This window comes from Syngnathoides biaculeatus, chromosome 16, assembly GCF_019802595.1.
Source record: "Syngnathoides biaculeatus isolate LvHL_M chromosome 16, ASM1980259v1, whole genome shotgun sequence".
NCBI lineage: Eukaryota > Metazoa > Chordata > Actinopteri > Syngnathiformes > Syngnathidae > Syngnathoides > Syngnathoides biaculeatus.
In genome coordinates, this window is record NC_084655.1 from 12271177 (window position 1) to 12379087 (window position 107911).

Below are 107911 nucleotides of genomic sequence, written 5' to 3' on the forward strand. Positions count from 1 at the left end.
TGTACTTTACTTTACTTTAAACCTTTATTACAAAAAATATATATAATTTAATGGATAGGTTTCCAATGACGTCACCACAACCCTTAGACCAATCTGAAAAATTAACAACAGAAAAAAAACTTAATGCTTCACCTATCACCTGTGACCTCCATGACACACAAGATGGCATAATTGGAAACCCATCCATTGAATTATCAATCAATTGTTCATTAAAAAAACTTATTTAACTTCATGTCTAAATTTAGGGAATTATCAGAGTCTTAAGAGTAAATGTTGATATTATCCTCCATGTAACCAAAACGCTTCTTTTTTTTTGAATCAAAACAGGACATTTGGAAACACCTGATAATATTGCTTCAGTAATGCTCAATATTTTGGGATATTTTCTGACACAATACAACCCAAACCAGTGACCGAATCATGATCGTTTTGTATAATAATGTATAAAATAATAATAATTCACCGTTAGATCCTATGTTTGAATAAAGGGATGTGCACCTGTGTTCCAGGTTGTTGGGGGACGCTTTTTTTTTTTTTTTCCCCTCCGTGCTAATTTCAGGTAGTGAGAATGTTGGTTATCCAAATACAGGCTGGAGACGATGAACAGTTTCTTCAAAGCTTTTTACTTACAGAATATTCCGGGCACTTGTAAGTTCCAGACAATGGCTGTGGAGAGTAGATCACAGGTGTGACGATACAGAGAAAGCACATATCCTTTATCTTGTCAGAAGGGCGGACCAAGGGTGGTATCAAACCTGTGGCATGACATCGGGTCTTTCCACTTAGACAAAGGGTTTCTGTCTCAACCGGTTCAAGCTGGCAATGGATTTTTCGGTTGGAGACGACGCAAAAATACATCTTATAGCATGACGCCCAGAGTTTTGTCCGAGAACGTTAAACGTTTAGAAGGTGATCATAAACGAAGGTACTGTCTTTTCCGCACTATAAGGCGCACCTTCAATGAATGGCCTATTTAAAATCTTTTTTCATATATAAGCCACACCGCATTAAAAGGCGCCTAGAATAGACGCTCCAGTAGAGGCTGGGGTTATGTGACGCATCCATTAGACAGAGCTGTACTAAAGGCTCAATGTTGATCCATATATAAGGCACACCAGATTATAAGGCGCACAGTCGGCTTTTGAGAAAATTAAAAGACTTTTAAGTGCGCCTTATAGTGCGGAGAGTATGGTACGTGGAAAAATGAGAGACACTTGGCATCGAGGACTCATATTTAATGCCAAAGTCGATGTTTTCGGCGATAAGAAATTGGACTGTTAACCAGCTTCCGCTTGTCTTGGACAACTGGATCTACACATGGATCTGGTAAGTTGTCGAGATTTACACGAAAGAGTTTGAGAACGTAGAAAAGTCTGGACGAATACAAATACTTTGTTGCTGGTTCTGTTCTCAATCAAGAACAAATCCCACATAGTGACGGACCCACTCGAATTTTTTCAAAACAAATACCAATGTTTAAATAAACGACCCCTGGTTTTATAAACTCACCTTCATTAACTAATTAGATTAGTTTTTTAAATTTGCAAATTAGAACAGGGAGTCGGCTCCTCCGTACACGGAAGCGGCTTACTAACACACGTTAACCTCTGTAAACCTCTCTGTGACAGACGTTTTTTTGTTTTTTTTTTTGTTTTGAATACGCATTGTTCCCAAATGAGTGAATTGGCATTATAAATACTTCCTGATAATTAATATAATAAATTAATCTAAATACTTCCTGATAATTTGAGAATGAGAAGAATAATTCCTACCTGAAATGAAATGATCGCGACACAGGCGTGTATATTTCGTTGGGCACCATCCATCCCCATTTAATTGCCAAAACCCATTGATCTTTTCTCGTCTTTTCATCTGATATTCCATAGAATGATCTATTTGAAGAACTGTCTCGTCTATTGTGGCAACCAACGGGCCAAGTTGAAAAATCTGCTCCAGTTCAACGACTCTCGCACTGCCGAGCAGCTCTTTTTGGCGCTGTGCAAACTGCGACGTCACGTGCACAACCTCTATAGGTTGTATTTTCATTAGGTAACCATACAATCACTTATTTCACAATAGAGACTGTTTAATAAATTAGATTTTGATTGGTGACAAAACTGGCCCAGGCTTATTTCAGGTGAGCATACTTTTTAAGTGTCATGACCATATGGAAATGTTAAACAGTTTTTCTTTGGGATTTTTTTCCATTACTATTAGTGGCTAAAATAAATAAGGCTGCAATTTACAATTGTTTTAATAATCAATTAATCTGTGAATTATTTTGATGAATGGGATAAACAAAATATAAGGCCCAGTTAGTTCAGCTGGCTTTGCGTTATCTAACTTGAAAATGCACAAGCAAGTTGAAGGGCACCGTCGCGTTTAGAAAAAAAGTCCACACTGGCCGCGTCAACTCTTCTAAAGCCGGGCCACGTGTTCAATTTAGCCAACGCACGACATGACTTACCTTTTTATACTTTGTCACACAATGTGGTGCGTGCCTGTGTGCACATGAGGCCATGCCCCGTGCTGGCCTATTGTCCCCGTTCTGGATGTCTTCCGACACTGACACTGAGAACGGCCAATACACCCAAGCCTGAGCATAGAAACTGGTGGAAGGGGGCTCATTTGTCAAAGATTTTTTTTCCCCGCAAAACAAAAATGAATGGATAAATGAACGATTGGTTCACTCCAATGAAAAATAAAAATCCTAGTGGGACAATCAGCAATGTTTTGTATCTAGTACAGTGTCACGAGGAATGTAGTGACCTCTAGATTGGAAAGACTCAGCCCTCGCGCATCCCCCATTGGCTTCAATTACATCCATAATACATTACAATGTAATTAAACATGCCTACAGACTCCTACAGCTTGGCTGATGGGTTCCATTGAAGTGATTGACGCTTCTATAATTGTATTTTTGTGTTCACACCTCTTACAACAATAAAAATCTAAATTTAATTTAAAGAATGACAATACAAGTACATGCATGCTCAACTTCGCTTTGAGGACACCGCACATTCTAATTAACCAAACCATGAAGAAAAAATGACGAGAAAAGAAGAAAAAAAAAAAATGAAAATAATCAGCCGGTCCGAGAGAACATGTTGAAAGTAGTCTGGTTGCCTTGGGCTGGAATAAAAGCTCAGTGAAACTATTGTCGTTTTACTTTGCTTTCTCTATAAAAGAACAAAAAAAGTGTGTGAATGGAAAGAAAATATATTGTTCTGAACATAACTGCGTGAGATCCACGAGACAGAACATGACAAACTACAATGCCTTGGTGTCACAAATGCAAGTCTATCACAGTACTGCTTGACTGAAAGTGTTATCTGCAGTATAGTAGTATTAGCTACTGTGTTTGTTTATACAAGGGTTCTTTAACAGTGCTGCATTTTAGTCAACAAATACACATAGTATATGAACGTTTTGTGTAAATACTGTCGGAGCATGTGGGTTGAAAACTGAACTGACAAAATAGACCGCAATACAGAAATCATGTTGTTAAGTGCACATGTCAGTCTCCTAGAGCACTTTCACTGTTCACGGTGAAGTCAGACAGACAGACGGACACGCTCCCAATTCGCCTGGGAAAAAAAAAAAGTTAAGGAACAATAAAGTGCTAGAGTACTGCTGCATGGCTTTGAGAGATCCGCTCAGCGCTTGTTTTGAAGTCTGTAATGTAATGTAAAAAGACGCATTTATGGCAAAAGCTCCGGGCGTGAATCAAATCTTGCTTTCGACAAATTTACCGATTTATGTTTCCCTTCTAGTCTATGTCTGATATAAGAAACAGCGATCATTACCCCTCCCCCCAAATTTTGAGTGAGTCTGTAAGTAGTATATTGACTATGACTGAAATTTGTGTGTGTATTTCATACACTCTGAAAAAGAGCTTAAGATTGAAAAGTACATCAGTCCCAGTTAGTGAATTTCCAGACACAATCACTGAGGGTAGACTGCTGCTTTCTGAATTACATTATGCGACACAATTCATACCCTTACTGAGATATGTTCTTGTTTTCGCTGGCTATGACCTGCAGATCATGTTTTTCATTAACTTTCCTGCATTTACCTCGTGGCTGTTTATTTGCATGAGTTTCGCTTAGCTTTAGCGCGTTTCATTTGAAGTTTGGGATACAGGACGCCGCAGGGCAAACCGGGCCTCTCGGCAGGTGGGACTAGGTCCAGGGATTCCATCACACTCCTCACTCTCTGTTGGTGTTCCTCTGTGGGCGGAGGCTCAAGGACTCCGCTCTGCACCTGAATAAAACAATGATTGTCATTTTAGGTAGTTTGGTGAAATTCAAAGAAAAAGATAACAGCGTACAGGGAACAACGATAAAAAGACGTGAAATCAGAGCAAGGAATAGACTGAAGCGGGATGTAAAACCATTTCATCCAGCGTGACAAAAATCATGCAAAGATTAGAGAAGCTAATTGCATTTTTAAATTGGGGGGAAAAAAGTGACTTGAAAAGAACTAGAGCTCTGGCTTACTTGATGAGGTTCACTCGTCTGGCAGGCAGCCAATTTTCAAAGGTGTTTTCAGATGTTTTCCACGCGTGTTTTTGTACGCAAAAGCGGCGCCATCCAACGGAAACACTGCTCTCTCATAAGGAGGAGGCAGCAAATGGCAGTAAAGACAAACTCGAATGTGGGTTAATTAAAGTAATAACACGCCGGTGTGTCCCTCTTGCCAACAGGCCTGTCACGTTTGCAACATCCGTCCATCCATTATCTGAGCTGCTTATCCTCACAAGACTCGCGGGAGCACTGGAGCCTATCCCAGCTACATTGGCCAATGAGGCGGCGTGCACACTGAACTGGCTGGCAGCCTATCGCAGGGCACATAGAAACAAACAACCATTCGCACTCACAATCACGTATCATTATTATTTCTAACATTAAACACAAAAACTAATGCCTCGAGTCTGACGCTTAGGTGCTCTAGTCCAGAGATTACTATATACTTGTGTATTTAACAACGCTGCCGTACAGCTGCCACTGTATTTTCAAATCAAAAATCCTCACAGGCCTCACAATTAGAGGTCCTGGGTTCAATCCTGGACCCGCCTATGTGGAGTTTGCATGTTCTCCCTGTGCCTGCGTGGGTTTTCTCCGGGCACTCCGGTTTCTTCCCACATCCCAAAAAACATGCAACATTAATTAGACACTCTAAATTGCCTCGAGGTGTGATTGTGAGTGCCTCTATGTGTCCTGCAATTGACTCGCAACCAGTTCAGGGTGTACCCTCCCTCCTGCTTGTTGACAGCTGGGATAGGCTCCAGCACTCGTTGTGACCCTTGTGAGCATAAGTGGCTAAGAAAACAGATGGATGGATGGATGGATGCCCATAGGTAAGAATGTCAGCATTACGGCCTGTGGTTCTTTGTCTGTAACCTGCCACAGTCACTTCAGCCCACTTCATCTGAAATCAACTGAGGTATGTTCGAGCTCACATGCAGCCTGATTTATGAGTGCCAGGGGCAAGTCTAGGTTGAGTACTTTGGGCAGGCTAAGTCTATGACCTTGAAAAATACCATTTGGCGGATTAAAAAAAAACAAAAATACCAAAAGCAATGGTTGGACCTCCCTCAGCAGTAACTGAACTCAAGCATTTTCTGCAATTAGCAACCAGTCTTTGGGGAGACACTTGGGGCTCCTCTTCTTTGCAGAATTGTTTCAATTCATCAAGAATGGAGGGTTTTTGAGCATGGAGAGCCTTTGTTCAGGTCATGCCGTTGCATTTCAATCATATTTAAGTATGGACTTTGACGCAGGCACTCCAAAATCTTCATTTCTTTTTTTTTTTTTTGGTAAAGTTAGTCAGAAGTTGACTTGCTGGTGTTTTTGATGTCATGCTGCAGAGCCCAAGTGCGCTTTAGAATGAGGCCCTGAATTGTTGGGCAGAAATTCTCCGTTTTCTGGTGAAGATCAGTAATCATGGTTCCATCAATCATAGCAAGGTGTCCAGGTCCTGACTTTCCTCTGGTCAGTTCATACAAAACTGTTCCAAAAGTATTGGGAATCAATGAGATGTTTCTCTTTCTTTCTTTTTTTTTTTTTTCCTAAAGACGAACCTTTGTGTACTTGCGTACTTTTTGGTCAGCAGTAGTTTTCACCTTGGAACTGTACCATGGATGCTTTTTTTGTTTTTCTGCCCAATCTCTTCCTTATGGTAGTTGTCATAAGCACTGACCTAACTGAGACAAGTTGGGCCTGCAGTTCTAAGTTTAGACGTCGTTGTTGTAGGTTTTTTTTTTCACTGTGCTCTTGCGGTAATTTTTGTTGGCAGCCACTCCTGGGAAGGATCCCCACTGTTCCATGTTGTTTAGTTAGGCTATTTTCATCTAAAATTTACATGTATTTGATGATTGTGAAAATTAAAGTACAGAAACTATGCAAAAAAAAAAAAATAGAAGAATTTGAGAAGGGGGCACATTCTTTATAATGGCATTGTATATTAGTGGGTAACAGGCAGAAATTCTTGACCTTTTTAAATGTACATAAAAAATAGAACTGCTTTGATTAATTTTACCGACAGTAGATTTAATGTGTTAAATTAAAATTGAAGAGTCTAAGTGTCCCTCTCATCCTTCTATTTTCTATATACAGCCCTTGGGAATAAAAACCCTTGGGACACATACACACAGTTATGTTTATGAACTCAAGGGCAGGAGGTAAAATATGGCTACGTCAAGTTTGCTGACAAGTGCAGATAACGCCCTCACAAAATGAAAGTTCACTTTGGAACAAAGGCAGATCAACAGCAAACGTGTGTGTGTGTGTACGTGTGTGGGATTGTGTGGGTGCACAGATGATGACAGAGCAAAACTTAAATCAAGAGAAGTGTCATGGTGAAGCCTTTCTCATTGCACAAACACTCCCCATGCAAATAAGGCGGCAGGTACTTGTGTTCATATAGTTCATGATTTCCAGACACTCGACCAGTTCAGGGTGTCGTCCGCCTATCGGCCAAAGTTAGCTAGGATGGGCTCCAGCACGCTCGTGACCCTTGTGAGGATAAGTGGCTTGTAAAAGCAAAAAAGAAAAAAAAAATCTTCTCTGACATGCCCTGAATATGACATCATACTCTTTTTCATGTTCAAACATACACATGGGCTACTTCAGGGACATTCACCGTTAACTAACTTGAGATCCATTTTTGACAGGCAATACAAATGCAAATGTGAAACCTTAAAAAGTTTCCTCTGCAGATACGTATTTTGTTTTGTTTCACGTTATGTCTTGAATTATTGTGAACCATGTTAGTCTGACTAGGTTTTCTTTTCCACCTGTTCTTGTCAGCCTTATACCTTGTGTCAACCAATCATCTCCTTTCAGCCACTGTTGTATTGTCAGATTGCTTGTATTTAATTGCCTGTTTTTTCCAGTTGTTTTTGGTGCATGTCGTATGTCATATTTCCTTAGTATTAGTGTCTTTGCAGTGGTTAGTTTTTGGTCGCCTGGTGTTTCTTACACCATACCTGGATTTTGGTCTTTTGTTAATTCGGCTTTCAGCCTCCAAGGTTCCCTTTTTGCTCGTTAAATTAAAATTCCTTCTTTGAGATTCCTGCAATCTCACCTTGTCTCCCTACATTTGATTTTTGCAATGCTTACCTCGAAAAACCTCAACTTGACAAATGTTCAATAATTCAGAACAATGATAATAAAAGATATGTGGGGATGTCGGTGTGTCTAGCAAATGTAGAAAAATGAGATCAGAATAAGGCGGCAGCTGGGCAAAAAAAAAATTCAAGGTCATTTTATTGAAATATGACAAAGCTCAATTTTTCAAGTGTAATAATTAGTGTTTTATGCTGGTTTTCTCTACCAGTGCAAGCATTGCCAAGAAAAGAACCACTCTGCCAGCACAGTATAGGATTGGAAGTACAATGGAATTGTTGAAGTTGAAAATTATTCGTTTTAGCAACACAAACAAACTGAGTGTGTTAAGTTCTAAATGGAACAGAAGTCTCTACACTGGATGAGGGCCAAGTTCCTTGCCGATCAGTTATTAACATTGGCATACCAGTGTAAGGCAGAAGCTGTGCCAACTTTTGCAACCATATTTATAAAAGCATGCTGAACCAAATTTATCAACAGTTGGATCAGATTTTGACATTGAACACAATATAAATTAGGACCCTCATTCCACCTCAAAGTTAAAAGCTATTTAGCAAACAAGTACTCTGCATGAAATTTGGACTTTCACTGACAATTATGTTGTCCTTGATGTTCTGTACATCAAATTTAGGCACTTAGACAAAATCCATCAATAAAGAAAAACAGAATGATTACTGATATCACTTAAAAGTGTAATCATTGGAAAGTTCTTAAAAAATAAAGAAAACTAAATGATGAGAATCAAGCAACATCATTCTTGAAACTACATAACGAAACTGCCCTCGACAGAAATATCCATCCAGCCATTATTCAAGCCGCTTATCCTCACAAGGGTCACGGTAAAACTGGAGCCTATCCCGGCTAGCTTCGGGCGAAAGGTGCACTACACCCTGAACTGGTTGCCAGTCAGTCCCAGGGCAGATATCGACACCATCACTGAGCGAGAATCGATCCCACGCTGCCCGCACCAAAGGCAGGCGTGTGTACCACTACACAATCAGTGACTGTTTGACAGAAATATGATACTCTTAATGCACATGCTTTCGAGGCAGACACTGCAACCCAATGATTTCTTTAACTCTCAAGAGTCCTTGTAAGCAAACAACCACACACGTGTCATGTTAGGAGGGCGCCTTCTCCCAACCGCATGTTCCAGCTCTTTCCACAGATGATCGATAAGATTTAGGTCAGGGTTCAACTTCTGGTGTTTTCTTCTTTGCACTTCTTGAGCGTTTTTAGCTTTGTTTTGGGTCTTTTGTAGGATAATGAGCTGTGAGTGACACCAAGCTTTCTGACACAGAGCAGCACATCATTCCAGAATGCCTACATTGTCTGGACATTTCAGTGTTTACTGTACACATTCGAGACATCCAGCGGTGGATTCAATAAAGAGAACATGACGGTGCCTCCTTCATGTTATGCAGTCACTACAGTGTTGTTATCGTTGTATGGTTAATCTTTCCGTTGGTAAAAATATAGTTAATGTGACTTGCTTAAAAAAAAAAAAAAAAAAAAAATCTACAATTTTTTTCTCATCTGTCCAAAGGACATTCACAAAGCTTTTCAGTTTGTCAATATACATTTTGCCAAATTCCAGTATTATACACTTTCAAGTTATTTCAGTAACCATTGTGTGTCCTTTTTTCTTTGACGAAACATTTCCTGCAGCAGTCCGCAGAGCTCATTGATATGTATCCCCTCCAACCATCATTTGCATAGTTGATGTTCACCACATGGACATAGTTACCTGTGTAAGTAAGAGTCTGAGGGCTTGTGATGCTTCCAGGTTGAGCTTCTTAACCCCTTTCTTCTCTACTGCATTTATCACCTGGAGCAGGTCAGGATCCCACAACACCACCACCACATTGCCATGCCCCATAATCTGGACAGGACACAAACAAACAAATAGACATGTCGATGCAAATAGATTTTTAACCACATACTTACTTTGTACTACCTGTAATTTATGTTCCTACACACAGAAACTCTTGCATATTACTGCTCAGACTGAACCTCCATAAATTAAACTTGACTTGAAGGTGTTTAACATCTCACAAGTGTTATAACCCTGAGAATGGCTGGGTGGAGGAGGAAGCTCTCTCCGGAGCTGTGCAGGAAGGAGATGAAGAATCGACTCCATGGCTGACGAACCACATAACTGGCTAAAAAACAAAACACACACACACACACACACACACACACACACACACACACACACACACACACACACACACACACAATAAATGTACAGTGCAATAACCAATGCATGCAGCAGTGTTTAAAAAAAAGTAATGACAGAAGCACAGCATATTAAAAGTCTAACAGCTGACAGGTTGTGGCATAATTGGATTTGACAAATCTAAGGATTTTTGGGGGGGGCGGATGTGGTGAAAAGGTAGCAAGCCCATGAGCAGATGACAAAAGAAAAGGAGCTGAGGCGTGAGGAATGGCTGAATGACAGAGGCGCGGTTGGGAGAGACCTTCCCTGCAATGGAATGGCCTGGAGGGAGCAGCTTCAGACACAGAACCTTGACATGACCATCTGGAGCTATCAAGTGTGATCAAAATCTCTGACATCTTTTCTTTGAAAACTGACCTATATGTGAGAGATCAGGTAGAAAGGTGGAAATACATTTACAAGTTGTACTTGTTAGTTGATAGTTTCAGCCTCTGTGGCGTTCACAGGTTTCCAACTAAGTGCTTCAGAGGGGTTGTTAAATGTCACCTAATATGGCAATAATTGTAGGCAACACTGACTCAGAGTTTGCTGTAAATGTTACTGGCTGCACAGTATTACTGTTATTAATAGTACATTTCAAAAGGCAAGTCATGTTTATAATGTTTGTTGATTTCTTAGCAAGATGAGGCAGTCTATAACAGTTTATTTGAAAATTGTGAAGCGGTGACAATCAAACAAACAAAGTGTAGTTAGCTACAGGAATATATATCTCACCCTCACCCCAGTAAGAAAATAATATTGTACCAACTGGCCATACTCTTTTTCCAGTTTCTATCATATATTGAACCCTTATGACTCTATGAAACTTTGTGGCGCGGTGATGTGTGGACATAGGAAAACCCGTTAAATATTGATGTCATGCAGTAAGCCATTACGAGATAACCAGGAAACGACCTGCTAACTAAGGAACTGATGGACAAATTTTTTTGGAGTGATGTTTTGGTGCTTTATGAGAAGTCATTCTGCTGTAGTTTTGTCCAATTCCATCTAGTGAGTACTGTTGTGTGATAAGGTGTGCTGTGTTTGACAGTACAGTAAACCCCCCCAACCTCCATCGTAGGGGCTATGTTCAACCATCACTTGACAGACTGCCGCACCCACGATAAGTGAAAACCTGGGATATGACCATATGCCTTTTTTAAAAAACATTTCATTTATTTATTTTTCCTTGAGATTATTTTAGGGTCTTCAAACACTTTACTAAGAGGGAGGGAGAGAGAAAGAGCATGAGACAGGAGAAAGAGAGAGAGTGAGTGAGAGACCTGACCTGAAAATAAGGCTATAGGAAATGTCTCTCTGATTGTACAAAGGAAAACCAACTCTCTAGGGTTCGACGAAGGGGATAAGAATATACAATATACTGAAAGGGCAAAGCTGACATGAAATATAGTTATGATCACAAATGTTACCTGTCTGTGAACTTTTCCGCTGAAGGAAGCCAAGCATGGAACTTAGGCAGTTGACTGAGGCCCTCAGCAGTAGCTCATTTTTCTTAAGAGGACAAGAAGGGGAAACTGTAAACCCAGATTGGTATTGAACCCAAAGAGACAAGTTCCTACACATTAAATTGCTGTATTTTGGTGACATTAATTGTTAATTATGATTAAACTGAACTTATTCATGTGGTTTCCTATTATAATTGCGTTTTCAAATCCAATCAATAGTTTTTACTCAAACCAACTGATTTACCAATATCACTTTTTTAAATGTAAATAAATTGTACGTTTTCATTGCTTATCTTAGTGTAAATATGTGTTTGAGCCCAAACAATACAGATACTGTACATATACTGTACATATACTCGTCCGCCAAGAATTTAGTTGAAGCCAGTTTTGACAGTGGCATCGATGGATGAGATCTGATTTGGAACTTTGAGACAAAGCACAGTTAGACATTCCTGTAAATTCCACAGTTATTTGCCAAAATGAAATATTTTAGATATTATACAATAATTCACTACAGTTTCCACTTCATCATGGGATTTTTGTTGATGACACACAGAGCATTAAAGTGTTGTGCATGCAGCAGAATTATGAATCTGTGTAGCTCCCAGCATGCATTGCGCCAGAAAATGTTGATCAAATTAGTACAATGAGTATACTCTATTTATCTAGATTGGCAGTGTATTTAACAAGTTGAATTAAATTCATGTCTGATGAACAATTGTGATTACTTGGAAAATTTAAGGCAATAGGTAAGTAAACTCTACTCATTCAGGTTTACAGTAGTGGTCAGCAAAAGAAGTATTATGTTATACTATTAAAATGTCATGTAAGTGAAAGTGCATCTTCAAAAAACATCTCTAGGTGTTTGAAATAAACATGAATATATTTAAATATTGACAACCAGAAATAAAAAAGGATAGAGAAAGACTAGACAGTGACTAAATATGAGGAATTAATAATAAATGTCATTCCTGATGTGGTGGTTCTCTGCCAAAATACTCAAGTAGGCCAGGTGGATATATCAAAGACAGTCCTTTTCTACACTAATCTTCAAGTAGAGAGGGCAAGAAAATACTCAGGAGCAAGAGAAGGAGGGGATGAGAGTGCAAGAGGGTAGAGGTAAAATACAGGATAAATGAAACAGGAGAAGGTGAACAAAAGGAGAAGTGCTCTGTTTTTTTCTTCTACCAAACTAGGGCTCTGAGAAAAAAATGAGTCATAACTGCAAAAGTGAATATTTTTATACAATGACCGGTCGGGGTGGGATAATGGTCTTCTGACTGGACTCCCCAAAAAGAGCATTAAACAGCTGCAGCTCATTCAGAATGTTGCAACTTGGGTTCTGACCAGAACAAAGAGGTCAGAGCATTATCCCTCCAATTCAGTCTTTACACTGGCTTCCAGTCAGCTTTAGAATAAATTTTATATTTCTGCTATTGGTCTATAAATCACTAAAAGGTTTAGATCCTGAATACATGAAACTAATGCTCACGGAATATAAACCCAGTAAGGCTCTGCGATCGACTCACGTCAAATAGTGAAGAGCTGAGTCCAAAGCAAATATGGTGAAGCAGGATTTCGCTATTTTGTATTATGTAAATGGAATAAGTTGCCAAAAGAGGTGACCTCACCCCCAAGTGTGAATATTTTCAAATCTAGCCATTTTAAATATGACTTGCCTTTTGAGCTTTTTTTGTATTTAACTAAGTATTATGTTTTTGGGACGTGGGAAAAAAGCCACCCGGAGAAAAGTCAAGCAGGGACAGGGAGAATATGCAAACTCCTCATAGGAAATGCCAGATTTGAACCCAGGTCCTCTAAACTGTGAGGGAGATGTGCTAACCAGTCGACCACTCTGCTGCCCAAACTAGCGTTACAGACTCAAAAGTTTAAATCTATGTTAACCCACTTTTTATTCTTTCATTCTTTGTCAGTACAAGCTCTATGGAGCAGAGAGAGAAGCAAAAGTGACTGAAAGTTATGTGCTATGATACACTACAAATATTAATAGTAAAGTACGTTATACAATTTACACTGAATACCCAATCTCCCACCAAGGTCATACAACCTGCAAAATAAGTCCACTGAGAGCAATTAAGAGGCACTGAGCCCCTCTTGAGCCAAGTGGGAATAATGCACCATCTTCAGGTTCCAGGGGTGTTTGGCCAACCAAACCAGGCCCAGTGGTCACACACACCAATGCAGAGGTCAAGTCAACATTGAGTAAGACCTGCAGCAACCTCAAATAGCTGACTGGAAAGAATAACATAGAAAAGGGCACAAATGTAAATGGCAAGGGGAAAAAAAAAGCTGAAATTTCAAAATTTTACAACTTGTTTTGCTCAAGGCTGTAGTTGTACATTTTTTTCCATAGACAACCATTGTGTGTATTTAAACAATTAAATGTACATCCATCCATCTGTCTATTTTTACTCGCATCCATCCACTTTCTATATCACTCAAAAACAGAAGTTATCCCAGCTGAGTACAATTTAAAGTCTTTTTTGTTCTATGGGAGAAAGCTGGACAACCTGGAGAAACCCCCCAGAAAGCATGGGGAGAACACATGTGCAACACAGGAGGGCCTCATTTAACATTTGAAAGTAGGAGCTTTCCAAACGCTAAAAATGAAATATTAAATTCAAATATAAGAGCAGTTGGAGTGCAAAATAAAACTCAGAAAAAGCTGACTGGCGACCAGTTGAGGGTGTAGTCCACCTTTCGCCTGATGTTAGCTGGGATAGGCTTTGGCACTCCCCCGACCCTTGTCAGGATATGTGGCCTGGAAAATGCCAAAAAAAAATGAAGAGAGAAGCCAAACAATATAAAAACCTGAGGGGGGAGGGGCGTTCCTCCCAATCACGCCCTTCCACGTCTCACTCTCATTGGCAACCTGAGCACTGAAGTCCCGCAGAGCAGAATGATGGGGTCCCTAGTGGAAGCACTCTCCAGCACAGCCTCCCCACCCAGCTGGACTATATCTAATCAGAACTTCTCAACCTCACACACCAGCACAGGCTCCTTCCCTGCCAGAGAGGTGACGTTCCACGTCCCTAGAGGCAGCTTCTGTAGCTAGGGATCGGATCGCCAAGCTCCCTGCCTTTGGCCACCGCTGCACTCGACCCAAGTGGCCCCTCACACAGGTGTCAGCCCATGGGAAGGGGAACCCACGTTACCCTTTCAGGCTGTGCCTGGCCAGGTGCCTGCCATGAGTGCAGGCCTGGCCACTGGGAGCCTGCCTTCAAACACACCTCCAGGGTTGTGGTTCGAAATCTAGATTCTTTAAAGAATTCCCTTACTTTCAAACTTTAATTGTTGATATTTCTAACTTTTTTGAATACTTATTACACACACAAATAAAAGAATACAGTATAATGCTTTAAAGCACTTTTATATACAGTGCAACCTTTATAGTGAGCACTCTACTCTGGCTTACAAGATCTCACTTATGCTTAAACATTCCCTCTGTGTACGAGATAACAGTGGAATCGCATTAAGTTATCGTTTGGTACCAGGGTGAAATTACACACAGACACACACACGGTACATCATAATGTATTAAGCATTCGAACTGCTGCAAATAAACTCAAAGAGGCAAAGACGGCACATTAAAAATTCAATTTGGGCCATCATTGCAAGCAGATGGAAGAAGTGGCTGGGGAAAGGGAAGTCTGGGTATCCCTGCTGAAGCTACTTCCCCCGCGACCCGACCCAGAAAAGATGTATATAATGGATGGATGGATTGCAAGCAGTCTTTAAAAGTGGCTCATTTGGTCTCATACAAACAATGTATTTTGAAGAATGACAATGTTGAGTTTGTTACCCAGCAAGAGAGTGTCAGTATTCCTTTTCTGAATGAGTATTCGCTGCACAGCTGTCTCCAGGCTCCAAGTGAGGCGTTTGTGAACCTTAAATGAATGGAGAGATATGGAGGAAAGGAAACAGCAGGAAGTGGGGTAAATTAGAGGAGAAACTAGCTTTGGACCAGATGCTTTCAAGTACAGTATAAGATGTTAATAAGTAATAAACTTATGTTATAAGTTGTATCCCATCTGAAAGGTAAGATGAAAATATGTTCTTAAACAGAGCACCCTTTAAGGTTTGTCATTAAAATCTAAGCTCTTTTGTCTTATGTGCATCATTTAAGTGTCTTGACATGGCTACATGAATTGGACTTTGATATTGTTTTCAGTAAAGAGAGTAAACATAACATATACCTGCATGGAGTGCTCACGCTGTAAAGTGATGAGGGAGGACAGGAGTAGATGACTGCAGCACAGCAGGGCTGAGGAAGGATCAGTTGAACAGAAGACAAATGATGCAGAAGAGATGGAGGAGGAGGAGGACGAGGAGAGAATTGTCTGAAGCTGCTCCAACAGTCCACAGTTGGAGAGTAGCATGGAGACAGCTGGGGAAGAGAAGGTGCCACATCATGTATCAGCGTGTGCGTGTTCGCACCATTGCACGTCAAACACAAGCCTGTCACTTTGTGTGTAACTCAATTTCCCAAAAAAAAAAAAAACACACCCACATAGCCCCACAGGAAAGTGGGGAAAGCAACAGACAATAATCCACTTGCCTATAGTCCAACAACTTGTGACCAACATATATTTTGATTTGAATACAAAAACCTCGAGTTATGCTATTATCTAAATTGTACTCTTTGTATGTACATTGCTTATTGTTAATTTATAAAAAAAAAAAAGATGTGTGAGATCGGCCAAGATGGAGTTGTAGCAGCATAAGTTAATTAATACAACTACAACAACGTTCAATGGAAAATCTCTAGTCTTTCTGAGTGAAATGTCTTAAAGCTCCATCAAAGCTACTTCTGTCAAAATAGCTGCACCTACAGGTTAAGCAGAATTGGCCAGTTGTGGAAAATACACATAAATTGGAGAAAGAAAATGACAAACCTCTGTCAGCGCAGTGTGCAGGTGAGAGACTCAGGCAGCAGTACAGGTAGTTTAGGGCAGGTAGCAAACTCTCTGTATTGGACTGATTCAGCCTACCTGCAATATGACTCACTTACACAAAAATTTGGATGGATGCTTAATCAGGTCTGCTGGATCGGCTCTCCACTATGCAGTGCTCACAGACATTAGTTTAAAGAAGTTAGAAAGGTATGATGATGACGATAATAAAGAACTGTGGTTGGTAAAGACTGAGTTAATTGCAGAAGGACAAGTTGGAAAATCTAACAGAATAAGGCTCCATTAATGTAGGCATGGTCTAAACCCCAGTCCAATACCATTAGAATTAGTCACAGACAAATGATGGGACTTGAACATCAAGGTCTATTTTTCTAAAGGTTTTGTAAGTTTCATCTGTAAAAGTGAGAAACTTAATGTTCATGATCTTGAAGACTAGTGATGATTCCGCTCATGAGGGAATACAGGCGGATGTAGGGAGAGGTTATATCATTCAGTTAGGAGCACAACATACAGATGAATTACAAATGCCCTAGGGTAAATCTGTGATGATTACAAAATGGATAATGAATTGGTTCTGCAAAATAATAATAAAAAAAAAAATGTTACTCAGAATCCTGTGACTCAAAATCACTGACAGAGTTAGTCAGTAAAGCACGTGTATTTGTGTTGGACACGTGCTGATTGCACTGGAGTGAATGGTAGGTGTTGACTGCTAACTTGAAGCTTTGATTGTCATTATTAGGGAAAGTCAAGATGTCTGAGGGGAGGAGTGCAACCTACCTACAGAGCTGTTTTGAACTCACCATGATAGAGCAGTTTGAAGTGTATTTCGTCCATCTTGCTGCAGAGTGGGGAAGGTGGGTTGCTGGTATGTGTTACACAAAGCAGCCTGAGCACCAGAGGGAGCGAGTTAACTGCAAGAGCAACAGTCAAAGAAAATTGCTGATTTTCAAGGAATACTAGAATGTAATCACTGTATGAAAATAAAGCATCACAATGTTTTTGACCAATGTTATCATTACCATTCATAATAGTTTAAAATGTAGATTTTTTTTTAAATGATTTGATATTGAAATGTAAAATTGCAGGCACTATTATAAAAGTGTTTAATAAATCCAGGTTGATCTGCTTAAATGCAACTGTTTAACTGAAGATATAAAGTAATGGAGTAACTATAGAAACAGAAGGATACTGCGCTATTCCCCCCTCAGGTATGGGCTTGTCCGATCATTGCTTAATTCATTTCATACCAACATACAGGCACAACTTTCAATGTCCGGAGCCTCTGGTGAAAACAGTGAAGTTGACCAATAAAGCAAAGGTAGAACTTCAATGCTGTTTAAACTGTACAAACTGGAATGTCTTTCAAACTTCAACTGGACCCCTAGATGAATATACTGTACAGACAGCGTCACATCCTTATATCAGTTCCTATGAAGATGTGTACGTACCAACAACGACATTTCCCATGTTCAATAACAATAAGCCGTGGTTCACTGCCAAACCTAAGCAACTTTGGCAGGCTAAAGAGGACATCTGTCCATGTGAGAACAGAGCCCTGTACAATCTTGGTAGAAATCAGCTGACAAAAGAAATTAACGTTGCAAAGAAGAATTATACAAAAAAGTTGTAAAAATATTTTTCTGCCAACAAATCCAAGTCAGTCTGGCGAAAATTAAAATCATTTACTAACTCCAAGCACCCATTCCCCCATGTGGAGAACAAAACAGAAGTGGAGGGGCTGGAGCTTTGGTGAGGTCGACCCGACGTGGAGCTGAACACACACAAGACTGCAGAGATGTGGACTTTAGGGAGCGTCCCTTGAAATAGCTGCCCCTCATGCTGTCCAACTGCCTTGTGTCAACTGTCGAGAACTTTAAGTTCCTGAGAAATACAATCTATCAGATCATGATGTGGGAGAGCAACATCAACTCCATCCTCAAAAAAGCCCAAGAGAGGACATACTTCCTGCGGCTTCTGAGGAAGCAAGGCCTGCCGTAGGGGCTGTCGAGGGAGCATCGACTCCTAATCCATCACAGTCTAGTTTAGTGTTGCCATAATAAAGGATGAACCCCAACTGCAACGGACAGTGAGGACTGGCACAAAAATCCTCGTGTCTACCCTTGAGGACGTGTATGCTGCCACAACTAAGACAAGAGCATGAAAAATATGCTTGGAGCCTCCACATCCTGGTCATCACTTCTTCCAGCTTCTCCCCCCAGCTAGGCACTATCGACAGGGCAATGTTTGGTGTGGGACTATTTCAAACCCTTGTTAATTTACGGTTAATAACTGCAGGACTGTCACTAGGAAACAATAACATGTTACCTTTGAGCATTTTTCTCAACATGACCCAGTAGGCTGCTGTTTGTTTAGTATGTTACAGTTGGCTCGGGGATTGAATGTGCAACGGTTTGTATTGTTAAAAAAATGTGTTTTTAATTTTCAACTAGAGAAAGATTAATTGGTAAGATGATGCAATAATACTTTATCATGTTTGCTGTGTTTTACTCACTTATAACCTGGTGATGGAAATTCAGCGAAAAAAAAAAAATCACAATTTCACTTGGCTTACTCCAAATGTTGCATTGAGAGTCTGAAAACATTATTGCACCAACACCAAGAGCTGACTGACCCCTGCCGCCTACCTTCTTCAACAAGTTTCTGTCCATGTACATGGGCAATATTCTCGACACTGAGTCTCTGTAATGCCTGGAGTAGGGCAGGTTTCAGACTGCTACACATGTCTGCCTCAAAGTCACTATGACCATCCAAGAGAATCATCAGGACTGACATTGCTCGCTCTGCAAGTGAGGCCTCCCTGGTGCAAACTATGTCCTATATGGTAAGAGAATCAGAAAGAAAACAAATCAAAACAAAGGAACAAAGGACTAACTTTTATCCTTCCTTGGCTTTGCTAAGTCAAACCCATTGCCAAATGTTAAACTTGACTTTAACACAAGTGTTTTCTAATCTTGACCAGTCAGATCTAATGAGTGAATTGCTGAAAAGCTATGTTCTGCTTTATAAAACTATCACCAATCCTATTTCTTTGTCATGGTGCTAATTTATGAACATATGCTATGTGTATATTTATCTCACCAGGAGGATCAGAATGACAGACTGGTATTTCTTTACTAGAGACAGAAGCTCCACAATTTCTGTGGGACGCCCTTGTTCTTGACCCTCCACAGAACATCTCATCTCCTTGATAAAAAAACAAAAACAAAAAAGAACAAAAAAAAATTTAAATAAAAAGTAAAACAATGCTCAGATGGAATAAAACAACTGCTTGCCACCATGGTCGTCTCTGTATCTGTGGACTGTGCTTGGTTAGTCAACCAAAGTTCCAAGACCAGGGCCCCAAATTTTTCTTTAAGCAGTGGATGGCCACAAATGAAGTGAAGGATGGCAGGATGGTGAATGTAGAGCGATGAGAAGCTTTGACAAGAAGAGAGTGCCTTGTTGATGCAGTCCAATGGAGCCTAGGTTAACAAAAAAAAAATGGGAGAAGTGCTGGGGTTTGTATTGCCACCCAAGAAGTACAAACTGCTTAGTACAAAAAGAAAACTGACTTAGAAAATAACATTAACAAATAGAATAGATAATCAGAAAATAATAAAAAAATAAATATTTATTATATATATATATATATATATATATATATATATATATATATATATATATATATTTATTATATATATATAATTTTTTTTGTGGCGGATCAACTTCTCAATTTCCCTGGTGATTTACTGGCAATTAATATGTGACCTATATGACTGTATTGTGGTTGGGTGTGTTATGTAAATGATCTTACGCCTTCAAGTGTGGTGCTCTTATCATGTGTCACCGCAAGAAGGTAAATAGAAGCCCGCAGGACCAAGGTAGGAATGGTGCCGGTGCCTTCTTCCTGCACTGAACGCAAGAGCCACACAACACTGGAAAAGACTGTCTGGTCTGGAAGGAGCCTGGTTCATTCGTACAACACAAACACAAGAGACAAGTACTGCAATATGTATATTTACGCTCATTTTCTGTGTACTCTACGAAGTACTTCTGCAGTTTCTGTTTAGTAGTGCTTTTTTGTTGTGTAATTTGTTAAGTTACTTTCTCTTCATGCGAACATCCTATAATACTTTTTCATTTCAATATTTATTTTTTTCAAAGGACGTGGACCCTTGTTTTCTTAAACTGTTTTATTGTTTTTTCGTTGTCTGGTCTGCTTTGGGGTCTTTGGGGTTCGGTGATCAAGCCCTCGCTTGACAGTTATTTTTTGATTGCAACTTTTGTCAAAATGGGGTGTAAAATCACTCTGACAAATGGTTTTTATTTTTATTAAAAATGTGAACATCAAAGTATATCTCCAAATTAGCTTACAATACTATGAGAGCTATTTTTCCCTTTAGCTGTTTTTCATGTATTAACTTAACAATTTCACTGTGTGAATACAGAAACTGAGCTGTTACACAACCATACCATGCCTGATCATTTTTTTTCATTTTTTTTTTTTTTAACAAGTGTGTGTACCTGTCTCCTTGCTGGAGGGCGAGGTGTAGTATTATCAGCAGACAGTATTGAGTGGCTCTTGGGCCTTTGTAATCACACAGTTGGAGCCCTGGAGACTCAAACAGCAGAGTGGGCCAGTTTGAGAGTCGACAGCACAGAGAGGAAAGATTGTGCAGTAAAAGATTTTCTATTTCCTCAGAATCTGGAAGTAGAAATTAAGGCAAAATGCATTATTAAACAACATTTTCCTCCTTATAAAATTATGATTAGTTATCTGAAGATTTGATGCAGGCAATAAAAATATATAATGTAAAGCCATGAGTTCAGAAATGTTTATGGAACCTTAATGTTGCCTCAACCATTGTCTTGTAGATAATGCACATATGATGCGGCACTTAAAAATCAGTAGAAACTGTTTTTGACACAAGAGATGAAATATGGCCCCCAAAAGAGTATAACAGATGCTGTAATTAAGACAAGAAGTATGTGTGAGATTTTTATTTTTTAAAGTACCACAGTATTTAATTTGTAAAGGATATGCAGACAATCATAACGGATATGAATTAATGGATAAACTGTATTACCGGTCATTTCTGAAATGACAGACAATGACTCACTCAAAAGAGAATAAAATAATCAAGCTGGGAAAAAATACTGAAAGAGAAATGGCAGCTGTTTATAGCTGCTGCAGCTGCTTACGGAGTAATAAATATTGAATATTATGCCAAGTATACATTATCCCGACTGGAGCTTGGAGGACAATTCATTGAACATGCAGTTGTTAATATTGTGTTCTCCAAGAGCAACAGCTTCTGGTCTTGGAAAATACGTTTAACACAGTTTTACACCAAGATTGGTGCAATTTTAGACCCTTTCTCCAAAGAAAAGGGGAGTGCTAAGAGGTCAAGAATGCCTGAGAGTAGAGTACACCATAAGTACACCATCTCTTTTCTAGTCCATCCAAAAGCTGTTTGATGGGGGCATTTCACTGGTGCAAAAGCCTTTTCTAAGACCTTTCTTGTGAACACAATTAGTTAAACGAGACGCCAAGTAATCATGGCTGACTTGGTGTTGGTTTTAGATGACTACACACTGCCTTGATTGTCAGCAGAGCACACAAACATATTGTCGATCATAAAATGATGAGTTTATTGGGGGGGATTGGAAATGTTGACGGATCTCCTGAACTCTTTGAGGGGAGGGTCAAGAAGCGTTGTGTTAGTAAAGCAAAATAGAGGCTCAGAGCAAGATACACAAAGACCGATTGCGAATAGGAGAGCAGTGGGTGATAAACATTATAAATCATTCATATTTTGATCAGGAAGACATCAACATAGAATCAAAGGCACACAAAATATATCAGGAAACCTCAAGGCAAATCACACACTGTGTGTGCTGCTACTGTGTGCTTGTATCTACATACCCTGCTGGTAGATGCCAGAAGCAGAGACTGACTGGGAGAGCAGACACATACTGAGTTTCTGTAGGAAATCACAGCAAGCTGCATTTAAATGTGTGTTTCTGAAAGAATGACAAAGGAAAATTTAATATTAAAATATGGAAATGTCTGGAAGAGTGCAGGAAAATGAATTAGTTATATAAATACAGAACAGGGACACCTGAAAGAAACACAGAAAACATTCAATTAAGCATAGAATGAACTATAGTATGAGGGACTCAAATGGACGAGCAATCATTTATTCCATTAACAATTCAACTACACATTTATTATAGCTGAGCTCAGTTTTGTTTGACAGTGCCTGTTTCTACTGCACTTAAGTCCACAAAAACACAATGAAAGAAAATGTATAGGACAAAAACAAAGAGATAAAGCAAGATATAGCATGTGTTATGTTCCAACTTTTTCTTCAACTTTTTACTGTACCGGTGTTTTACAATATTATAAAGAAAGACGCACATTCACCCATTCACATTTTCACATACAGTTTTTGACACCTTAAATGTTATGTGTGTGTATATGCCCTTAGGTTTTCCGGTTACACTGTACCTGTTTCCCACACAGAAAATCCCTTTGTGTTCCAAGGCAAGCCTGTAGAAACCAGAAGATGCTGGAGGGAAGAAAAAGTAAAAAAATAAAGAGGAATGAGACAGTAAGGAGGGGCCATGATGGAATTATCCAAAGTACAGGTAAATGGCAGGCAAAAAAAACAATCATTAGGCTGTGATAGGCGGAACGGTGGAGCAGCTGGAAAGCATTGGCCTAACAGTTCTGAGGTCCCGGGTTCAATCCCGGCCCTGCCTGTGTGGAGTTTGCATGTTTTCTCCATGCCTGTGTGGGTTTTCTCCGGGCATTCCGGTTTCCTCGCAGATCCCAAAATCCTGCAACATTAATTGGACACTCTAAATTGCCCCTAGGTGGGATTGTGAGTGTGACTGGTTGTTTGTTTATATGTGCCCTGCGATTGGCTGGTGACCAGTTCAGGGTGTACCCGTCTGTCATAGAAGTTGATGCACGTAAAGCTAAGCAACTTTTTTGAAAATTCACACATGGAGAGCAACTACTGTAATATCGAACGAAGTTTTTACAGCTTTTTTTGGCACTTTCAACTTGTTTCGTCAGGTTTTTACCACAGCAAGTCATTCACATAACATTTTTGGCACAGTATTTACAGCTGATACCCCTCCCGACATCAACCACCCATTTTTAAGTGGGGCTTTGGACTGTCCGTGGCACCAGTCGGAAATCCGACCTGCACGATCTGCACGGGATGCAGTAGTATGTATCACACACACATACGCGTGCACACACATAACCAGTGCCAAATCATCAATCTAGCTGTAATAAGGAGAGAATGTTATAGCAGTCATGCTGATAAATAATGGAGATCATATAAATTCTTGAAAATCTCGAAATTGCTTTGTTTCTGTGTCACTATCCTGGAGCCAAATACAGTACTGTACATATATTTTGTCCATTTCCAAGAGTTCTTTAAGTTTCAGTCTTTTCAATTGCTATCAATTTTTAAAAATTTTAACCGCATATAGTAAAAAAAATCGATGAGAGTGAATTGCAAAAAAAAATCTTTGGATGAAGTTTGATAACTTACCAGAAAAAAAGATAAATAAAATAAAACCAATAAAAACGAATAACGCATGCGCCACAAGGTCAAAGCGAGACCAAACATCTTCCATGTGACAAAGGCCCCACTGTCAAGAGATTTATAAGAGCTCCTTACTGGCAGAAATGTTGATGTGAAAATACTTTGATCAAATCTGTCTCGCACACCTGCCATATTTACCAAGGGCTAAGTGTGTATTTCTTGCAACTTTAATTTTGCTATTAATAGAGCTACAGTGAATGCAATGGGATAAACCATTTATTTAATGAAAATAAGATCTCTTAATTTGTATTATGCATTTAAATTTGACTTCATGAAACACTTATAGCTATATACAAGCCATAAACCATAAGCTTCAAGCCACATTTAATGGCCTTAATGAGACAAAAATTGCACTTACCCATCTTGTTTGCGAAGGCTGGCATGACAGATGGAAGGAGGGTGAATTGAGAAGACAAGATTGAGTAGAAGACCTGCAATATCTGAGGATTTGGTGCAAATTCGCATATCTTCTATGTACACACACAACACACATCCACACAAATTAAAAATTAAAAAATAAAAACAAGCTCACAACATGTATCAGTTTGGAAAAAAAGATGATTGAACAAATGTTTGCTTTATGCAACTACTGTATTTGTGGCCAACACTCACAACAACTGTGGGTATCCAGACAGAGTCGCAACACTGCAGCAGATATTGACGCAGAGACTCAAGTGAGTCAGGGCCATTGCTAATCTTAGATGGAGCAGTGAATGTGTTCTCCTTCAGAATAGGATCTGATGCACACTCCTCAGCCAATCTACCATACATACAAACATTTTCAATTCCAAAGTTAAATTTGACATCCATCCATCCATTGTCTTCAGCCACTTATCCTCATGAGGGTCGCAAGAGTGCTGGAGCCAATCCCAGCTATCATCGGGCAGGAGGCAGGGTACACCCTGAACTGGTTGCCAGCCAATCACAGTGCGCATGGAGACAGACAACAGTCATACTCACAAGCACATCTACGGGAAGTTTAAAGTGTCCAATTAATGCAAGCCCGTCATATATTCTGAATGGAATGCTTTCATTCCTAAACAGCTGTGGTATAGAGGGACAATGATCAAAACCATAGGTACAAAAGGGGGAAAAAAAAATAAATAATGTGTTCATGTGGTTTATTAAAACCTCCCATGATCAAGTTCAAAGTATTGTGGGTACTCTTGTATTAAAATTTCTCTAACAAACACAAACAGAAACAATTGTGTGTGCCAAGGTAAAGCAGAGAAACACGAAAATCACACCAATATTGTGCAATTATTTGATGGGTCAAAGATGTGACTTTTGTAGCTGACCTGCATGCAGCCTGAAAACAGAGCAGTGAGTGGAGCAGAAATCCTTCTGACCGAGTGTGCAGGCTATTTTGCTCTGGCTTCTTCAGACTCACCTGAGCATATAGAAAAAGATGAAAAAATTTGATTAAAAATTAGTGAGAAAGGAGGGTATATGAAGTAAAGCTCTGTTCACGTAAACATTTTCAACTTCTTTAACTTAAAATGTTAAAGTTATATATATGGGACACTCTATACACACCCACAAACACACAGCGGTTGAAATAAGTATTTAACACATCACAATTTTTCTTATTAAATATATTTCCCAAAGTGCTTTTGTAATCCATCAGTTATCCATTTTCTGAGCCACTTATCCTCACAAGGGTTGCAGCTATCATTGGGCAGGTTGCACACTAAACTGGTTTCCAGCCAATCACAGGGCACAAAGACTCACAACCACTTGCATTCACATTCACACCTATGGACAATTTATAGTCTTCAATTAACCAACCATGCATGCTTTCGGGATGTGGGAGGAAACCGAAGAAAACCCATGCAGGGATGGGAAGCACATGCAAACGGGATTTGAACTCTGGACCTCAGAACTGCAAGGCAGATGCTTTTAGCAATCGTCCACCGTTCCGCCCCAAGTAATCGGACGAATACATTCAGAAATTAAGTTGTGCGTAATAATCTGAAATGATGAAACACGACAACTGATATTTATTTAATACTTTGAACAAAAGCATTTGTTTGCAATGACTCCTTCTGTATATACAGGAGAAACTGGCAATGCACATGCTTTGCTCTGGTGTCTGGTACTTATTTCAGCCACTCATACATATATATATAGGGGTTAGGGTTAGGGTTACACACACACACACACACACACACAGAGTGTATTTTTTTTTTTAAAGTGACTACAATATAAATCAAAGCAAACTCACTCTACTTTGACGATTATTGGAGGAGGGTATGGGAAGCTCAGAGAATCTGTTCGTGATGGCCTTCACAATTCCTTGTAATTCCTGGTATAGGACTGGTCTGGACTGGTGGTTCAATCTGGAGAAATTTTAATCGAGATGAAAGTGGACTTTGGTGAAAATTCCTGAAAATACAAATGCGAGCACTAGAGGAGTCTGGGGGCATGCCCCCCCCCCGGAAATGTTTGAAAAAATGGATAGCTGTGGTGCATTCTGGTGATATCTGTGAACAAAATGCAGACAAAAATTGAAAGTAAAATTTCTAAGTCCTGACCAAAAAAAAAAAAGAATTGGACAGAAGTTCCCCAAGGGCCAAGCCCAGATTTTTTCACTGGATAGCACAAAATCACATTTGTCACTAAAATATACTTAAAATATGCCATTTAATCTCAAGACAAATGAATTAAGTGAACTATTCAGTAAAAAGACATCTAAAATTGTCCTTTTCCCCCCACATTATACATATCATAGTATAGATATAGAATATACACGAAAATATATCCTAGAATTTCTACACCGTACACCAAAATATGTTAAAGAAGTTTCTCTGTAGTAATTACTATTAACGTTTAAGTCTCAAACTTGTTACATCGCGTTGTACTGATACACTCGACCACATTGCTCACTATCTTAGATATATATCTAGTAATACTTTTAAAAACCGAAACCGTAATCGGACTTTCGGAATCGGTTAAAATTTCCAATCATTTCTTACGGTTCCGGTACTCCACATTGCGCTATTTATTCAACATCATTTCCACTTTTTTCAAGTTTCGCTGTTAGAGTAAAGTTGGACTCAAAAGAATATTCAGTTAAATCAAAGAAACATCAAACATCAAACATGGCATAGAGGAAACGCTCGGTATACTTTCATGCCCTTTCTGAAAGTCCGACAGAATGTCAACATTAAAACATTTTTCCAAAAAAAAAAAAAAATTTAACTTGCACGAGTGCGTTGTTGAAAGCCACATTCAACAAGCTTGTTTGTCATTATTGTATACAAACTACCCCATTACCGCGGAGTAAATTAACGATTGATGGTGTAGCGCCGGAGAAAAGCGTCGGAGACGGAGTGGTCGGACACAGGAACAAAACTTGTTTTATTGGCAGACAAAAAAAAAACCCTACTCGCATAACGGGGGGAACTCTGTGAACTCGTCACTCCGGAAGAGCAACAACAAAAACAGTCCGTGCGGAACCCCGCACCCCAACTCCGGTTTTAAAATCGGTTAATCGTTTTTTTGCTACAGCTGTTCGGTTAAAACCGGTTATGAAAGTAAGCGTTTTTTTGCGATCCCTAGTGCACATGCACTGCTAGTACCACTGCCTGAAGTTGATGCTTCACTATCTTGATATTTTGGAAACAGATTCATACCAACGGAAGATTAGAGAGTCTTCGCCAAATCAGCGTGTCTCGTGTTTTTCCGGTGCGACTCCAGCGCATTGACGCCCATCTTTTCAAGCTGGTAACTCTAATTGCACAGATGGCAGTAAAACGTGCCGATCTTTTGGATCTTCATGAAAATTTAAAAATCAGGAATTCCGGGAAAATCCGGAGGACTTTCATCACTGAATTTTAACCAAAAGTTGACATTAAAGTCTCTACTTCCGTAGACTGTGCAATGCGCATCAGAGCGCAAATGGTTTGTGTAAATTGATTTTTGCTGGCGCGTTTGCCAATTTGACAGTGGCCTGCGCCAAGATGGATGTGCTGATGCAACGAGGCTGTGTCCTTTTACATCCGTCTCTCTCGTGTGAATTTGGTGACTGAAAGTTTGTCAAACCTTATGTCTGCTCAGACCCTGTCTAAGTTTTGAATTTAATCAAGGTACAGGCATGGATTCTGAGGTCCACGCAGACGTATGGGGGATAACAAATATTTTAGTTCTAAACATGTGAACAGCAGACATCGAACCTTCTGAATCATTTTAGAAAGCATATAATTTTTCACCAGCTCAGGTATTTAATAACGGTGTACTGCTGACGTTCAATGCTCTGGACGGCAGTGTCTTTTTCTGAGATGTCTCCGAGCAAGACTATTTACGCCACTTTTACAGAAGGTAAGAGAAGTGCCTTCAACTGGTCGAGATTGAAGTCAGCTGTGGTGATCCCCACACCAGTACACATATCCCATTTTAAATGCACTGGTGGTATGACAGTCCGCAAAATTAACATAACTGGGTCTAGCCTGCCTCCTCGCAGATTTCTTCCTGGCACAACACTGGATTTGCACTAGTCATTAAAAATAGAACTCTCAGTATTTAATCAGTGGTGATATAATGACTTCGGGTCTTATTCTCCCATTGGTGCGTAAGTCAGTATTTTATTTGGCTTACACGTTTTCAAGTTATGTCGACGTCTAACACACTCCTTGCGTGTACCCAGCCAGTTTGTTCACACGAGCTTGAATGGTATGACTTATTGAAGTCTACATGTGGGTAGAAGTCCTGGAATGTGGATTTTTCCTGAGATGTTAAAGCCTTTAATGTTCACTCGAAGACTATGTGACACTTTAAATGGGAAATTAACCCTCGTAGAGAAAACAGGTTTGTGGTCGCCTATCTAACAGGCAAAGGGATCTGTGTTTTTGTGCTCCCTAATCTCTATATTGCATATTGCATAATATGTAATTGACACGTAATACTGTGCAGATAAGTGAACACATTTGTAAAGTCATTAAGAACATGAGTGAGCCAGCTGTTGATCAGCATCGCCCAGCAACCATACTAGTGCCACACATGGGGGCGTGTCCCTCAACTGATGATGACGTACATCTAATATGAACAAAATTATTCCATATTGAACACACCATTGTGCCATCAAGACGACTGCATTTGTTGTAACCGGTGCTTTCAGCCACTATGCAGCTTGTTTGAAACGAAAATGTCGCTCGCAACATGCATGAAAGTAAATTCATCATTATGTCAGGATATATTGACATTCCGCTGTAATATGGTCTGGACTCTTAATGGCTGTGGAGAAGTTGGCGATGGACCAGGGATCCATCAGCACCAGGAGCCATCGACAGGTCAGAGCACGAGAGTGAATCAAAACATGCAATATGATGCTTCACCTTCCCAGGGTGCTAGACTGACCGGAGGCTTTGGAGCACACACACCGCTTAAGTCTGGGGAAAAATATGTGCAGTTATAAGAGTGAATTCCCACATTTTAGGGTTACTCCACCCATAGTGTGCATATGGGTTGGAGGGGTGTAACTGGTAGACTTAATTTGACGGTAGAATTGTCGCAGAGGGATAAGTGCGGAACTATGTGCTTTTTATGGCTTAAAGCGTGCGGTAAAATATAGCCATTGTATAGTAGTCTGTCGGGTAAATATGCTGTATGAAGGGTCAGCTGTGTATATATTGAACTGAGAATTTTTAGCTGAATATTTTTAAATTCAATAATAAATTAAATTGTCACCGTTTCTGAAAGTCATTCTGATTCTGCACAGCTTTTAGAGGATGACGGAATGTTTTGTGCAACTAACTGTCCTTGGCTTTATATTGTACAGTATGTGTTTCTCATACTTATTTGTACCTAAAGAGGGTGGAGGCAGCACTGGCAGCTTGTGTAGCCACTCGCAGGCAGGGAGAGGAAAGTCCACAAATCACAGCCTCTGAAACTGCCATAAATGCTGGAGGACTGAGGAATAAATGTACATTTGTGGGCTGCCTGAAAACACACACACAAATGCAAAAACACTTTTAATTAAATTATACCAAATGTAAATCAGGACTAATCGGATTGACATATGAAAAGGTCGTCGAATGAAACTTAAAGTATGTTTTTAATACTACACTGACTTTTTCTGCTGCTTTTTCTAAACAATCTCACTTCAAAAACCTACACAAGATACTGAGATGAAAAACACAATAAAGAAATAGTATTACTATTTACATTCCAAACAATGACGTTTGTCGCTGCTACATTGTCCAGCAACAAAAATATTGTCTAACTCATGCCACAATAGTAGTGTGTCTTCCAACCGAGCACACGCATACATGCACGCACACGCGTAGATGCACACAAACAGTTACAACTCATCCTTGCCAAGACCAAACCTAATTTTTATCTTAAACCATGTTTAACACTACAAAGGTTTACTTTGCTCTTAAAACTGTGTCTCTCCCCTTAATCTGACTTCAGGCCCATATATTTAGTGTATTTTTGCTTGTTCATCACTAAGAGCACTTGCTGGTGTTCTTTTTTCACTGCACCACACAAAGTAAAGGACAACTTTCCCTGAGATATCTATCTGTAGTTTGTGGCATCCAATTAAAATCGTGTCAACCTTCCAAAGATGTCACAATATTGTACTGGCACTCAAACACTCGTGACCTATAAGACAGTTCATTTAAATCCCATTAATCTTACCAGTGCACCATATGCTGTGGTCAACATACAACATTCACGAGTCCACAATTTTTCATTAAAAGTATCACAAGTATAGTGCTGTCTTTTAAAAACTTTTCGTTAATAAGCACTCCCACCTTTCAAGTATCTCAGTGAGGAGCAAAAGCCCTTGCTTCAGCACATCCACATTGGCCAGTTGTAGTCCCTGTTTCAGACTGCGCACCAGTGATTCAATACCTAACACACACACACACACACACAGAATGGCATGCACATAGGTTAGATCACAAAGTGACTTAGCTACACAAAGGACAACCAGAAAGGTGTGCAACTCTCCTCAAAACATGCAGTGTTGTGTGGTATCACCGAGTGCCAAGAAACAACTTCTAATATATAAGAAAAATAATACCAGAATTAAAACAAAATAAAAACAATTTGAATACATCACACTCACAAACCAAAGCAAAAAACAATCTTGGCATAAAAACTTCCTAATTTACCTGTACAAGACTGAAGTTAAAAGACTGAATTAAATAAAAATAATAATAATAATAAAAAAATCAATAGTTGAATATTAAGATCCTTTTTCCCAAATTTTCTTTGTTTCTTTTCCTTTTTTTTTTTTAGCTTACCAAGACATTTTGGTCAAATTCATGCTTCCAACTTTGCAGAAACAGTAAGTGGGAGGGCCTCTCCTGTTCTCGTATCATTGTGTCCGAATATAATAATTGTATGGGGTTGACCACAGGTATTCTTTCCTTTTCTTCATGTAGTAGGTGCTGTAACCCTGTTTCCAGAATCTTTCAGTTTATATACCACCAATTTACTGCAAACATAAACCAAGCAAAAATTGATGCTGACACAAAGCTTCCTCACCGTAAACTGAATGGCACAGGGAGAAGAATAGTGGGTCTTCAATCAGTAACACCAAACAGCTGTAGACAGACCACAGTAGCACCTCACTACTTGTATTAGCCAGCCGGTCAAACAGAAACTCTTTAACAAGGGAGAGCGAGAGAAATTCAGACAAATGAGAAATCTGAGGAACAAAACTATGGAAGTAGATTAGTGCCACCAGGATTTGAATTTGAAATGTAAAGTGAAATGGGATTTGAATTTGAAGTGCCACAGAAAACAGGATTTGAATTTGAAATGTAAAGTGATCACATTTTCAATAGTTGCTTCAATTCGCTGTCTGAAATTCAACTCGCTACAATTAGCTGTCTGAAATTCGTATTTTCAAATTGTTAACATTGAAAAGTTACACTGAAATACAACTACTGAAAATGTGATCACTTTACATTTCAAATTCAAATCCTATTTCACTTTACATTTCAAATTCAAATCTTGGTGGCACTTATCTACTTCCATACAAAACAAATACCAATCTTGGCCACATAGAACTATTAGAAGCAATAGCAGTAAATTAAAAAAATGAGACCGGGAAAGTAAGAAATATGATTAAAACACTAATATAATAATATTAAATAAGAAAGTATTTGTAATGTATTTATATGTTACCTGGTATGTCAGCTTTGATGAAAGGAGCACTGTACCGAATGGGAGAATGAACAAGAATAGATGCAATACACTTTGCGCTTGTCACCTGCAATGTAACATCACCACTCAGCAGCAACTGGAAATATAGAATTGGCTTTGTTACAAATTAACAACCACATGTGAACTCTGCAAAGGATTGCATGGCTTACACAGCATTTACTATTATTTTTAGTTATTGGTTGACAGCCTGAAATGAAGTGGTAGCAATTACTTGTCTTTCATTTCTCGGTATGCTGTTAATCTAGCTAATTATGATTGTTAAAGACTGCTATATACTAATACCATCAGTCATAAAACTTACTCTATGGTGTTGACTGAGCCAGATCATGGGTAACTAACAATGTTTACGAAACAGTGGTTTAACCCTTTGCAGACTACAGATTATAAAAAAATGCATCAAAGTAACTCTGGCATATTTACTTTTTTTATTTATAGTGGTTTCTGTATGATTCGAACATGTACACTCTTGTGGACTGTCCCATCAGAATAAATGTCATGTTCTAAAGTTAATGTTTGGGTAGAAACGCAAAAGCAGGGAGCCTCACATGGGATTTCCTCTGCCTGGCATTTATTTTGTAAAGCCTGGTTGAAGACCATTTGCTTGTTTGTCTGGCTTTTCAGTCCATTTGATAAGAAAACTTGCTCACATTTGTTTTGTCCGTTGCTTGGAAGTATTTTTTACATTTATTGTATGAATGTGGTAAAATGTCTACAAAAGCCTCATGAGCTGTTCTGCCATGTGACCCAACATGAGATAGGCTCACCCAACAGCATCTACACGTCAATTTCCCAGACATGAAGCAAAAATATTTTTCCAGAGCAGAACCCCTGATTCCTTTTGCAAAAACACATTAATCCAGGATTAGACCTAGGCTTAGACCCTCTCAGTATCCAAATGTAAGTTTTGGTCATGCAGGCAGGATGTTTGGACAGAGACCTTTTTCAGAATGAGAGGGAGATGGCAGTGATCAGGAGTCTGTTGCTCTTGGGTTTGACTGAGGCTCTGACTGCTAGAAATGTGGATGTTCTGATTCTGGGTGCACAAGAATTGATCGCCAACATTGCTCATCAGAACTGACACGGCCTCTGGCCACTGCACTAGAAGCCATAGTAGAGCTATGAGAAAGAAGATATCATGTCAAAACAGATAATAATGACTATGAAACGTTACACAGGGCATTGATACATTCATAATTGTACCAAAAGTTATGAAGACCTAAAAGCTAGTGTGCGGCTGTACATCAGCATGTCACCACAAACACTTTGTCATAAGGATGATAAAATGCTTAATAAATGCAAAGTGCTGTGACATTGCATGAATAAAAAATGTATTTTTAATATACACAGTAGTCTGGGGGTCTTCAAAAATATAGAGAACATTAAATGTTAATAAGATAAATCCCACAAGTCTCTCAGAGGATTAAAAACTGCAAACTGAGGGATATACAGTAACTGACTCAAAAGTGCTGAGGATGTGTAATATAGATACATACAGGCTAATCTAAATCCAAATAAATGCCATGCTGTAAAATTAAATGTACATTTTCACATAGATTCTGAACACTCCTGAATTATGGAAAAATATGAAACATAATAGGGACATAATCACAAAACAACCAAACCAGCCTATGTCCAAGTAAGTAATGAAATGCAGTTTTGCCATGCGAAGAGAAGAAGTTAAAATGTTCTTCTGGAAATGTCTCAAAGACTCATAATACATTCAATGAAAATAAATGATCATCTATTTCTAAATCTTGAATGGTGCCATTCTCAGACTGGTCGTGACTTCTTGCATTATATTTCACGTTCATTTAATATTGACTGCATCATATTTCACGTTTGTTTAATATAACCTTGAAAATAAACCAAGTAAAGGCAAATGAGCCACAAGGTATAACTGGAATACTAATAATCATTGGAATACTTAATTATTTCCTTGTCCAGTATTCTATGTATTATAGACCGTTATAAAGTGGTTAACATATTCTAAAAAGTGCTGAAGTATTTGATACTTGCTAGGACTAGTTCAGTCAGCGATTTTTGTTGTTAATTTGCAAAGACATCTTACAAAATGTTGCACACCCCTCCAAAGGTATTAAAACAGTGAGACAATTTTTTTTTTAATTAAAATGTGAAGTAGAGGTAGCATATTTAGTTTGATTCCTCTCAATTTTCATCTGAACAATTGTATTCAATGTGATTGATGGCCATGTTTTTTTTTAAAGAGTGTTCTATTACATTGATTATTCACCTAATAAATAGCACTGAAAATTTACACAGTTTTGAATTTGGGTTTTGCGTGTGATTTTACTATTTGATGTATTTCGCTGAAAAAACAAACAATTGTGGAGGGAACAGAAGTTGGAAAGTCAATGATGGTTATTGTACATTTGGAATGTCCTGGAGAAGAAAGAAACAACGAGGAATAGGAAGGCCAAGCTACAATTTGGGCAAAAGAATTTAAACTACTCAGAAAAATTCTGGGATAAAATTTTATGGACTGATAAGACTAATAATCTCAAGTAATCAAGAGGCTAAAGCTTCAAGAATATATGGATCTGGTCAAAATCCCGAACAGACAATATAAGCTCTTCTGTGAAACAATGTGGAAGTAATGTCATGGCTTTGAATGGGATTACTCTTTCAAGACTACACCAGAGATTTTCTATTAATCGAATTCATTACTGCAGCAGCAAAATGAACTGAGAAGGCTACAGAAACATTTTGTTTAACAATCCGTACAGGATATGAACAACCTACTTGGATGGATGCATGGATGGATGGATGGATAGATGGGTGCATGCTTTCTTATAAATTATGTATTAAAGGAAAATGTAAATTCTTGTAAATAAAAGATTTATTCTTAATCTCTTATCTTAGTTTCAGCTTTTGAAGTCAAACCCAAAAGTTATCTGACCACAGGCACTAAGAATATAGAAATTGACCTCAGTGTTACAACATCTTTAGAAGGGAATGTGTATTTGATATAAGGGCAAAATGTCATCTGTTTTCAAGCGTGACCAAGATTTTCTATCTGACACTACTTCAGATTCAAATGTAATTTTTTTATCAGGCAACTGGTGCAGATAATTTAGCTCTTTTTCCATTTTCTTAGCTTGAGGTCAAGACAAGCACTATCTTAGTGAACCATTGCGCTGCCATTCTTGATGGTCTTCTCAAACACTGATGGCTGTGGTGACTGCAGACTTCAGTAAACTGATTTATTATATGTTCATCAAATTCATATGTTGTATATCCACAAAACAAAGCCTAAAATAACAATAATGTCTCACTGACTTATGATGGGTTCTCACCAATGCAATTGTTGATGAGCTGTGGGCAACTGGCATTGGAAAATGTCTGTAGCAACAGGACACAGACTCTGTTCCGAATGGTGTCTGGCAAGGATTGGGCTGCTGAGCCCCCTGACGCCCCCAACAACTTGAGCCACACATAGACAACTGATGCCTGCACCCCTTCATCCGGATACAGCAAAACCGAGCACAGGAGTTCAAGCAAGGGCACTGGAGGAAAAAGATGGGCATAAACATGTTAGGCTAGATTTGATATAGCGTAATAAGATAGCTGTATGACTATCCAAAGGAGCCGTGTTGGTGAAACTGTCTCTAAATACAGTAATCTGTTATGCAAATTGAACAAACACAAAGTTGAAAGAAAAAGCCTTTGCTGTGTTAAGTGTGTGTGTGCTTATGTGTACGTGTGTATACTTTATGTGTAGGATTGAAAGGTAGCAAAGTCCTGCTGATAAATTCCAGTTTAACAAGACTTCTAGCTGTGACAAAAAATGAACAAACTCCAAATGTCACAATGAAGACAATTGTCATCAGTTCTGTTACAGGGAAGAGTGGAAGAAAATGAGGCAATTCCAAATACACCAGAGGCGGAGGAGGGAGGTTACGTCAATCAGTGGATTAACGGCATGCTCATGACAGTTAACTGGGTATTGAGTGAGTGTGTCACTCTGGCTCTGGCTTGTCTAAAAGAGAAGAGAGTTCAAATGAAGGTTAGTCAGAAGCTGAATAAGACAGGTGTACAATGGAGGTGAGATAGAGACAAGTGTATAGATCACATGGATGGAGGACTAGAGCAAGACGGGTAGATACGACAGAAACAAGGAATGAGGTTCAGGTTCAGGCACTTAAAAACATTTACACCAACACCAAAACTTGGAACTTGTGTCTTGTGAAACAGGCTTTGTTGCTAAAAGAGACAATTTAATGATTGTTCATTTCTCTGATAAACAGAATATACAATCCATCACTAAACAGCCCGCTAAAAGCCTGAACTCAAGATTGGAGGTGAAATAAGCGAGGTAGTTAAAGGTAGAATCCAGCAGATAGATCTGAACGTAGATTCATAAAAGTCACATAATACCACATGAATAATTGCAATAAATTGTAGAGTGAGCAGCTGGAAGAGAGAAATATACAAAGATAAAGTGTTTGGTAATGATGCAGCTGCAAACAGGAAGACTCAGCCACTGAGAGACAGGAAGTGTTGACAAAGTCGACGAGTCCAACTTAAGCCAGGCTGGTCTGTGAAGCAGATCAAAAGCAAAACAATGCTTTCAGATATGTTTGATTAAACCAAAGCATATGATGTAGCAAAGTTGAGTCTCAGAAATAGCAGGGGGGGGGGGGGGGGGAAGAAGGCTGATAAGACACAAGAAACAGAATTTGGAATTGGAAGGAACACAAAGAGTACAATTATTAGGGTGATGATGGGCTCAAATAGAGAGGTCAAGGATAGATGTAACATATTGTAAGGTTGTACAGCTGTTTAATAACAGATACTGTATTTCAAAGCAAGGTTTAAAAAAAAAATCCTAAATTTTTAACCAAGATGCCTAATCTCTTCACTGTTCTAAATGAAGAAGACTGCATCTTGCACATCTGTAACTGAATGCCTCTTGTTCTTTGTTCTTGTTAGTTTGTTTGTTCTTTGTTCTGAATGTTATACCAGGGCTGCACCGACTACTGGAGCCAAATTCCTTGTGTATTGTTACACACTTGGCCAATAAAGCTGATTCTGATAAAAATGTGTGAACTGTGTTTCCAGTTGAGGTCCATTGTGCAATCATTCTGGCTCAAATGGCTTGCTTGGAAGACAGAATGATATTCTCATTAAGGAAAACAGTAGGCAAAAAGATCAATTTTAAATAAAAATACAAAAGATTGTAGAAATTATGGTCTCAGAATGTCAGTCATGAAGGAGGAATTACTGTACATCATTTTCCCAAATGGTAAAACATCTGCGAATCTTCTGGGAAAGGAAAGGTTTGGCTTCATTCCTCAGTTCATAAGGAATGTGCTACACAGTGCAATAAATACACAATAAAAATTTGGGGCTGGCAAAAAAGGATTAAGATGTCAACTACAACCGTTAGATGGAAGGGCAGATAAAATATGTGATAGTGTGACGTACTGTACTGCATTCTGTGCTCATGTTGTCAGTGCAGGCTGTTGTCATTAGTCATAACAGCCCCACAGAGACGTGTTGAGTGACGGGCCATAGACAGACATACAGTATACTGTCAATAGGGGTAGCCCTCATTTTGGATCAGGTGCTGCACTACTACTTGCATCCAAGTTTAGCTTTGCAAAACCCATGAAAATACTCAACAAGGTGAAAAAATTCTCAGGAAAGAAAACCTTTTTTTTTTTAAATGATGCCACTTGGATTCATTCAATACCTGCGGGATGTTATGAAGATATACTGGAGTGACTTTCTGTGGAAAGAATACTGGTTGAATTGAACATTTTGTTTTCATGTGACAGAGCTGACATGGGTTTGGGTATGCAGATGGAATTTTGAGTGTGACACAGCGAGTTTATTCCAGAGCAGCTGGAGCGTAATTGTAAAGGTCAGTCAGAGAGACCGAAATGATTGAGGTCAGAGAAAAAGATATAGTATGACAAATACAATTTTGAGAAGCAGAGAGATGTACTGCATAGGGTACAGCCACATATAGTGAAGTCTATCTAAAAAGTGAATGCAGTCTGGTTCAGTCAATATGTTTTACATAAGGGCAGAGCTGAGGATCAGACTGAAATGATATTTCATTTAGAGGTACAGTATAGTATTTCAAATTCCAGTATAAAGTTTTAGTTGACGTTTCCTTGAGCAGGAACAAAAATAATTTAATTCAAGAAAAAAAAGTGTTTGGGATTTCAGTGATTGTTATCATGTCACGTTATTCTCCAGCTCAAGAATGGCTACAAAAATTAATCCTTTGAAATGTTCAATCATAAATGAGCATGAGGAAAAAAAAAATCATTAACATGGACTTAAAAACATTCAGAGTTGGGCTTGAATTCTCTTCTGTTGATATTTGTGTGCAGCATGATAGCTACATGGTGCTTCATCATGTTTGGTTTGGACTCAGTGCTTCACTATTTGCTTTCAGTCTGTAGATCCCAGAGGCCGACTGAGTTTATAGTCCATTAAAATGTATTAATGTATTCAGGACTTACACTATTTTGTGATTTCAGTAGGAGAACTTCGATAGATGACTGGTAGTGTAGAGACTTTAGAAATGGAGTAATGGGCTCTGATCTTCTTGTTCTGGTCAGAACCCGAGCTCCAGGATTCTGAATGAGCTTTAGCTGTTTTGTGAGAGTCTAGTCAGAAAACCACTATAATAGTCAAGTCTACTGGAGATAAAAGCAAGGATGAGCTTCTCCTGGACTGCTTGGAACATGCAAACCTTCACTCTGGATATGTTCCTTACCTTATCTCTGGTGTAAGACAGCATTGATGGAGATCTTGTCAGTCTTTCCAAATTTAATCCTTACTACTTTTCCTGCCAAATGGTGTTTTGCTTTGAGCAATCTTATCAACTTCTCACATGTTTTCTTTCTCCCTTTCTTTCTGGCATAGACTTTGCAATAGTTTTAAAAAAGTTGGATGGTATTGAGTCAAGATACCTAGTCGATGGTTTCAGCTGCTGAACATTTTTCTCTACAGTTTTTCGGTCAATCGCATCAAAATTTGGCATGGTCATACAATACTTATTCCTGGGTGGTTCAAGGTTTTGCATCATTTCATCATTTTGCAGAATTCTGCTGATGTTTGACCTTGTGGACTGCATTTTATTTTATAAAAAAAAAAAAAAAAAAAGCAAGCAAACTCATTGTATTTATCTGCTGTAAGGAGTTCTGAAGCTATATCATTGGGAAGTTAGTGAACCTGTGAACCACAGCAAATAGAGTGTATTGCTGAGATGCTTACTAATGATTCCAGTATAATGTTAAATGGTATCAGAATCTACCGTTTGCGGAGCCTCAAAAGTTTTCACAGTGTTGCAGTTTTTCTGTTGTAGTGCATTGGTAGCTGTGTGGTGCTAAATTGCTTGGTGTGGGTGTATAAGTCAATATTTTTTTTTTGCAATGGTCCACTTCAATCACATTTGGCTATGTTGCTTGGTATGCAGCAGGCCTATAGAGGTATTGCTGCAGATTCATTAGGGTAATAATTAGGCTTTAACAATCTGAAGCATTGGATAGAATCAAATTATGTGAATGTTCATACATGTAAATTGAGATCACTGGAGTGATGCATGGAGCAGCAAATAAAACAATGCATTTGTTACAATTCTGTTTAGGATTAGAGATTGCTATCCAATGTTGGCAAGATAAGGCCTCACCATATTGAGTCACCAGGATAAGGGCCACAGTTGGAATTTTTTCCACCAAACTCCCTAAGACGTTGAACGTTGGCAAGATATCCTTCACGTTGAGCTGGTCTATTACCTAAAGCAGTATTAAACAACATAAAACTACATGACAGGGTCAACAGGAGTTGTTACAAAGATAGGCATCAATATAGTTCTAGAGGTAGATAGACTACTCAAATTAATACCAAAACTTTTAATAACTTACAATTTACAAGTGTCCCACAAAATAATTCAGCATCATTTACACGAAACATGCATTCTGCACACTTCTAGTCATGCACATTACTGATAAAGTGAACTGTGTTCTGGCTATCTGCCATCGACTTTACTATTTTCCACCTGCAGCATCAACTGCTGCTGTTTTTACCACTATTACCTCCCCCAAAGGTTACACAACAGCAGTAAACGGGAGACATGGACGAGTTATGTATACTAAACAACTGTGGGAGGATGTGTTGTTGTTTGCAAAACTGATGCTACATGTTTTAGGCTACTGAGCACGTGTACACAATTTCTTTTATATGCATATACTGCATATATATTACAATTATATTCTATATTAATCCGAAAGAGCCTTTCTTACCTGCTTGTTAATATGCTCCAACACATAGTGTAACGGCAGCTCACTCTGGAGCTCCAAAAGTAACAAAACTAGAACTGAACAAGAAACATAGACATATTAATCATAGTATACCAAGATTTTCATACAAGAGTCGATATCTAGCACTAGCAATTTTTTTAATGATGAGAAAACTATATTTAATAATACAGTATAGTTTTTGTACTCTTCTGGTAAAATGCCTTTTGTGGCACCAGGGATTATGATGAACAAGAAATTGAAGAAACAAGGGTGATGTCATATTTTTTTATATATCATACAAATACTGTGTACAGCACGGTAGACCACTAGTTAGCATATCTGGCAGTCATTTTCTCAATTTAATGCAGGTTTAAAATCACATATATTTATTGATTTTTATTTTTCCATGATGAGCTTAACTGAATATAAAGATGAAAGCTCTAAATTGGAATTGGTTATGAATCTTCATTAAATGATTGATAATATCAGTAATCTTTAGTTGAGACACTGCTGTTAATACTGTACATAATTTAATATAAATCTCATCTGACATTAACAACGGCTTTATAACTGAAGTTGTTCAACTTTTCTTTTTCTTGCTCAAATAATGATACTGTATAACCGCTTTGTTGGAAGTCGACGATCAACATCAAATGAGTTTGAAAAGCTTCACATATCTGAAGGTCTAAGGAAAGTGCAGAACTTCAGCAAAGTGTTCCCTGAGGCAGTTACAGCAGATATAAAATCCTTCTGTCATTTATATTCAGACTTCTAGCTCAGCATTAAAAAATGTGAGTTCAATGAGGGGTCAACAGTAGAAGCTGAAGAAATATCGGCACACAGCAGTCTAATGTGACTGCTACAATACAAAGAGATATAACCATCAAGGCACAGTGAAGAAACATTATTCATGTAATTCTGTCGTTACAATTACAGATACAAATAATGGAAGTTGTATTTACGTCTTTGCATAACTAATCTAAGAATGTTTGTGCGTGTTTTCTCCTTACCCTGGTCCACTTTTTCCAGAGTGGCTGGGTCCACCATAATATGAAGCATCCCTGTGGAGAGAGTAATGGTTATGAAATTGATTAAACAAGGTAACACAAATGGTGAAGACCTTTCCGGTGGTGGACATGATTTGTCCTTCTCTCTTGAACTGATTGGCTCAATAACCTTGTTTTGTAAATGGTGGGAGAAAACAGCATGGCATACAGGGGAAAGTCTGTGTTCGAAGTAATGGCTCCCCCCCCCCCCCATTTATAATCAATAAAATGGAATTCAAGATGGTAAAAATTGCCAACATTATGTACACTTTGGGGTCTCCATCTCAGTGCAGTGTTGTATCTTACCCAGTAGCGAAGCTATAAAATGCATCCACACTTGGGAGTCCTGTTGGAGCAACTCCCTCAAAGCACCAGGCGAACACTTCAGCACCCCACTGACAGCGGACAAAGCATAAGACTTCCTGACTGACTGCGACAAACCGAGACCAAGGAATGCAACAGTCAATTATCAAAGCGCATAAATGTTTACCAATAAAAATACCTATCAGTAAGTAGGCAAAATTGTTGTGAATGCTTCGTTTAAGAAGTAAAACCCCACAAGGCCACTGAAATAACTTATTACTAAATCCAGAAAACCGCCATTTTTTCCCATTTCACTGTGCTGTAAATTGAATTTAGTGGAGGTCCACCAAAATCATGTTTTGTCATTGTTTCACTCAGGGTCATACTTGTTCCTTTAAGATTATATTATTGGAAAATAGTTTTACCACCTCTCTATTTAATTTTTCAATTCAATTGAAATTTTCTATAGCTCTGACAAAGATGAAAAAGCTCATTGATTTTGGCGTCCAAAAATCCCATTCATAGGATTAAGTGATGATAGAAAACTACATGGTGATGATTCACTATTATTTTTTTCTGTGAAGATTGAATTAATTCTGATTATTTACGTGCTCTTTGTTTAATCATCAAATTGAGATCCTGTGATGGCTCAGGTAGACGTCGCAGTTGAAAATTGGTTTAAACATCACATTTTCAACTAATAAAACTAACATCAGGGAATTGTTCTATCAGAGGTTTCAGTCACGTTTTCTACTAATTTACATTGATTTCCAGGGAAAAAAAACTTTGGCAACTTCTCGACATAAAAAGTAAAAAAAAACAAACAAACCTGACATTATAAGAAATACAAACAACTGATTCTTGGAAACTAGGGCTCATTAGTTTTGTGTAAGACTCCTTTATCCAGTGATATTTATTGTCTATTTTGATTTACAATAAAGGTATTTTGAAAATTTTAGTAACATTGCTAGCCTTTGGCAGAAAAGTTTACTGGAAGTATCAAAGTAATTAAATCCCTGTAAAATTCCTTGTGTATGTATGCGTGCGGAGGGGAAATCTTTCATTTAGAAAGTAACAAAATCAGATGTTACTCACTGAAATATCATCACTTTCCAGCATTTCAATCACGCAAGCCACACAGAGAAACAGTCCCCTTCCCTCTGCAGGCCCCAGGCGCCCACTCCATTTTGTGTCATGCCTGAAGTGAATCTTGTCATATATAATCTCCTCGCTTGCCATTTTGGTGACATCACATTCTAAATCACACACACAAACAAAACACAACACGTACAGAAGCCTCATTATTTTGACAATAATTGTGCTGGAATTACCGAAGTTGAACCAAATGTTCAACTAATTAGCTGCAATCAAGCTAATGAAGCTCATGCTGCTAATAGCAAGTGTTGTTCAAAAATACGTTAGTTACATTTTTCCAGTCTGATTATTTCCTTAGAATTGACAACATTCACAATACTCAATCTTATGATAGTTAAATTACCTTTCTGTACCAGCAGCCACAAATAGATACGAGTGTAATAAATGCTAATGCTAGTTAACTAATAGCTTAAAGTACAACTATGAAAAGGTCGATAAGACACGCCCCCTTTGACCTGCGTGGCTACAGTGACGCTAACCCTTCGTGCGTGTGGGGGGGGGGCGTGCGCGCTTTAGCGTTGACAAAAAATTTTTACCAAAACAGACGCAAAAAAAAAAAACTAGTGACAATAAGTGAAGAACGTTGTACGTTACGATTTAATTTCTATGTCCATGCATTGAGTTTGATGGAAATGTCGACCCTCCCAACATGGCCCCAGTGTAGGTACATCAGTTTGGTGAGGAGCAAAAAGGTGTTATCCGGTTTCCGCACTACCTCTGCCCCGTATTTGGAAACAATATTTTATTGATAGGAACAGTACTGTCAAAGGCTGCTTTGTACATGCAAATGCTCCAGAAATTATTTTAAAATCTAATTGTTCTCTGAGTTCAGCACTCGAACAAAGACAGACATTCAGATTAATATCTGAATTGTTTGTGAGATTAAGAAAAAGAAGTCCAGAAGGTTGCCTCAAGGGGAAGAGAAGTAAATAAAATACAGCAACTCCAAAGTCTTTCATCCTCAGAGATTCACTACATGTCAAAATACAAATGAATAACACGACGGGGAAACACTAGTTAATATATGTAAACGTGTTCAATTTCCCTGCTACAGTAAATTCACATCCACTGGTAAATACTAGCGTGACTGGTCACCACATCTGCCTCACACTTCTGAGGACCAGAGTTTAAATCTGTTCAAAAACATCCACCGTAGGTTAAATGAAGAGTCTAGATTGCCCGTAGATGTGAATGTAAGTGCAAAGTGAGGTTATTTTTTTATATACCCCCTGAGATTGGCAGGTGACCATTTCAGGGTGTACCTCCCCCACCCCCCCCAGCTGCGACCCTTGTGAGGATGTGATATGGAAAATAAATGAATGAATGGTAAATACTGGAACACCTGAACTTTAACATCCATCCATCCATTTTCTTTGCCACTTATCCTCGCAAGGGTCACGGGGAGTGCTGGAGCCAATCCCAGCTGTCAACAGGCAGGAGGCGGGGTACACCCTGAACTGGTTGCCAGCCAATCACAGGGCACATGAAGACAAACAGCCGCACTCGCAAACACACTTACAGGCAATTTAGAGTGTCCAATTAATGTTGCATGTTTTGTAGATGTGGGCGGAAACCGGAGTGCCCGGAGAAAACCCACGCGGACACGGTGAGAACATGCAAACTCCACACAGGCAGGTCTGCGATTGAACCCGGGACCTCCGAACTGTGAGGCCAACGCTGATCTTTAAACTTTAATATGTAACAATATGTAACATTAATTTCCTCCATTATTTTAGAGTATGAGTTGAAAGAAACTGTCTGAATAAATTGCTTGAAAATTTGAGTTATCTCAATATAGATTTCGTTCAAATATGCCGATAAGAATAGTTGTCCTCCCATTACCTAGTTTGTTGTAGATAGTATTAGTAGTAGTCAATATGGTTATCAATAAGTACCACCTTTGTTTATTGTTTGTCGGCCCTTGACTAAACAGCTGTTTTGTAATTTCTATTGCAACAAAAGGTAACCATCAGAACCAAGATTCATAAACTGAATCTACATCACTTATATACCTACCTAAGGTATAATATACCTTTCGCAATACAATACAATTTCTCTTGTAATATTAAAAAGATAAAGAGACTATACAGAATTGCTGATGCATATCTGCATGAAGATGTCAACACTTGAAAGTGTAACAATCTGCTTGATCATACTTGGACAATATGCATGTACCTGTCTGCATGCATTTTCGCTGTGCAGGAAGTGGTCACGAGCTTGTACCACCAGATAAGAAAGTGGAAATACTTCAGTCCATTATATATTTTCCTTGAACAGAGTCAATCCATCAGCCTTTGCATGGACACAGCGATAGAAAGATTTTTTTTTTTGTGGCCAACAAAGCCCTGAGATGTATGGACTCACCTTGCACCCAAACCCCCAAAAATGCAAACAAATAGCTTTTCTGCTTGATATAGGCCACATCCTGTGTGCAACACAAAAACACATTTACTTCTTTCCATTCGCCGCTAGTGCATTTTTCTAACATCATCACTGTACATTCGTTGATGTGTGTAGTCTTCATATCTTTTAGCCAGAGAAAAGTATTTTTAAGAATGTAGAAAAAAATGTTATATGTAAACATACAATATAAACTTCAATCTGAAAAAATGTTACCAGACAAAATGCAGTATTGCACATAATAAATAATCAATGACTACACAACCCAAACCAAGTTTCACACAGTCTCTTGTAATGTTGATATGATGCATACCAGAGGAACCATGGGAAGAGGGCGACGGAAGGGGGGGGACCAACTAGTAGGAGGGTCATAGGGTGTGCTCTCATGCACCACAGAGATGCGTTCAGGTCCATCTCACCCACAGAGAGGAAAAGTTCTAGGGGACACCAATGGATTATATCTGATCAAAGAAGGCTTTGACGGAACACTTTGGAATTAAAATGACAGAAAGGTAAGAATGACATTATTGTTAGAATTATTACTAGTATTTTAATTTTAATTATTTGGTAACCATGCTATTTAGATTAGACTTCACTGTATTTTCATGTGATGTTAGTGTAATGATAATTTCTATCTTTGCATTCTAGTGGCAAACATCAAAACAACTGTTACGGAGACACATTTTCAGGTTGATATCGGAAAAGGATTTGGTTTTACTTTCTCGTATTCTTACATGGAGTCTTAACAGGAATCTCAAGTTTGTCTTCATTGTAGGCAACTTTGCAGCTGGTTGCCACCAACGGGGAGGGTTATAATGGTGCAACCACATAAAAGTAATCTGTACAAGTATAACGATACACTTCCCTTGTTTTTCAATTACAGGAGGGTTCACACTACACAAACGGTACTGTTCGGGATAACTCGAAGCGTAACACACTGCTTATGTTTTGTGTAAACAGACATAATGACATTTAAAATGAAACATCAGCAGGTTAAATCTTTTCTTTTTTGAAAACTGCAACATCAATTGTTTCTTTTTTTTTAGCATATGAAGGTTTCAGACAAATGCAACAGTATTTATTTGATCAATGTGTACTGTATTATAGTTGTGCTCGACAATACTAATATTGTTATGTATTTTTTATTGGTTTGGCTACATCTGAAGAGCTGCTATGCTTTTTTTTGTTTGTTTGTTTTTTGTTTAATGGCTATCCATGTCATCTGCTAGCCAGAAGCTGAGCTGCACTGTATTTGTTTACGGACTAAACATGGAGAACAATGAGGCACTTACACCTCTCTCTCTACATTTAAGTAAAAGTTACACATAGTTATTGTCCTTAGTTTTCTTTATTTCATTGGATGGCTTTCAGTTTACGTTACCAAAAAGCTAGCCAGAAAGATATTTTAAATAATGCATCTATTCCTGAGGGGGTTTGTGAAAAAAAAGTTTTCTACTCAAGCTCCATTTGCCTGAGCACAGTTTTGTCAAACCCGTAGAGCGTGTTGATGGAAAAAAATACACACCATGTCACCACAAGCTGAGATGCAACAGAATATGACATGCAAAACCACAAAGCGCTCACAATGGGTATTTATCACGAGTCATTGCTTCTCCTTTCAAAATATGCATTAAATCACTATTCATGTTAGTGCTATACTGTGAAGCACAATTTACATACAGCGTTTGCTTCTAATAGATGCTTTGCTTTCTCTTATGTGTTATGCCTCAAAGCTAATCCCCCCCCTCCCACTTGCTGCATCAGCACTTTAAAGCTGATGTAATGCATAATAAACAAACTGAGATCATCGTTACCAATAACACTGGTTGTTATCGCCCTTTGCTGTCACATGCCCACTTTGTGGCAGGTGCAAGTACTCTCCATACAGGTACTCTCTGTTATGTATCCCAGACAGAATTGGCAGGATGGGGGCCAAAGGGTTCATATTCTATCCTCAAATAGCTTTGACAGAAATGTATTAGTTTATACAAGGGCAGCAGACACCTCAGTAAACCTGAATTTGGGGAAATGGGGACAAAACATGCAGTCTCAGTGCACAAAAAAAAAAAAAAAATCTGATGTGAAAATCCATCCAAATGAAAGTATAAAACAGAACAGAGAAAAATGGAAATCCCTTTAGGACATAGTTCAGATAGTAACAAATAGAATGCATTACTGGCCGGTATGCAACGGGAAGACAATGAATGAGCACCAGCTAAAGTGAAAGGAAAGGTTTACAGGAAGGTAGTGACAACAGCCATGTCGTATTGTTTTAGAGAGGATAGCAATGGCCTGAAGGTTGGATGTAAAAGAAGAAGAAAAGGATCTCTACAGGTTGGCCAGACAGAGGTATAGAGATGGGAAGGATGTGCACCAAGTAAAGGTGATTAAGGATAGCGATGGAAATATGTTGACTGGTGCCAGTAGTGTGCTAAGTCGATGCAAAGAGTACTTTGAGAAGTTAATGAATGAGGAAAATGGGAGAGAAGGTAGAGTAGATGAGGCAAGTATGAATGAGCAGGAAGTGGCAATGATTAGTAAGGGGGAAGTTATAAAGGCACTGAACAGAATGAAAAATGGAAAGACAGTTGGACCCAATGACATACCAGTACAGATATGGAAGCAATTTGATGAGGTGGCTGTGGAGTTTTTAACCAACTTATTCAATAGAATACTAGCGGGAGAGAAGATGCCAGAAGAATGGAGGAAAAGTGTGCTACTCCCCATTTTTAAGAACAAAGGCGATGTTCACAACTGTGGAAACTACAGAAGAATAAAGAAGATGAGCCAAACAATGAAGTTATGGGGAAGAGTAGAGGAGGCTAGACTCAGGTCAGAAGTAAGTGTATGCGAGCAGGAGTATGGTTTCATGCCAATAAATAGTACCACAGATCCATTATTTTCCTTGAGGATGCTTGTGGAAAAGTACAGAGAAGGCCAGAAGGAGCTACATTGTGTCTTTGAAGACCGAGAGAAAGCCTATGACAGAGTACCAAGAGAGGAACTTTGGTACTGCATGCGCAAGTCTGGTGTGGCGGAGAAATATGTTACAATAGTACAGGACCATGTATGAGGACAGCAGAACAGCGGTGAGATGTATCATAGGTGTGTCAGAAGAATTTATGGTGGAGGTGGGATTGAATCAGGGATTCGCACTGAGCTCCTTCCTGTTTGCGGTAGTAATGGATAGGCTGACAGATGAGGTGAGACTGGAATCCCCTTGAACTATAATGTTCGCAGATGATATTGTGATCTGCAGTGAAAGCAGGGAGCAGACGGAGGAACAATTAGAAAGATGGAGGCACGCACTGGAAAGAAGAGGAATGAAGATTATCCAAAGTAAAACAGAATATATGTGCATGAATGTGAGGGGTGGAGGAGGAAGAGTGAAGCTCCAGGGAGAAGAGATAGCGAGGGTGGACGACTTCGAATACTTGGGGTCAACAATACAGAGCAATGGAGTGTGTGGTAAGGAAGTGAAGAAACGAGTCCAAGCGGGGTGGAACAGTTGACGGAAGGTGTCTAGTGTTCTATGTGACAGAAGAGTCTCCGCTCGGATCAAGGGCAAAGTTTATTAAAACAGTGGTGACAGTAGTCACAGTGGTGAGGCCGGCCATGATATACGGACTAGAGATGGTGGCACTGAAGAAACAATAGGAAGCAGAATTGGAGGTAGCAGAAATGAAGATGCTGAAGTTCTCAGTTGGAGTGAACAGATTGGATAGGATTAGAAATGAGCTCATTAGAGGGACAGCCAAAGTTGGATGTTTTGGAGACAAGGTTAGAGCAAGCAGACTGCAATGGTTTGGACATGTTCAGAGGCGAGAGAGTGAGTACATTGGTAGAAGGCTACTGAGGATGGAGCTGCCAGACAAAAGAGCGAGAGGAAGACCAAAGAAAAGATTGATGGATGTTGTGAGGGAAGACATGAGGACAGTGGGTGTTGGAGAGGAAGATGCACAAGATAGGCTTAGATAGAAAAAGATGACATGCTGTTGCGACTCCCAAACGGGACAAGCCAAAAGGACAAGAAGAAGCAATGACCTGAAGACAAGAGACAGTGCTGGAGGTGGCAGAACTGAAAATTCTGTTATTCTGTTTGAGGGTGAAGAGGATTGATGGACTCAACAATGAGCACAGACTAAAATGTTTGGAAGTAAATCTAAAGAACTCAGGCTGCGATGGTTTGGACATGTTCTGATGAGGGACAGTGGATATATCAGGAGAGGGATGCTGGAAATGGAACCGTCAGGTAGGAGGCAGAGAGGCAAGCCAAACAGGAGATTTATAGCAGATAGCGTCAGTTTAGAGTAGAAAATACAGAGGACAAGGTGAAATGGAACCAGATGATACGCTATTCTGACCCATGAATAGGGTTAGGCCTAAAGTGAAAGGGGAAAAAAATGAAGAGGGAGACTTGCTGAAATGGAATACATTATCAGAAGCTTAATGCGACTCTAAAAACTATAAAGATCTTTATGTAACTGGTTAGTGTAATGAAAAAGCTACAGATGTAGTGATTAGTATTAGTACTGTAATTAGTCTTAATGTCGGTAGCTCAAGCAGGAGAACCTCAGAAAAGCCCAATTAGCTGCAATGGAGTTAAGGTTAGCTGATAAGAGCAGTTTGATTAGCCCCAAATTGGTTTTGATTATGTTTTGTTCTGTTACACTGTATTACATACAGCATCTAGTACATTATCTCTATAAAATACAGTACCTAATACCTACCTACCTAAATACCTAAAGTACTTAGTACTTTACTAAGTACCTAAAGATTTTGAGCAATGTATGCGATTGAATGTAGTTTATGATCATAATATTTGATAATACACCTACAAAACAATGAATTTGTATGCTCCCTATGTCAATAGGAATGATTCGAGATTGAGCTGGTCGATTAAAAGGACTTTCAGAGAATATGAGACTCATGTTGCACAAAAGAAAGAACGCAATGTTTAAGTTTCAATAACGAATTTCTGGCATTTGTCATGTAGTGTGGGAAACGTTTAACCAGTCACCCACCCACACATCAGCATCACTCCCTAAGTTGGTTGAAAACTGGTTTCATGTTTCACGAATGTGTGCAAGGCTAACTGAATTCTGATTTATATTCTTCTCTTTTTATTTTTTTGTCTTTCCACACTTGTTGACTCATCTTTTCTTTCACTCTTTTCATTGTCCCTAAGTTTCTCTTTATTACTTGTACTCACTTCTTTATCCTCTCTCCCCCAACCATTTCCCTAAGGTTAGGGCCCTTAATAACTCAAAACTATGAACTAAAAACAGCCATCTCTGCTTCCTCCAGCCACTTTCTGTCTTCTTCTTCTTCCCCTGCTTCTTCTCCTCTCCTCTGGCTTTGTCATGTCTGTATCCACGAGGAACCCACCCCCTCGCCGGCGCTCTTTCGGTCCCGTCTCACCCAAGCGGATCTATCGAAACCTGTCAGTCAGGCTAAGGGGAGGAGAGCCATCTGTGGACGGGGGAGCAGACACACCCAAGCGGCCTGGAAAATCTGCAGATGCAGTAAGATATTTACTTTTGGGGTTGTTACCTGTCCTTAGGTGGAGAACCACTCTGTCAAACTGTATCGTGCATCTGTGGGCTTATAACTTTCCCAGCCCCGTGTGATCCTCACAATTATAGTTTGACAAATTGTATCTGTCTCTGCCAAAACCGCAAACTATATTAGATCCAGAAGTATTTGGACAGTGATCAAGTTTATGATTTGACGTGTATGTACCATCACAATGGATTTTAGATAAAACAATCCACATGAATAGTTTTAATCCTAGTCAACACTTCAAACCCACGCTGTTTGTGGATCGCATGATTCTTGTGGTGAAACTGTTACTGTTCAAATACTTTCTGGTGAAGCAACCGGCTACTAACTTGAACTGTGCCATCTTCTTGTGACCCCATAAGTATATGACCTTGTGGGATGCGGTGGAGAATGAAGACACCTTGGCTGTACAAAGTCTGCTCTCTCGAATACAGAGCAACTGTGGAGGAGGTGGAGGAGGGAGTATGTGGGAGAGAGGAGAAAAGAAAGACAGAGATTGGGAGAAAGAGCGGGAGAAGGGGGTGAACAGAGTGAGTGAACAGGGCCTTGTCCCCTTGGATGTGGCTGCTCTTACCCACAATTCACCTCTGCTCCATGTGCTGGCAAAGGCTGGCGCGAGGCACAACCCGATTTGTAAGTACAGTACTTTGTTTCAAAGAGTTTGGCACAGTTTTTGATTTGGCTCTCGACAGATTGTGCAAGTGTATCTTACGAAGGGCCCAATGAGTGAATGTGAAATACTTGCGGTGATCAGACCATTGCCTAAAATGACAGAGTGGGTGAATTCATTCAATAGAGTAGCAAAATCAAAGATTAAAACCAATCATGTTTTCTGCATTAGGAGAAAGGAACAAATGTAGATAGAAGGTGACATAAAAGGAGAGAAAGTGCACGTGCTATGATATTTACAAAGCCAAATCAACCTAACGCTAGTGTTTTGACTCTCTTTTCAAGTAAGAACTCTCCAAGGGCTTTTAGTATAAATCATTATGAAAGTACATATGCCCTTCTATAAATACACATAGGCTTCACTTGTAATAATCACTGCTGTGGTCACTTTTACAGTACACGAATTAAACTGAAGAATAAGGAAAAGTCCAAACTTTTTTTCTGCTAAAATTTAAGGTCTTGAATTCCGGCCTCATTTCAGTGGCTTGTGTGGGCTTTGTGTGCTCGGTGGTAAAATTACCTCCATCGACTGGGTGTAAGTTAATAATGCAAAGTGTTCATAGTAGCCCTGTGCCCCCCATGTCAAAATCCCCCCCCCCCCCCCCCACTCCCGTGGGGGGCACTGCAGTTTGCTTTACCTGTGTGGCGTTTGCATGTTCTCCCCTGCCTGTGTTAGTTTTCTCAGGGCACTTTGTCCCAGATCCCAAGAACATGCATGGTAGCTGAATTGATGACTCTAAATTGGCCCTAGGTGTTTGTTCCTTTATGCCAATTAGCTGGCAATCAGTTGAGGGTGTACCCCGCTACTACCCAAAGATAGCTGGCATATGCTCCAGCACTCTTGTGACCCTAGAGAGGATAAGCGGCTTAGAAAATGGATGGCTGAATGAGCACATTGTTCCCCACCCCACTTCAAAAATGACATCCATGCCGCTGATTTTCTTTGTTAATTTTTATCAAAGGTACTATGTTAAAATTCAGTACTTGAATAATCATATTTAAGATGAACATCGCTCTTTGTATTGCATGACTGTTAGTGTGCGGACCGGCAGAATGGGCACATAAGCTTGATGATCTTGTGGTGCTGGCGAAAGAAAGAGTGGATGAGAGGAAGAAGGAGTTACTGAAGAAGGCCGGGGTAGGGTCCCACGCACAGGCTGATGCCCATAGACAACTCAGACTCTGGAGCCTTAGACTGCAACTATACTACCGAATGAAGGAGAATTTCAACCACACAGGTCAGTTTTTGGGTATTGGAATTACAAGAAGTACTTGAATTTTTCCAACTTCCAATTCCTATTCACTGTCTGTCCAAAAATGACCTTGTTTTTATCCTTGAGGTTGTTACAACGCGACCACTGCATGAGCCTGCCTTACAGGCAATTACTGTATCTGCCACGTTTATGGGCGTGTTGTTACTGTCAAAGGAAAAATTTCAGGCTCAACATTTAAGATGCAGTAAAATAAAACGCTCTCCAATTTAAAATTCCGTGGCACACAAACATAACGTTAAAAAAATCTGACACAAAATGTGTGTGTGTTTTTAAGACGACTGTTTAATCTTTCTACTCTGGGTCAAACAATATTCAGAATAGAGAAAACCCACTTTGACTGAAGAATTTGTCTGGAGGCTATTGCTAAGATTAGCATAATAATATTGTGATAACAGTAGTTTCACTGCTGGCCACAATAATCCCCAACAGGCAAGCTACAGCAGCACTAATTAAGATTCCGCGTTGCGCTTTTCAAGCTTGAGCCACGAGACATTTTGTTCACTGGTCAGTAGGCGTTTGCGGAGTTGGCCAAACAATTTCACAAGAACTCTCTTTTGCCGTTTTAAGGAGAAATACAGTGGACCCCCGCATACTTGTTGCTCGGCGCACGACGAGCCACGGAATTTGTGTTTTTTTTTTTTTCTTCAGTTATAACAAATAAATGAAATACACACATTATTTTTGTTTTAGTTTAAGAAAAATAAAGGGCATTAATGATCCAAAGACTTTCGCTATTTAAAGTCCGGCCTGGTCCCGGTTCTCTGCAAATAGAGGGGGTCCACTATGAAACAACACTGCCAGTTGTGCCAGTTCAATATTGCTCAACATAAACATTGTCTTGAGTATATTTGAAATATTTTCTCCAGAAATCCCAAGTCCTCCCTGTCAAGTTTCCATAGTGGTGACCAGCACATCTTCTCTGTTTGTGGCAATCAAAGAGCCAGAAGGGGACTGCATGGGACTCATCACATGCTACAAGGGTTGGTATTCACGGAAACTATTATACTGGAATGTTTTTACAGATTGGTCAAGTGCAAACAATAATCTGTCACTGAGATTGTTTTGGCTTCACAGTGGAATGGAGCACCTCAGCAAGCTTCAAGCGCATCCTTGGCTCAGCCCGTGTAACAGAGACCAAGAATCCTTCCTATATTATCAAGGGACTCAATGCTGTAAGACATCCCGTGTCTATAGTACTCTCGCTGTCTCTCTCTCTGGGTCAGACACACGCGCACACACACACACACCACACACACACACAAGAAAACCCAATATGGGTGTATGGTAACTTTAATTATGTGCACGCACGATGGGCTTGACCCAAACACATTGTATTTATAATTACAATTTACTGTAGTAAACTGTTTCTACTTTACCTATAACACATCTCACCCAACTGTCATACTTATCCAAATTAAGTAAAAGTGAAAGTTATTTCTTTATCTTGGAATAGACACTTTGGACAAGTTTTGCAATGTAATAATTTGGAGTCCGTTCAAATGCAGGGAGTCCATTACTTTGTCAGGGCGAGTGCCTATAATGTGAAAGGATGGGGCCTACCTCAAAGTTCTGTTCCAGTAAGCGCTGCACCCTCCAGTAAGTACCTTGATAAACATTTTAAAAAGGTTCTTTTCTTTTTCTGCTTCTGCATAAATTGTCATCAGCTTTGATGTAACAGCAGCGGAATCAACTCCTAGCAGGTAGATTATTGAATTATTAAAATGTAGAGGCTTAAATATGTCACTGTGGGATTTGTGCCGTTGCTGCTGTGAGGTTGAATTATCATTTATTGCTGGATGTAACTTTCCCCTCCTATCGTGAAATGATCCCACGCAATGATTATGACACAATTATGGCAAAAATAAATCAAATGAACCCTTAATATAGCAAAATAAATACACATTACATATGGTATATGGGATGCTCTTTGTATGCAGTTTTTTTTTTAATTGCTAAAACACTTAAGTATCTGGTAACCCTGCATTGTTTTCTCTAAACTGTAAACTTGTAATTATAAGATTTTTGTGCCTTTGTAGGCTGGAGAGAGTGCAATGGTGTGAAGTCACAGTACAGAAACCATGAGGCCCTAGTGTGGAAAATTCTGGAAGATGCTGGAGAGCCTCATAACAGAGGATACTACAAAGGTAACAGATCTTTGCTAGTACAACTGCGGTATGCCGATTTGGCATGGAGAAGTCTCAGTCCTAGTCAAAGGCTTCATGCATAAATGAAAAGTAACGACTCTTGCAAGACATCTATTCGCTGCTGCTTCACAGAGAGCAATAAAGCTCAGAGTCCCAACATGCGTCTCTCGATATCTCGGGGCATCAAACAACTGTTCCAGTCTGCTACCAAGTTTGTCCGTCTCTTACAAAGGTAACCCTCAATCTTGCTTTCTGGCAGTTATATATTGAATGTGTGGTGATTACAGCAGTGAAGAGCTTCTTATCTAGTGTATATTGAACAAGCAGCAGTCTGAAGATCAGTGACGATTTATTTTGAGCACGATCATGCTGTCTGAAATCAATGTAATGTTTGAGTGGTTGCTGGACACATCCTGATGCCACAAGCATCCAGTGGTCTGCATTATTGTCTTCTAGATTATCGCAAGAAGCACGACCCGAAACATTTTTACTTGTGAGCCATCTACCTATGCGACAACTCGGTCAAGGCATTCAATATCAATGATTGATGCCGTGACAGTCGAAGCTATGTTGTCATGACAACAGCCTCAGTGAACCACAACTGTGGACCTCACGAGGATCATCAGCACTTGATCCATTGCCTATGTGCCAAGAATGTAGCCTGCAAAATGTCACATGAATCCATCATACCTACTAAGGAATCGCGCACCTGTGTCAGATGGCATATTTGCAAAACATACTGCATTGCATCAAGTGCGCTTGCATTTATATTGGCTAGTCTATCTTTTTGAAAGCTTTTATTTCTCCCACTTAATTTTGCTATCACATTAGGGGCGTGTACTTGGCAACTGTGTTCTACCACAAGGAAAACGTTCTTGTGACAGCTGAAGATCAACTCCCGCTGGTGGAGATCCAGTGCTGCTCAACCACTCTCGCCCCCAACTTTGTTTGGTTCGCCAAGGTGATCTCCTCGGGGACACACGTCAACATATACCACCCACAATATTATGACCAGCAACACAATATAATGAGAGTCAATACAAGAGCCATATAATAAAAAAAAATCCTGCCTTCTGTAAGATAACTGGACTAGCACTCAAGCGCAGAGCTCAACCAAGGTAAAATATATATATAAAACAGTTGCAACTTCTACTTGAAAGCAAGGTGCAGCCTCTTAATAATGGCTTGCAAATCCTGACAATATTAGTGTTTTACACACATCCATATACAGAATTCTCCATCCGTTGCACTCAGCGGTAGGTTGTGTGGTGCTGTCAGATTGTGCAACGTTTCTGTTCAATACATCACCCACCTGTGAAGTCACAAAGCAACGTGTGCTCGTAAGTGAATAGGCCTACATTTTTCTGACAAAAAAATATTGTTTCATCTCTTTGTTTTTTGGGGGGGGAGATCCGGCATCCGGACATGAAAACTCCCGTCTCTGCATTTTGATTTGTATTTTTACCACCCACTCACGAAGTTCCATGGGAAATGGGTGAGCGTTTTTTGGAAACATTCTGACTAAGAAACAAAGCAACCAACTAGCGAGGGTGAAATCATTACCTCTCGCCTTGGCACATGTAATAATGTTCAGTTTCGATTGTATTTTCAGAGTTAATATAATAACAATGTTTGTTTTTGTTTTGTTGGAGCTGCATTAGTTGTAAAACTACTGTTTTGAAGTGAGAGCTGTGCAGATAAATGACCAAGTACAATAATACACATACTGTTAAATTAATACCTCAAAGTTACACAAAACCAATCATTTTTCTTGTAAAGCCAGCATTTTTGATACAGATCTTGTTTTAAATTATGCAAGTACTGTAGTACATCATACAGTATATCCCTATTCGAATGGAGATAACCCAAAAATTGTACTATTTAGCAAAGTGTGTAAGTGAAGTGCAACTTAGAATGGGATGCCATCTGTTTTCCTTCCAGTTGTCCTGTGCATGGCAGCAAGTGCCCTCCCTCCAACAAGCACTCTCCTCTGCTCAGTCATCTTCCTCGTCCCTCCTACAGAACAGACACAATATTTTAAAAGCTGTTTCCCAACTGCAGGTAGGGAGTTCAATTGCTAACCCCTGGATAATAACAATTAAAATAGGTTGATCTCCATCCTTCTTTGCTTCCAGTCTTCCCTAGGGACAATGGACCTTGGTCAAGTGTACTATGAACCACTCAAAGACAGACAAGGCAACATTTTACTTGTAACATTAAAGGAGTTCCCAAATACTAGCAGGTGAGACTTGATTCCAGCATTTTATTCCCTTTCAAAAACGTTTTCAGCAAAATGGTTTTAAACTTCTATTTGAAGCCTTGCTATATCTTGCTTAGATTTTTTTTTTTTTTGTCAGGGGCAAAAGTACTAGACTACACTACCCTTCTGCTTTTCACAAAAGGCAAGAGGGAAAAAAATGGAAATCATTTCCTTGGAGTTTGCATATGAAAGCTGAGAGAGGTTTTGCTTGGCTTAAGCGAAATGAGAATGAAATAAATTGAAGACTGTACAACCGATTAGTACATGACAGCCCATTATAATAAATCCTCAACAATTTACTGATAGATGATTTCAGTGAAAACAGGACAGAATATGATATTTGGTTGAGGTGGAAGTCAGACAGACCTGGAGATGAATTTGACCTGCACCTGCAGCCCACCGTCAACCAATTCAACTATTTTTGGCAATTGTTACTGAGAGCTTTGATTGACTCATGACCAATCCAGGGTGTACCCCGCTTCTTGTACTAAACTAGATGGATTAGGCTCCAATTCACACGCAACCCAAATGAGGATAGTTATGTATGTTATTGACATGATTTTCTTGGGCACAACAGTATCTCAGATCCAAATCTGGGTAGTTACTCAAATAACATTTGGGAAAAATTGTAGCCATACTTTTTACATTTACTCAAGTATTTTTATTAAGCAGAAATGATACTTTTACTTTGTTACAATAATCTATGGATGGACGATGTATTTTAAGACTTGAGTTTTGGTTCTGAGTCCCGCACGTGTGCTGTTGCTCAAATCCACTATGATTACCACAGTGACGTTTGACTCAAGTTCACCAATCAAACGACGTAACAAGCTCGCATTTCTGCACACAAAGTCTACTATTGGGCCTCGTGAGCCAGTCAAGGTGAATCATGACAGCCACGGGATTTATGTTTACATTTCAGACTACGAAAAAACAATTTTACAAATGTAATTTGCAGCGTAATATTATCATTGTCCAAACCTGGAAATTTGCAGCCCATTTCTAAATTGAGAAAACACCTTGGGATAAATTGCTGATGTTTTTGGTGTTGTTTTGGGTCTGCAAATGGCAACATTAGTCCTACTTTATGGTCACAAGTAAATGTAAAACATGCATCTTCTTGGGTATGTTCTGTCCTCTCTCCCTCTCTCTCTCTCTCTCTCTCTCACACACACACACACACACACACACACACACACACACACACACACCACACACACACACACACACACACACACACACACACACACACACACACACACACACACACACACACTATCAATAAGTCTGGTCGCCATACAGCTTCTTCATTTAGTTATTTTAATGGCTAAAACAATGTTCCTGTAAGGACCTATGCATGTTTCTTTCCCACTGAGATATCAAAATGGTTGCAGGCGTGAGTAGACTAATCAGTTACTTCTGCACACTGCCCCATCCCAGTTACAAGACTGAGTGCATCCTTGTGCAACCAGATTTTATGTTTATTTTCCATCCATCCATTTTCTGAGCCACTTATCCTCACAAGGGGTCAAGGGAGTATTGGAGCCTATCCAAGCTATCCTCAGGCAGGCTGTTTTTGTAATCTGCTTGGTGAGCCCACAGTATTTAGTTGTTTAACAAGTAGAAGCAATATAGTATAACACCATTTTTTGGATGTGAATTTACACAAATTGTGCTTTATAAAATGTTGTTTTAGATTAAGTATTATTATTCAGAAATATCTTTATATGAACATTCATATTTATTTTATTTTATTTCATTTCACCTTCAAATACTGATTTGGCGGCACGGTGGCTCAGCCTCACAGTTCTGAGGTCCCGGGTTCAATCCCTGACCCGCCTGTGTGGGGTTTGCATGTTCTCTCCGTGCCTGCGTGGGTTTTCTCCGGGCACTCCGGTTTCCTCCCACGTTCCAAAAACATGCAACAATGATTGGACACTCTAAATTGCCCCAATGTGTGATTTTGAGTGTGGCTGTTTGTCTCTATGTGCCCTGTGATTGGTTGGCAACCTGTTCAGGGTGTACCCCGCCTCCCGCCCGTTGACAGCTGGGATAGGCTCCAGCACTCCCCGTTACCCTCGTGAGGATGAGCGGCAAAGAATATGGATGGATGGATACTGATTTAAAAATAAATTGGAAGTTGCTCACTAGTTACTCAGTACCTAAGTAGTTTATTCACTGAATACTTTCCTACTCTTATAACAACTAATTATTTGGAGGGCTACTTTTTACTTTTACTTGAGTACTCTTACTTGAGTATAATATTTGGATTCTCTACCCACCTCTGCTCAGATGAGAACCAAGTTATGAGTTCATATTTCTATGCTGGTCGGCTATTTTTAGCCACTTACTACTCTCCAGTGAGTATTTGGCTAAGAAAAACAGTAGCATTATAAGAATGATGGTCTCACATCACTCACACAATTAGCTGACTTTAATACTTAATACTTTTGGTCTTTTCTGATTTAAGCCCCCCCGAGCCGCCACTGCAATGGATGCCCCTGGCTCGCCTGGAGAAGAACCGTAGCAGAGCTCCCCTACTGCCTGAACCCACCGCCATGGATATGCTCTATGAACGCCTCAGGGTGAGGATAGTTTGGTTATAAAAAAAAAGGAGTGAGGGAAAGAGAGAAACTAATGACAGAGAAATATTCAGCCCTAGGCTCTCTCGGGAAAAAAAACAAAACAAAACAAAAAATGAACACTTTTTTAAAAGTTAGCATTTTTTTTTTTACAACACTTTTTCATTTCATCACATTTTCCAGGTGTACCAGCAATACACTATCCTATAGAGTTGAATGATGTTTTACTATCAGGAATTGGTATAGAAAGTCCAAATGCAATTTAATTTTTTAAAAATGTATTTATCATGATTCCCTAAGGAAATGTAACTCTCGCTCTACTCTAATTTCGGTTTTGCACAGCACACCGAGGACCAGATTACACATGCAGACATGCAAGGAAAATTTCAGGGCACTCAACAGTAACCAGCAAGCAGAATGGCAGTTCTCCAAGAACTAGATGTCATTTTAACATTTTGTCCATGGCGGGACTTAAACCGTGTCCCTTCAGCTGTGAAGCCCAAGCCCTTACAGAGGAGCTAAAGCCATCTAGTATTCAACGGAATCAATAAAACATTACATGCAGTGAGCCTCTCTTGACTTCACTACCGATTTATCTCCATTTTGTTCTCAGGAGAAGCTGGACTACCACAGGCGCCGCAATCATTGGGCCAAATCAGGCCTCTATGTCGGCATCCTAAAACTATGGAGCTCCGTGGAACACATCAGGGTTTTGGTACCTCAAAGGCTTCCCAATTTACTCTGCCATGCAAGGGTCAGACACAATGCTCACGTCACGAGGTAACACTGATGAAATGATGTTTGTGACAAGCTATGGTTTTGTGATCAATTAACAACACAATAATTCAACCACACATCTATATTTGTCATTACTATTTAAATTATTTGCTTAATAGTATTCCCCCCCCACCCCAAGAAAAAAAAAACATCACATTTCAAGCTCTTATTGTATGAGATAAAGATGTGCAATAGGCCAAGCTCAGGTCATTGGGCAGTCAATGTTATTGCTTTTAAAAGGCAATAAAGGTTTTCATTATGTCTAATAATTATGTCTACTTAGCAGATAACTTTTAACCCTTTCTGCATTTCCCTGCAATTCTGAAATAAGACCTTTGTGCAATTGCACAAAAGAAGAATAAGTCAAGTCCTCCTAAATGTGCGCTGAAAATTCATTAGCACTAACTTTGGGCTTAATTTGTTATCAGTGGACAACAATTTACAATGTTTGGGGTTGGGTTCCTCTGCCACTTGTCATTCACAATGTATCTCATACTTATTTGTCTTTTTAATTGCATGGTCACAGAGAAGAGTGGGCATGGCTCCAGAATAATGTTTATGAAACAACCACTGACGGTATTCAGAACCTACTGGGCAGCAAGGATGACAGCTTGGTGGAAAACAGCAGCCTGGTGGAATTCATCAGGCCTCTGAGAGCGGCCGTCTCACATCTTCTGACAAAGCTCAACATTCCCCTCTACAGGGTAAACAAAATTTACAGAGGCTGCGAGTATGCTGCGGTGTTGCACTTCCGAGCCACCGTAAGATGCTGAACTGGTCGCTAGTCAAACACAGAACACATATAGGCAAACAATCATTTTCTCATGGGTAGTCTTACAGTCTTCAATTAATCTAATGAAACCTAGACATGCACGGGGTGGTGATCCTAACTCCACCTAGAAAAACCCACAGATGATAACCCAGAATTTTTTACCCTGAGGCAGTAACCGTAACATTGTATCATAACAACTAACCACAAGTGATTTACTGTATGTAGTGAGGAACAAGAGTAGTTTTACCCAGTTCATAAAAGTATATATAAAGTATTCCTGCTGAATGTTTTATGCATATGTGACAGGCCTATCAGTATGGGGTATACACCAGAGAACTGCTTCAGTTCGGAGACAAAGTTTCCATGCTGCTGCTTCTTCCTCCGAGTGAAGACTTTAGCTCCAGCTACTGGCCTCTGCTCGGAACCAAAGAGCCCGGCCTGACGATGCCCCTGCAGATCTTTGAGCTGGGTGAGTTAAAAAGCCGACTCAACAGCGCCTTAATTTCACTAGAGTGTGTGTGTTGGATGCCAAACAAGGTGGATAAACAGCAAAAGAGTTTATATTTTGCTGTTGTAATGTTATTTCCTGGAGGTAACTTGTAATTAACACTACTTGAAATGAGTTTCATTAGTAAAGAAAGTGCAAAAACAAATTCTATACCCAGAGAGTTCAGTGTAATTAGCACAAAACCTTTTGAAGCCATTCACAGGGTTTTCCTTCTTTTGAGACTTCTTGGTAATTCCCACGCTTAAAATTCAACTACATTTCCCTAATTAGCAGTGACTGTACTACAACTACTTTAATTTACTCATTTGAATTTCCTTATGATTTTCGTGACATCTAGTTCACCTCTGGACATATGAACGGGATTTCTTGACCCACTACTGCCAGGCGTGGGTGAGGTTGGAGCTGGACACTCACCTGGCTCAGCAGGCTCTGCGCGAGGCGCTGGACACACGGGAAGTGCAGGTGGCCCGCGACCGTCTGAACCGTGTCACTGAGATTTCACATGTAAGATATTTTAAACATTTTGAAAACTCTCAAAAAGTACAGTACTTTATCAACCACAACACTCGCCCAATGGTTACCATTTTGTTCATTTTTCCATTAGCGTTTGGATGTCGTGTGGCGGGATGCCCGCTGGATTATGGACTGTCTGCAGTGCGTTCGGTCCAAGCAGTGGGTGGGAGCGGTGCCTCTTGGGTTGGTGATGGGAGGAGACCCGCCGCCATGTCCCGAGGCTGAGGAAGAGGAAGAAAGGTTGACAGCCAGACTGATGTGGCCCCATCGGTTACAGTCAAAAAGGGCCGCCACAGGTATGGAAAACTGCACATTATGCTTTTAATGTCAATCAAAACTGATAATTGTGAAGATGGATTACTTAATAACTGTGTGAGGATATAGATCAACACCTTAAAAGCAAAGTTTCTGAACGTACAATTGTAAGGATTTGAGGGTGACTGCATTATTGACGCTCCATAATATAATTTAAAGTTTCGGCAACTTCGAAGATAAGCGGCAAGGCTCTCAAGAAATACAACAATGAATACCCAAGAATTCTCAATCACTCTGCAATGCATTAAAAAAAAACAGTGCCGTTGTGTAAAGGAGCTTACCACATGGGCTCAGGAATACTTTAGAAAACAATTCTCAGTTGACACAGCTTGTTGCTAAATCGTCAAAGGTGAGTTAACATGCTACCATACAAAATAAAAGCCATATATCAACAACACCCTGTAATGCCGCCACGTACTCCAAGACTGAGCTCATCTCTGATGGACTGACACAAAGAGGAAAAGGCTGTTTGAATTGATGTCAGCAGAAATGTTCAAAAGCCAGCATCTATGATGATACGGGGATGCGGTAGTACCCATGGCATGGGTATTTTGCACATGTGTGAAGGCGCCATTTATGCTGAAAGGTACATAAAGGTTTAGGAAGCAGTATATGCTGCCATCCAAGCAGCGTCATTTTCAGGAATCTCAATGTCAGGCCACATTCTCTATGCGTTACAAAAGGATGGTTTGGTAGTATGAAACACAAAATACGACAACGGAGTCCCCGAACTATTGAGTAACTGTACTTCACTCAGTGTTTTGCAAATAAAGGTTTAGTATATATAAAAAAAAACTAAATGAAAGTTTAAAAAACAAAGGTAAAATATATTGTAATAAAGCAATAAACAAACCTGAAATGTACTTGGGCAGTAATTTTTTATTTTTCACGTACTACTTGAGCGAGCCCGCTTGTGACTAATGGTCCTTGTACCACCAGACTGGGAATCCGTGAATGATTCTGAACATCGCGAATGAATCAACACATAGCGTGGTTGCCTGATTGAGAAATTATGATTTGTAATCCAAAATTGCTGTTGTAGTTGAAAATACTACTAAAAACTAATTCCTCCATATAATTTTGTGCATATTTTTCCCTTTCAGACAGTTTCGTCAGCACGATTGCGCCAAACGTTGTCACGGCCGAGGTCTCCTCTACATCAGGAAACATGGTTGCCGTTGAGGAGGCCACAGCGGTGTTAATGGAAGGCGTTGCCAAGGGGGGGTACCCTGTAGACATCAGTCCCCAATCAACTGTGGATATAACAAGCATCGGCCTATCAGAACTGGGATGTGCAAACACTTTAATCGAATCTGGACTCGAGTCTGCTGCTGTCCGAGAGTTGGAAGTGGGGTTTTCGGCTTTGAATGCATCAGAGTCCTTCGGGGGGACAGATCACTTTCCTGCCAGCATCTCTGAGGTCATCCGGCCCATGGAGATGGCAGAATTAGTGGATATTTTGCCCACACTGAGTCTTATTGAAGAGGAGACCCCAACTAATCCTTCTGCGCCGTCAGTGATGGATGTATTTCAAAGCTTTGGACTGGGGATTGGTGAAAAGGGCAGCTGCTTCGAGTCAGGGAATTCCCATTTGACGCATGGAGCCGTGTGTGGGACGGAACCAATCCTTTATCCTAATAAAAGCATCGATGTGACCGACACAAACTCAAACCGTGCTCTTCTAATTGAACAAGACATGCTGGGCCCACACACGGCAGTGTGTAACACAGAAAGCACCCCAGAAGATGAGATATCCCTGCAGGTCTCCGCTAGGGGACTGAATTTTCCGGTGAGGAACCAGGCGGAGTGGGACAAACCATTTAACAGCTCGTTGTGATAAAATGTCAAAGAAAAAATGACTTCACTATTTTATGCAGCTGCAGGTCAGCTAATCTATCACACCTACTTTGTTTGGATCCAATTGCACATATTAATTGTAAAAGTGAAACTTGCATCTTTATTGTACATGTTTCATAATTACGGGTGTTAGTCAATAAAACCTATTGTACTGTATGGTCCATATTCTGGATGTATCAGAATATTTATGTTGCCTTTATGGCCATCTTGAATTCCCAAACAAACAATTGCTGTCAATTAATTCCACTAAAATAAACAATAAAAAGAAAATCAATCCAATCCGGTTCATTCTTGAACCCAAAATGTTCTGCTGCAACATTTAACTCTCAAATAGCATTAAAACACAAAATTCATATGCAATGTGTGATGTGTTTTTTTTTTTTTTTTGTAGATTATTTCCAAATGTAATGTGTATTTTTTTCAGCATAGTACAAAGTCTGTGCTTCAGACAAAGAAAGGCAATCCAACGTTTTGGCTGAACAGAGCTTATTCATTTCGATGAAATGTGAAGACATAATGTATGGATGCAATTGAAACTTAAGAAAGGCTACAAAAAAGATGAAATGCTCAAAAAAGTAATTCATTTAGAATGTTGGTAGTGGGAGGTGGTTGCAACAGTAGAACGGTAAAATGACTGAAACTACAACTTTCATGTATTCTGACACTATGTGCGTTTATAATGTGCTCTAGAAACTGTTTGGATTGACCACCATGTCAGTTAATACACAAAAGAACTGTATATTGTTTGGTGTTATACTACTAATAATAATAGGTTCCAACTAACGGTATTGTACAGCGGCTGATATTATTTTGGTGATACTTGGAGAGGCAACTATTTTTCGACATGGTACTTGTGTAAAAGTTTGCCAACCAGTGATGTACAATATTTGATCGCCCCCGCATGGCCTTAGTAAGTCACTACAAGCATGAAATGGAATTTAAAAAAAAAAAAGCCATCGCTTTAACATTGCGCTGCTGCATAGTGAAGAGAGATTCTTTGTGACGTACAGTATTTGTTTTTGGGACACTAAAGCTAATCCAATCTGTTAGTAGGATCTTCTCTTTCAGGATGTCAACATCTGATATTGCTTCGTCACCTCAAGGTACGTAATCGTGTCATTTACTGCAAATGTGCACGGACAAAACGTCCTCAACGTTCAGTGATCCCAATGTTTTTTTCTTTTCTACCGACAACATACGCCTGCACAAGACATCAGAGATCCGTTTTAATAAAAATGTTTCCTTACAAGGGCAATGCAATACTCTTGGTATTTTTTTTTTAATTATTCACTGTGGTGGACTACCGTGCATCATGTCAATGCGGGTTGTATGTTGACTTTTTCATGTTGTTAAGGGAACCAAAATACTGCATTAGATTGAAAGACGTAGGAATACAGTGCAGTGTACTTTCATAATGTGGAAATAAGTCTCGATAACGTGGCCATCAGTAAGGATGCCAACTCGACATTCAAGTGTTTTAATTTCCTATTGTACTGTATTTTATTAATGTAACTATTTTATAAATTACATCTTTTGTCATTCAACCCACATCAGCCTTCACTTAAGGCAAGATACTGTAATTAGATTACAAATGTGCCCCCAAATCTGAAGAACGCAACAGATTTCGACCCTAAAAGTTCTATTAATGAATTTGGAATTTTTGATACCGTTCTTGTCTTGGATCCAACTGGACGGTGCAAATATATTCAATTTTGTGGCCAGTGATATCAGAAAACTTGGAAGATAGACAATGTATTACTTGTTACTGTTTCTGTGCAGCCTGCGATGCTTCTCTGTCCACATCGGACACCGAGCTGCGGCTTGCTCTTCTAGGAAAGACGGGATCAGGAAGGAGCTCCTCAGGCAACACCATCCTGGGAAGGTCCGCCTTCAGGGTGGATGTCTCCCCATGCTCCGTCACCACTTGCTGCATGAAAGAGACTGGGACATTCGGCGTGAGGCGCATCTCTGTGACTGACACGCCAGGGTTCTTCCACACACATTTGTCCACTCAGGAGGTTATAAGAGAATTGGGAGGGACTGTTGACCTGTCTTCTCTTGGACTGCATGCATTATTGGTGACCCTGCAGCCTGGAAGGTTCACCCAGGAAGAGAGAGATGTCCTTGAGTGGATCAAGGCAACATTTGGACCTGGAGCCACCGCATTTATATTGGTGCTGTTCACATGGGGAGACCAGCTGGGAGGAAAACGCCTCGAAGACTTTCTGGAGCAGAACGACGAGTTGTCGGCATTTGTTGGCAGCTGTCAAGGAGGATTTCATGTCTTTGATAATACCGAGCATGAGAATGCGACCGGATGCTCTCAACAGGTGGAGCAACTTCTGAGAAAGATAGACAAGGTTGTGGCAGATAACGGAGGCGCCTGCTATAGCAGTGATATGTTCAAGGAGGCAGAAAACGCCATCAGGGTTGCCCAGGAGAGGATTCTAGAAAAAAGACAAGACAGGTGGCTTCATATGGAGAGTGAGGAAACGGGGGGGCCAGAGCCAGCGTTACAGACGAGGCAGAGGAAGGAAGAAGAGGAGGCCAGGCGGAGGGCAGAGAGGCTCTTCTGGTGTGAGCTGTTGACTGCGTTAGGAAAGGGTGCAGCAGAAGGGGCTGGGATCGCTGAGAGAGACAAGGACAAAGGTACAACGTTGAAAAAAGTCAAGGTGGTGGAGAAGGCGGCGGCTCTGGTCGCCTCACCGTTCTCCATCAGTTCGGCTGCGAAAGTGGTGGGAGGCGCTGTGAGAGAGGGAAGTAAGGTGCTTTACAAGCATCGTAAAACATTCCTACACTAAAGGGATTCCAAAAGCCCGTCACATTCTCTTCCGTTGGATTTGATGTGGCTGCACAAACAGCGCGCATTTGCACAAGTGTTCACAGACCCCAATCAAAGAAATGTTAATAAATGTGCAATTTAATTTAGAAAAAAAAAAAAACAAAGGAGCAAAACAACCTGACAATCATTAGCTAAAATGATAGCTTGAATTGGATCGAATTTATATTATGCAGAGATACATTTCATTTTTGGCTTGACTTATGTTCATGCAAAAAAATGGTTAGCCCTTTTTACTCCCATGAAGAAATACATTGTCCTAAGAAAAACCAAACTCGAAAATACAAAAAAAGATCACATCCTCGGCAATAAGGAGTACAGTATTAACAAGATAAAACAACTGTTCAATGATTCAGAATGAAAAAAAAGACACTGTGCTATATTACAGAGTACACTTGAACATATAATGTAATATTTGGAATTGATGCAAAACATTGGACATTTAAAAGTGTGAACACTAGATTTTGGACAGACTACGGACCTGACAATGATTTTTTAGAGTCCTGATTGTGATCACGTTAAATGTCTGAAACTGCATTCATCACTGCGGTCTCAGCATCAGTTAATAAAGAAAACCTGTTTGTGATAGTTTTGGAAAGATGCCCAATTTTAGGCTCTGTGTAAAAACGGCTACATTTTCAGTGTCACGTTTGCATCTAATCCGTACAAAGTGGAAAAACAAGGAAACGTAGCACACCAATTAATGTAAGCATACACACACAAACACACATTAAAATGTACCAGCCAGAAAGGAATTCAATTTAAAGTTAAAGCACTTGTTTTGGTCGATAGAATGTCAGCTCATCTGTCCCACAGTTAAAGACCTACAGTTGAGGGTGGTGGTCTCCGTGCTCCGACGGGCGACTAGACGGGCATCGGCAGGCTCATTTTTCCTCTCTCTCTTAACACTGCAGACAGAATGCAAACAAGAGATAAAAAGACAACTCTTCACCCCTGCTTACCATGTGAATCCGCAGCAAACACTACACACTGTCGCTTCTGTGCAGCTTTCACTGTCTTTCGCTTTACTTGGTCCTTACAAGGGGGTTGAGGACTGCGTATTTTTATTACTTTGATTGCTGCACTGTGAGGTGATTCTGGGTGCCCTTGTTTTGATGACACCAAAACTAGTTTAACCTGTACCAATTATTGTTGTGCTGCAATCAGTTATGGTCTTTGTACAATGAATACATACAGTGAAGAAAATAAGTATTTGAACATGCTGCTATATTGCGAGTTCTCCCTCTTCGAAGTCATGGAGGGGTCTGAATTTTTCTTCCTAGGTGCATGCCCACTGCGAGAGAGATAATCTAAAAAGAAAAATCCAGAAATCACAATGTATGATTTTGTGTGATACAGCTGCAAATAAGTATTCGAACACCTGAGAAAACTAATGTTAATATTTGGTAGAGTAGCCTTTGTTTGTAATTTCAGAGGTCAAACGTTTCCTATAGTTGTTCACCAGGTTTGCACAACCTGCAGGAGGGATTTTGGCCCACTCCTCCACACAGATCTTCTCTAGATCAGACAGGTTTCTGGGCTGTTGCTGAAAAACACATAGAGTTTCAACTCCCTCCAAAGACTTTCTATTGGGTTTAGGACTGGAGACTGGCTAGGACACGTCAGAACCTTGATATGTTTCTTATGGAGCCACTCTTTGGTTTTCCTGGCTGTGTGCGTCAGGTCATTGTCATGTTGGAAGACCCAGCATCCACCCATCTTCATTGCTCTGACTGAGGGAAAGAGGTTGTTCCCCAAATCTCAAAATACATGGCCGCGGTAATCCTCTCTTTAATACAGTGCAGTCGTCCTGTCCCACGTGCAGAAACCATGATGCTATGCTTCATAGTAGGGATGGTGTTCTTGGGATGCAATTCATCATTCGTCTTAGTCCAAACACTGTTAGTGAAACCTTGACCAAAAAGTTCCATTTTGGCCTCATCTGACCACAAAACTTTCTCCAATGACTCCTCTGTATCATCCAAATGGTCATTGGCGAACTTCACACAGGCCTCGGCATGTGCTGGTTTAAGCAGGGGAACCTTCCGTGCCATGCATGATTTCAAACCATGATGTCTTAGTCTATTACCAACAGTCACCTTGGAAACGGTGGTCCCAGCTCTTTTCAGGTCATTGACCAAGTCCTGTTGTGTAGTCCTGGGCTGATTCCTCACTTTTGTAGAGATCATTGAGACCCCACGAGGTGATATCTTGCATGGGGCCCCACTCCGTTTGAGATTGACCATGATATTTAGCTTCTTCCATTTCCTAATGATTGCTCCAACAGTGGACCTTTTTTCACCAAGCTCCTTGGCAATTTCTCCGTAGCCCTTTCCAGCCGTGTGGAGTTGTACAATTTTGTCTCTGGTGTCTTTGGACAGCTCTTTGGTCTTGGCCATGTTGCAAGTTTGAGTCTTACTGATTGTATGGGGTGGACAGGTGTCTTTATGCAGCCAACGACCTCATACGGATGCAATCTGATTCAGGATAATACATGGAGTGGAGGTGAACTTTAAAGGGAGACTAACAGGTCTTTGAGGGTCAGAATTCTAGCTAAGACAGGTGTTCAAATAATTGTTTGCAGCTGTATCATACAAATAAATCTTTAAACACATTGTCATACATTTTGGTTTCTGGTTTCTCTCTCACAGTGGACATGGACCTACGATGAAAATTTCCCACCCCTCCATGATTTCTAAGTGGGAGAACTTGCGATACAGCAGGGCGTTCATATACTTATTTTCTTCACTGCAAATGATCACTGCTTGCGGAATACAAAGTTTAAAGCAAACAAGTGCTTTGCTCACCTCTTGTAACGTAAAGGTAGAAGAAGTCACAGTAGAAAATGGTCTGGACAACACCAGACACGACTGCAATATGGTCGAAGAAGCCCTCCGTGTGGTAGCGCCACACCCAGTTGACGATGTAGAGGGCTCTGTACAGCCCAAGGAAGAACAAGTAGTGGGTGGTGATGGACTCAGCCTCGCCCGTCTTGGTGATCATGAACAGTTGTGGCATTATGGCCACAGACTCCAGGAAGATCGAGAAGGTCCATAGAACCTGAGCAGAAGGAGGAAAGAGAACTTTGACCTGGAACTTAAAGGAATCTCATACTCTGGATTAGGCTTGTTTACCTCCAAGGGTGTGAATGCGTAGTTTTCCAGTAAGGACAGACCAATAACTGGCACCAACAGGAACTCCACACGGAATGAGTCGTTCTCAGAGTCGTAAGTATTCCTGAAGCGCATGTATATCAAGTACACGGTAGCATAGGAGAGTGCCAAAAACACCACCTGAGAGCGGAGTGGAACAAGATTACAATGATGTCAAATGAAATAGCTTGGAAGAGTGAAACTAGCCAGCTCCTGTTCTTGTAAAAATTAATGGTTCTTGCACTGTTGTAGAAATGGTGCATATCTTTACACAGATTTTTTCGGTCTAATCCGATCAGCCTATAATTGGCTTTTTTTGCTGATTGCTTTTGATGCCATAATTCGCCGATCCGATCAGCTCTGAGAATGACATTTGTTTTTGTCTTTTAAAGTAGTAGTGACAATATGTGACAGCCAATAAAGTGATAAAAATAAATGTCTGCGGACTGGAAGAAAAATTTGCTCTTTAACGATTGCACAATAAAACCTTGTACTGCGAAATCACTGCATCCCGTTTTTTACGATCACTCGGTTTTATCTGTTTAACTCAAATTCAACAGAATACTCTCGTTAGTGTGGCCGACAAGAAGAAGAAAATATGGGGGGAAAAAAATATGTGTCGGGGATAAATCACTGTCTACAATCTTTCTGGGTACTGAAGTTTTCAGAGTTCCTTTCACTGGAGCTTGAGGGGTAACATTTTAGACATTTCCAACATTGGGGGCACAGTTTGGAGAGTCCAGCATGACTGTGCAACAGTGCACAAATCAAGCCTCACCAAGACACCGATGAAAGAGGTTGATGTGGATCCACTGGACTGTCTTGCACTAAGATGACCTCAATCATATAAACAGTTTTGGATTAATTAGAGGAGACTGAGAGCCAGGCCTTTCCGCCCAACATCAGTGTCTATTCCCACATTTGCCCTTCTGGAAAAAAATTGTCATAAATTCTTGTAAGACCACTCCTAAACCATGTGGAAAACCTTCCCTCAAGAGTTTAAGCTATAATAACTACAGACGGTGGACTGATGTCACATGAAACTCTATTGATTAAGAATGAGATGTGACTTAAATTCAGACCTGAGTCAAGGCAGGTGTGCAAATACTTTTCAAAATATAGTGTACATCTAAAAAGAGAACAAAATACTGCCAGAAGTAGTAAACGAAAACAAACTATTACTTGTGATGCAGAAAATTAACATTTAAAGGAAGACTCTCCCCAAATTTCAGATGTACAATAAACCCTCCAACGTGAAGTAATATTATTATTACATATATTTTGGACATTAATTGGAAAAAAAAAGTTGAAAATAAAGAACATTTTTGAAATCCAAGCAAAATCTGGATGTGTGCCAGCTTTCACAGCCAAACGTGGAAGAAACATCCTTGACTCCGTCCCTGATGTCGCCGGTGCTTAGTATTACAGACCATTCGTTCTAGTTAAGCCAAGATGCCGATGTGTTGTGCAACAAAATTGAGAAAACGCACCCATATTTCTCCTTCTTTAACATCCCATGGAGTTAACCTGACAGGGTAAAGCTGTGGCTGGCACAGTTGAGGCTCGTTCACCAGCAGGGGAAATTTTCACACATCTAATCATTACTGGTTATTAGCTGCAGAGTTATACCCTCTCATGCTAATACTGTATGAGCAACAACATACGTTATGAGGGTGGCGCAGCTGTCCAATCCCAGACTTCCGTGTGTGGAGTTTGCATGTTCTCCCCATGTCTGCCTGTGTGTAAACTTGCCTCCTGCCCGTTGACAGCTGGGAAAGGCTCCAGCATTCCTGCGACTATCATCCAGCTAAGCAAATGGATGGATGGATATAGACGTGTAACACTTCCCGGTTACTTTTTAAGGTGATGTACGCATGCAAACCCCCCTGCCCCCCCCTCCCGCCATCCCCGCCACCGGTCAAACGCAAGAAGCTGAGTGCTTGAAAAGTACAACTTGGGGAAGGGAAAAAAAAAAAGTCTGGCCACGCCTGCTGTATATTCTCTACATCGAAACCAAGTCCTCGCAAAAGCATCAAATCTCCGCGGTCCATATAATGGAACTGTTATTGTTCGTCGTCAACACCACGCTCCTCTCAACACGTCGACTTCCGCTTGTGTGCATTCTGGCTCAAACGCTTGAACATTATACATTGTTATTTTTGTTTTGTTTGCTCAATGCCGGGAGTAGTATTAGCACAGGGCATCGACTCGCTGATATACTCACTTTGTTGACTCTGAGTACACAACACTTCCTGGTTACTATTTACGGCGATCCGCGCGTGCAACACCGCCCTCTGACCCCCGCCGCCTCAGAAAAGCATCAAATCACCGCGGTGCATATAATGGGACTGTTATTGTTCGTCGTTCGTGCCACGCGCCCTCTATAATATCTCAAGTGCTGGATGTGTGTATTCTGGCTCAAGCGCACCGGCTTGAACATTATACATCATGCTATTTTTGTTTTGATTGTTTTGTAATTATTTTTCACAAAAAATCAGCGACAAAATGCCAGATAGTGGACGTTCCCTGTTCGGTGAAACGTACGCACGAGCAATGGGGGGTCAGAACAGGAAGCACTGTAGACGTGGCAAACGCTGATTGGCTGTCAGTTTTCCAGCCGGGCTCATTGGAATGTCTGAGCGAGAGAAGAATTTGGATAATACGTTTCCAATTTAGAGATGTTTCTCGTGAAATCTGTGGATAACTCAGCCATTAAAAGAAACACTGAACTCTAATCTACTAATTTTTGATGTGTGCTGCCATTCCTATTAGTTTCGACAAAGTCTTCCTTCTATAGCTGTAACTGTATCTTCACTGGTCTTTGCATTTTATGAAGTTGGGAGGGCACTTGAAACATTACAGCTTGTTTTTGCAGTTCCAGCTTCCTTTTTATAACTTTATTATGTCAGTGGTTCAAAATCTTAACCTACCTACCTTCATCACTGTGTTGTAAGGAGAAATGAAGATGGTGAATAAGTCAAGGTATCTGGTGGTGAAGACCAGTGCAAACAGCACCTGAGACTTTCCAGAGATGCCTGCAGACACAAAAACAGTGAAAAGGCTTTTGGGAGAAATTCCATAATGAACCTGTACTATGGCCTTTACAGGTGATCTTCTCTAATCTATTAAACACACGTTATTTGCTCAATGTTGCAGTCCTTTTTGTACAAAGAAGAACTTCACAACAGGTATTCTATTCATCTATTTTCGGAGTCGTTTATCCTCACAAGTGGGCTGGAGCATACCCCAGCTATCTTCGGTACAGCCTGAACAGGTTTCCAGCCAATCGCAGGGCACATGTAAACATACAACCGTTTGCAGTCACATTGACACTTACAGGCAATTTAGAGTCTTCAATTAATCTACCATGCATGTTTGGGGATGTGTGAGAAAACCCACGCAGGCACGGGGAGGACATGCAAAGTTGGCACAGGCGGGTATGGGATTTCAACCCCAGTCCTCAGTCAGTTTCTGTATCTCTATCGATGACTAAAACATTCTAAGGTTAATGGAACGTCCAGTTTGAAACTTCGCAGTGGCGTGTTACTGTTGATCATTTGTTTGGTATTGTCATGGCCTCGTGATCTCAAAATCTGCATGGACCACATGACGGAGAGGTCTGTTTTAAAATAGATTCTACCTGAACCAGGAAATTTACTGGTCGATCTATTCATCGTTTGTAAATGTTGCTGTTTAGCTCTTCGTATGGAGAACCACAAGTTGTGCAATGAGTACAGAAACACCAAACAGTTGCGCATTTGCATTGAAATGTCACAGGTGTACATAAGGCCAAATTGTGTTCAACTGTATTCTAACTTGATCCTGAAATTTCACACGAAACCCGAATATCCCTAACTAGCTGTGAGCTGGTGCATACTTTGCAGTGTAATAAAGCGGACGAGGAAGCAGATCGCTATGCTAACTGCCACGTAGCTTCTACTTGAATAGCCACATTATTCAAATTACTCCGTCAAAACTTCAGCACTCAGTAATATTCCACCATGTTCGTACATATAGTCCAAATGCATAAGATCACTTCAAATCTTTCCAAGTGGAGACATACACACACAAAATTTCTTCCCTACCTGCACATGATCTGGATTTGTATATTTTAACTAACAAAATGAGGATGGCCAACAGATGCGACACATCACCAGCCAGACGAAATACGTTCATTTTGCTCCCTTTACTCTTTATATGACACTTTGAAAGAGGTTCTTTCAATAATTGTGGCGACTGGGCCGATCCGCGCAAAGGCAAATGGGAGTGCGATCTTGGGGGGGAAAAAAAAATCGCTACACGTCGATAACCCACGACGGATCAAGATGTGTGCTGATCCGTAAACAAAAACAAACATACACGGAGGAAGCCTTTCTCGCAAGCCAATTTATGTCTAGTGCTGTCTGGAAGGAAAATATTTGAAAGAGGAGGTGACGTGTAGACGTGGCTGACAGCTCACACAACAGAAGGCGACAGCCATGTTACACGTGCATCAAGTTAAGAGTTTGTTCTTTTCAAAGCAAAAGTTTGGAGCGTCCAACAAAATGCTACATATTCCTATCCAACGGTTATTTAATGATTCTTCAGATTAATATTTTTACTTTAGAAATTCTATTATTTTTTTTTTACTGGTAAATGTATTGTTGTTTTCCATTCAAAGGCATGTTTATTTTTTATTTTGAAGATTAATAAATTGTATATCCGGTATTTCTTCACGTACACAAAACTCGATGCAAACTTTACCTGCATCACTGTCAACAAGCTCAAACAATACAATACTGTACTTTACAAGGAGGGCCACGTTATTACCTTTATGAACTCTGCTGTGGCTTTTATGCTCTTAACAATTTAATACACGTTTGAAAATATTTATAGCAAATATATACATAATAAATTACCATTAAAATGCACAAATACGCAAAACGCAGCATTTGGTTGCCCTTTCTAATTGTTTGTTTCCCAGAAGGTTCTTTTAGATAACCATAGGCTAGATTTATCTAAATATTCTGTGTTAACCGTCCTGCGCCTTCAGTGGGGATTTACCCATTACCACATATTAATGGAATTATTGAAAATCAGCTGTTAATTATGAAGCAAAATAAACAATGAATTTGATTCCACATCACTTCATTACTTTGTTATTCTTGATGAAAATCTTGCCCTAAATTGTTTTGGTTTGGGCCTCTGGGACTTACTTCCATCCACTATTGGGTGAATGACCAGCCGTAACCAGGTTTGGACACCACAATGGTGTAGCTAAAGCCCAATATAAGTGCATCCATTTACAATTTACCATCCATGTACATCACGAGCAGTGTTTGGGGTATTAATTGGATAATTAATACGTAATTACAAAATGTATGCAATTGTAATCCATTACATGAGGGGGAAATGTATAATTAAATTGCACTTACTTTTGGAAATTTCCATGATTACATTTGAAAAATAGCCATACAAGCTCTGATATTTTTTTTCTTTTTTCTCCCATAGAACGCCTTTTAAAGCTGACACTTGTTCTTGGCTTTCTCTGGTCTTGTGCCATTTCTCTTGTGGTGTAGTCTGAAACAACTTTTTTTCCCTCCTAGACACGACCTCAAAGCATTAATTTGTGATGCAAGCTATTTGCTCGAGATTTTGACAAGATTACACCCGTGATTGCACTTTTGAGCTCATAAAAGAACACTGATTTTTGAAGTGTTTCATCATTACAATTTTTGACTTCTTTTAAATGTAATGTTCACTTATCATAGTCCTCTTTATACTGCTATCACGTTGCAATTATAGTAACCATCATTACTGTACAAAACCACAATATGACAGCACATAATTGTGCCACATACATAATTTGGAGTGGTTCTGAATCTTTTTTTTTTCATCTAATAGCAAGACAAAAATATGTTTTGGACATCAGAGAAGATCTTAGTGTAATGGTACAGTATAATGTTTGTTAAGAGCACAGATACTTAACACAGATTACTAAGCACGACACATATGGATTGTATTGATGCAATTGAAATAAGAAGATTGAAAGAAATACTGCACATGTGTGTTGAGAAGACTTCAGGGAGCACATATATTCACCTAACAAGTAACCAGACCTTAATAACGCACACAACAAATACAAACACACACTTTCCATATGTGGCAGAAAATACTGTTTTTTTTTTTTTTTTTTGGGGGGGGGGGGTCTCGGCAAAAAATACAGTTTGGTTGACAATAATGCTTGTGTCTGTCCAGAGGCTCCAAGCTGTGGTAGTGTGTTGTGTTGTGTGTGTATACTCACTGTAACTTGGAATGTCAACAGTGAATTCGCCCCCATGAAACAACCAAAGCACTATTAATCTTCTTCTTATCACTTTATCACTCAGTAGCTACAAGTAATTAATTCCAACAAAAGTATAACAAAAAAAAAAAAAAAAAAAAAGCAAATGATGCTGATAAATGTGCAGACAGGCATCTATGGTACTAGACAGTGTAAACAGTGGACAAATCTAGGACTAAGCTAAAGGTTATAGAAACTAATCTGACACCCAGGTCTGATTAACTTCTATTTATACGTACAGAGAGTCACGTCTCCCCATCATCCTTCTCATCCATCTCACATTGTTCATGTTGTACAATGGGGCATCAAGATCTCATCTAGTTGTCAGATGATGATGTTCAAACCTATTCATTGTATTTAATGGCTGGGTCTTTCCTACCCAAATTGTGAATTCAATCGTAACGGGGCTCATTAGTGTTTTGTTCTCAATAGATTTTAGAGATGAGTTTACATCCATTGATCATCCATCCATTTTGCCCAGTCTTTAACATTCACTTTTTTTTTTACTTGCTCCTGTCAATTTTGTATAATCCTCTTTCCAGCTTCTGTTGTACCACCATGTTTATTTATTTTTTTGTGTTCACCACAATGTTGAAGCTATTTACAGTTTACACGTCTCCTGCCACCCCCAGGTTCCTCCTCTTTGAATTTGGCATATTGACAGATTTACTCCCACATCCCCATTCAGAGGAGGTGGTGTCGAAACATTCCAATCAGTGCTTGATGGGAGAGAGAAAAATGTGGAGGCTGTGGTGAAGTCGGGCAGGTTGAGGACTAGTTTCTTTGTATGCATGCATTTTTTGTCCTGAACCTGCGATTTAAATTGGTACATTTCATATTCTTATTTTATGTCTACAGTATTCATCTATTTTCTTTGCCGATTATCCTCACGAGGGTCGTGCGGAGTGCTGGAGCCTATCCCAGCTGTCAACGGGCAGGAGGAACTGGTTGACAGCCAATCGCAGGGCACATCGAGACAAACAGCCACGCTCACAATCACACCTAGCGGCAATTTAGTCTCCAATTAATGCATATTTTTGGAATGTGGGAGGAAACCGGAGTGCCTGGAGAAAACCCACGGAGGCACAGGGAGAACATGCAAACTCCGCACACGCGGGGCTGGGATTGAACCCTGGACCTCCGAACTGTGAGGCCAACGTTTCACAGTTGCACCACCGTGCTGGCCTGTTGATAATCCTTGGATGTTATCAAACATTTGTGCTTCTAAAACTGTATTTTTGCAAATAAAATTACACAAACAAAACTGTTTCCGAAACGATACAATGATATACAAAATGATATATGATAAATGATATGCAAAACAATCATACACATTTCTGTGTGGTCGTGCTGCAATGTGCTCCCCCCATGACATCCATTGTGGAATAATCACGAACATGAGTGGGAACCCATTGCAGCCAAAAGGCAGCAGAGAGCTGTAACTGCACAGCTTTAAAAGCTTGAACAAGCTATCAACATTTGAAGTGAGGGTGCAATCAAATAATATTAATTACTGTATTTAGTTTGTGCTCTGCGTTTGTACTGCACAGACTTGGTAAACAACTTATTTTGGTGCCATTTTCCCCGTTACTACAAGAAAGTATCATGCAAAGTAAGGATTTTACACCTACACCTACATATATTTGTCCAGAGCAGAACCACCCCCGCCCCACCACCACCTTTATTTCAAATCCTCCCCGTTCCTGCCCCTCCCATCACGTATCCTCCGTGCTGTGCACTGTGCAGATTGACACAGCAGTTTCAGCCGAGGCTGCGCACAGGAGAGCGCTCAGTGGCGGGATTACACTATCTGCAAAGGAGGACAATAAGAGATTAAAAGGAAGGAATGATGAAGAAGTATTGAGGAGGAACTCATTAAATGCTAGTCAAAGAGAGGAAGGAAGAAGGAAGGAAGCGGTCACATGCCGGAGAAATCTAGACGTGCTGGATAGTTGCTGTTGAGAGTGCAACTGGGACTTTGAGAGTGAAGTTTCAGCTGAAAAAGAAATTGAATGGAAACATGGAAAATAGTAGTCAATTAGTAGGGTGAGTATCTTTTCAGTCATGGTCATAGTATTTAGTGTCAGGAGATTACAATTAGATAACTTGTTTTCTTTTTAATTGCTGAACGCGTCCACTTAAAGCTGAAGATCATTAGTGGTAGTTTTCCTATCCCAGGCTATAAAGTTTATAGGTCTCGTCATCATCATCATAAACTGTAAAAAAATATCTATATATATTGAGCATAATGCAAAAACTACTGGGCCAAATATGACCAGTTCAATAGCACCCTCATATTGTCAGGATTAAATCTCTCTTTGCGTTGACAGGCTATCATTTCATTTTTGATCTTTCTCCAATTGCATGCAGGGCTTTAGTTTTTGCATATTAAAAGGAACATTCATCCAACTTAAGCCAAAACATATCCGGTCAAATGCAACAACACTTGCACATTCACCAATTTCAAAGACAATAATGCTCACACTTGAGTGACACAGTGCAGCAGTGGAAAACTGTGCTAATAATTTGTCCCTTTATAATGCGATTATAAAATAAAAGTGATAATTTGCACCTCACCACCTTGGCAAACTATCCTCATTATAGTGAGGAGGTGTAGCAAATGAAATGATCCTGTCCTCATCAAAAAAAAAAAGAACTGTTTTTTTTTCTCAAAAAGTACATTTATTATTGTTGCAAGCCACTTTAACATTGACACTGCAGATAAATATAAGAAAAAAGACTCCGCTTGGTTAAAATTAATTGCACATATTGGTTAAACAAGTTTTACCTAAATAATTATTTAAAATCAAGCCATTCTGAAATTTTAAATGCAAAGTTAGATTGAACTGAACTGTACTTGGGCTTTTGCATAGTGAGATGAGAGTGCGGTACGGTATTTATTGTTGGTATTGTTATAACTTTAACTCAAGAGTAGCAGCCAACCCTTTAAAACGAAGCAGATTAAGATGAATAAAAAAAATAAACAATCCAAAAGTAAAAACAACAACGCACTCTGTGGACTGTATCCATCAGTTTTAAATGCCAGTGTTGCGTTCCATGTTCTTTTTTTATAAGGGCATTCATCAATTTACTATCTCGGCATGTACAGTCATCCTTTTAGATGACTCTGGTAATTGAATGAAAATGAGCTGCATCAGAGATGACGACTTATGACAACGTGTATGATGGAAGATGGAAAGGATGATAACATATCGAGGGAGGAGGCTGTGGAAGCCACACAGAATGTGTTCTGTCTGATTGTGGCAGATAGAAGAGAGCCTCCACTTGCTCATTGCTCAAAGGCCACATTTACGTTTGAATTTGATTCTTCGCTACAGAATCTCAGCTGTTTTTTTCTTTTTTTGCATTATTTTTTGGCAGGCTGTCAGTAATGTCAATGAGTAAAATCTGTGATCAAAAGATCCGAGTCCAGTGGAATATAAAAGACTACGACATTGCATATAGACAGACGTGATATGTCAAAAGAGGGCCAACAGCTGTCATAACTTCTGCCTTTACAAATATTTCATTTGTGTTTTGATTCCCTCAACAGTAAAAACAAAATACGTAGTTTAAGAAGAAGAAGACCTTGTCCTGACATTTGTGTGGAATTAATTGCTGATTAATCAAATCTGCAGTACTTGGCTCAAACCAGCCGCGTTTTGTCCCAACTAGGTTTGTGTGGGAGGGAAGTGACGCCACACCTGCGCACACTTCTGCTATTGGCACTGAAATAGTAGTTAAGAACATTTAGTCAATTCATTCTGGATAGTGCTTCTCCTCACCGGGGTCAATCGCAGAGCACAGAGACATTTGCATTCAGGTTCAGATCTATGGGGAAATCCTCAAGTCCTCAAATGAACAAACTTTACGTGTTTTGAGGATTTAGGAAGAAACCAGAGTACTTGGAGAAAACACGCAAACTCCGTAGAAGCAAGGCCGGATTTGAACCCAGGTTCTCAGAACTGTGTGGCAGATAACCTGTAATCCACCATGCCGCCATTTGCCCACGCGTTATGAAACAGTTGTAAAAGCTCATCAATCGATCGGTTCTTTCTCCCCACGGTCGATCAAGGACAAGTAGTCAAATAACCGTATTGCCACTTTTACAAGGATAGACGCACACTTTCTCATGCTATTGAATGAGAAGGTTATTATCATTGTAAATGCAGAAAATGTAATAAAGCGCTTGTATTGGATATTGTGGTATTGTTTTTGTATCTTACATATGCCTTCATATTTATAGTGTGTTGATTTTCTTATTAAATTGATTACTTCAAAAGAATGTTTTTTGTACAATGTGGTGTAATTACCGGTATGCAATCTGATTTATTGGGTCCAACCCTGTTCCTTGTGACAAGATAATCCCGTCCGTCTCAGATGTCCGTAAAACGTGGGCGAGTCAAGTAGAGATTAAGTCTAAATCCACACTTTTAATTTAACAATACAACACAGATTATATAAGACTGCCCCGCGGATGGTATAGACAAATATATGCTTGACTGTTGTAATTCTTCCTGGTGAGTCATTTCACGTCCAAACGGACATTGTGACCGTTCCATATTGTATGTGCTCATTTGCAGTGGTCTGCGGTGGTCTTCTTCGGAGGCCTGAGTGTTGCCTGCATGGTGGATGCCTGATCTGTGGGTGTGATTGGACTCTGGCCTCCCAACCAAACCTCAAATGAGGGATTATTGTTGCCATGGGAACAAGTAGGTCCAACAGGTGATGGAGGCAGCCTTCTGTGTGGGACTGTTTGAATGGTGTCACAGATCGCTTCGGTTCAGAGGTAGAGAGGAACACAGATATATGATATATCATATAAGATGCAGTATCAGACCTCATTTAGTCAAGAATCTAACAATCAATGCATCTTCATTTGACCGTATGATTAATCTCTTCTTTGTTTCTATTCTATTCTGTAATGTTTCTTACTTTGCAAGCTACCAATATAAAGCTACTAAAGATATTAATTTACATGACAGATAATGTACGTGTCAATCTAATGTGCTCGTTAGTCTTGTGACTAACAGTATTTTTTGTCAAAGTCGTCTAGAATTCCCAAGATAACAAGTAGGAATATGTTTGTTAAAGGGGCACCAAGAGATAGTGAGTCAGGACAAGCTCAAGGATATTTACGCCAAGCAGATCCTCATAAAGGCTGAGGCCATCCTGTACTGTCCTACACAGAGTTCTCCTCCTGAGCCTCAGTGTTATAAGAATGTCGTGTCTTGATCATTAAAAATTGCTCAATGTGTCTTTGCCTCCATAGGTATTATGAATTCTTAAACATAGCATTTAAACTATATAGAAGAAAATACGGACTTGGTCTCTCCTGATAACGACAGTGTCGAATAACAACAGCTGTGCGTCTGTAGGATTTCTTGTCCATTTATCCACAATAACATGAGGTCAAATGTGACAGATGTTGGCTCACAATCACTGTTGTAGTTTATCCCGAAAGGTGTTTGACAGAGTTGAGTTCAAGGCTCACTCATTCTTCCACACCAAACTCATACGGACCTCGTTTTGTGCATTGGAGTATAGAAAAGGGGTCTTTACCAAACTGCTCCCAGACAGTCAGGGTTATCAGGGTATCCCTTGCCTATTTCTGTATGTTGATTCGCTTCCAAATGGACAACGTGCCTGACTCAGACTCACACTGAATATAATCTCGTAATCTGCCATGACAGCAATCCGTCCCATTAAGATAAACTGAACTCACCTTTCCGAATGGTAATCCACTTTAATAAGAGACACAGCCTCGTGGATTTGAAATATTTAGGTGACAGGAATTTTAGTTCAGTCTACCTGACATCCAGTGGTGCTCTATTAAATCTCTCGGTCATTTATCTAAAAACTACAAACTTTACCTTTGAAATACTTCCCTGAAAGTCTAAAGCACACTCAGCCTTCTCTGCCACACCTTCCTGGACACCTGGAAGGAACTTCCAGGATCCTCTTCACAGCCATCTTAAAATGAAACATTCTTGCGGAGTTTGAGGAATTCTCCTTCGTCGCGGCGAAGAAAAGTTTTAAAAAAAATGGATTGCCCTTTGTACATGAGGCTTGACCCGCTTATTTGCCTCACAGGTACAGCATTGTGTCCAACAACTTACCAGAGGAGGAGCGTCTGAAGATCTGCACCTTGGATCTCCATAACGGTCTCAGTTCCTCCGACGTTCGATCACGCTCGGCCTGCGATACAGAACTAGAGGAGAAGCGGAAAAGGAGGAGGCGGACAGCAGCCTCCGCTGCTGTCCCCGGCGCACGGGGACAAGGAGGGATGAACAACTACAACGGGAGGGTTCTGACAAGGGGCTCCAGCCAGGTACGGAGCCGCTTTGTGAAGAAGAACGGACAATGTAATGTGGTCTTCACTAACATGGAGGAAAAGAGGCAACGCTACCTCGCAGACATCTTCACCACCTGTGTGGACATCCGCTGGAGATACCTGCTGCTTATATTCTGCACCAGCTTCATCATCTCCTGGCTTTTCTTTGGCCTCATCTTTTACAGCGTCTCGCTTTCCCACGGGGACTTTGAGGAGCATCTTGTGGTGAAAGGTGAGGGAATAGCCGCGGGCGGGGTGTATTCACCCAACTCGGGACACACTACGGACGGACAGAAGAAAAGAATGCCTTGCATCCTCCATGTCCAGGGATTTGTCGGTGCTCTCTTGTTTTCCATGGAGACACAAACCACCATCGGCTACGGCTGGCGCTGCGTCACCGAAGAGTGCCCCGTGGCTGTCATCACAGTGGTTGTTCAGTCCATCGTGGGGTGCATCATTGACTCTTTCATGGTTGGCACCATTATGGCCAAGATGGCGCGGCCAAAGAAAAGGAACCAGACCCTCGTGTTCTCCAAAAACGCTGTCATCGCCCTTCGTGACGGCAAGCTGTGCCTGATGTGGAGGGTGGGGAACTTGCGCAAGAGCCACATTGTGGAGGCTCATGTCCGGGCGCAGGTCATCCGCTCCTACGTCACGGCAGAAGGGGAATTCATCCCACTGGAGCAGATGGACCTCAATGTGGGCTACGACGAGGGCACAGACCGGTTGTTTCTAGTATCCCCGCTGGTTATCGTCCATGAGATAGACAAAGACAGCCCCCTGTACAGCGTAAGCCGAGCTAATCTGGAGACGGATGAATTTGAGATTGTTGTGATCCTGGAGGGAATGGTGGAGGCCACAGCCATGACAACGCAGTTCCGTAGCTCTTACCTTTCCAGAGAGATCTTCTGGGGCCACAGGTTTGAGCCCGTCATCTATGAGGACCGCAGCTGCTACAAGGTCGATTACGCACGCTTCCACAAGACCTACGAGGTGCCGTCGACACCCCACTTCAGCGCCAAAGAGCTCGATGAGAACGCGAGTCGGGCCTCCTCTGTGGTTTCTCCGTTCTCCGCACGCACGGCTTCAAAAAGCGTGATCCCTTGTTCGGTCAGTACATTTTGCTACGAGAACGAGGTCGCGCTGAGCTGCGGGGAAGAAGAAGAAGACATCTTTGACTCTTCTCAAATTGTAGGGAAGGAGAGAGCAGAGGAGAGAAGGACTTCTGAAGAATTCCAGAATATGTTTAAGGAAACTGCCACCATGACATCAGGGAGTCACAACGTCATGTGTGTTCTGGACATGGATAATAATCAGATGGAATTTGACATCTTACAGACAGCCATTCCACTCGATCCAGTGACCTATAAGAACGAACCAGAGATTTGAGCATGTCTTTTCTGTTTTGCTTCCATCGTGTGAAGTTTGGCATTTGATATCGAGAAATCAAAACTCCTTTTGTCTCATCGGAATCTTTTCAATGAAAACAAGTCATGGGGGATTTCGCACTTGGAATAGAGTGGAATATCCAAGGTGGAACACAATCTGATCCAAATTGTTGTAATCATGAAACCAGGTTTCGCACTGGAAAAGTTGATTCCAGCATCAAACTGACATAAAATCTTTACTAAACGGGCATGTATTCGTCCTGTTTAAGGAGGACCAAATTCAAGATAGAGAAGTTCTAGTTCATGACTTTTGTGATTTTGTTTTAAATCAAATGTTGCTCTTTGAGTCATCTGTTCTCATCATTCCACGTTATGCATGTGAAATCCCTCGCTTTAAGATTAGAACAATCTCTTACAGAAAATAAGGGATTAGGACCCCCAAATGAGAGAAAATATTAACAGGCACAAGAAATGAAAATAGGGGGCAAAAGCGTGAATAAAATAAATATTAAGCATCCACTTTCTTTATAGGAGTGAGATATACACAAAATTTTCATGCCCAGAAAGGCCGCCATGAATTTTGAAGAAATGTTCAGAGTAAGGAAGGGATGTGCACACAGAGTTGGTGATCCAATGCCTTGCTCAACGGCATTTCTCCAACGTGTCCCACTTTCAACATCATAATTTGTTTTTCTATCACCGTTCGCGGCTTTGGTTTACGGACCGTTTTAGAATTGTCAAGATGTCAGCAAGGATGTAAAGCCACCGTAAAACAGAACAGAAGGGAGGAAGCTCGAGGGAAGCCTTGAGAAATTTGCACAAGGGAGAGAAATGAAAAAAAAAAAGTTCAAGGTTTGCCATTGTGTACAATGTTATTTGGGATATGTTTTATTCTATGTTTACGTTGGCTGGGCTTGAAAAGCAGCATTCAACACAAAAATTAGACAGTAGGGAAATAAATTGTGAATCCTTGTCTCATCTGTGGTGTATTAATGTTTATGGAAATTACATTTTCCCTTTGTCATTGATTCACTTTTGTGTTGTGCAAACGTGGAACTAAAAAGAGTGCGTGTGCTCAATAGCAGCAAATGTGTAAGAGGTCACTTTAAAATGTGCTGTCGTTTATTTATGTAGTGCTGAAGTGGAGGGTACAAGCAGCTCTCTTGTACACGCTTGGCAGTGGTAAAACGCTGTAGGCAAAAACTTCAAGGAGCCTGTCTTTTGATCACTACAGTACAGTACGGTACTGTATATTCATACGCTACTATTATTATTGCTTATCACAAAACTAATGAAGAACACCAAGTGCAAGCTTTTGATGTGGTGTTATTACATGAATACAATTTTTAAACAGCAAGGACAACAATCGGCGGGTGTTTGCGAAAATATGTATTTTTCAGGGTTTTGAACGAGATCCCTGAACGCAATTTTCATTGAGGTGATATAAAGGGAACTCATTCGGTAATTTCCTCTGCTGTACCATCTTCCTGCGCTGTACATTTTCCAAATGCACACTACGAGGCACTTTCATATTCAGATGTTTACCTTTCAATGTTCTAAATAAAGAAATACGTCTTTGAGTTATTGTTGCCGTTTCATGCTGTGTCACTAGATGTCACTGCAGCTACATTTACATTACAGGCACTCTGAAGCTCACGCAAAACTTGGCCAGAATGATTTTTTTCATTGTGCCTTCATAAATTACACCAATGTGATTGAAATAAAACGACCAATATGTACTTATCGTGTGTATTCGTACAAGTGGAGACTTGTAGTGTTAATTTAAGAGGGTTAAACAAAAAAACATTTAGGTAGTAGAGGTATTTTACGGACCTAAATTTACAGGCACACAGTAGTACTTGGACTATTGGAATAACTGTAAATAATTGTTCTCAAGCGGATGACAGGATTTCGCCAAATTGGGAATTTCCTCCTTGGTGTTTTGCCAGGCCGTGACTGCCGCCACCAGCCTTCGCGACACACGTTTGAGGTTCTGACTCTCCTAACTTTGGTCTTGAAAAGCAAGAGTGCATATTTCATATCCTTTCCTGCCAAATGTCTTTGATTTGTTTTCGAGATAACTCGCGGTGAGACAACAATAGCAGATGAATACCGAATCATTTCCTTGGTAACGATAAAAATACTTTACAACACCAAAAGAAGTCAAGCGCACAGTGGAGACGATGATGGATCAGTGTCAGAATTTACAGTCAAGAGAAGCGGTCATAGTTCTGAGGTCTCGGGTTCAATCCTGGACCCGCCCGCGTGGAGTTTGCACGTTCTCCCCGTGCCTGCGTGGGTTTTCCCCGGGCAGTCTGGATTCCTCCCACATCCCAAAAGTATGCAACATTAATTGGACACTCTAAATTGCCCCTACGTGTGATTGTGAGTGCGACTGATGTCTGTCTCTATGTGCCCTGCGATTAGCTGGCAACGAGTTCAGGGTGTACCCCGCCTCCTGCCCGTTGACAGCTGGGATAGGCTCCAGCACTGCCCTCGACCCTCGTGAGGATAAGCGGCAAAAGAAAATGGATGGATGGATGGTATCGACACGGAAATCAACATTCATGTGCAGCGAGATACTATGGGTGAAGCAAATCTGCGGTGAAAGAAAGGTACAGGTACTGACCCAAAGCATACCACATCGTGCGCTGGAAGGATGGACATTTATGATTGATAGATAATGTAATGGGGCTCACTGGTGTTAATTGATAACGTGACTCCTAAGATGAATTTTGAGGTGTGTAGCGATAAACAACAGTATATGAGGAATAGAAACTATGACCTTTATGGATGGAAGATCAAAGCAGATAGATCAGAAAGCAAAAAAAAAAAAAAAAAAGAGGACGACCACATTTTGTAGTTTCAGTGACAGTGAGTCTTTTGATAGTAGGCGCAGACAACAGATACATCTGATCTTTTTTCCCAGGGGGTGCGGATGGGAGAAGCAAAATGCTGTCTTGTGATCCACATATAAACACAAAGACTCCAGGCCCGATATCAACCCTGGCTTAAACACTCGATCGCTGCTGTGTGAGATAATTCGACTAATCTAGTAGCTAATGAAGTCAAAATAGTTGTTGCATTCAACAGCAATTTTAGGCCACAATGCAAAATATGTCAAAAAGGGCACTGAAGTTCAGCGTTCTACAGACTGAAATGAACCGGGCATTCAAGCAGTTTTGTGCCTTGCTCAAGGGCACCTCGATATTACTCGGGAAACAGAACTGCCTGTGCTCCCAAATTGACCTCTTACCTGGAGAGTCTTGTTTTCTGTCCTTCCGTGTTTTTATAGTGTTTATCCCGTCCGAGGGCACAAAGTGGAAGCCGAGGCCGCGAGCGATGGGATTCAACCTTCACGGATCACCACTGAAATACAGAACAAAGCTTTAGCGCCTGATGATAAATTTGGACTTTTCAAACGGGAGGGCTGCCCCATTCCCCCCCCCCAACGCGCAATACACACATGTCTGTGGTCAACATTTCATGTCACGTACGTTGCCTGGACCACATTCAGGTTCGAAATGAAGTAATATACAGTCGATTGTGATATGATAAAAACATAATCAGATATCACGGTCATGTGAATACAATCTAATCTTAATACTGTATTACTATACCAGTACTACAATAGCTCTACTGTATGCCTGTAAGCTTTAGCCTGTACTAGTTGCTTGTTGTAGTAGTGCGAAAAAGGTTTGGATTGAGTATTTCTACTAGTCCAGGTATTATGTATTCCAAGTAATAGTATCAACACAGTTACTCCTTGATTTCCAATGCTACATCCACGGGTACTAGTTATGCGAATAGTCTGACTATTGGATCGATTCAGTTCTGTATCGTGATTGTAGCGTTTCAAAATTGTTGGGAAAAAAGTGCCCACCCACCATCTGCACACTACACATTCCCAGCCTCTTCTCCTTCATCTGCTCACCAGAAAAAGATGGAAGCGTTGCAGCTATGGAAAACTTTAAGCTGCTATGTGCACTTTGGTATTCTTACATGAATGTGTATTTTTCTGATGTGTCAGTGAATGAAGCTTGTCTTAGTCAAACAATTAATTAACTACAGGTACATCGGTATAAATCAAATTAATGTCAAAAGCTTAATAAAGTGTAGTTCAAAGTACAAGTCAAAAAGTGAAACATATAATAGAGATGCACTACAGATTACACCCACTCTGAGTCAAATATTTAATTTTTTTAAAACATACATATATCTCCATAAATTAGGATGTTGCAAAAGTAATAATAGATTCATTTTACACTAAACCATTTTTCAAAGGGCAAGTTCCTGCCTAATCTTTCTGTTTATTTCTTGTACTAATGAATTCTTTTCACATTATATTTTAGTTTCTAGATATGGGGAAATTGGGGGTTTCGTTTGCTATGAGCTCTAATCATAAATATTAAAATCCATCCATTCATCAATTTTCTGAGCTGCTTATCCTTACAAGGGTTGCGGGAAGTGCTGGAGCCAATCCTAGCTGTCAACGAGCAGGAGGCGGGGTACACCCTGAACGGGTTGCCAACCAATCGCAGGGCACAAAGAGACGAACAACTACGCTCACAATAACACCCAGGGTCAATTTAAAGTCTCCAATTAATGCATATTTTTAGGATGTGGGTGGAAACCGGAGTGCCCGAAGAAAACCCACACAGGCACGCGGAGAACATGTTAACTCCACACAGGTGGGGCCAGGATTGAACCCGGGTCCTCAGAACTGTGAAGCCAATGCTACAACCAGTTGCGCCACCATGGGGCCCAATAATTATACATATATATTTTAAATATGAACTATTTCACTTTGAGTGTGTATAGTGCATCTCTATAATATGTTTTGTCATGTGATGAATGGAACTACAGTACCTAACCAAATTAAGACTGACACTATTACCAAGTAAGCATAATAAACGTGATTGTCATGCACCTGAATATTGTTCATGTGTCCGGGAGCGCCAGTGACATGCACGCATGGATGTGATTGACATGCGTGCACGAATGCCAGTAACATGCTCACATGAGCGTGTTTGACTGCTGTTTATAAGACCATTTGACAAGTGTTCATGAGCATGTTTGGCTAGCGTTTATGAAAGCCTTTCAGTAATACGTGTATTTGTGTGCATTAGAATTGTGTGAGACCTAATCCTGAACATTGTCCTTAATGACCCCTGATAAAAACAAATTTACTCAGTGTATAGCAGTTAAGACCGACCTGACAGGTGATGACATTCAGCGTCTGACTGTGAAATGCGAGGATTTGTCGAAGAAGAGCAGTCGATTGCGTGAGGAGGAAAAGGAAGATTTCCTTGGAGAAAGTTGGATTTGAGAATGATGACATTAAAGTCGTGACATTGCACTGGTTTACCACCTTTCACCATTTTTGATTTCTGTCTTCAAATTGATCGGCCCACATCTCAATTAAAAAAGACAAAAAAAGACAAAATGAGCCCGTTTCTTCAGCCACAGGTTAAGGCAACCTCGTTGTGACTGAAGTTTGGACTGAATATACAGTACCTAGGATTACTCATCTGTGTCAACATCAAAGGTTTCACGCAGTGCCTCATGAGACTCAAACATGTATCCAACGCAAGTGTGGTATGGATCCACTCATTTGACCTCCATTACTTCCCAAAAAATGACCTGAGTTGTTCTGTACAGGTGATTGGTCACATTCATCATATTTTTTTAAAAATGATTTATCTTGCGCTCTTTTTTTAATATCACAAAAACATGGTCTTCCGTGTGCAAGCTTTTCATATTTGATGTACCTTCAAAATGTTCGTGCAAAGTTAATAAAGGTCTTTTTATGGTGACCATTTCACCGAGGAAGAGATTTCTTCTTTTGTGTTATTTTCAGTGAAGGATTTTTAAAAATAAATTTCTCCCGGTTTTGGGACTTATTGTTCTCTTTAGCAAAACAGAACCTTTCTGCTTGCTCTTGATGTGTTTGTCTCTGTTCCCATTCAAATGTGAATGAAATGAGCATGGTCCTCTTTCAAGACTTCACGACCTGTCTTGATCTCGCACAAAGTCGCCATCGTGCTGTGTGTCAAGCCGATTCTGTTCCCATGCACCAGCGCCACGTCGGACATTCGAGTCTCACGAGGGCAGGAAGTGCATATGTGGTGCCGGTGACAAAACATGAAAGGAGAGGACAAGGGAGGAAGGGGCGAGCTGTGCAGGAACCGGCCTGGAGGCTATCAGCTCTTCATTAATGGGTCAGCGAGTGAATGAGAGTCATGGGTGGAATGGTTAAATAGGAGAAGACGTGCTGGGTCATGGCGGTTATTAGGGTGATTCGGGGGGCTCCCATGGGTTCCGCATTGTGCATTGTCAACAGAGGCCCAACAGTGAGCCTTTGTGTCCGACATTTAACTGCCTGCTAGCATGCTAATTATGGGATATTTGGCTGCGCGCATGTATGTGTACGACAAGTGTTTTCCAAGCTCAAGGAAGTGTGGCATCTTTCTCCTGGGACTCATCCAACGTTTCTATCGCCGTCTCCTACAGCCCAGTGTGGGGTGAGGTCCCGCTTGTGTCTTCAACTCCCCCTCCAAAGAAGTCATTTTCTTCTTTGCTTGAGACTGAAATAAGTTGGGTTTGACATCAAAAGATGCCTCAGAGACAAGAGATCGACAATTCTTCTTTTATGTCCCGCTATTTGCGTCTGGATCAGATACACTTTTTATATGGCAGGTTCATTTGAACCCATTTTTTCCATTTGGAAAAAAAACATTTCAACATGTGACGTTTTTTTTTTTTTTGGGCCACCTATTTTATGTTCTATAAAATTGAATATTAAAACAATAGAAATTGCTGAAAGTACAGGCATAGTTTATGATTTGGATTTTGCATGTGAAGAAAACATTTATACTACAAACGTGGACACATGGACAAGATGAAAACCAGAGAGCTGTTTATCGGTGACAAACAATAAATTGTTAAACGGAGATGGATAATTAATAACAGCCATTTCACAAACATTTGGCATAGCAATACAACCTTTTGGTTTTTCCCCGAAGAAGAAATATAATGCTGGTGTATTCAATGAGAAACACAGAATGGGTAAACCAATTAAAATAACAGTGGTTGAGATTGTAAGAGTATTAAAGATGTGTACATGATCACTAATAATTGATGTAACATATGATGGCAGAAAGTTATGTCTGCTGACTAAGGGAAATGCAACCAAATTGATCACTATGCTTCAAAACAAGGACACAAAACAACAAAGGAATTTATCAAGGGAAAGAAGTGAAAAGTTTTACACTGACCAAGTCAATCTCTAGACCTTAACCCTAGAGAGCATATATTTTATCAGCTAAAAAGGATACTGGCTGGCATAAGCCCCCAAAACAAAAACATATTTCTGTTGTTTCTGACTTGTTGCAGTTATTGCAAACATTTTGATTTCAAACCCAATAAATTCGCTAGCTAGCGGCACGTTGGGTCAGCTCGAACACCCGGGTTCAATCCTGTACCCGCCTGTGTGGAGTTTGCATGTTCTCCCCATGTCTGCGTGGATTTTCTCCAGGCACTCCGGTTTCCTCCCACATCCCAAAACTATGCAACATTAATTGGACACTCTAGATTGCCCCTCGGTGTGATTGTGAGTGTGACTGGTTGTTTCTTTATATGCGCCCTACGATTGGCTGGTGACCAGTTCAGGGTGTACCCTGCCTCCTGCCCGTTGACAGCTGGGATAGGTTCCAGCTCTCCCGCGACCCTTGTGAGGATAAGCAGCTCAGAAAATGGATGGATGGATAAATTCTCCAACTATTCCAAAACTTTGCAAAAACCACGACCTCACGAATCATCCTGTAAATTTTGCGTCTGATGCAGATGTAAATGAAATGTTCATCTCTTGTTTCACATTGATAGTTTGATCTCAAACCCAAAATGTTTTCAGTGAACGGCACAAATCGTGACTTTGCTTTACTGTTCAATACTTTCAGGCTTGTCGTTTCAATTTTCCTCACTTCTCTTGTCTTTATTGCAAATCTTGATCCGTCTCTTCTTGTAATCAGCCGGTCGCCATTCTTCCATGCTTGGATTTCTAGGAATGTCGATTTAATCGCACTGATAGATCCTTTATTGATCCATCCGGAGGGGAATTCACAGGCTCGATCGGTCAATGTCGGTTTTGTTTTTATACTTTGGGATGAAAACACCAGTATCAGATGAAAATACAGCTCCCATCCTGAGCCGTGTCTCTTTTTTTCACATGAATGAAAGGCGTTCAATTACTGATTCCCAAAATATTTTTGGACCAATGTGCGAAACTCTTGCACGGTTTCTTGTTGCAGAAGACTCTGTGGACAAGGTGCAGGGGGGAAAAAAACGATAAAAGGCATTAAATAAACTGAAATCTGAGCAAAGCTTTTTTTTTTCTTGTGTGCAAAAGAATCGCCGCTGTTAACTTTGAACAGGACAAAGACGCTACACAAGACAAAAAAAAGGTCAAACTAAACTTAGCGAGGGGAATACGTGGTTGATGTTTTTGTTTTTTTTGTTTTGTTTTTTTTTTAGAAAATGAAATGACCTTTTTTAGCATATTAGCATATTGTATCACTCAAATCTCCCATTGACTTTCAATTGAGTTTTGGTGGGTACTTTGCAACTTTATTTAATGCTGAACAATTGACTAAAAACCACCCTTCCTTTCTTTAAAGGCCTAATCCTCTTATGTGTGCAAGTAAGAAGCAGGGTACCTGGACTGGTTGCCAGCCAATTGCAGGTTACATATAAACCAAAACAAGAAAAGGATTCACACTTACACAGAAGGACAATTTAGGGTTTTCAACTAACACTAAGATGCATGTTTTGGGACTATGGGCGCAAGTCAGAGTACCAAGAGAACAAATTGTGCTCATCGACTTGTGCTCTCAGATGATACAATATTATTTGGAAAAACTTTCAGTATTACCATTTCTATTACTATCTTCTTTATCTTTTTTACACTATTACATACAAAATCGAAGTGCAATAACACATTGCATGTCACTGGCGTCGGGAAAAATCATCGCCCTCCCCGAAAACAAAACCATTACGTGTCGGGACCCAAAAAAAGAATGGAATGCGTGTTGACAACGCGAGCCATTAATGTTGTGTCATCAAAGAGAACAAGACATTTTCAACACTCTGGATTGGGCAATAAATGGTGAAAAAAATAAATAAATAAAATAACAGACCCACGTGGGGACTGACCAATAGTATCCATTTGTGGGGGGTGGGAATGAAATTTGGACATCAATTTTTGCCTGACACCAGCAAGATGCATTTGTCATTAATGTTCTTTTCAGCACTGATAATAATTGATTGATTGTCTTCAAATCGTCCATGGAGTTTTAAAGCATTGTGTGCATTAAGTTGCAATATGGGATTTTTTAATGATCGTAGTGCGTACGCAAACCTACTAAGTGAATTTAACATTTCTGTACGTTATTCAAAATGGTTGTGCAACCTTCCTTTGCTTAAAGGTCACCTCATGCGTGACGATGGGCAAATTTCAGGGCTGTGTTCTGTGAATTTTCTTCGTATTCCCGGTAAAACTGGTTAACCAGTTTCTTCAAATCGCCCAACCTGTGTGCGAGCAGCTGTGGGGCCCGCGTTTGAACTCTGGCTCACATGGGCCAAGCGAGGCAAGGCCGCAGGGTGAGAGGGCGATGGGAGAGGGGAGCGTCACCCGACAAATTCCCTGTCTCCTTCTCCTCTTTCATCTCTAGCTCTCAGTATCCAACAACAAAGTCTTTCATGCAGGCATCTTTGCGGCCAGCCGCCCTCAGACCCTCGAGGCCCCCACCCATTCACTCTGGTTAATTCAATGTTCCGTGAAAAACTCATGATTAGAAAGTGACTTTTTTTTTTCTTTTAACAAGGATTCTTTTCCATATCTTGTCCCCAGATGCATCATTTGTCTTTTTTTTTCACAAAAATTTTTAACCTAACAATTAAAAACATATTTTTGTCATCAAACCGATTGTCCTTCAACTCCTTCAATGGAGAACAAAACTCACCTTTTTGCCAGTGTGACCTGCGCATTGCACTCAGACACAAGAACACGATTCAAAGTACCGAATCCCGAGGAATCTTTGAGTTAACATGGAACATTTTTTGCAGGACAGATCATGGCTGTCCCTCCAAAACAGCGAGCAGTTAGACAAGATGCAGAAACATCTGGACAAAGGACACCCTTGTTGACAGCGAAATTCTTGCACATCATTTTCTGAATGTTCTTGCAAATGACTCAGTCTCGACGTCCTGCGCCTTCCACCCGATTAACAATTTTCTGTCAGCGCGCTCATCCTACAGAGATGCCATCAACTCCATGTAATTTGCATACGAGCAGCGATGTAAAAGATACTAACCCTTTACGCAGATTTTTATGCGACTGGCTGATGCCAGCTATACAAGGCACCATTGATAATTCTTTCTTTTATCCAGCCTGTATTTCCTTGGGCTCCTGTTTGCAGCTGCAGTGGCACTGGCGAGCCTGGTGTCAAAAAATGTGAGTGAGGGTTTTCATTCTGTTCATGCTAATGATGCTTTCATCAAAATGCAATCATTGTCAGATCATCTGGGGCTTAAAGGGGAATTCCAGTTCTTCGCATGAACAATGTATCCAATAGGTCATCTAATATGTATGCTATTTTGACAATGTGATGTTAAATCCTCTCTCATTTTATAGTGTTTTGAGAAGATTATTATCGACAATTATGAATTTTTAGGGGCGCTGCCATTTTCGCGAGTCACATGACCTACATGCGCAGATGTGACGTGTTACATGCCACAACAAAGGCTTGATTACATGGGACACCATTATACCCAGCGCTGATTTCTCGGATTTATCCTCATCTGATGAAGAAATAGCAGTATCAGTTGATCGGGAAGACGGAGGAATACTTCCATACAGATTTGTAGCTGTATATAATGTTCAATATTAGGGTGGTTCTTTGGGGGCCTTTGTTTACCCACTTACATCTGCCGTGTAGCCCTCAGAATAGTCAGACTCCAGCGTCATTCCGCCCAAAGAACGATCTGAATATTCAACATTATTTAGTGCCACAGGTTCAAATCTGTATGGAATTATTCCCCCGTCTTCCCAATCAACTGATACTGCTATTTCTTCATCAGATGAGAATAAATCCGAGAAATCAGGGCTGGGCATAATGTAATCGAGCCTTTGGTGCGCACCTTACACGTCACATCCGCGCACGTGAAGTCGTAATTTCCGGTAATAATCTTCTCAAAACACTATTAAATGAGAGAGAATTTAACATCACATTGTCAAAATAGAGTACATATTACATGACCTATTGGATACATTGTTCATGCAAAGCACTGGAATTCCCTGGGGCTTAATGCTCCTCTGTTATCGGCCTTTTATTGATGATGGGCCTTCCTAGGCACAGGGATAAAAAAATAATAATAATGCTACGTTGCCCTACTCAGTAAAAATTTCAGGCCCTGAGGTGACGACCACACCTTCCTGAGCCATTCTTTTCACTTTTAAAGCTGACGTCCAACACAAGAGTGCAATGGCAATTGAAACTTTTTTTTTTTTCCTTTTGGGAGGGTTATCGAGGACAGCAATGACACAACAATTGAAAAGAAAAGAAAAGAAAAGAAACACCAAGTTTCAAGTTAGGAGAGAATTTCATGACAAGTAACATGCTCAATCTGCTCAATGCTGATTGGTCTACTCTTTTATTGTCAAAAGACTTGCATGATGACAATATGTGATCTGAAAGCAACGCAGCCGAAAATCTAGCCAAGATTCAGTCATCAATAAATGTGCACAGTTCCTCAGCTATAATATATGAGAGCATAAATCCGGGCAATTTACTCACAGATAACATACAGTATAGCAGTTTTACTTAGAATAAAGCTTAAAAGTGTATTTGTCTTTGGCACAAAAATGAACATGTGAGTTAGAAGATGAGCACGGGGCCTGCAAAAATGTCACTGGAACCTGCTTGGAGGCATTCGTTTGGACTTTGTACCAAACTCTGAAGATTGTTTAAGCCTCAAGTGCAACTTAAATAGGGGCAATGCAAATCACCCTTGCACAGTTTAATACAGCATGGGGGGAAAACATCAGAGAAACCCCACAGGGCATCCAGGGAGATTTTCAAGCTTGGGGTTGCATTTAGCAAGAGAACGCAGCCAGAGGGCGCATGCCAAACCCAAAAACAGGACAACAGAATAATACTTCACTCTACACCCAAGCCTATGCCAGAAGGTTTTAGGCAAAAAAGAGATTACACCCTTTCCGTTCACCAGTCCAAAGGCACAGAGACAGGCGGCCATTTATTTTCACATTCACTCCATTACTTAACCCACAGTCCCTGCACCAATGTCAGGCAAAAGTACTACTAAACCATCAGTGACAACCAAACATTGAAATTATTTTTTGGGGGGTGGAGGTGGGAAGGGAAATTTGTGAAAACTGTGTCTTTATGACCTGACAGTAGAACATGATAAATATGAACTGCGTAAAAAATAATAATAATAATATTGCCCTATTTTGTACCTCTAATTTGTAATTTCAACAAACCACGAAAATGAGACCAGAAACAGAAGGTGGGACTGATCAGGTGTCATTTGTCTGATTTGTACTCGTGGGTACATTTAATGCTGGAGAACCTTTAGCTTCATGCTGACCTGTTACATCGGGCTTCAGAAGCTTTTTTGAAACTATAACAAAATATCCACCTCAATGGGGGAAAAAAATGCACATTCCTCATTTGGGACTACCAACAACAGCAGCATAAAAAAAGGAATTGGACAAATTGTCCTTTATAAGAAAGGTTACCTTAAGGGTTTACTTTAGGTCGAGGGACCTTAACCAACTGAGAGGATTCAGCAGCGACGCGGAATTTGCAATATTTCTGGTCTACAGGTAGGTTTATCACCTGTTTTGAGGTTTTCAATTGATTGTACATCCATCATCCCTCCATTTTCTTAGCCGCTTATCCTCACGAGGGTCGCGGGAGTGCTGGAGCCTATCCCGGCCGTCATCTGGCAGGAGGCGGGTACACCCTGAACTGGTTGCCAGCCAATTGCAGGGCATATGTAGACAGACAACAGTTGCACTCACAATCACACCTTGGAGCAATTTTGAGTGTCCAATTAATGTTGCGTGTTTTTAAGATGTGGGAGGAAACCGGAGTGCCCGGGTGGAGGCACGCGGAGAACATGCAAACTCAACAGAGGCGGGTCCGGGATTGAACCCGGGAACTTAGAACTGTGAGGCCAACGCTTTCCAGCTGATCCACCGTGCCGCCAATTGTACATTCCTTGAAATGAAATTTTAGCTTTACAGTAACACTATTGCAAAAAGGTCATGCTACCAACATAGCAGTCGTTGATCAAGTGAGCTTGTTTATAGCGCTAATCAGAATTAGAAACTGAATCATCTTCCTTTGGCAAGTATGTCAAAAATACACAAAGAATTTGTCTCTGGTAGTTGGAGCAGCCCTAACATGATAACAGACAGAAAGTATTTGTATGAAAAAAACGTGAATCACTGTATGGAGTGTCACTGGGCAATGAAAGGTTATGAGTCGTGTACATTTTCTGTCTTTCTTTCTTTCTTTTTTGTATGGACAATTGTCCAAATTATGCACAGTCCTCTAGCAATTTAGACTTGAAAAATGACTAATATAGCAGAAATCTGGTACAGTGACCATTATGCAAATGTCTTAGAGATGTAAAAAAAAAAGCAGTTTAAAGTGATTGCGAGTGCGATCATTTAGAACAGTGTCAATTGTGCAAATGGTGGAGATGCTTCTCAAGCACAGCAGTGGCCAGTATTGCAAGGAATGAAGAGTAGCAAGACTACTACAGTGAGTGCAAAAATAATGAAAATTGGCTCATCAGAGATATAACAACAATCTCAAGACAAGATTGGCAACATGTTACAACGGAATTGTAAGTCAACTGTTAAAGGAGCTAATGACAAGAGGAAGTTAATGTTGGAATGTCTTCGAGTTTTAGTTTGCATTGTTTGATTGTGCATACCTGAAAGAAGGAGCTAAATGAGATAGTGACCACGATGTGTGGGGGATTTTCCATGTTCTTGTCTTAGTTCTGGAAGAGTGCAAGTCCTCAAAGGTGGCGAGAAGGGTCTTTAAGTCTTGAAATTCTTGTGAAGTCATACAATTAAATGACATTAAAGTCACACGAAAGCTGCTGAAACCACCATCATGACTTGAGAATTCAGCTTAGTAAACAAGGAAAATGATTCATCCACAAGGGGGTTTTTGATGCCCACAATTAATTTTATTTCTACAAAATACAGCAGTTAGGAATGTTCAAATGCTTCTTCTAACATTTCCTGTGCACATGAAGTTTTCATGTGTTTTTAAGACAACATTTGCACTATAATAGATACAAAAGAAATTGAAAGTCAACCAGACTCATGGAACAGATTTTAGAGGTTCTGATATCTAGGATTCAGGGTTTTTAGCTCATGACAAAGTGGGGGGTGGGATCTGGGGGGGTACGTTTTATCTGTAAAAGATTGAAAAACAAAGTCGCATTCACATCTGTCCCTTTTGCACACACACACAATAGCTTTATGTTAAAACATAAAAACAAGAGTTTCTGAGTAATCACAGAATATGATTTCAAATCAGCCACCACGAGCAGAAGGTTCTACCTCTTACCCCAATAAGCCCCCCACTGCCCTAGCTCGACCCACATGTATCACTTTCCCTTAGATGTTACCCCTCACACAATTGAAGTAACTGGATTCTTTCCTCTGGCAAATCAGATGAGATACGAAGAGCGACGCACAATGAGCTATTCATTGAGGCAGCACATGTAGACATGCACGCGCACGCACACACACATGCACAGAGAACCAGACCAAATCAGCATGACTGGTTCCAAAGCACCCCAACCCAAAAATACATGTCCAGGATAGCGGGGGTTTCTTTTTTAACACCACTGCAACAAAAATTGAATTAAAATTGGATCCCAGTATGTCTAAAAATAAATAAACCTGTAAACATTGCAAATAAAAACCCCAAATTCAAGAGGACGCTCCTCCAATCATCTCATGTCATTTTACATTTGGCTACAGTCACTTCAGCATCAAATTTGTTCAGCATATGAAATGATATGTAATTTAAAAATGCATCCAATTGGCCACTCGGAATCCTGAGGAAGAAATGACAGGTTTTAACAAGAATGGACATTTCCGATGGCGATCTTAAACTCCACCACCTTAGCCATGTCCCAGAAGCTTCCAAAATGGCGACTGAACAGAACATGTTTGAAGTCGATTCTCTACCACCTAATTCCAGATAATATTGGGGTATGTTTTTGCCAAATGCTTGTCTAAGAGAGTTCTACAGAGAGGTCTCAACTATTTCACGCAAGGATATGTACACGGAATTAAGATTTTGGACGGAGCAGGACACAATGTCAGAGATACAGCGAAATGTTGGGGATCAATGCAAAAAAGTTTGAAGCCTTACAAACTTCATATTGAAATCCAACAGGATAAAATAGTGGAATTGTACTGCACACGTAGAGCAGGGTGAGTACTTTTTAGATCACAAGTAATCTCATTGTGGGCTTTAGAAGTGAGTGGGTGTATTCATTTGACTTGGCTCGTAATCGAACCCAGTGCTCTGTCTTAAAAGTCTGATGTGATACAAATAGGCAAATGGACATTTCTCTTGCATGACATCGCGCATTTACGTATCCCTAACCCGACTCTTTGGCATAAAATATTACACACTTCATTCAGGAGGTCAGTGATACGCGAACAAAGTGAAAGTTGTTCTCCCGCAATGTATAAAGCACTGATAATAATTCAATGAAACTCAGAGAAGATACTTCTCCCTCCCTTACCTTCGAACATACAGCCTCGTGTTTGTTGATATTGTCCACATGCGCTCTTGCACAAGCTTTAATCCATCGTAGACACTTCGTCAACTGTGTTTCAAGCTTTGCAAAATGAATCAACCGGGCCCCTTGTAACCTAGCAGGATATCTCTCATCAGAATTGCACGTTCCCCAAGCGCATCTGAGGACCATTTTCTTTGTAATATTAACTTTTCCAAGCGCACACTACTGACAACCAGCATTGCTTGTGGGGCAATATGGCGAGAGGGGCGCGTCAAGCCAGGGGTTAAGAACATGTGGCTATCTGATTGGCTATTATTGTATCAGTGGTTGGAAAGGTCGATTTAGTTTTGCACTCTAACAATCGGTTTGTTGCAACAAAAGTGGCTCAAACTCCCAGTTTGTGGTTCTAGTTTCATTTATATATATTTCTAATGGTCACTGCGGTCTGCTAAGCACCTACTTTCTGTCTCTCACACAAGATGAAAAACTGAAATTGACTGAGCCTTAATTGCAGTTTGTTGCTCCCTAATTGCGCATTGCGCCTTCTTTAAATGAAAGACCTGTGTCTTTTGGAGACATTTTTTTACAGCAATTTGTTTTGGCGGACATTCCACTACGTTATTTTGGGTGGTTGTTTTGTCTTGTATTAAGTGTATAAAGTGTGTGACACTGTATTTTATTTTGAATTTTAACCATGAAAAACACTTTGTAAGTCCTCCCCGTGCAGTATATAGAAATGTTCAAAAGAATCCGAATCACAGCAATCTCTTTGTATTAGTTACATACCATACATCACTTTGTATGTCCTAGAATTGAAAACTGAGGAGAAATAAGAGCTGTGGAGCATAAACAAGCAAAGTATACTTTAAAAGAAAAGAATGACTATCCATGCGCTTACATTTTCATCTCTGCTCAGAGCCTTGACAAATTCCCAGTACCACATCAGAGGATCATACTGTTACTTGTGAGTCATTGTCAATTAGCCAGAGAATTCGTTTTGACTGACCCAGATAACCGACAAAAACACTCATTCATTAAAGAAATGACATACATTTATTGATGCATCGCCCAAAGAATGTTGCCATCATTTTGCATTATTTTCGCCATCTTTAAAATATCACACTCAGGACAGATGCTATTACGAACGTGCACGTTGGGTGGTTCGTGTGTGGCTAAATTGCAAATAAGGAACAATCACATGTCTGTTCTCGCTCGGCAAATGTCATTTACTTGCTTGTGAACGTCGTCAGTGGTCACCATGCATTTGCCAAAGGTTAGTCCAACAATATCATCGAGAATTTACTGTACTATATTAAACCTTGCGAAGAGAGCTCTTCTGAACTTGCAAAAACGCTGCTGCAACACACTGAGACCTGTTTCCAATAATTTGTATTTAGTGTAATGGGTTTCAATTTCAAATCACTCCAAACAATAAGAAACATGAGTATTGTTATCAGTTTATTCTGTGTCACAGTCTTTGTGAAACAGTTTTAGTGACAGGACTGGATGTGTATCTGATATATGTAATTTCGTAATGTAAACAAGAGGTATTTTAAATGGTAACTAGTTATAAATAAATACTTGTTTAGGGCTTTAAGTGTACAATCACAACGTGCACAGCGCTTTTGCAGAGGCTCATACATTCAAACACCAAAAGGCAGCTGTTGCCACACAATGGCAGCCATTGAGAGCATTTGGGATATCAGTGTCTTGCCCAAGGGCACTTCGGCAGAGGACACTTAGAACTGCGATTCAAACCATTAACCTTTCGTTCATTGGACATCAAATGAGCCACAGCCACCCAACATAACAAAAATAGAAAAGCGTACTGCGTTGTAAGACTCAAGACCAGTCTTGGTTTGGAGACCACTTATTAAAGGTATTGGTTTTGCCTCTAACACAATCGAGCCCCAAAACTCTTGGTCGAGTTGGGGTCAGACTTGGGATTTTCCATGGGGACCCATCGAGGCCAGAACTGATATGCTATTCTTCAACTTCAGGAATGTGATTGTAAGGAGCAAGTATCGTAATTCCCGGCCTAGAGAGCGCACCTGGTTATAAGCCTCACCCAGTACTTTTGGAAAGGATATACCATTTGGTACATACATACGCCGCAGCTGTGTAAAAGCCGCAAGTGCCCACATTGAAACACGAGATATTTACAAAGAAAGACAGTACACAGAGAGTTTAACGCTAGCCCCAAGGCGCTAACAGGGCCGGTTAATAAAAACATACCGATAAAAATCACTGAGACACGGCAGTAAAACGCTAGCGCAGCGCTAACAGGGTCGGATTGGTAAAAGTCACTTCCTCGGCACATATATTCCACTGGTCTCACTCTTACCTTTTCCGCTCGAGTGCCCCCTTGCGGCCGTTAGAAAAAAATGCACAAAGTAGCCGCATCACCGCATAAACCGCGGGTTTGAAAGCGTGTGGAAAAAAAGTTGCGGTTTATAGGCCGGAAATTACGGTAATAACCTTCAATTCATGTAGTGACCGCAACCTTTGTAGCACTGTGACTGAGGGACAGGGACGCCAGTTATGGCCCCACCTCATAATCTCGCTCAATAATCTCTCTCAATAATCGCTCATAATAATGCTAAATTAAGGTGAATTTAAAGTGAAATGAAAACCAATCCAAATTCCATCTCATTCATTCATCCATTTTCTGGATTGGTTATCTTCACTGGGGTCCCAGGTGTGCTTGTACCTATCCCAGCTAACTCAGGGCGAGTGGCGGAGTACACCCTGAACTGGTTGCCCGCCAATCCCAGGGCACATATAAACAAACAGTCACACTCATAATCACACCTAAGAGAAATTTAGGGTGTCCAATTAATGTAATCCATGTTTTTGGAATGTGGGAAGAATGTGCCCGGAGAAAACCCACGTATGCATGGGGAGAACATGGAAACTCCACACAGGCGGGGGCGGGACTGAACCAATGCTCTACAGCTGCTCCACCGTGCCCCACCCCCCCCAAATTATATTGTAAAAATAACTCGAATCAAATATGCAGAAAAATAAATGAGTCTATTTACTCTTCGCCTTCTCATGGCCTGCAGTGGATCTGAATGATGCAACTTCCTGTGGCCCATGTGACTTGTGGAATATTCCCAATTTTCCAGAGGGGGATAATGTGTTAGGGTAACAGGACGGAATAAAACCCCAGGGACACGATGAAAGCATGAATTTAAACTTGTTTTTCGAAAAACATTTTTGTCAAGGAAACAAACTCAAAATATAACTGGGATGAGGAGGAACACAAACATGTAAAACAAAACAAAAAAACTTTTTCCAAAATGTACAATTTCGTAATAAATTCTACTTTTAGGAAGTGGGGACAGGCAATAAATCCGGTTTTAATAAGACACCCCATACATACAGGACAGCTGTGCACGTATATATATAATTGGCAACTAGTTCAGGGTGTACCCCAACATCCTGCCCGAAGAAAGCTGGGATAAGATCCAGCGACCCTTGTGAGGATAAACAGTTCAGTAAATGAATGGATGGATATTATCTACATATCCACTCAGTCACAATAAAAACAGAAGGCAGATGCATAAAGATCTGGTTCTAAATTTGTGAATGCAATCAAGTGATGATTTGAATATGTGATGTTTGAACAATAGCTTGTGGAGGCAAACAATTCAGGATTGTTTTCTTATCGATTGACTTCCATGAAATTGAATTTCTGCCATTGAGGATGAAAATGTTTGCACAAAAACACTGCTCTCCACTTCAAACACAACAATAACAACAAAACATTTGGACTATTTTCACTCAGTACATTACAGCAGTTTGTCGCAGTCACACAAGCCAATTTGGCACCCACACATCATTTGTGATGGAACATGTCGTGACATGAACGGATCATTCGTCATTTCACTTGGCCGGGCCGCTTGTTTATTTCTCCACGTCCATCGCAAACGTCGAGAAGCGGCACCCGTGTCTCGGCATTCGGGCGGAAGATCCACCAGTGGGAGCTTTTGTTTGAGCGTTCCCGCTTGAAAGATCCGGAAGCGGGCAGACCCAACGAAGAGCAAGGAAAGAAGAAAGCCGAGGAGAGGCTGAGAGAGAGGCAGAGTCAAGGTTTCGACTCCTGTGTCAAAAGTAAACATTCACCAAACCAAGACACAAAAAGTGTGACTTTTTTTTTTAGTTCGGAGAACAGAGCGTCACATGGAGGGGACAGGGGGGGTCTTTGTTGGCAAAGAACAGCGCCTGTGTTTGTGACCAAAAGTCCCCAACCTCTCCTTCCATCTTCCTCCACTTGGGCCAAGACTGTTGACTTAAAACGCGTGCTGCGCAGCTCCCAGTCGAAAACACACGCACAAAAGGAAACTCTCCGGGCGTTTTGTATGTCCTTGTATATGCTCAACATTACCAAGGAACACAACTTCGTAATGCAAAGGTATCATGGTAGTTTTTTTTTTTTAATGCTGCACAAAACTTTCCATATCCATCTCCAGCAGGAGTCTCAAACTGTAAAGTAAAAAGTATTTGCCACGGAATATAACGTTGTTAACAACCCTGCCAAGTTTGAGTGATTGCCTGTATACAAAAATCAGCCTTCAAAAATCCTGAAAAATTATGCCATTCTCCCCACGCCCCAAACCACATTTCCGACTTCACTGTCAATTCTCATTGAATGCAACACACTTTTTTTTATCCCCACACATCCCTACATGCAGATGTCGGTAGGTAGAAAAGCTGAATTTTCTCCTCAAGTAAGTACTGTTAAAAATTGAAGTTGAAAAATAATATAAATAATAGAAATGGATGGATGCATAGAAATCTGGTTGCCCAAGGATGCACTCCCTCTTATAACTGGCATGGGGCTGTGTTCAAAAGTAACCGATTACATTGAAATTCATTGTCATTGGGAGTCCACTATGGAAGTCAATAATTGCCACCAGGATTTGAATTTGAAATGCCACAGAAAACAGGATTTGAATTTGAAATGTAAAGTGACCACATTCTCAATAGTTGTATTTCAGTGTAACTTTTTAATGTTAACATTTCAACTGGCTACAATTCGCTGTCTGAAATTCACCGTCTGTGCTACCAGGCAGGGTTACTTCAAGTCAGAACCAAACACCCAGCCAATCGCAGTTACGCTTTCTTCGTCAGGTGACTTCTTCTTCTTTTCCTTTCGGCTTGTCCCGTTAGGGGTCGCCACAGCGTGTCATCTTTTTTCCTCTTAGCCTATCTCGTGCATCTTCCTCTCTAACACCCACTGTTCTCATGTCATCCCTCATCAACCTTCTCTTTGGTCTTCCACTCGCTCTTTTGCTTGGCATCTCCATTCTCGGCATCCTTCCTACCAATATACTCACTCTCTCGCCTCTGGACATGTCCAAACTATCGAAGTCTGCACTCTCTCACCTTGTCTCCAAAACATCCAGCTTTGGCTGTCCCTCTAATGAGCTCATTTCTAATCCTATCCAACCTGGTCACTCCGAGCGAGAACCTCAACATCTTCATTTCTGCCACCTCCAGTTCAGATTCCTGTTGTTTCTTCAGTGCCACTGTCTCTAATCCGTACATCATGGCCGGCCTCACCACTGTTTTGTAAACTTTGCCCTTCATCCTAGCAGACACTCTTCTGTCACATAACACACCAGAAAACTTCCACCATCTGTTCCACCCTGCTTGGACCCGTTTCTTCACTACTTTACCACACTCCATTGCTCTGTATTGTTGACCCCAAGTATTTGAAGTCGTTCGCCCTGGCTAACTCTTCTCCGTGGAGCTTCACACTTCCTCCCCCGCCCCTCTCATTCACGCACATATATTCTGTTTTACTTAGGTGACGTCACATACCAAAGAAAGCTTAACTGGATTGGCTGGCTGTTTGGTTCTAACCTGAATTAACGCTGGCTGGTGGCACAGACGGTGAATTTCAGACAGCGAATTGTAGCCGGTTGAATTTCAGACAGCAAATTGTAGCAACTACTGAAAATGTGATCACTTTACATTTCAAATTCAAATCCTGATGGGACTTACTTACTTCCGTAGTCCACACGCAACTGCCACCGTTTCAATTTCGCAGTGCAAAAAAAAAAAAAAAAAACTTGTGCGGTGCTCATAGAAACCTCCATCCACCCATTTTCTTCGGCGCTTATCCTCACAAAGGTCACGGGGAGTGGTGGAGCCTATCCCAGCTGTCAACGGGCAGGAGGCGGGGTACACCCTGAACTGGTTGTCAGCCACTCGCAGGGGACATTAAGACAAACAGCCACAGACAAACAGCCACACTCACAATCACACCTAGGGGCAAACTTAGAGTGTCCAATTAATGTTTTATGTTTTTGGAATGTGGGAGGAAACTGGAGTGCCTGGAGGAAACCCACCCAGGCACGGGGAGAACATGCAAACTTCACACAGGCGGGTCCGGGATTGAACCCGGGACCTCAGAACTGTGAGGCCAACGCTTTACCAGCTGATCCACCGTGCCACCATCATAGAAACATTATTTGCTTTATCCACCAAAATGACTGAAGAGGCTGTTTGCTGACCAGATCTATTGATAGTGTACATGGATGTGTGTGTGTGTGGTGTGTGTGTGTGTGTGTGTGTGTGAGAGAGAGAGAGAGAGAGAGAGAGAGAGAGGAGAGAGAGAGAGAGAAAGAGAGAGAGAGAGAAGAGCATACCCAAGAAAAGGCATGTTTTACAGTTGACTAATGTTGCCATATACACAGCCAAAACAACAAGAGAAACATCTGCAATTTATCGCATGGTGTTTTCTCTCAAGTCAGAAGTTGGCTGAAATATGCATTTTTTTGTAGTCTGAAATGTAAACAGGAGTCACGCGCACCTGTCACACCTCACTTTGATTGCCTGGCAAAGCCCAATAGTAGATTTTGTGCGCTGACATGTGACTTTCATGTGCGCTTTGATTGGTCAACTTGAGCCAAAATTCACTGAGATGATCACGGTGGAGCACCACAATGGCGCCCGACGTGCAAGTTGAAAATGAAAGTGTAAAAATAGCACATGGAATTATTGATAAATTGTGAGTGGGATGTAGTGCAAACTAATGTGCCGAAGAAACATGATTATGAGAGAAAAAGTAAAACGTTTGCTTCATTAAATCTACTCTGACAGGTTTCTAAAATGTTACTTGAGTAAATGTAATGGAGTACATAAAGCATGTTTCTACCCACCTCTGCCTAAATGTGTGAGGCATGAATATAATGTAAAGGTGTGTTTTAGGCCATAGCTAAAACATATATACACTGTAAGACATTGCTGTGAATTCTACAGTTATTTACCACATCGAGTACGGTAAAATGCGTGAAGGTTATTATACAGTAATTAACTATGGGTTCCACTGCTTCATGGGATTTTGGTTGACATCACACAGAGAGTCACTGTACTTTGTTAAACAGATGTTAATGTAAAACGAAAATGTTGGCACAAAAATACAGTATATCAATCTGAAACGTCACTCAACCAGGATTTCAATAACTACAACAAAGTGGCCTGTCATGTACTGTATTTTAAGACATACGTATGCCTTCAACAGCGTACTTGCATGT

The 107911-nt window shown here is 40.3% G+C and overlaps 5 protein-coding genes across 7 annotated transcripts; 3 read left to right on the forward strand and 2 right to left on the reverse strand.

Moving 5' to 3' along the window:
- Positions 1-9374: 9374 nt before the first annotated feature.
- LOC133514143 (meiosis inhibitor protein 1) lies at positions 9375-43421 on the reverse strand. Of its 3 annotated transcripts, XM_061845539.1 has the most exons (31): positions 43176-43419; positions 42773-42933; positions 41681-41804; positions 41339-41389; positions 40332-40405; positions 39719-39824; positions 35367-35576; positions 32990-33168; positions 32014-32128; positions 31369-31488; positions 30630-30729; positions 29677-29811; positions 26099-26213; positions 25173-25264; positions 24487-24634; positions 24233-24344; positions 22761-22821; positions 22176-22273; positions 20774-20954; positions 20064-20214; positions 19546-19731; positions 19349-19453; positions 18895-19084; positions 17050-17160; positions 16229-16339; positions 15530-15720; positions 15136-15220; positions 13381-13565; positions 11277-11358; positions 9586-9790; positions 9375-9510 (listed from the first exon to the last, which is right to left on the reverse strand). In XM_061845539.1, the coding sequence occupies exons 2-30, from the start codon at positions 42914-42916 to the stop codon at positions 9672-9674; spliced, it is 3681 nt and encodes a 1226-aa protein (XP_061701523.1). In that variant the 5' UTR covers positions 42917-42933; positions 43176-43419; the 3' UTR covers positions 9375-9510; positions 9586-9671. The 3 variants fall into 3 exon arrangements, with proteins under 3 accessions (XP_061701523.1, XP_061701524.1, XP_061701525.1); XM_061845540.1 differs by lacking the exons at positions 11277-11358; positions 13381-13565 and having other exon boundaries at positions 43176-43421; XM_061845541.1 differs by lacking the exons at positions 9375-9510; positions 13381-13565 and having other exon boundaries at positions 9766-9790; positions 43176-43420.
- Positions 43422-50595: 7174 nt separating this feature from the next.
- LOC133514619 (ankyrin repeat and fibronectin type-III domain-containing protein 1-like) lies at positions 50596-64769 on the forward strand. The gene is made up of 18 exons (XM_061846449.1): positions 50596-50757; positions 51157-51427; positions 52501-52701; positions 53604-53717; positions 53812-53909; positions 54243-54333; positions 54774-54881; positions 55014-55113; positions 55713-55842; positions 56823-56942; positions 57017-57123; positions 59612-59726; positions 60337-60503; positions 61027-61204; positions 61579-61741; positions 62118-62284; positions 62385-62589; positions 63712-64769. Exons 1-18 carry the CDS (start codon positions 50596-50598, stop codon positions 64443-64445), a joined length of 3231 nt encoding a protein of 1076 aa, XP_061702433.1. The 3' UTR covers positions 64446-64769.
- A 675-nt stretch (positions 64770-65444) lies between these two features.
- Positions 65445-67269, forward strand: LOC133514887 (GTPase IMAP family member 7-like). The gene is made up of 2 exons (XM_061846958.1): positions 65445-65568; positions 66245-67269. Exons 1-2 carry the CDS (start codon positions 65535-65537, stop codon positions 67264-67266), a joined length of 1056 nt encoding a protein of 351 aa, XP_061702942.1. The 5' UTR covers positions 65445-65534; the 3' UTR covers positions 67267-67269.
- A 100-nt stretch (positions 67270-67369) lies between these two features.
- Positions 67370-74937, reverse strand: kdelr3 (KDEL endoplasmic reticulum protein retention receptor 3). Its single transcript, XM_061846959.1, has 5 exons — positions 74542-74937; positions 73391-73491; positions 70439-70597; positions 70112-70364; positions 67370-68212 (listed from the first exon to the last, which is right to left on the reverse strand). Exons 1-5 carry the CDS (start codon positions 74630-74632, stop codon positions 68169-68171), a joined length of 648 nt encoding a protein of 215 aa, XP_061702943.1. The 5' UTR covers positions 74633-74937; the 3' UTR covers positions 67370-68168.
- A 6426-nt stretch (positions 74938-81363) lies between these two features.
- Positions 81364-84719, forward strand: LOC133514950 (ATP-sensitive inward rectifier potassium channel 12-like). Its single transcript, XM_061847071.1, has 2 exons — positions 81364-81490; positions 82872-84719. Exons 1-2 carry the CDS (start codon positions 81462-81464, stop codon positions 84499-84501), a joined length of 1659 nt encoding a protein of 552 aa, XP_061703055.1. The 5' UTR covers positions 81364-81461; the 3' UTR covers positions 84502-84719.
- Positions 84720-107911: the final 23192 nt, after the last annotated feature.

What these genes read in the sequence shown, in the direction of transcription:
- LOC133514143 (XM_061845539.1), bottom strand. Translation starts at nt 42,916, where the DNA reads ATGGCAAGCGAGGAGATTATATATGACAAGATTCACTTCAGGCATGAC. An exon ending in TGGAAAGTGATGATATTTCA is followed by an intron (nt 41,805 to 42,772) that starts GTGAGTAACATC and finishes GGTTTGTCGCAG; the next exon opens with TCAGTCAGGAAGTCTTATGC. An exon ending in TCCCTCTCATTCTGAAAAAG is followed by an intron (nt 32,129 to 32,989) that starts GTCTCTGTCCAA and finishes CTATATTTCCAG; the next exon opens with TTGCTGCTGAGTGGTGATGT.
- LOC133514619 (XM_061846449.1), top strand. Translation starts at nt 50,596, where the DNA reads ATGTCTGTATCCACGAGGAACCCACCCCCTCGCCGGCGCTCTTTCGGT. An exon ending in CGCGAGGCACAACCCGATTT is followed by an intron (nt 51,428 to 52,500) that starts GTAAGTACAGTA and finishes CATGACTGTTAG; the next exon opens with TGTGCGGACCGGCAGAATGG. An exon ending in AAGCTGTTTCCCAACTGCAG is followed by an intron (nt 56,943 to 57,016) that starts GTAGGGAGTTCA and finishes CTTTGCTTCCAG; the next exon opens with TCTTCCCTAGGGACAATGGA.
- LOC133514887 (XM_061846958.1), top strand. Translation starts at nt 65,535, where the DNA reads ATGTCAACATCTGATATTGCTTCGTCACCTCAAG. An exon ending in TATTGCTTCGTCACCTCAAG is followed by an intron (nt 65,569 to 66,244) that starts GTACGTAATCGT and finishes GTTTCTGTGCAG; the next exon opens with CCTGCGATGCTTCTCTGTCC.
- kdelr3 (XM_061846959.1), bottom strand. Translation starts at nt 74,632, where the DNA reads ATGAACGTATTTCGTCTGGCTGGTGATGTGTCGCATCTGTTGGCCATC. An exon ending in CAAATCCAGATCATGTGCAG is followed by an intron (nt 73,492 to 74,541) that starts GTAGGGAAGAAA and finishes TTGTGTCTGCAG; the next exon opens with GCATCTCTGGAAAGTCTCAG. An exon ending in CTTACAACACAGTGATGAAG is followed by an intron (nt 70,598 to 73,390) that starts GTAGGTAGGTTA and finishes CTCCGCTCTCAG; the next exon opens with GTGGTGTTTTTGGCACTCTC.
- LOC133514950 (XM_061847071.1), top strand. Translation starts at nt 81,462, where the DNA reads ATGAGGGATTATTGTTGCCATGGGAACAA. An exon ending in TATTGTTGCCATGGGAACAA is followed by an intron (nt 81,491 to 82,871) that starts GTAGGTCCAACA and finishes TTTGCCTCACAG; the next exon opens with GTACAGCATTGTGTCCAACA.